Below are 144,179 nucleotides of genomic sequence, written 5' to 3'. Positions count from 1 at the left end.
TTACAGCAGCTCATTTTCCATAGAAAACTGATTTCCTGAGGCAGATTACTTTTCCATTAGAAAGAAGAGGACATACCTTGAGACCAATTGTAAGACCTTGAGAAACAGGAGGCTCAGGAGTTTCCAGACACAGGTAATATTTGTGGTCAAAGAGTTCCATCATACTGAAGATATATATATATATATATATATAATATATATATATATATAATTTGGAAGTGATAGATGAAAGATATTTGAAGAGAAAATGAACATGAAAAATGATTCTGAGAGAAAAATCCATGATTAAGGAAACCCAGTAGAGTTCTATACATATTTGAGAACACACTTGATTTATAGTGAAAGTAATTAAATTAGAATACAGGGGACATGCATATGAGAGTAAACATACAATAGTACAACTCTACTATCACTTACAACTCATATCATTGCATTTTCTATTATTAATTTTAACATGAAGAGCACATACTTTAAACTGGGAGAAAACTAAAGTATTTTCCATCATGCACCCTCAAAATATCTTATATGTCTTTATTTACATCAGACTTTAAGACACTGTTTCTCCTTCTTCTTCTTCTTCTTCTTCTTCTTCTTCTTCTTCTTCTTCTTCTTCTTCTTATTATTATTATTATTATTATTATTATTATTACAAAATTATAATCTCACAAGTCAATCCCTTCTCCCTCTCCCCCGACCAATGCCCCATCAGCCCCCTCCACCCTCTGTTCCCCATAGGGTGTAGGGCCTTCCACAGGGTCATGCCAAATTCCACAGCATTCTGAGCCAGGCCTAGGCTCTCCCTGATGTGTCCAGGGCGAGAGAGCATCCCTTCACTTGGGATGCGATCTCAAAGACCATTCTTATACCAGGGAAAAATACTGATCCCCTACTAGAGGCTCCATAGAGTGGCGAGGACTCCTCTTGACATCCACATTCAGGGGGCTGGATCAGTCCTGTGACGGCCTCCCAGACAGCAGACTGGGGGCCAGTACTCCCTGTTGTCCAGTTCAGCTGTTTCTGTGGGATTCACCATCCTGGTCCCGGCCCCCTTGCTCTTAATTTCTCCCTCTCTACAACTGAGTTCCAGAGTTCATTTCAGTGTATATCTGTGTATGTCTGCCTCTGCATCCATCAGCCACTGGATGAGGTCTCTAGGATGGCATATAAAGTAGTCATCTGTCTCCTTATTGGGGATGGGCATTTAGGGTAGCCTCTCTGCCATTGCCTAGATTGTCAGTTTTTGTTGTCCTTGTAAATCTCTGGAAATTCCCATATTGCCAGATCTCTCCTCGGACCTATAATGGATCCCTCGTTATGGTATCTCTTATCCTGCTCTCTTCTGTTATTCCCCAACTCCACATTTCTGCTCCTCCATTTACTCCATCCTCTCTTCTTCTCCTCACATTCTGCCAGCTCCCTCTCTCCTATCCTCATGTTCCCAATTATCTCAGGAGATCCTGGCCCTTCCGATTCTCTGGGGACCATGCATTTTTCTCTTAGAGTCCTTCTTGTTTACCAGTTCTTTTGGTGAAGAGGATTGTAGGCTGTTAATCATTTGTTCTTTATCTAAAATTCATATATGAGTGAATACATACCATGTTTATCTTTTAGTGACTGGATTGCCTCACTCAGGATGGTTTCTTCTGGTTCCATCCTTTTGCCTGCGAATTTCAAGATTCCATTGCTTTTTTTCTGCTGAATAGTACTCTGTTGTGTAAATGTACCACATTTTCTCTATCCATTCTTCAGTTAAGGGGCATCTAGGTTGCTTCCAGGTTCTGGCTATTACAAACAATGCTTCTATGAACATGGTTGAACATATGTCTTTGTTGTATGAATGTGCATAATTTGGATATATGCAAAAGAAAGTAATTGCTGGATCTTGAGGTAGACTGATTCCCATTTTCTTGAGCAACTGCCATACTGATTTCCAGACTGGTCTTACAGTTAGCACTCCCACCAGCAATGGAGGAATGTTCCTTTTCTCCACATCCTCTCCAGCATAAATTATCCTTGGTATTTTTTTATTTTAGCCTTTCTGACATGTATAAGATTGTATGTCACAGTTGTATTGCGTTGTATTTCTCTGATGACTAAGGATTTTGAGCACTTTCTTAAATGTATTTCAGCTATTTTCATTTCTTCTCTTGAGAATTCTCTGTTTACTTCTGTGCCCCACTTTTTAATTTCATTAATTGCTGTTTTGTTGGCTAGCTTCTTGAGTTCATTGTATAGTTTGGAAATCAGCCCTCTGTCAGATGTGGGGTTGGTGAAGAACCCTTCCTGTTCTGTGGGCTGGCGTTTTGGCTTGCTGACTGTGTCCTTTGATTTACAGAAGCTTATCAGTTGCAGGAGGACCCATTTATTAATTGTAGATCTCAATGTCTGTGCTACTGGTGTTATGTTCAGGAAGCAGTCTCCTGTACCAATATGTTCAAGGCATCTCCACTTTCTCTTCTAGAATGTTCAATGTGGCTGGATTTTTGTTGAGATCTTTGATCCACTTGGACTTATGTTTTGTGCATGGTGACAGATATAAACACATCTGCAGTCCTCTGAATGTCTGAATCCAGTTGTGCCAGAAACATTTGTTGAAGACGCTATCTTTTTTCCATTGTATAAATTTAGAATCTTTGTAAAACATCAGGTGTTCATAGTGTGTAGGTTAATATCAGGATTTTCAATTCAATTCCATTGGGCTACCTGTCTATTTTTGTGCCAATACCAAGCTGTTTTCAGGACTATAGCTCTGTAATAAAGCTTGAAGTCAGGGATGGTGATGCCTCCAGAAGATCCTTTATTGTACAGAGTTGTTTTGGCTATCCTGGGTCTTTTATTTCTCCATATAAAGTTGAGTATTATTCTTTCAAGGTCTGTGAAGAATTTGTTGGGATTTTGATGGGGATTGTGTTGAATCTATAGATTGTTTTTGGCAAGATTGCCATTTTTACTATGTTGATTCTCCCTGTCCAGAGCATGGGAGATCTTTCCATATTTTGGTATTTTCTTTAATTTCTTTCTTTAAAAACTCAAAGTTCTTGGTGTACAGGTCTTTCACTATTTGGTTATTGTTACCCCCAAGATTGTTTATGTTGTTTGTGATGGGTGATGTTTCTCTGATTTCTTTTTCATTCTGTGTATCATGTTTCTGTACTAGGGCTACTGATATTTTGAGTTAATTTTTTATCCTACTACTTTGCTGAATGTGTTTATCAGCTGTAGGAATTCCCTGGTCACTTTTGTAAACAATCATATTATCTGCAAATAGTGAAAATTTGACTTCTTCCTTTCAAATTTGTATCCCCTTGGTCTCTTTTTGTTGTCTTATTGCTCTTGCTAGTACTTCAAGTACAATATTGAAGAGATATGGAGAGAGTGGAAACCTTGTCTTGTACAGGTTTTCAAATTATGACCTAATGATTCTCTGGATTTCCTCTGTGTCTGTTGTTATATCCCCCTTTTTCATTTCTGATGATGTTAATTAACATTCTCTCTCTCTCTCTCTCTCTCTCTCTCTCTCTCTCTCTCTCTGCCTTTTGATTTGTTTGGATAGAGTTTTTTATATTTTGTTGATCTTCTCAAAGAACCAACTCTTTGTTTCATTGATTCATTGTGATGCTTTCCTAGTTCCTACTTTATAGATTTCAGCCCTCAGTTTGATTATTTCCTGACATCTACTCCTCTGTGATGAGTTTGCTTTTTTTTTATTCTAAAACTTTCAGTTGTTCTGTCAATTCTCTAGTGTGACTATTCTCCAGTTTCTTCATGTGGGCACTTGGTTATATGACCTTTCCTCTTAGCACTGCTTTCAAAGTGTCCCATAAATTGGGGTATTTTGTATCTACAATCTCATTAAATTCTAGGAAGTCTTTAATTTCACTTTTTATTTCTTCATTGATGCAGGAATGTTGCAATTGGGTGTTTTTCATTTTCCCTGAGTTTGTAGGTTTTCTACAATTTGTATTGCTGTTGATTTCTAATCTTAAAGCGTGGTGGTCTGATAAGTTACAGGGGTTATTTCAATTTTTGTATCTGTGGATGTTTGCTATGTTGCCATGTATGTGGTCAATTTTAGAGAAGGTGCCATGTGGCACTGAAAAGAAGGTATATTCTTTGGTTTTGAATGGAATGTTCTATAGATGTCTCTTAATCCCAATTGGGTCATAGCTTCTGTTACATCCTTTGTTTCTTTGTTAAGTTTCTGTCTGGTGTGCATCTCTAGCGGTGAAAGAGGGGTGTTGAAATCTCCTACTGTAAGTGTGTGTGGTTTTATGTGTGGTTTCAGTTTAGTAATGTTTTTTTACAAATGTGGGTGCCTTCATATTTGGGGCATAGATGTTTAGCATTGAGATATCATCTTAATGGACTTTTTCTACGATGAGTATGAAATGCCTTTCCTCATCTCTTTTGATTGATTTTAGTTTATAGTCTGATTTGTTAGATATTAGGATTGCTACACCAGCTTGTTTCTTGTGTCCATTTGGTTGGAAAATCTTTTCTGAACACTTTACTCTGAGGTAAAGCCTGTCTCAGAAGTTGAGTTGTGTTTCTTGTATACAGCAGAAGGATTGATTCTCTCTTCATATCCATTCTGTTAACCTGTATCTTTTTATAGGAATGCTAAAACCATTGACATTGAGTGAGATTGTCCATTAATTGTTGGTTCTTGCTTGTTTTGGATTTATTGTTGTTGGTGTCGTTGTGTGTGGATTTCACCCTCCTGTTTTTTTTTCTGTTTTGTGAAGTTGTATTATTTACTACCTATGTTTTTGTGAGTGTAGTTGTCTGTGTTGTGTTGTAGTTTGCCCTCTAGGACTTTCTATAGTGCTGGATTTGAGGATATGCATTGTTTAAATCTGGTTTGTCATGGAATATCTTGTTTTCTCCATCTATAGTGATTGAAAGCTTTTCTGGGTACAATAGTCTGGGTTGGCTTCCATGTTCCTTTTGTGTTTGTAGGACATCTATCCAGGACCTTCTGGCTTCCAATGTTTCCATTGAAAAGTCAGGTGTGATTCTGATAGGTCTGCCTTCATATGTTACTTGACCTTTTTCCTTTGCTGCTCTTAGTATTTTCTCTTTATTCTGTAAGTTTGGTGTTTTGATTATTATGTGGTGAGGGGAGTTATTTTTGTGGTACATTCTATTTGGTGTTCGGTAAGCTTCTTGTACTTTCATAGGCATATCCTTCTGTAGGTTGTGGAAGTTTTCTCTATGATTCTGTTGAATATATTTTCTGTACCTTTTTAGCTGTATTTCTTCATCTTCTTCTATACCTATTATTCTTAGACTGGGAGATTTGTTTGACTTGAGATTTTCTTTGGTGATGACTGTATATCCTCTAGCTGGTCTTCAACAACTGAGAGTCTCTCTTCCATCTCTTGTGCTCTATTGGGTTTAGTCACATCCTTAGATCCTGATCATTTATCCAGCCTTTTTATTTCTAGCATCCCCTCATTCTGTTTTTCTTTATTGTTTCTATTTCAGCTTTCATGACTTGAACTATTTCCAGTGTTTTCTTCAATTGTTTGATTGTTTTTTCTTTAGATTTTTTAACATAATTACTTATTTCTTGTAATTTTAGTTTGTTTTTTTCCCTTCTATTTCTTTAAAAGATTTTCTTGTTTCCTCTTTAAGGGTCTCAAACATCTTCATGACTTTTAGGTCTGTCTCTTCTTCTTCCTCTGTGTATTGCTTTTCAGATTTTGCTGGTGTTGTGTCCCTAGATTCTGGTGGTGTCATATTGGTCTTTCTGTTGAGTGTGTTCTTATTATGCCTTCTTACCATCTCTTCTTCCAGTGGGTGCAGGGTTGTCTCTTTATCTCCTCTTGTCACCCAGTGGTGTGTGTGGGCTAAGACTTCAATGTCTGCTGATATGGATGGTCTTGCCTCTCCTGGTAGGCTCCTCAGTCAGGAAGGTTGGGGCAGCAGAGGGGCAAGGAAGAGTGAGGTATTTCCATACTCAGGGAGTACCTTCCTCTCTGGGCAGATCCAGTCTCTGTAGCTGCAAGCCCAGAGAGATCATTTGGTGATGGGGACCTTGGGCAGGATTAGGGCTCAGGAGAGGTCAGAGAGGCAGAGAGGGAATGAAGACTGAGGTATTTCCAGACTCATGGAGGTCCTTCCTGTCTGGGCAGGTCCACTCTATGATGGTGGGTTCACTCTCTGCAGCCTCTGGCCCAGAGAGATCCTGGGGTGATGGGGACCTTGGGCAGGAGTAGCAAGACACTGTTTCTTTTGTTTGAAAGTGAAGGCAATTCTTATATTTATATAGTGGTTTTGTACTTTAAAAATGCACTGTAGATTACTCTAGAGCAGTTGGGTTTAACTCTCATATTATCACACATACAGAGCATCCCTTTTCATTATATTTTTGGTTCATGTGGTTTTTTTATTTTATGATTACAATCCTCTCCTCTACCTCCTTTTCCCCTGTCTCTAGCCTGCCTCTAGTTGGTTCCTTTCCTACAGAGAGTATTCCTTTATTGATTTAGTAATATGAAGTAGGTAGTTCATCCAATCTTCTGTAATTTTTATCTTATTTCTGTGTCTTATTCAATGATCCAAGATCAGAAACAAAATTTGCATATTGAAGTTGACTGTATCTCATCTGGATTAATATAATCACTTCATGGCTTGTTTCTGATTTCTTAACCTTTATATTATTTTCATATCTAAATTTGGGCATGCTAACATTTTGCACTGGAGGACAGTAGTATGGCTATGGCACTTATTCCCCCATTTATACATCTCAAATTATTATGCAGTACTTGATTTGCATCCATCATACTTTGGCCCATTACATGGAAATAACTAGACATTTTGTAACTTCTGAAATATTTTATTTTATGAATGAATAACACTTGCACATATCAATAGGTACATAGGTCTTAAGCATCTTGATTGTACCATATGAATTATACCTAATACATTTCAAATTTAAATCCATTGCCTCTGACTGAAACTCTCATCTTTGAACACAGGTCAACATTGCATCAACTTGTAGGCCCAGGAAACTTTTCTTCATCTTGATTCCTACAGAGTACACATATCTGATAGTTTCCAACTCCTTCAAAGATTGTCATGTAGTTTGATACAAGTTACCAAACATGACAGCCATAGCTATCTACTAATCATGTCTCTCCAGCCCCCATTTTTTGCTAGCTTCAATCTCCTACCAATATACATTACTATCAGACACTCTGCCAGTGTTCTTATCTCTGCTTGTATTGTCATCATTATGACTTATCTGAAGTTTCATATCAACTAAAGTTTTTCTCTAAATCCCATTATTTATAGTCTTTTTCATAAATTGTTGGAAATTCATTCTCATTTTGACTCTCGGGTATAAGAACTCAAATTATTATTTTGTAATCGATTTAGATATATTTATCTACAAAAGTATCTAGTTGTATTTTGTCTAATATTAAAACTTAACATGGGTTTTTAAGCAACACATTCCCTTACACTTGGATTTTCAAGCTACAGTCAGAATTTAGCACATTAAATGTCTTGATCATCAAACTAATGAAGATGGTTTGCCATACATGAAATTAAAACACAATCAATAAAAGTTTTACACTAAATATCCTTTGATATGCAACATTATCCTCTGAATTTCCATTATGACAGGAGGCTATTTAAGTCTCAAGTAGCTCAAAATGGAAATATTGTTTCTTACAGTGAAGCTCTGTAAGATTAAGGAAGTAAACAACAAGAGGTTTCAGAAAGAGAATAAAACATAATAGCTTCTTCTCCATGTTGTGTAATGCTTGGCCTTCAGGAAGAGATGTGAAACTCTCATTCTTAACTTCCCTGATTCCCTCAGCACTCTAGAGCTGCAGCAAGGATGCTGGTGTGGGCTTCATAATGGTATGGTTTATATCAGGACAAGGTGGTTAACAAGTGTTAGTTAGCAAAAAAGAGGCTATACAAGCTAAAATATCCCTAAATGACAACCACAATCTCTCCTTCTCTAAGCTTGGTTAGCTATCTAGAAAATACATTTGATAGCAGAGATTTAAAAAAATCCATAGCAATGGCATATAAATGAGATTAAGAAAAGTTTTGATAGATTGATAAGTTATAAAATACTCCCACATTAGGCCAAACACATTAAGAAATTGTTTGCATCTAATCAGTATTAATAGAGTGTTTTCCCTGTCTCCATGTACACAGTCCATGTATGCTGGTCTGAGATTTCAACGTCTCTGAGAATAGTATTGTATTAAAACTCCAGAATACTTTCTAGTTTGACAAGCTTGATTCTGATAAATTTCTTTGGCCTGTCCACTCATTATGCAGTATGAGAAGATACTTGTTAATGTGGCCTTAAGACATGTCAAAAATTTCTTACACATTAGTTTCTTTTTTTTCCAACTATTTTTATTTCAATTAGAAACAGGATTGTTTTACATGACAATCCCAGTTCCCTTTTCCCACCCGTCCTCCCCTAACACCCTGCCAACTAAAACCTTATCTGTCACATATCTTTTCTGCTGCCCCTGGATGTTGAGGCCTTCCATAGGGTGTCATCAGTATCTATTGTATCCTTTGGGATAGGGCCTAGGCCCACCCCCATGTCTCTTGGATCAGGGAGTATTCCTCTAAATGTAATGGGCTCCCAAAGTCCACACCTATGCTAGGGATAAATACTGGACTTCTACTGGAGGTCCCATACATTTCTGAGATTTCCTCACAGACACCCATGTTACTGGGTTCTGGAGAGTCCCATGCTATTATTCCAGCTATCAGACTAGGGAGGAAGAGTTCCCAGGTGTTCAGGTCAGCTGTTTCTGTGTGTTTCACCAACCTGGTGTGGACCTCTGCACTCTTCACTGGTCCTTCTCTGCATCTGGATTCCAGTACAGTTCGGTGATTAGTTATGGGTGTCTGCTTCTACTTCCACCAGCTGCTGGTTGAAGGCTATAGAATGGCATGTAAGTCAGTCATCAATCTCATAATCAGGGGATAGCATGTAAGGTAGCCTCTCCTCCATTGCTGAGATAGTTATCTGGTGTCATCTTTTTAGATCTCCAGACATTTTTCCCTACTGCCTGATTTCTCTGTAAACCAAAAATGTCTCCCTCTATTATGATATCGCCATTCTTGTTATCATGTATTCTTTCCCTGACTAAAACTTTCTGCTCCCTCATGTCCTCGGCATCCCTCTTCCACTCCCCTTCTCATTCTCCTAGCTCCCTCCACACTCTTCCCGTGCTCCCAATTTGCTCAGCAGATCTTGAAGCTCTCCCCTTCTCCAGGGGACCATGTATGTCTCTCTTAGGGACCTCTTATTTATTAGCTTCTTTGGCAGTGTGGATTGTAGGCTGGTAATCCTTATTCTATGTCTAAAATCTGCATATGAGTGAGTACATACCATGTTTGTCTTTTTGTGTTTGGGTTACCTTGCTCAGAATGGTTTCTTCTAGTTCCATCCATTTTTTGCAAATTTCAAGATTCCATTGGTTTTTTTTTTTTCCGCTGAAAATGTACCACATTTTCACTATTCATTCTTCAGTTGAGGGGCATCTAGGCTGCTTCTGGATATTACAATTAGTGCTGCTATGAACATCGTTGAACAGATGTCCTTGTTGTATTTTTTTTGGGTATATGCCTAAGAGTGGAATTGCTGGATCTTGTGGTAGATTGATTCCCATTTTTTGAGGAGTCGCCATACTGATTTCCAAAGTGGCTGTACAAGTTGGCACTCCCACCAGCAATGGAGGAGTGTTCCCCTTTCTCCACATCCTCTCCACCATGAACTGTCATTGGTGTTTTTGTTTTTGACCATTCTGACAGAGTAGGGTGGTATCTCAGAGTTGTTTTGATTTGCTTTTCCCTGATGGCTAAGGAATCCCAACACAATTCTTCACAGACCTTGAATGAACAATTCTCAACTTTATATGGAGAAACAAAAGACCCAGGATAGCCAAAACAACCCTGTACAATAAAGGGTCTTCTGGAGTCATCACCATTCCTGACTTCAAGCTCTATTACAGAGCTATAGTCCTTAAAATAGCTTGGTATTGGCACAAAAATAGACAGGTAGACCAATGTAACAGAATTGAAAACCCTGATATTAACCCACACACCTATGAACACCTGATTTTTGACAAACAATCCAAATTTATACGATGGGAAAAGAGAACATCTTCAACAAATGGTGCTGGCATAACTGGTTGCAAACGTGGAAGACTGCAGTTAGACCCAAGCCTATTGCTTTGCACAAAACTTAAGTCAAAATAGATCAAAGATCTCAACATAAACCTAGCTACACAAAGTGGGAAATACCCTTGAATTAATTGGTACAGGAGACTGCTACAGAACATTACACCATTAGCACAGACACTGAGGTTAATAATTGATAAATGGGACCTCCGGAAACTGAGAAGCTTCTGAAAGGCAAAGGAGACAGTCAGCAAGACAAAACAGCAGCTGACAGACTGGGAAAAGATATCTGCCAACCCCACATCTGACAGACGGATGATCTCCAAAATATACAAAGAACTAAAGAAGCTATTCTCCAAAACACCAAACATCCCAATTAAAAATTGGGTACAGAATTACATAGACAATTCTCAATAGAGGAATCTAAAATGGCTGAAAGACACATAAGAAAGTGTTCACATTAGTTTCTTAATATGTGCTATTACCCTACTATGTATCTTCACTGTGTCACCCCAAATTTATGGTGGATTCATTCATTTTAAAAAGAGTAATGAAGTCTTCAGTAGAATACATCAACTACAGCCTCTGCATGTTATTCATTGTTAAGGGAATTTAAAAAAATAAGTGTGACTGACTCCCACTTAGTACAATTCAACAGAAAGTAGACAGCTATTGTAGACTCTACAATCATCAAAGGAAGATTCAAACCAATATCCTTAGCATATCAAACCAAAGAAGATTAAGCAGTTATCAAAGAGAAGCTTGATCCATCTGTCTGTAAAAGCCAGCTCTAGAATGGTGAATTCTTGAAGTACATTACTTAGAAAGAAGCATTTATAAATATAAATAATAAATTATATTTCAAAGCAATGACTAATTAGTGGGAAGCTTCAAAAATTTAATTTTATATCTGACAGGATGAAGCAGTTACATGTGTAACATTTCAAAGCTGCAATAGATAGTGAGTTTCAAAGCATTTATTTTAATGAGTCATGCTTCAGTTGTCCAATCAACTATGGTAGAAACGTGCTTTATGCAAAATGAACATAGGAACCTTATGGAATATCAAGTAACTTAATCTAAATAGAACCTGTTTTAAATATGTAGCATGTTTTCAAAGAAAGCCTAATACTATATACATGTATACCGTGCTTGTATTGTTTTAGGAAACTTCAACATCTAAATCCTCATGTTTATGCCATATAATTTTGTATTTTCATTCTAATTATACCTGCAGAAACAGGTTGCTGGGCTTGGTCATGCCACATCACTTATCAAAAGTCTCAACAAGTCAAATTTAATTATGCCACATTCTTTGGACTGGTGTTTCATATGAATGTAAACATTTCCTTTAGACAGTGGTGTTTAGCATGAGTTTTCCATTAGCTGTGGTTGCATATACCCTGTTTTTTTCTTCAAATAAACCTTACTTCAATGCTAAACTTAGTTTAAATTTAATAAGCTTGTTTAACAGCTTAGCAATTTATGATGACAGTAAATATATCAAGAGGTAATATAACTAAAATTTGTGGACATAAAAATGCTAAGAAAGGAACCAGTAAAACAAAATAAGTCAAAACACAAGAAAGATGAATAGGACAAGATAAAAATCATGAATACTTTAACTAGTTTATATGAAATAAATGACAATAGAGAAAATAATAACTTATTAAATTGGAAAGAGTAATTCAAATTATATTTAAAGTGAATTTTCAATTTTAACAGTAGTTAGCACATTGTGTCTCATTTGCAGTACATAGTTAGAATGACACAATTAAGTCAAACAATAGATTTATTTATGGACATCAATATTAGAAAATTATTTACCTAGTAAGTATTTTTATTGGTGACATATTATTTTGATTTCAGGTTTAAATTAAGAGGTGGTCTTTCTCTGTCTCCTACTGATAATGTACACTCTTATGTGAAGGCAGTGTGACGAATACTCTCTTGTTCCAGTAACAGGGTCACCTATGAATTAAATGGCTTCCATAGAGGTTGAAGAAACAGAAGGTTCTTTGCTTGTTTTTTGCAGACTGCCAGGTCAAGGTCAAGGGAGGACTCAGAAGCTTCTCATTTAGCGTTAATGCACAGGCAGTGGCCAGGGTTTCCCTGCCAAATCTCCAAACAGGAATTGCATATGAAAGAGAGGGGATTCACTTTGAAATGAAAAGCTCAGATAGTTCCTCTCAGGCAAAGAAAAAAAAAAAAAAGAAGAGAGAGAAGCAGCAGCCAAGGCTTTTCCGAAGATCAGAAACCAAACAAGTAATAAGAAAAGGACATGTGTTTTATTACTGAGAAGAGAGAACTGATCTCATTAAAACAACAAGTGCAGGATGGTTTGACAGAACAGGACACAGCACAGTCTGATATCAACCAAATAGATGAGCTGATAAAAAGAAGGATGAAATGCATTTTGAAGTTTTTATATAACAAAGACTGACCAGCCAAAAAGATGATGACTGTCTGTAGTTAGAATAGATGCAGATTACTGTGGAAATGAGGGAAACAAAACAAAAATAAGATTTTACATCAGTCCCCTTCATCTTAATGAGAAAGTCTAAGCAGGGCGATATTAATAAAGGGAAAAAATGTACAGGGCTGTGATTTTGTTTTCTATATTGCAGTGAGGCTTGTGAAGTTATGCAAGTATGACCAAATGAAGGCTGTGATGAATTCTCTGGCATCTATAATTTTGGATTCTATAAAGACCAGTGAAAGATTTGGGGCCAGACAGCTTATATTCCTAGAGTTCATCAGGATTAGAAAATAGAAAACAAAAAACAGAGAACAGATTGTAGATGAGGAGAAGACAAATTAATTAGTCATCTCATGAAATTTTCTTACTGGTAAACTTGTTGTAAAATATATCTTCAAGTTAAGTACACAGTCTTTTCTGATAAAGTCAAATGCTTTTATGTTTAGGATAGTATGCACATTGTAGTTTGAACATTAAAAATTCAATATTCCTTCAAAGAGCTCTGTTCCAATGAAAAGAATAGAAATAATTCCTAACTGAAATTACTACATCCTTGAATGATGGCAGTGTTGTAGTGATAATGCTCCTCAGCTTCTACTTCATTTATTAAAGTGTTCAGCATGCCTTTATGCTCCAGTGGGTTAAGATAACTCTCTTCCAACTTAAAAAGTAAATATGATAATATTTTCATAAAATGAGGACATTGTGGTATGGCTTCAAACTAAATTATGTCTTCCACTATACATTGCTATAATTTTGCTTAATAGACTAGAAGGAAGATGATATGAAATGGCTCATCCTCTCTAGTTATACTTTCTATATATGTTGAAGTATAGGAATTCACAGTCTATTAAGAATATGCATTTGATTTCCAGTTCCTACATATAGTAAAACAGTCTGTATGAGAGAATTTTACTCTGATATCTATTTCACATTATTAAAGAGCCCAAGCTGAATGAGAGCCTTCAGTGAAGTATAGCACATAAATCTTAAAATGTGAAGGCATCAATAGAGCATGACTTGCCATGGAAACTCCTATTTGCTCAAGATAATATGTAGCTGCAAACATACGTGACCATCCAGTATTAAGGAAATTGTGACAGATATTAAGCAATGTCAGTTACTTACTGGCATTGAGAGAAACTGATTGTTTTATTATATATCTGGGAAAACTACATTATGAATTTTCATTCATGTGTAGAGATGATATTACGTAAATCAAGTTCATAATGAAACAAATTATCAGGATTCACACTATGATACAGAAACAACACTTCTAATTGAGATAGTTATTCTTGTAAAAAACTTTAATCACAGCATTTGGGAGGCAGAGGCAGGTGGATCTCTATGAGTTTGAATGCAGCCTGGTCTCCAGAGCGAGTGTCAGGATAGGCTCCAAAGCAACATGGAGAAACCCTGTCTCAAAAAACAAACAAACAAAACAAACAAACAAAAAAAACCTCAGACAATTTTATGGTCCAATGTCCCCATTTTAGACGTGAAGAAATAACCACTATTATACCCAAATTGCTTTATCAGTGCGATTCTAACCTACAACATGTCACCCATAAACTAGACATTGAAAAATACAAAGGAATAGCAAGTTTTAATGTAGTGATGTTGAATTATTGTTATCCCAACACTGAGTATCCCACAACAATGATCTTCCATCTAGTGGAATTTAGAATCATAGACTATACCACTCTAACATAAATATAATTTGCTCTGCCCATCAACAGTTCATTAGTAAGTTATCACTTGATAATTACTGTTGATAAAAATGAGTAACAGAAGACAAGTTAAGAGATACATATCCATGTAAGATAGTACCATATGAAGAAAAGTGCAATAATTTCTTTTTAAATTTATAAATAATAAATTGTATTGTATAATATAAACCTGCATAAATTACATGTATATATGTATATATGTATATATCATATATTCCCAAATAAATGTATACATATATAGGCATTTATAAACTTATACAACATTGTTAACATATAATGTTATATAACATAATATTCATATATGTGCATTGAACCCAATCCTGACTATGTGAAAGCAAGCAGCTACAAGTTCCACACTGAAAACAGTGTACCTCCTTCAGCAAAGAAGAAATCTTCCAGGGGAAATCTCTCCCAACCATCCTTTAGTACCTAGAATGACCTCATCAATATTTCACATGCATTGTTTACATTTGAAGGCACTGAGGAAATAGAGGAATAGCAGAAAAGGAAATGTGAGGAAAAGACATCCTGAAATTATCATGAAAATGCACATTTACAGATAGTAAGTATATAGTTCTCTATGTCTGAACACACTGTGATTGAGCAAAGCATGTACATGGACAGCTTCATACAGATCATATTACAGTGCTCACAACACCTGATTTTTGTTTGGTGGCTTTAAGGCCATATATTTCATTTGAAGAAAAGCAGTAATGAACAACTACATCAAACTATCTCAAAATAACCTAATAACTTTCTCAAAATTCTGAAGATTAAGAGCCTGATGTTGAGAACTGAGAAAGGCCACTTTCTCACCCCCAGCCTATTTTAATTGTTATAAACCTGGCATTTATTGTGTTGTATTATAATAATATTTCATGTTATGACCTCTGTGATTTCATATTTTTGGCAAAATGCCTTCTCTTCTTTTTGATGATGTTGGTTGTGTTATATTAAAAAACAAGTTGACTCTAAAATGTTTAATTAAAGTACTCCATACATATACATTCATATACATATATTCATAGTTTTCAAATGCTGCTAATTAGGAATTCATCATTTGATGGGAAACTTTGCAAAGTACAAGAGTCACCTTATTACAAATATGAAACACAATACTTTAATTCTAGAATCATAAAACTGGAAATAGTTCAATTTGAAAGAAAATAGTGTTCATATTTTCTAACCCTTTTTTGATATTGCTTTCTACAGTAGTTTAGGATATAAAATATTTCCTTGAACAGTAAGACCATTTAAACATTAGATATACAAAACTTGGCAAACTATACTTTAAATTGTTTGACTTAACTATTAAGTGGTATTTAGAAACTTAATCTATTTTGGAAAAAACAAGCCAACAAAAAATATACAAGCAAACAAAAACCAAAGGTCATTATGCCTAAAATTTGTAATTACTTCTTTTGTTATTCTTTATTTTAATTCCTAAAATACTATATTTATTTACTTATTTTCTGAGTAAAAATCAAAGGGAAAGCATCATTGTAATTAGGAAATTTTACAGGAAAAAAGTAACATCCAAAACTTGAGATTGTGTTGATCACCCAGAAAAGAAACCAAACAGTCATATTAATAATTAGCTTTCTTGATGTCTGTGATAAAAGTTACTGGTGTTACTGTGACTTAAGCTGGGATGCTTCATACTTCACTTCACATTAGCACTGAATTAAAGTTTAAACTTAATTAGGTAATACTGGTAGTAACATGATCCTGGGCTTTGCCCTCTATATTTTCTAAGCAGAAATTATTTTAAATCCTCTGTGATCCAAGTATGGTGGTAATTAACCTGTAATTTAAAGACTTAGATAGCTAAAGCATGAACATCTACCATTCAAGCCAAGCCTGGGCTAATATAGCAAAATGTTCTTATTTTATTTATTTTACATCCAAACTGCAGTTTCCCCTCTCTTCTCTCATACTCTTCTCTCCCCACAACTCCACACCGTCTTCCCTCAACACAATCCTCCTCTGTTTCTGTTCAGAAAGGGCCATATCAAGTTGAGATCAGACTAAGCACCTCCCTTTGTATTAAGGCTGGCCAAGGCAACCCAGTATGAGTAATAGATTTCAAAGAGCCAACCAAAGCATTAGGGACAGCCCCTGAGCCCATTGTTAAATGTTCCACAATTAGAACAAGCTTCACAACTGTCACATATATGTACAGGTCAGTCCCATGTAGTCTGCCTCCTATAGACCTTCCCCTCTCTTTTCTGCAAGGTTCTACTTACCTTAAGAGGGGAGAAGCTTCACTGAGTTTATCTAATTGTCTTTTACATTATTCAACCTAATATTTTTATTATTTGGGAATTTAACATTATATACCCTGATACATTCTCACCTTCCAGTTCTCCCAGAAACCTCCATAAGAATAAAGAACAAACAAAATCACATATCTGATTTATGTTGCCCATATACTCACTATAGCCCTTTAAAGAAAACCGAGTCCCTTCCTACCTGCAACCCTTCCAGAAACTATCAATTGTGAAGTTATACTTCAACATTCTTCACAAAACTTTCAGGAGTTTTCTTTGATGGCTTTCTGTCCAAACATTTACTTTATCAGGGTTTGGGTGGGTGTATATGGTGGATAAGGGTTGGGGGTATCCTCACAGAAGCATTCTATGTCACACTTTCTCAACTGTGACTCTGCAGTCATTAAGACCACTACAAAAGTAGTTTCTTCAGATTCAACTAGAGCGAGGATCATGGACTTCCACATAGTTTCTTGAAACAGCATGGAGCACAAATATCCCCATTGTCTAAGGTGTCAGCATGTGCCACAAGTCTTGTGGTAGTTGGTCTCCAGTGATGGTACAGAACAACAATGTCAACAGGGCCCTAGGCTAAAACATAGGCCATGGATACCATCATGTCCATGACATCACAGGCCAAGGACAGCAACATGGCCTCTGTCAGAGCTGCACAAGACACCAACACATGCAGTACCCAGTGGCAGCACAATTCATGAGTTCATGGAGACCAACACTGCTTCAGACAGCAGCAAAGACCCAGGATATCCACATGGCCTTTTGGTAGCAATTGCAATAGCAAATTTATGTTTTGCAATTATTAAATAGTAAGTCTTTTGTTTAAGAAATCATGTATTTTACTGTTTACTTTGAAAATTCCAAAACCAAAATAAAAAGAAAGAACTAAAAATATGGTTATTAACCAGCTCTCATCCCCCATCCCCCTGCCTCTCTCTCTCTCTCTCTCTCTCTCTCTCTCTCTCTCTCTCTCTCTCTCTGAGATTGCAAAGAGGTTTATGAGAAATAAATGACTTGGGATGAAATACAATGTAGGGAACTTACTGTATAAATTAATGCTAAATGAACATGTTAGTTCTCAAATGCCTACTTTAGTAAATAATTTATAGTGATTAGTATTGTCTAGGGAGTCACAACATTTAGTATTCCATTGATCTAAAGATCAAATAACCTTTGAAGTAATAGAACACAGATCAGTGGTTATTATTTACTTCCTTGTGCCCGAAAGCTCTCAGTCTCAAAACAAATATAATTACATTTTTCCCAGTTTGTTTTTTATCATCTTGACCCAAGCGAGGTTTGTCTCTACAAACAGATTTCTCAACTGAGAGAAATAAGCAGTTGCTCCTTATCTTGTTTGAACATCAGTTAGTCACATCTTGTCCATCTCTGTGCTGTTTTATTTTTGTTAATAGGAAACTTCACCATTGTGTAAATACATCCTCTACCCAATGCCATTACATTTTCCCATTGACCATTCTTGATCCCATGTAATATGTTGTAAACTAAATTTAGCATTATGTTCTGGATATTTACAAGAAATTGAAGAGTTTTAATCGCCTAAGATTCCTTCTTCATTTCAACCTCTGGCTTTCCCTCCACATATTTTTATTTCATTTCTTTTTTCTTTTTCTTTTCCTTTTTCTTTTTCTTTTTTTCTGTTTTCTTTTCTTTTTTTTTTTTTTTGAGGCAGGGTTTCTCTATGGCTTTAGAGGTTGTCTTCAAACTCACTGTTGTAGACGAGGCTGGTCTTGAACTCACAGAGTTCCACCTGCCTCTGTCCCTTAGTGCTGGAATTAAAGGTGTGCACCCAACACCCGCCCCCCATCTTAATCTTCCTCCTCCTCTTCTCTTTATATCTCCCTTTTCTGATTCCACTTTCTTGCATTTCTCTGCTTCCTGTGCCTCTTCTTTATTCTCCTCTTCATTCTATTCTTCTTTGTTCTTTACTTCCTACCCCACTTTGTGCATTTGGCAATATAGCCTTGAGTGGTCTAAAACCTCTTCATCCTGCCTCATTTACCTAAAAGCTGAGCTGAAAATATAGGAACGCTGTTATCTTCTTATTTTTTCTGGTTGCTAGGCATTTTACTAAACTTCTATAACAATACACTATGAGGATGTTGCTTCTTTTTGTCGTTCCCTGTTATATATTTTCCAAATACATTTTTCATAATCTGTTATTGGAATAGAATGTTGCTTGAGTCTGAAGAAACTTCTTGCTATGTATATCATAAGGAAATATCATATGTAAAACTGTTAAAACAACCTCAATGAATGAGAATCCCTTTTTACTTTAGACAGTGTTACTATTTAAAATAATTATTACCTATAACTTTTGCATTATCTGTACCCTATTATTGCTTTTGTCTTTGAACTGTAGCTTTCATGCATAACAATACTTGCTTTTGATATTAAACCATTCATGTTTCTGTATATGAAGTAAAAATTTTATAATGGCAATCCAACAGTTTGATACAAAATAGGGTGCATATTAGGCTATTTGAAATTATTAATAATTCTACTTCTTCTGCCTGAAGCCACACCCAAAGGGATGTGGCCACCGTTACAGGTTGACAGGCAAGATGCTCCTACAAAAAGTTTACTTATAAAGATTTAGTTATAAAGATTTACTTTATGACTAAACATTTTTAAGAGAATCTTATCTTTCCTTTTGCTTTTATATTTTCTACAAGTAGAATGAAATACACTTTCTTCTGAAGTAAATGAATAAAATATAGATACTTTTTAAGTTACTTACAAAGTCAGAGACACAACAGTTACTTCATTCTGATGGTTTTCTTGAAAAAGTACTTTGGTTAAAGAATAAGCTGTGAGAAATGGATCTCTGCTGTGACCCAGATAGCAAGTGGGCAAATCTTAAACGTTTTTTTTTTTTTTTTTTTTTAACATGTGGATGGTAATATTTACTCACTTACATAAAAAGTCCATTTTAGAAATAATTTGTATGTTTTTTCTCTTTTCCTAATTATAGTGCCAGTTGTACAAAGCAACATAAAGTTGATCCATGGGTTGACACAGTCAGTTATTTCATATTCCAGCATGTATATAATTGATGGAGTCATGGCTTTCTTTATTAAGTGTTAGAAACCTGTGGAGATAGTTTCTCCACTTATCTGACCACTTAATGACAAAGTGGATTTTCATGGTATAAATTTTTGTTATCTTCTTAATAAACGTGTTATAAGTGAATACTTCTTCATTGCAAAATCACTGCTTCCATCCATTAATAAAAATATAACATCATTTGCTACCTGCCACTTCTAGCTTCCACTGAGGTGCAAAACAAAGGTGTACCCATTTATCATCATTATGTTGCATTTCTTTTTCATTTTCATGAGAGGTTATCCTATTTCTCCCATATTTGATACTAAGTCTCTTTATTATCATTTCTCTTTCTTTATTCACTACATTCTAAAGTTGGTTGAATCAAAATATAACCCATAGTACCACTTATGAAATCCTCCTTCATAGAACCAATATATTATGAGGTTTAAATTCATTGAAACAGCTCTATTTTTTTCAACATTGTCATTAGTCATATGTTTTGATACTTATTGCAGCAAAATGGTTGTCACAGGAACATGTAGACATATATAAGAATGAATATATTTAATCTTGTTTAAAAATCTCAATTAAGTTTATAACTTCCATCACAGTATCAGTTAGTATGACTTACGTAGAAAATGGAGTGTATCTAGGTTTTTAAATTATTTATTACTCAACAATTCTGTTTCATTTGAGTCTTCACATAACTTTATGTGAAAGGAGAAAGAGAAGCAAGCCGGGTCTCTTTCTAAACTGTTTTCTATAAGTCTTGATGGCTTCTTTATACACTTTTAAATAACTGCATTATTTGTCTTATTTGTTTCATGCTGCTGTTTCATGGGACTTTCCAAAATATTTCCTTGAGCCAAGAGTCATCTTCTAATATGATCTCTTCCTTTTGTATTTCTTGTATTCCCATAGAAGAAGAGGATGCTTAACTCTTTCTTTGCTTCACACATAGATATTCAGAATATAAACAAAAAACAAAACATATATAATTACAGGGCTAAACAGCCCTTATTTGTTGATAAATCTTTCCCTTCATTGATATATTATTTGAAATAATTTCAGTACAAACAAACAATAAAATTACAGATTATCAAATACTCACTTAATGAAGTTCTAGCATAAAATAAATTGCCAGCTTCTGCTTTTTGTGTGCCTGTTCAAATTCTGTTCCTCAACCCAGGAAAGCACCCTCTTTATCTCTTAAGGAATATGGAACTTTGGTCTGCTTGGAAATGTTTTAAACTTTCAGCATGAACACTATGTCTCTAAAGCTAAACATTTGTCTTCTCAGATTTTTATAAGATAATCCATAAATACTTTGAGCATTGATTGCATAAGGTAATAGTTATAGAATTGGATTACTGTATTGCAACCCAGTGCATCTTAGTCCATCTTTATCAGTAATGTTTGAAGTGTAAATATTTTCCATTTTTATTTATGAAAATAAATGGAATGAAACATGATTATTCCTAAAAAAAGGGAAAAGAAGAGAAAGAAGAAGAAGAAGAAGAAGAAGAAGAAGAAGAAGAAGAAGAAGAAGAAGAAGAAGAAGAAGAACAAGAACAAGAAGAAGAACAAGAAGAAGAACAAGAAGAAGAACAAGAACAAGAAGAACAAGAAGAACAAGAACAAGAACAAGAACAAGAACAAGAACAAGAAGAACAAGAAGAGGAACTTGTGGATGGAGAGATGATAAGAAAATAGACAATTGAATTTTTGTCCTATTAAGAATCTTAACAAATTTGGTTCAGGATTCTCAAAGTAATACCTACTAAATGCTGTGACCTATTGGGGAATTCCTGATGAAATTTCTTGCCCTGTTTGAATTTGCATTAATTAAATAAAATTAACCATGTGTTAGGAAACTTCATTCATAACTAGTTGACAGAAAGTAATCAGAGAGCCTCAGAGGGCATCCCAAAGAAATAGAGAGACACGGCAAGTATTAGGGTAGGGTTTGAAGTGACACAAGTTTGTCTGGTTTGGTGCAGCAGAATTTCAGGTCTTCCATGGACTCCAGCAAGCAGAAAGGTTTAGGTAGCTAGTGCTCAACTTCTCTGAGCCCATAACTTTTAACACCAGCCTTTGAATCTCAATTCTTATTCATAATTAGAACAATAAAGATTTAGTTATAGATGCCTTTAATGTCAGTCACAGGGTTGGTGCCAGTGGTAGAAGAACTTTTACCATGGTGCTGCCTGAGCAGGTGCTAGAAGCAAGCAGTAACAATGGAGTTGTAATGGCTAGCTGAGGCAACAGTCGACTAAGGCACCCACACTGCAATGAAGATAAAACAACAGTTACTGCCAGAGCAGACCATCACCCAGGTACCCAATGATGAAATCCTTTAGCTAACACAGAACTTTGGTCATCTAGGACTGCTCTTATTGCATTGCCCAGTTTTTCTCAGTCCTATTTTCATGACAGAGATTTTACAGCAGGGGGATTGTATGCATAGCAACTCACTCTAACATTCTAGAACTTTATACAAGGTCAATATGGTCTTTATTGTTTCATATGACTATAACTCCATGCAATAAAACTGCCTACAAGTAAACTTACCATTAACTTAAAAATACTTGACCCAAAAAGTTATCTCTCATATCCACTACTCAAGTTTCTAACTCACTTCCCTGACAGAGACCGTTGCCTAAGCTACTGAACATTTCCTCATGAAGTGTGCTAAATAACTTCTTTCTCCTATTCAGATATAAAGACTGAACTAATCCACTCTCCAGTCCTTTGCATGCTAATGCAATTGCAGATTAATAATTACAAGGATAAAATTAAAATGATATGAATGACATCCACCCTATTTCTTCATGGAAGAGTTTATTACTGTTCCCTTTTCTTCCAGAGTATTAATTGTTGACTACAATTACTGTTGTTTTCACTATGGGATACACAAAATATCATATCAATGATATAAACTTCGTATATTACCAGTTGTCAAGTTTAACTGAACAGTGTATTGGTTTCTCTATTCTACATGACCACCTTAAAATTTATGACAAAATTTTTATTCATGAAATTGGATACATACTTTTTTTTTGTTTTTTCGAGACAGAGTTTCTCTGTATTACTTTGGAAGTTGTCCTGGAATTCACTCTATAGATCTGGATGGCCTTAAACTTGCAGAGATCCACCTGCCTCTGCCTCTTGAGTGCTGGGATTAAAGGCATGCGCCACCAAAGTCTGGCTGGATACAATTTTTTATGTTTATATATTTTGTCTATTTCTCTTGTTAACTTGTACTGTGGCATGGTGAGCATGGGTATGTATTTCTGTGTGTGTGTGTGTGTGTGTGTGTGTGTGTTGTGTATTGATATTTTTGTACACCTGCATTAAAGCTTCATTATTGCAACATTCTTAACTTGCCTAAATGCGTAGAATGTATAGAACATATGCATAGGCTTTTCCCAGCCACAGTAAATATATCTGTAGCATAACACTTATGCCAGGGTCTTAGGCAACATTGCTAATGCAGAGTAAAAATATTATAAGAGCCACAGGAGCCAGATTTGTGCTGAGCAATTATATCATCTATGCATATAAAGAAATTCTTAATTCTCATGAACTCCAAACTATATGGTTACCAAAACATCACCTGGATAATGGCAATGACAGCATGTGAGCATTGAAGGGGAAAATACTATAATACCACACCATACATATAGAGCTCCAGGTACTTTATAACTGCTGGGGGACTCAAACTTCAGCTGTGATGAGCTCCTATTTTATTCTTCATGCATGTTAACTGAAACAGTACATAGACTTAGCTGTTTTTCTTATATGTTTATTCATATATTAATATGTCTAGCAAAATAATTAAAATAGAGGCCAAGAATTAGAGAGCACTCAGGAGAGAGGAAGGAGCTGGGTATTCTGGATATTAAAAATAAAGGGAAAAATGATTCACAGGCACATTAATGATTACAAAATGTCATGAATAAATTCATCTCAATTCTTTGAACTATAAAAAGTTACTTTGATCCTTATCACATTGAATCATAAATTGCAACTTAAACTTAATACCTATACCAGTTTTGGAGAACATTTTGTAAAGAGATACATCACTTGTTCACGTAGCATCCCTTCAGACTTCCTGGTCATTAATCATCCCTGAGCAGAATTCTACTCACTTAACTCCCTAACGTGCAAGTGAAACATTACATCTTACTCTCATCCTGCTGTCACGTTCTCGGGTAAGAAATGTCCTCCTTTGCATTAACAACTCTTTAAACCATCCTGAAATAGAGGAGCATTAAGCACAAGTTAAAAGATTTTATGTGTGCATGTGCATTTTCGCGCTCGAGTACGTGTGTGTGTGTGTGTGTGTGTGTGTGTGTGTGTATTGCTTCATTGAATAAACCAAATATCAGTTTCTTTTTAATATAAATTTTATTTAAATTAGAAACAATCTTATTTTACACATCAGCTCAGTTCTTCCTCTCCCATCCTCCCATGCCCCCACCAACCCCTCATCCCACACCCATCCATTCCCCAGGGATGCTGAAACATTCCATGAGGGATCATCAATGTCTGTCAAGTCACTTGGGGCAGGGTCTAACTTCTCCCTTGTATATCCAGGCTAAGAGAGTATCCATTCATCGGAATGTGCCCATAAACACTAGGTCCATTTCTAGAGTCTGAACTAAGCCAAACACTGAGCTGACATCCTGGAATCAAGTTGTTTAGAGAGAGAAATGATGAACAAAGGGGTTCAGAGCATGCTGGGGAAATGTGTAATTTCTATTTTTCATGTGGTGAGTTTCTTTGTGGACTTCCAATGAAAATTTGCAGAACCCTAACTTGTAAAAATTTAAGTATTTTAAAGGACATGCACGATGGGACCTGAAGAAGTCAAGAATAACTTAAGAATCAGAAAGGCTGGTGCAGACATGTAACCACACAGCTGGAAGGCACTGGCAGGAAGATCCTGGCAAATTCAGGCCAGGTTTAGCCACATAGTGTGTTTTAGTACAGTAAGCATTTTACAATGACACCCTATACAATAATGATGGTGATGGTGGTGGTAGTGATGATGATAAACAAATAAAAATTAAAAAATAGCAAAATTAAAATAAAAATATCTAAATACAATAGGCACACCACACACATGGATGGATGGATTAACAATAAACACACAGGCACACACACCCAGGTAATAACAATTTATGTAAAAGCAACCATGGAATTGAAATAAATCAAGGGATGCAGATGGAGAAAAGAAAAGGAGAAAGTGGAGGAATTATATAGTAACTTTGAAACATAAAACAACATTTCCATACATGTTGCTCAGATCTTGGATTCTTCTATTGAATAATAAAATTCTATGTTTGTATCTATGCCCCATTTTTTGAATTGGATTATTTAGTATATTGATGCCTAGTTTCTTGAGTTCTTAATATATTTTGGTTATTAGTCCTCTGTCAGTTGTGAAGCAATGAAAATATTCCCCTGTTGCATAGGTTGGCTGCTATTTTATCTTATTGACAGTGTCCTTTGACTTAGAGAAGATTTTCAGTTTCCTGAAGTCCAATTTCTTGTCTATCTTAATGCCTATGCTATCAGTGTTCTCTCAAGGAAGTTGTCTCCTGTGCCAATCAGTTCCTGGCTGTTCCCCAGTTTCTTTCATCTGGTTCAGTGTATCTGGTTTTATATTAAGGTCTTTGATCTATCTATCTTTTTTCCATTGTATATTTCTTGTTTCTTCATCAAAAGTTAGGTATCCATATATTGATTTAGGCCTCAGTCTTTGATTAGCTTCTATTAATCCACTTGTCCATTTTTCTGCAAATATCATACTATTTTTATTAATATGCCTCGGTGGTACAGTTTGAAACCAAAGATGGTGATACCTCTGGAAGCTCTTTTATTGTATATAATTATTATATCTATCCTGGGTTTTTTGTTTTTCCATAGGAAGTTGAGTTTTGTCTTTTAAGGTTTTTAAATAATTGTGTTGGGATTTTGATGGAGATTGCAGTAAATCTGTAGATTGCTTTTGGTTAGATGGCCATTTTTACTTTGTTAGTACTACCAATCAAAGAACATAAGAGAACTTTCCATCTTCTGATATCCTCTCCAGTTTCTTTGGTCATCTTCTTGGATAGAGTTATCTCAAGATATTTTACATGTGGGTCTGTTGTGAAAGGTATTATCTCCCTGATTTCTTTCTCAACCTGCTTGTCATTCATATAGTGGAGGACAACTGATTATTGTTTTAGTTAATTTTCAATTCAGCCACTATATAGAAGTTCTCTGGTAGAAGTTTTGGGGATGATAATGTATACTATTATATAATTTGCAAATAATGATAGTTATATAATGTTCAACATCCTTAACCATCTTGGGAAGTATAAATCAGAAGTGATTTGAAATTGCATCTTACACTGTCTGAATGGGTAAGGTCAATCACATGTTACAGTTAATGTTAGCGAGGATGTGGAGCAAAGGGAATGCTCTTCCTTTGCTGGTGGGAGTGCAAACTTATACAGGCACTATGGGAATCAATATAGCATTTCCTCAGAAAATTAGGAATGGGTCTATTTCAAAAACACACTATACCACCCTTGGGCATATATCCGAAGAAAGCTAAGTCCTAAAAAAAGGGGCACTTGCTGAAGTTTTCATAGCAGGTTTATTCATATTAACCAGAAACTGGAAACAATCTTTATGTGTCTCAACCGAAGAATGGATAAAGACACTGTGGTATATTTACACAATGGAGTGTTACTCATCTGTTGTTTAAAAATGACATTATTAAATTTGCATGAAAAATTATTGAACTAGAAAAAATTCTCCTGAAGGAAGTAACTAAGATCTGAAAGACAAAATTTGTAAGTGGATATTAGCTGTTAAAAATTATTATTATGCTACAATTCACAGACTCAGCTACTTAAGAAGGAGCCTCTAAGAGGTATGCACAGATCTCTCTGGGAAGAGGAAGTAGAAGAGACCTATGTATATGTGGGTGCACAAGGGTAGTTGGGAATTGGAGCAGGACAGATCAGGCATATGGTGGGGTGGTGATTGATGGAGAGAAATAGTACAGAGAGAGAGATGAATGTAATTGGGGGACATTTAATGGTTGATGTGGAAAAGGTGCAGTGGAAACTCCCTCAAATCTATGAGGTTGACTATGGAAGGTGTGAGTAATATTGAGACTGAACCATTCATCTTCTGGATCTAAGCAAGTCATCCATTGATGGGACTGGGACAGCAACTCAACCACAAAACCTCTAACAGCAATGTGTACTTCCAGCAAGAGGTGCTGGGATAATGGTGGTGCAGAACTAATGGAAGTGGACAACAAATGATTGGTCTACTAGAGGCCCATACCACAGGAGGGAGCCCATGGCCTAAACTGCCTGAATGGCTTGACTGCATGGAGACCTAGGATAGAATCAAATATGACAGGCCAAAAAGTAAAAATAAATGACAAAATAAAAAGTGTTAATGAAATGATGTCTAATTATATTCTGCTACATTCAGAGATTGGTTTCTACTAGCCCAGTCTCCATTAGAGCAGCCTCAGGCAGCAACTGTTGGGAGCAAATTCAGAAATCCACAGCCAAACATTAGAGGAAGTCTTAAAATCTTGTAGAGGTGAAGGGAGGGCTAAGGAGACAGGTCAAGGACACCAAGAAAACAATGCCAACTAAATCAACTAATGTTGGCTTATAACATCTCCCAGAGACTGAAGAGATCATCACAGAGCCACCATAGGTCTTCAAATATGTTATGGTTGTGTTACTTTGAGTTCTTGTTAGCTCATAGAAATGTAGTGGGCAATGGGTTGTCTCTCACACTTTTATTGCTTCTTAGGACATCTTCTTCCTACTGGGTTCCTGCATCCAGCCTTGATGTGAAGGTTTGTGTCTAGTCCAATTGTAAATTCTTCTTCTGTGTTTTGTTGGTACCTCTGGCAGGCCTGCACTTTTCTGAAGTAGATCTAGGGGAGACAGAAATTAGAGTAGAGTGGGAGGGATTGAGGAGGTATGGGACTGCAGTGCGATGAGAGAAAAAAAAAAAGAATGAGAGAAAAAAAAGAATGAATCTGAACTGAAGGAAAGAAATAATTTGAAAATATTTTTCCATTTAGTTTTTTATTTGAAAATATGTTTAGTATTCCTTTGTGTTTGTGCATGTTTGTTTTATATTCTTAAGCTGTCTGAATGCGGGGTATGTACCTTGCACATAAATGCAGAGACCACAGTAGAATTCAGTCATTTTCTTCTATCTGTCACTCTCTGCTTTTTTTGTTTTTAAACACAGTGTCTGAGCTTGAGCTCTGTCTTCCAGCATTCTGCTGGCCAGTCCATCCCAAGTATGCCATGATCTCCTTGCCTCCACACTCCTCCCCAGCACTGGGAGTGCAGGAGTTCAGAGCCAATCCAGCTTTTCACTTGGGTACTAGTGACTTACACTCAGGTCTTCCTGATGTCTCAGCAAGGATCCTTCTCTACTCCTCAGTCACTCCAGCTGCCTTCACTAAATCCATTGTTGCAGATCACACCCCCCCCACTTTGTATCTTGTTTCATCAAGGCCAGCCTCCACCAATCTCTTCTGTTTAACAAATCTGGGTTTTTGTTTTTTCTAACTAATTTGGCGAGCCTTTAGAATACTTGCCAAGGTAAATTTTTTAAAAAGGGGGTAAAGTAAACTCTTTATTGATGAAAAACAATAGATTTTTTTTATTGGAGCTTTATTCATTTCTAGATTAAACGATATTTTGGAGTTTTGTTCCTATACTATCTGCTCAGTAATACATCTCTCATAAAGAATAATTAATTAATTGATGTAGATGGAACTGCATCAAATATTTCATTGCTATAACCAATTACCTAAGGCTGGGTAATTTTAACAGGGAATTTGATTATTGGCTTATATGACAAAGGATAGATATTCCAACAACTGCTGCTTGTGTGTCCATCCATCACTGCTACTGCTGCTTTCATGCTTCCCTGACATCTCAACCAGTTTCTAAACAATTTCTGGTTTTTTAAAAAAAGCCAGTTAATAATAACTGAAAGTATCCTTAAAATGACATTGATTTTATGAAATAGGATTTTCATATTCATAGTAGTGAATAACTTACATTGCACTGCGTTTTCCTTTGGATTCATGCTTGTGTGATCTGGTCTTTGTGGAGAAGAAAAACTTTCATTTTACACCTATTTTTATGACCTCCAAGAACAATGTGTAATCTCCACACTAATTTGTGTGCTTCTATGCATAAACATATGTAAGTATCACTAAACCAAAGTGACTTAGGAGCAATACGATGACAGCACACTTTGCACTATTGTCAGGGTGTCCCACACTTAGCTAAAGCAAGAATGCAGCTGCTCTCTTACAGGAGACTACTTGTTGTGGCACAGACTGTCTGTCATGAAATCCATTAGCAGGGACATCTCAAGAGCAGAAGGTGTCACTTTCAGAGCTTAGGAGTCTTTGCTATCCAATAGTCTGGTACATCTCAAGTGCCAAACATAGAGAAGGGGAAGAAATAGAGAATTTGGCAAAGTTACAGCAAGTAGGTACTTCAAAGAGATTGCAGTTGAAATACAAAATGCCTTAGGGTGGGGGAGAGAAATTGCTCTTAGTAAAAATCCCCAGAAGCTTTTGTGTATTCCTTTCTGTCTTAGAATAAGGATGGAGACATTCCATATTTACATCTCTCAGATAACATTGATAAAAGCATTTAAGATACTGGTACTAGTAATAATGTCCTGGGACTAAGAAGTAAGCCCTCACAGTCTTTCCTTCATTATATTCCTTACTATCTAAACAATTAACACCTGTGAAGCTTAATCTGGACTTCCAAAATGTAATAAATGTTATAGAAAATACTCTTTGGTATCTAGCAAAATACCTGACAAACTTTGAGAACACGATGTGTTGGCTTTCACATTATATTAAAAGCAACAATATGATGAACTACTGATGTATATATCATATTTTGAGGCTTAAAATGAACAAGTATAAAATATATATGAAGCCAGACTTCCAACTCTGAAGGAAAAGTTACAGTTAAATAAAATGCAGATTTATGCATTACTCAATAACCTTCATGGGGTAAATAAAACCTGAAATTCAAGAATCCAGAAAATAAGAGATGAAATTTCAAGCTGATAATGACCAGTTGGTGCAGGTCATGTTCTCCCGTGTTTGTGAAAATCTTTTTTTAATGTCTTTGACTTTTGGGAAATTAGCTACAAATAACAAAACTTTATGTATTAGGTTGCAAATATGGTGTGAATCTTATTTTATTTCAGTAAAATTTATACCTATTATCTATGCATATATTTCTCCACTAAGGATTCGAAGTAATTATGTTTTAAAATGTAGTGATAAATTGTCCTTGCTGCAGTAAATTACCTCCCACCCATTCTCTGGCAAGAAATTAATTAAACTCACTGGGCCACACATAAAAAATAGTATTTAAGGCAAGGCAGACTGTTTCTCGTGGGTATTGGAGGTGTATTAGAAAGATTAATGAAGGGGGAAAATGGCTATTATTCACTATATAAATGTATGAACCTCTCAAATAATAAAACATAATCATTAACACAACTTCACAGATTTCCCTAAGAATGTTAATACAGAAATCTAATATAACTACTCCAAAAAAGTGGGCAGACTAGCTAATGTTAGAATCCACACAAGTAATCTCTTGCAACACAGCCAAGTTGAATTTTCCTGAAAATACCAGGTGCCATCATGAAAAGCCTTTGAGTCATGGTATGTCTGAGAATAGACATGGGGGTAACTTTGACCTGTAAAAACATGTAAGACAGACACAGGGTATACATTGGCCAGAAAGAGTAGACTCTACAGAAACAGAAAAGGTTTGTGAATTGAATAATGACCCACTCTATATTTGCAGTCCTAAAATTTGCAGTCATTTCAATAGTAACTATGAGGAAAACAAAAGAAGTCAATTATGACCTACAAGTTACCAGGAAATAAGATAGACTTAAGACACTTTTAAGACAGTTAAGTATTTTTAATAAACATAATCTTCCCTATGTTAATAAACATAGCCCTCCCTGATTCTTTCCACAGTGTTTAGCAGCATCCACTAGCTCTCTGATTCACATCTTGCTTGGACTTACAGAATGTCACTGACATTTGGTGGGAAGGAAACCATGACATAGTGTTTGGGACTGAGAAATGTGGCGATCAACCTAACAGACATCTCTCATATGCATACATCACCTTCTTCCTAGACTTTCATCTCTCATTCCTCAGGCTTTCGTGTCAATATTACTGTGGTACCCATATTGGTCTTACCTACAATTCTGGTCCAAATTCTGTGAATAACAAAAGAGGAAACATCAAACCTGTTCTCCAACAGCAAATCTCTCCTTTGACAAACATTGTGTCAAGCCAGGAATGGTTGTGCACAGCTTTAACTCCAATGCTAGTAAATCAGGAGCAGCTGTATCACTGTTCAAGGGCAACATAGTGAGATCAAAGAGAGCCATGGCAGCATGGAGAGAACCTGCCTCAAACAAAAAAACGGAAGAACCAAAAAGCCAATAAATAACAAACACATCTCCAATATGCTTTCTCTTCCCCATAGAAAGCAGAGCTTGCCTGTTTCCTTCTGTGTGTTTTATTTGACTGCTTCATTTGTAACTATGGAAACACATATTATTTGCATATCAAAAGCCTTGTTAAGGTAGTTTTGCCTGTTTCACATTGTTTTCCTTTCATCCTTGGATTGCCAAATACTCCTTCCAATGAACACTTAGTGTTTATCTCTCAGTACTCAGGGAATGAGGCAGGGCTTTGACATTTTAAATGTATCTGTACATTCACATACTATTATTTCAGATATCAGAGTGAAATTTTATTCAGAACACTCCACTAAAATCAGCAGTGCCCGATAATTATAATCCCTTTTAGCTATCAACCTATGTCTTTTTTCCTATTAGATTGAAGATGGTGAATATTTCGTAGGACAGTGCCTGTGTGTCTGGAGTTCTCAGGAGAGCATCAAATAAGCCTGAATACAGAACAGAAAACAGGAAGGGTTGATTATTATTTCAACCAACTGATCATAGAAGTCATTTAAATTAGAATTAAAGTCTACAAATGAGAAAAGAGATACCACAAATTCAAGTGTATATACAAAATTTCACATCTGATATATAAATCATGTGAAAATTTGACATAGCTTTTAGCAGCTGTTGTAGTTGTTTGTCATAGGAGATGAAATCTGCAAGGTTAAAGGAGATTAGAATTTGTTGAGTTGGCTATTTTATGTTGTTTTTCCCTCTGAGAGGAGAGTTTGTGCTGTGTTCTGTGGTTGATAATAAAAATTTGCATTTCTTGAAATAGTTTTGCTAAAGAGTCTAATCTTGTTTTCATTTTGTAACATATGTTTATGGCTGATATTGTAGAAGGGAGATAATGTCTCTAGAAATATATCCATTTTTATTTGTGGGATACAATGGACAATTTGCAAGGAAGTGCATTCATATGAAAAAGACATCCTAAATGTTAGAATCACATTTTACAGGTAAGATAGATGTTAGCATGAGAAATAAAGGACCTTCTTAAATGATTTTCTTGTTAGAGATAAGAAGAAAGTATGTAGAAAGACCCATGAATGTAAAAGTTGTCAACATATATCTAACATGCATTAATAATATAAAAATGCTTCAGATGGTGTAGGGTATGGATTCATCCTTCCCAAAAATCGGAGGTCTTTTTACAGTTTATGAAATTCCAAATCAGATGCTGGAGTAATTACCATAGTGGTGCACACATGACACTGCTGAATATTTTTCCATGAGTGTAAGTTTTGACCCATTTTATGGTGAGTAGGACTCCTCCATAGGGAGGTTTTCTGGATGGTATAAAAATAAGTAAAAGAACAGAATCACAATATGCATTGGTTCTCTTTTTATTACTACATAGTAGAAGAGAGCAGATGTCTCAAATTGCACCTGCTTTGACTTCCATTCATGATGGAATCATCTTGAAGTGTGATACAAAATAAAGCACTCTCCCTTAAACAACTTCTGAAAGGGTATTCTTCACAGACACAAGAAGGTGAGACATAGCGAATATAGAAAATGTCATATCTTGTAGAGATATTTCTATTTTTAATGATAAAATATAATGAGATAAAAGAAAATCTAGCATACCAGGAGTGGACAACACAAACAAAAAGAAGGAAAAGAGCCCAAGGCAAGCACAAGAATAGAGAATGATTGTTTCATACTTTTGGTAATGTCATACAAACTCTAAACTAGAAACCAGAATCTATATTTGGTACAGATCCATGCAGGCCCTGTGCATCAGCATCTATCTATATGAATTCTTCTTAGCTTTGATTATTTTCATTCAAAGGATCTTGTTTTCTGGTTGTCATTTATCCCCTATGGCTCTCATACACTTCCTACCACTTTTTCCACTGAGTTCTCTGATCTCTGGAGACAGGGATTGGAGGGAGATATATGTTTTCTTATATATTTTTATTTGAATTAGAAAGATTATTTTACATGTCAATCCCAGTTTCCTTTCCCTCCCCTCCCCTCCCCCAACTAACACCCTTTCTGCTCCCCAGGAAGGGTGAGGCCTTCCATAGTGGTATTCAGAGTCTGTCATATCTTTTGGGATAGTGCCTAGGCCCACCCCCTTGTGTCCAGGCTCAGGGAGTATCCCTCCATATGGAATGGGCTCCCAAAGTCCATTCCTATGCTAGGCATAAGTAATGATGCAATACAAGCGGTTCCATAGAGTTCTGAGGTCTCCTCACTGACACCCAAATTCAGGAGGTATGGATCAGTGGCATTCTGGTTTCCCAGCCAACATTCTGGGGACCAAGAGCTCTCCGTTGTTCAGGTCAGCTGTTTCTGTGGGTTACACCAGCCTGGTCTTGACCCCTTTGTTCATAACTCCTCCTTCTCTGCAACTGGATTCCAGTTCAGTTCAAGGTTTAGCTGTGGGTGTCTGCTTCTACTTCCAACAGCTACTGGATGAAGGCTATAGGATGGCATTTAAGTTAGTCATCAATGTCATTATCAGTGGAGGGCATTTAAGGCAGCCTCTCCTCTGTTGCTTAGGTTGTTAGATGCTGTCATCTTTGTAGCTCTTCAGACATTTCCCTAGTGTCTGATTTCTCTTTAAACCTATAATGCCTCCCTCTATTATATTATCTCTTATCTTGCTCTCTTCTGTTCTTCCCCCAACTCAACTTCCCTGCCCTATCATGTCCTCCTCACCCCTCCTCTTCTCCCCTCTCATTCTCTTAGTTCCTTCTCCCCTCCACCTATGCTCCATATTTGCTCAGGAGACCTTGTCCCTTTCTCCTTCTCCAGGGGTCCATGTATATCTCTCTCATTGTCCTCCTTGTTTATTAGCTTCTCTGCCAGTGTGGATTGTAGGCTGCTAATCCTTTACTCTATGTCTAAAATCCACATATGATTAAGTACATACCAGGTTTGCCTTTTTTGTGACTGGGTTACCTGGCTCAGAATAGGATAGCTGTCAGGCAGGTCTTCATTGGCTGTGTGGGACTCAAACATAAGTGTTATCAGAGAAATTTTTGCTTGTACTTATATGCATGCTGGAAAAGGCAACCATGGAAAAATATTGATTATGAGATGGTGTACACATTGAAGGAAAGATGCAAGAAAAACCAAGACAGTCACCAAATTCTTCTCTTGTTCTGTATTACATCAATTGGTTTCTTGATACAATGCAGAAACTCTAAAGTTTAGTTAAACAACATGCTTGGATTTGAGAGGAGGAAAGCCAAATCCAACTCTAATTCCAGCATTGATTTACTTGAATAGGGACTAGGAAAATAAAGCAAAATAGAGTTCTTTGAGAGACAGCTATAAATTTTACCTTATGGCATGTTACTTTTGTTTGATGTTTATAGCTACTTTCTCTTCTTAAGCATCTACCCATGTAGTGTCCTTGGACTTCTGGAGATGACTTTTCCTGTGAAGATAGAAGCAAAACACTTCCCTTTCCTTTGGGAGGGTTCTATTTAGTTTATGAGATATACCTCAGTAAAATACCTATCATTTGTCCTTGTCAAGAGGTTTGTCTTTTTCAACTTGAATCTTGATCAACTTTGATGGTATCCAAAGTTTCTCTTCTTCTGTAGAAACAAATGCAAAGCCCCTTACCCCAGGAAAAACATGTCTGGGCTTCCATACCAAGGTTAGTACATATTTGAAATATAAATATACAGGTTTATTCAGTTCAGCAGTTTTTTCCATAGTCCAGTGTCTTTCTCCAGCTGTTTGTCCTTTTTCACTGGGGGCCAGATGATAAGACGTGATTTATCACCTGTAGGATTAAGATACCTTCATTTAGATAAACACCAGCAAAACACAAGCCAGAGTGTTCTAGGGACAACAAGGCTGGCAGGACAGAGAGAAGGGGCCCCCATCTGCCTTGAAGCTACTTAAAACTGTATCACGAGTCATCCTGACCTCACATTGACCATGCCTTGAGAAGTGTGGTCTGGCACACCTGTACCTAGCTTCTAGCAGGCATGGCTTACTGTCCCCTACACCCAATAGCTATGAAAATTTCATGTTATTGCTTCTTATAGCTGAGTAATACTCCATTGTATAAATGTACCACATTTTCTTTATCCATTCTTCAATTGAGAGGCCTCTAGGTTGTTTCCAGGTCCTGGCTGTTATGAATAAGGCTGCTCTGAACATAGATGAACAAGTTTCTTTTGTGGTATGGTTGCACATACTTTGGGGTTATGCCCAAGAGAGGTAATGCTGGGTCTTGAGGGGTGTGGATTCCCAATTTTCTGAGAAACCATCATACTGATTCCCAAACTGACTGCATATCTTTCTAATCTCACCAGCAGTGAAGGAGTGTTACTGTTACTCCACATAGTCTCCACCATAAGTTGTCATCAGTGGTTTGAAACTTAGCCATTCTGACAGGGGTAAGATGGTATCTCATAGTAATTTTGATTTGCATTTCCCTATTGTTGAGCAATTCCTAGATGTCTTTTGACCATTTGAGGTTACTCTATTGAGAGAATTTGATGGTAGAGTTGGCAGAAGATGGGGGGAGAAAGCAAGGAAAGAGATATCTCAATAGAGGGAGCCATTAGTGGGACAGGGAGAAACTTGATGCTAGGGATATTACCAAGACAAAGGTGATCAAAGCTAAGACCCCTAGTGATAGTGGAGAGGGTACCTGAAGTGACTTTCCACCAGAATCAGGTTAATGACTACCCTAACTGTCATCATAGAACCTTCATCCTGTAACTGATGTAAGCATATGACAGAGATCTACATCCAACTACCAGACTGAGCTATATGAGTCCAGTAGTACAGAGAGAGGAGGGATTATATGAGCAAGGCAAGAGGCAGGGGTTCAAGATCATGATGGAGAAACTGACAGAGACATATCCTAGACCAACATTTGGTGTACCTGCATGGGGCCAAACCATTCCCTCTTCACGTGGGCAACAGTTTTGTAGCATTGTACTTGGCTTAGCTGACTCCATTTGGGAGTCCTTACCTTTTCTGAGGAGTGTATAGCAGTGGTTTGGGCATAGGTAAGAGGAGGGGGAATTCTGGTTGGTATGTAAAATGAATAAAAATAAAAATATAAAAATGTATCTTATAAAAAATAAACAAAGGTGTGAAAAACCAAAATTTATCATATGATTGACTTTTAAGATAAATAATAAAATGATTGGTATTTTCATTTTAGGGTTTGTTAGGGTTTCTATTACTGGACAAAACACCATGAACAAAAGGAAAATCAGGGAGGAAAGATTTCATTTGGCTTACACTTCAATGTTGCTGTTCATCATTGAAGAAAGCCAGGAAAAGAAATCAAACAGGGCAGATTCCTGGAGGAAGGATCTGATGTACCGGCCATAGAGGGGAGCTTCTTATTACTTATTTCACTTAATTTCCCTGGTTTGCTCTGCTTAGCTTCTTATAGAAGCCAGAACCAGCAACCTAGGGAGGCCACCACCTACTATGGGCTGGGACTTCTCCCATTGATCACTAATTGAGAAAATGCCTTACAGCTGAAACTCATCAAGGCATTTTCCCAAATGAGTCTCCTTCCTCTCTGATGACTCTAACATATATCAAGTACTCACAAAACCAGTCAGTACAACCAACCCCTTACCAACTTGACACACAACCTCATCACTAGAAAGCCACAACCCTTCCTTTCTTATTCATCAGCAAGATATGGAATATTAAAAGTCCCACAGTCTTTGCATATTCAAACACATTAAAATTATACTTACTTTTAAATACCAATCTTTTAAAACCTAGTCTTTTAGAATCCAAAGTCTTTCAACTGTGGGCTTCAATCAAATATGTTTTTAATCACAGAGGGAAGAATCAGGGCATAGTTACAATCAAATCAAAGCAAAACAGAATTCCAACCATCCAATCTGGGATTAAATCATGTTCTTCTAGACTTCTCTAAAGGGCTTGAATCACTTCTCCAGTTCTGCCCTCTGCAGTACACACAGCTTATCTTATAGGTTCTGGATACACTCCACTGCTACTTTTCTTCTTGCTGGTCATTCCATGGCACTGGCATCTCCAATACATTGGAGTCCTCTGCTGAAAATAGGCAGCAGTTTCAATAGCCTCTCATAGGCTCTTGTCATTATGTCTACCCTATACCTCTTTGCCTGACCCTGCGGTCCTGGGCCTTCAATTGCCAATGATGCTGCACCTTCACCAATGGCTTCTCACAGTGCCAAGACTCAGCTGACCTGCATGACCTCTTCATACCTTCAAAACCAGTAACACCTGGGTGACTCTTAGCCTTTATCAAGTCTGGGTGTCAACATGAGGTAAAACTTTGGCCACCTTTGAAGCACAGCTTCGTCTTCTGCTTTCAGAAAATACTTCCCAGAAGATTTTACCTCAGTGACACCGGTCTCTTCTTAGTCACTGACAATTTCTTAGCTCCAGATAGCCAGCATCAATTGTCCCAGCAATGTAAAGGTTTCACTTCAGTAGTGTGGAAATTTGTTAATCACTGCTGTTTCTTCAGCCCCAGCTACTCAGAACCACAGAATCTTAATTCAAAATAATAAATGGCCCTGATAATCTTTAAAATTCTCTTTGAAAGTTTGTAAGCCATGCCTCCATCTTCTCATCTGCTCTTAACGTACATTTCTTCTTAGTTCCCATGGAACATCCCACCGAGGTCTCAATGCTCAATGGCTTTTCTAGCACCATTTTCCAAAACTCCAAGGTAATTCCACTTTACTCCCCAAAACATGGTCAGATCAGGAATAAACCACTTCTGATACCAAAATCAGTATTAGTCAGTGACATCTATAGTCACAGACCTCATTGAATGAATCTCTCTCTCTATGTGTGTGTGTGTGTGTGTGTGTGTGTGTGTCTGTGAAGAGTGAACAGCCCGAAGGCAATAGTGCTAAGGTTTTCTTTATTGAGATACACCAATCAAGCGAAAGGGAGGGAGCTGGAACCAGCGCCAGTAGCTGGGGGGAACAGAAGAGAGCAGCCCTTAAGAACCTTCCCTTACATCACCCCCAACTTCCCTTCACCCCGCGCTCATGGGCGTGTCCCAGTATACCTCGCACCTACATTGTGTCATTGTGTGTGTGTGTGTATGTATATATATATATATATATATATATATATATATATATATAATATATATGTGTGTGTAGATAGATAGAGATATATAGATACATAAAAGATTTTATTGGAATGACTTAAAGGCTGCAGTCCAACAACAGCAGTTAATAAATGGAAAATCCAGGAATGTAGAAGCTAGTCCCAAAATAATGGGTGTCTCAGCTCTGGTCTGCTGTAATCTTGAAGTAAGGGAAGGCCTGATGAAAGTGAGGCTAAGCAGATGAAGACCAACCCTCCATCTTCCATTGTCCTAAGATTATATCTCCACATAAATGTGGCCCAGAATAAAGATTTGTCATCCAGGCTCAAGATCCAGATCAAGGGCATGCCATCTTCCTTCCTCAAGATCTGAATCACATTTTTGGATTATAGTTCATTTCAGATACAGTAAAGTTGAGAGTGAGGAATAGGAATTACTCTGTTTTTTTGCAGAGAGACAGGGTTTCTCCACATTGTTTTGGAGCCTGTCCTGGCACTGACTCTGTAGATCAGGCTGGCCTTGAACTCAAAGAGATCCTACCTTTACCTCCCGAGTGCTGGAATTAAAGAATGGGCCACCTATGCCCAGCTTTAGCCATCATTCTTCGTAACAGCAAAATGCAGATTTCCAGCAAAAGAAGTGACTGATAAAAATACCTTGCTTGTTCTTATTCTGTTAATCTGCATAACACGTTGTTTTGACATGAATGTATGTGGGGTTTTGGGAAAACTTGTTTTTCACATATAATATTCAAAACGTTTAATCATGTAAGGGATATGGAAAACATATTTTATTTGTATTCATTGTAATCATTCACTTGAAAAAATAGAATGCAATCACACTTAAATTCTTATTTTGACAAAGAAGCTAAAATTATTATACAATGGAAAAAAGGAAGCATCTTCAACAAATGGTGCTGGCACAACTGGATGCTGGCATCCAGATGACCAAAGATAGATCCATATCTATCACCATAGACAAAACATAAATGCAAATAGATCAAAGACCTCAACATAAATCCAGCCACACTGAACCTCTTAGAAGAGAAAGTAGGTGGTACCATCGAACTAATTGGTACAGGAGACCACTTCCTGAATATCACACTAGTAGCACAGATGCTGAGATCAACAAATAATTAATGGGACCTCCTGAAACTGAGAATTTTTGTAAGGCAAAGGACACAGTCAACAGAACAAAAAGGCAGCCCACAGAATGGCAAAATATATTCACCAACTTAACACCTGACAGAGGGCTGCTTTCCAAATTATACAAAGAACTCAAGAAGCTAGTCTCCAAAACACCAAATAAACCAATTAAAAAGTAGGGTACAGAATTAAATAGAGAATTCTCAATGGAGGAATCTAAAATGACTGAAAAACACATAAGAAAGTGTTCAACATCCTTACCCACCAGGGAAATTCAAATCAAAACAACTCTGAGATACCATCTTACTCCTGTCAGAATGGCCAAAATCAAAAACACCAATGACAGTTCATGCTGGAGAGGATGTGGAGAAAGGGGAACACTCCTCCACTGCTGGTGGGAGTGTCAACTTGAACAGCCACTTTGGAAATCAGTATGGCATTTCCTCAGGAAGATGACAATCAGTCTACCTCAAGATCCAGCATTTCCACTCTTAGGCATACACCCAAAGATGCACATTCATACAATAAGGACTTCTTCTCAACCATGTTCCTAGAAGCATTATTTGTAATAGCCAGAATCTGGAAGCAACATAGATGCCCCTCAAATGATGAATGGAAGGATAAAATGTGGTACATTTACACAATGGAGTACTACTCAGCAGAAAAAAAAATGGAATTTTGAAACTCAATAGCAAATGTATGGAACCAGAAGAAGCCTTTCTGAGTGTGGTAACCCAGTCACAAAAAGAAAAACATGGTATGTACTCACTCATACATGGATTTTAAACATAGAGCAAAGGAGTACCAGCCTACAATCCACACCACCAGAGAAGGTAGGAAATAAGTAGGACCCTAAGAGAGACATGCATTGTCCACCAGAGAAGGGAAAAGGGACAATCCATTGTTCCTCTGGAAGAGGATCAGTATTTATCCCTCTAACAAATATACTTGTACCTATTCAACTCTTCAATAGCATGATGGACACGTGAGTGAGAATGAAGAGTCTGTATCTCATGCATGTAGATTTAAAGTGGGTTAGGTAGGAGGATATTTCTAATAACAGATTAGGCGATAGTAAATTTTAAGTATAACATTTGAAATCATAGCCCACATAGAAGTTTTTCAAAGAAGACTCTTTTCAACCTAAAAACATTACTAAATCCATGTAAAAGCAAAATATTGCTATATGTTGGTTTTCACTGCTAAGGACTGACACATAGGCATGAGAAAGAAAATATATATGCTTTCAGAAAAAGACACATGTAAATTACTTTTACTATTTTCTTTTCTCTCACCTAAAATCCATAACATTGAAATATTTATTTTATTTATATTTTATGTATTTTATATTTATGAAACATTACCATCTAGCTTAATTTAAAATTACTTTGTATGACTTAGATAATATATGAGAGAAAGAACTGTTTACTCAGATTTACATGGTTTTGCTGCTAATTATAATGGTTCATTATGCACACTGAACCCTTTCTAACTTAACTGGTTCTGCTAAAGTGCAATTGATTTGAATGACAAGGTATACATTGAATCAATTTTGGAGTAATGCAGCTCTGGCCCTGGAAGACTGAATACAAATCATCCCCATCATACTATTTCATCAAAATACAAAAAGATTTAAATAAAACATAATTGTATGAGAATACAAGTCAATTATAGTTTCTTACAAAAACACCTAAGAAATTTATAATACATTATACAGAAAAAATTTAAATATGTGTGGGAGCAGACTTTTATATGTAAAGGAGAGCTTAATGTTCATGTTGAGATTCATGCTAGAAATACACAACACCAGCAGCATACAAGCAATATTGCTAACTAACTTATGGGAAATACCTAATCTGTTTATCTGAGAACATTGCATAAGATTGTCATATTATAACCATCTGCATTATTTTATTGACTTGTACTTAATTGTGACCACTAAGTGGACATATTCATATTGACTTGGGCTCAAATGTAGCTACTGTACATTTTCCCGAGTACTTGGTCCAGAAAAAAAAAAGGCTGTTGCTTGTAAATATTGAAGCTTAGTGCACCCACATGCTTGCAAATGAATATGATACCGAAAGGGTGAACACAACTTTGAGCCTTTGGGCATAAATTTAGTGTCTTTCTTTTGCATTTACTGAAAAATACCAAATGACTCTTTAAGGCTAGATAGAAACCCATTTTAAACAAGGTTTTCATTTGTTAGTGAAAATAAAATAAAGTGTATCGGCTGTTCATTGTTCATGCTGTTCCCATGTATGGTGCAGCTTTAGACCGAGACTCTCCATGCTTATCCTTCCTGGAAGTTAGTAAATTAGGGAAATTCACTTAGTAAGATGTGGAGTAAAGTCAGTTCCTTGAAATGCTGTATCTGTGGAAAAATATATATTGAATTATTTGAATTGAATATGGAGAGGGCTAACTAATGCTATAGACTTTTTGAAAAGTCATATGGATGCCACCTAGTCAAGAAGTTCCATATATATGGGTTCACCATAAAATGAATGCTGCAATGACCCAAATGCCCCAAGCAGATGTTCTAACTACCAAGTAAAACATCCATTCCCAGGAATGTGTCATATCTTATTTAATTGTTGGCCAAAAGAGTTCCATATAACACCACTGAACACAAAATTATTATTTTGCCAAAGATATTGTTACTCTCCACAACTTGATGGTAAAGTCCTATTGTTTAAGACACAATTTACTCATGTCATCAAAGATAGATAACTTTAGCTGATATTTAATGAGAAGCTACACTCCTAAAAACTGAAGTAAATTTTATGATTATAATATGTAGTTTATTACTAAGTAAATTGAAAGTGTTTTTCTTATTTCGCATTTTCTTTCTATTGATATTTGATTCACAGTTGTGAAATAAACTCTTCAACTACTTCAAGAAAGATTTGCTTACAATGTTATTCAGGGAAATGTTTTATTTTTTACTGAATGCGGATTTGGCTTTTATAGCATAATTATTGCAGACATTTTTCCTTATTATACATTCTTAATACTGTTGTCCATTATTAGGTTAATTTGCATGTGTGTCGTGCCTCTGCTTCCTCGTATATTCTGCTTGTCTAATTGTCTGTTTCCTATACTCTGTTTTGTTTTGAATATTAGAGTTTTGAAATAATATTTGTACTAGAGATTGAGATATTCTAAATTCATTTTTGTCTCAAAATATCAGTTATCATTATCTGGAGGAAGAGAAATAATGAATTAAATATATATGAAGAGATTTCCTCATTTACTTTTCTGCTGTGGTATAATACTTAACCAAAATCAGTTTCAAAGATAAAAAAGTTTATTTATTTTGGCTTAGAGTTCCAGATTATTATGTTAGGCATGGCATGGTAGCAGGAGAAGACTGAAATTAGCCTGGATTACTCAAGAAGCTGGTTGGTCTCTTTCTTTAACACAGAGTAAGAAGATACAGAGATACAGAGAGAGGCAGAGAGAGAGAGAGAGGTTAAGAGAGAGAGAGAGAATATTGCAAGACTAATTGAGCTCAATATCTGCCAATAGTGACACACTTCCTCTAGATAGCAAATACATAATAAAAATAAAGGTTTTCTATAAGTGAATGGTAGCTTTTTTCTGTTCTTGAATTTTAGAAAGCAATATTTTACCATTTGGAGCCTGTGGGAAAGAAGAAAGGCAGAGATCCTATACAACAGACTTGTTACAGATATTGTTTTGTTTTGCATTCTCTAGAAATTATTAAACATTTAAATCTTTCTCTAAGATAATTTGTGTTTGTGCACACTTCCACATGCAAATGTGTGCAGAATCCAGATGAAAACTTTTAGGGTTATTTTTCAGATGCTGCATACCTATTTATTAATCTCTAGTCATGTATATGTGTTCTTGTTTAATATTCTGCAAGAGTGCGCAGCTATTAGAAAGCCATATAATATCAGGGCATATTCCTTACATGCTCCCCATCTTTCTTTATTTCAGACTCTTAAATTCATAGGACTAGTAAACATCAATTAGTCAGGATTCAAAGGATCCACCTATTTCTGTCTTCCCACAGCTGGATGAAAAGCAAGCTATGGCGTTTAGCCTTTTTAACTGTTACATCAGTTCTGGTGTGAAATTAGGTGCTGCAGATTGCTAAGACCACACTTTGCTTACTGATCTTTCCACCTAGCCCTGTAAGGGGAATATGTGAACCCCATAAGAGTTCTACCTTGATTGTACATAAGACAATTCCTAACATTTATGTTTATACCCTCTCAAGGGTGGTGTTTTATTTCATGGTACTCAATATACTTAAAATATAATATATGGCTTCCCACAGCTCATATAGTAAAAAGTTTTTTCTTTAATAGAGAACAGCAATAAAGAAGCTTTTCAAAGGCCTCTCTTTCCTTTCATCATAACCTCTAAGATTTACATAGATAAACTGGAGTAAAAATTCAGGATGAAAAGGTACCTAGTTGAATGCAATGAAGCTTGCTTGCATACAAATAGAAAAAAAAATGAGTTCTAGCTTTTATATGTATTCAAATATGAAACATTTTGTACTGGCTTGCTCTAAAACAAAAATCAATGCAAGCCTGCCTTCACTCCTGAGATACAATTATATTGAAGTGCTCTGTGTAGGGTGCTGTATGATAATAGTGTTTACAGGACACTTTGGGCTAGCATGTAGAAGAAAAATTGCGAATCCAGCTGTGAGTAGCTATTTAATGGAATATGTCTTTATGATGAGAAATAACTACATTCCAACTCAATCACCATTTTTATGAAAATTGGCAACAATAACAGCTAAGCATTTTTCAAATTTTGAGTGTATAAAAATCATTTATATGTAAAACCTTGTGAAAATAGGTTACCCAGTCTTGGAGAGCCTATTGGCAAATTAATAACTGCTACTTTGCAAGGAGGTTGAATGAGAAAAATTAACGGGAAATTAACTTGTTGATTCAAGAATACCTCAAAACCTGTAAAAACAGACATGATGATTTCCGTCTCAAAGCACCTGATCCTACTCAGATGATGTTTTCTGAGGCACTGCTAGTCATTGTCTCATTAAGAAGTTGAATATTAGGAAGTTTCCTAGTGAAAGTAATGTATAGTTTATTTTTCTCTGTATATCTTTTTATGAACACACATGTCACAAGCATGTATGTGACAATATTCTAAATGGATAGTTGTTCATAAGAGTCTATTCCTCAATTTCTCTAAACATTTTTTAAGACAAAGTCACTTGCTGAGCTTGAAGTATACCTATGCTGCTAGACCAAGGCCCTCTGTCTCTATCCCCCATTAATAGGATTATAGCTATATACTGCCACAGTCACATTTTACATATGTACTAGATATCCACATTCAAGGCCTCCATTTAAGCAGAAACACAGTGACCATAGAAGTTATATTCTTGACTTTCTGTAATATAAATCATGGGTTTTACTAATGAGTAAATTTTATCACATGAGTTCTTCCTCCATCCTTATATTTAATACACTGACAAATACTGATTAGATAAAAATTCACTCTTTTTACCCAAAAATGTGGGCACAAGCTAGGCAGTGATGGAGCACACCTTTAATCCTAGCACTCAGAAGGTAGAGCCAGGTCTAAAGAGTGAATTCTATGATAGCACGGCTACACAAAGAATTCCTGTCTCAACACCCCCATTGCCCCCCAAAAAAGGCACATTACCGAGGACCTGGGACTGTTCATATTTCTGAGAAAAATAAAAGTTTGATACATAATTTTCCAATTATTTGTGCTATTCCACTCATGACATAAATGTACTAAAATGAAAACTTTTCAAATGATTTCATGCTCCTGCCACAATGTTTTAAATTGTTGGGAATGAGGTTGTTAATAGTTAGAGCCATGTTTAGCTGCAATCTAATGTTGTCCATGACAGCAAGTTGCATTAGTACTTACATCATCATCCCACAAATTCCCACAATGGGTAAATTCAGCAGACACTCAGGGCAGAAAAAGGAAGATAAGAGAGGAGCTGGTTACCAGGAACACCCCTGCATGGAGAAATGTATGCCTTCAACAGACATATTACTTATATTGTTCCTTGAGTAACTGGAAATCTGTAATTTTAGGAAATATTATGATTCTAAAATGGGATCTATCCCAAGCAAAGCGTGCATAAGTTGAGATGCAGCATATTCAGTCTCTTTTTCATAAAATCAAAAGCAAGGTAATCTATCCACTAGATCTGTATGTGATGCAATGGAAAATGACTACATTAGGAGTAAAATGTTTTATAATATTGTTTCTGTTACTTAAAATGATTCCTCACATCAACAGTGAAAGGACTAGAGTTGGTTCCCTGCATTTGCATCAGTTTCTTTCTGAAATTCCCGAACTGGGCACTTGGTCTCCATTTTGGTCAATATGATCCATAAAGTTCATCCACTGTGTTGTTGTTTCACATTGGGAAGTCAGGGAAGGTTAGGAGTTTTCAGTCCTCTGCTGATGTCTTCATGAGGACTGATGTTATTTTTTCTGCTTTGGATAAGTGTCTCTCAAATAGACAAGAGTTAAATTTAGCCTTGTAGTGGATGAAGCCCGGACTCTAGGCCCTTATGGAATGGGATTTTCTGGGAGTCTTTGGGTCATTGGGCAAAGAGACCAAAGGCCATCTCTTTGCTTGTCTTCATTTCACATCTCATCTCTCGTCATCAAATGCCGTCCACTCCCCCAGCCTCCTCCTCTCCTTGCTCATGCATCTCCTCTTGTATTTCCTCCTTGCCCATCCCTTTCTTCCTTCCTGTCTAGGAGGTTCCCAGGACATTCTTGCCATGGTCGCATATGACAACGAGTATTTGTACCTGAAGCAAATAAGCATTTAGTTCACCTAGTCACTGACTGAAACCTAGAAAACCAAGAACCAAGATAAACTCCTAATTTTATTCTTCTCCTGCACATAGTATACATGTCTAATGTATGTAGTATACATGCATGTATAATATATAGATTGATCATTTCCACATCCCTCCCAATTTTCCCAGGACCCTTATAGCGTCTCCTTTCCAAAATCATTTTCTCTTTTTTATAGTATTTTTTAACATGTTGAGTTCAATTATTTAACCCATTGAGTGGGCTCATATACAAATGGACATATAGTCATCCACTGAAGCATGAGAACTCTATCAGAAACCATACCCCCCAAAAATGTGATTCTCCTTATTCTACTAGACATCAACTTCCAATAGGTCCTTGCTTGGATATAAGGTCTTAGGAACCTCTGTCTTGTACATGACTAAAATTTTAAACTGGCTGATCTTGAACAGATCATGTGATGACAACCACAGATGCTAGGGTTTCATGTGTGCAACAACATTGTCATAAGAAAAAGGTAGCTCTTCATACAGTTTCTCCCTGTCTTCTTGCTTTTACATTCTCATCTCCTTGGCTGTAATGTTCACTGTCCTTTCTGGGGGAAGGCCCTAGAACATTTCTATCCACAGCTGGGCATTCAAAGTCACTTATTCTTTCTACTTTCAACCGTATTCAGTCTCTTCAATAACCAGTATTCAATACAGTGTGAAGCCTATTAGCAAAAGGCTGGGAGCAGCACAAATATATGAATATGAACACATATATTTAAGGGAAAGATTGAAAATATGATCATTAAGATAAACACTCTCAATGGGTTCTCCCATATGAACTATGGTTTTATGCATGTATATTGTATCAAGCATAAATTCTTCCTGTGGAGTAGGGGTCAGATTCAGTCGAAAAGCACTTTTTTTATCCCCACAGACATTCTTGCCACTATTGCACCAAAGGGCACACTTTGCCTAGAAGGTTAATATTATAAAATATATGGTCCAGTATCTGAGGGACGTGTCATAATAATAGAAATCTGACAAACATTTCTGCATTCTGCTAAAAGACCATAAATTGTGAAAAATAATTAGTTTATCACTTTGACCATATCACCTGCTTTCAGGATGAAAAAAAGTTTTTGTCATCACAGAAAAAAGTACATATATTACAATAAAAACCATCACTAAAATGTTGTTTCTTATATGTTATTTAAGTGCAGAAGAAGACTGAAAACAGTAATCTCTGATTGACTTGCTTAACTTTTTGTGACAACTATTAACTAGTTTTATGATTCCATTCAAAAAGGTTCATCTATAAAGTTGGTTTAATACAGGATTTATTAGTATGTCTAGTATTATAATGATTGAATAAACTCTTTGAATAGTTCTTCCTAATACTAAGGTGTATTATGCCATGTTCTGAAGGATGACAATCATGGAAGCTGCAGGGAAAAATCTTCTATGTGACTCTATATGAGAATAGCTTGATTTTGAGGATTGTCTGACTCTATGAGGATGGCTGTTTCTCAGTAATTATGAACTGTTGATGTGTTATGAAGCACCAGGCCTGGTGGTGGCCTCATAATGGGAATGAAACATAGTGTTATTATATAGACAGATACAGAGAGAGAGCAAGACAGACAAAGACACACAGACAGAGACATAGACACAGAAAGACATAGACAAATAGATGTAGAGAGAGAGGCAGAGACAGAGAGAAATAGAGAGAGAGAATGACAGACAGAGAGCAGGAGAAAGACAGGGACAGAGAAAATGGAATAAGATGATATAAAGATGTATTAAAATTGTGAATTTTTATTTGAAATAAAAAAATGAAAATGAGGACAGTGAGACAGAACCAAATATAACATCTTTCTGTGGACATAAGCCTCACATGATCCTTTCCAGTAAATTCAGGTTCCATTTCTAGATAGGTGCTCATCATAGGTATACAACTAGCATGTTTTCACTAAATGTGAAAGAACAGAAAGAATCCAACACTGCATGATTTGCAAGAGCTGCCCAAGGAACTATTTATTAAAGGCCGATCTATAATGTGTAACTGTAAGAAAACAAAGGTCTTATCCATTTGCCTTTCATCCTCAACCAACCTTTCCTTTTGTGGTTGCTTGTGCTTAATATATTTCTTACTTTAGTGATGTTGAGAATTTAACTCAATACCTCACACATACTAAGTAAACACTCTACCACTGAGATGTGTAGCCCGCAAGACCCACCTGGTGGAGAGAGAGAACCAACTCCTGAAAACTGTCCTTTGAACTACACACACACACACACACACACACACACACACACACACACACACACACACACGAATAATACAGTTTTAAAGAAAAAGCTTTAAAAAGAAATCATATGTAAAACTTATTATCAAGCTTATAATGTTTGGTAGCACTAATCTACTAGTTTTCCAAGATAATATTTATAAGAAAAATGATACTTCTGTAGCAAATGGAAATACAACTCACAGAATATAATCTGGGAGTGATCATCATGGCTTATGATGACTTTCAAATGTAACTGCTTTGAAAACTTGATTTTCAAACAATCAGCATATTTAAGGATCTCAAAAAAAAAAACCAACTTCATTCATAACATTTAGAAAGTTGCTGCTGCTGTATTTTTTCTATTGTAGCAAGCTCTAAATCAGCATGAATGCATAACTAATGATGCAGACAGGATTGAAACCAATTTATCTTTTTATCTCCATGGGCATTCTAAAGAGGAGACTCCATACGTCAAAACAGAACATTCCTTCCTTTGCTTTGCTCATGCCAAGAAGCTCATAATAAATCTCCCTCCCAGCTATTTTCCAAGGTCTGTACCCACTGAGGATGATTATATCCAATGGCATGCTGGTGCCTGTACTTAACGCTCCTATGGCTCATTCTTAAAATTAGTCATTATGGAACGGATCCCATCTTAAGTCTTTGCATGTTTAGACCTTGCTGAACAAAGGCAGTGGGCAAATTCCTGAATGTTATATGATAAGGAAAGCATGTTTCAAAGCAACAGACTTGCAATTACAAATAATCAACAGAGGAGGAAAAATGTAAAGATATATGATCATGGTATAATGTTTCTCATCACAAAATGTCAAAATCTTTGCTTCTTTTTCCCTAAAAAAATCATACAATTTAAAGAGATTACATGCATTCCTAATATAGGGAAATAATGCAGTAAGGTTTGTGGTATGTATTGACATTGCATGGTTATACTGCATGACTCTTTACATTCACACATAATTCTGGATGTTTTATGAGAAGTTTAATTCATAAAACACTTAAAATTGCAATCAATTGACTCATGTAAAGAAGAATGATTTGTGTAAACTGTGAAGGTCTATGTAATTAGTCGGTGGCTTTAAAAAAAGTTTAGAAGATCTTAGTAAGAAGAAACTCTCTCTCTCTCTCTCTCTCTCTCTCTCTCTCTCTCTTTCCTCCCTTACTTATATCATTTTCACATTCCCTCTTCTCTCCTCAGTATATGGTCTTAGACTCACAAATAAACATACACATAGAAGCAACAAAATCAAATTTCTTTCCTGATTGATACTGGGGAAATAAAAAGACTTGGGATAAGATATCAGCATAATACCATATTTGCAGTCACATTTTATCCAGTCTATAAGCTAAATATTGTTAACTAAACAAGTCTCAACTTTCTCATCATATTAGCGTCATTTTCAGTGTAGTACTGTGATTAGGAATGCATGCTCAGACCTGTTATTTGATAACAAATTCACTAGTATATTTTTCAAATCAAAATGAGGATCCAACCACCATTTAAAACTCCAGGCTCTCTGCATCTCATGATTCTGATATGTAAAATAAGGGCTAAATATGCAAAGAAGTTGGGTTGTGGGATGGGCTCAACTAATTCATATATAAATATATGAAGAACTCAGTAAAATATATTTCTAGATAAATTAGCATAAGTTGTTAAAACTATTTTACCATAGTCAAACTATCTTTTAAATTTTATATTTTATTTTATAGAATTGTGTTGCTCCCAGCCTTGATCATACATTTTCTTACTACAATGGGTATTGATTAATGCAGATATTTCTGATTGTTCTAAGTAATAAGAATGAGTGACTGTATTGTGCGGATATGGATGGGACATATACATTTTCCTGTATCTCCCATACAACAAGAAGCATAAGCTTCAGAAAGTAATAGGGGTGCAATGACTGGAAGAGAGTTGGAGGATGGGAACAGAACTGTGAGATACCATCTTCTGGACATGTCATGGCTGTTGCAGTTATGAACTCACAGAAGCTGTGGCTACCTGTACAAGACTTTCACACTACTGCGCAAGTTTTAAAATTACAGCCTTCAGAAAAGGGGCTCCAGAGTCCCCACCCCTAGCATATGAAATCTGCTGAGGGCGGTAAAGCCACTTTTCTTTGAGGAAGTGGTCACTGGTACGTTGTTTACGCCTTGGTGGACAACACCTTCCATGTGCAGATGGGCAGCACTAATTGACTCCAGTGGGTCAGGAAATGAGAAAGAATATCACAAAATGATATTTTACCAAATATAGATGTTATGGTGGTGGGGACACTGGAGAGATAGCTCAGGGATTAAGAGCACAAGCTGCTCTTTCAAAGGTCCTGAGTTCAATTTCCAGCAGGCACATGGAGGCTCACAACTGTCTCTAATGAGACCTGGTGCCCTCTTCTGGCATGCAGGTAAACATGTAGAGCCCTCATATATAAAATATAAATGAATAAAATTTAAAACTACTCCAGAAATATAGTTATATATGAATGTATTTTATATATATGCATATATATATATATAACCTATTGTACTGAAGAATATGTTTACTTCATATACATTTAATGAATATATGGTCTGATTTTGGCTTTCAAGAATCCAGGTTTATAGCACACTATGAATACATTCCTATAGCTTGTTAGGAAATTATAACATCCTGATGTCAGAATATAAAAAACTAAAAGGCATGTTGGCACTTTCTTGACTAAAGGGGTTTTTATAATTTTGCTTTCCATTGTGCAGAAAGAAGCTGGATCCAGAGGAAGTTATAGAGTGATTTTTAGCTGTAGAGAGATTTAATCAATTAAGCTTTTGAGATAATTATTTTTGCTTTCAATAACAACACCTAATTTCCATAGAGGAAGCAGGATTTGATTTAATTAGGCAGACAATTCTGCCTATCACAACCAAGATATGCAGGTCAAATGTATGGAATTTGTGAATGGTACTCTACCGAGTCAGTGTGTGACTATGATAATGACTAATTTTAAGTGGTTGTCCTGCATTTTGGTGGTGTGTTTTAAGTAGCCTCACTGGATAGTCCACATGAAATTTCAAGCAGAGAAGTTAGAGGCGGGAATTTATAAGGCTGTAAACTAGAACAATTCTTGGCAGTCAGCAGAGCAGGAAGAAACAAAGAGCTCATTCCTATTGAGCCCCAAATGGACATGGGGATTGTGGACTACAGACCACTGTTTTTCAGAACTGTGAGAAAATTGATTCCAGCTGAGACTAGCTTGTTTTACCCTGCTTAAGCAGCTCACACTCTGCCTGAAAATTTTATAGTTTGAGAATGTTTGGTAAGAAAGAAAAGAAAACCCATCTCTTAGGTCCTTCTTCTAAGGCAAATGGCCTGGAGAGGTTAGGATAACAAGAAATTTTTGAAATTATAGTATTATGTCTACACACCACAGCATGGGAGAAATGTGTCCTTCTTGACATCATAGGCTTTTCAGTAATCTATGCTAATCATGATTGATGATTCATAGGTTATCACTCTTTCTATCTGAAGAATGCACATGCAAGTCTGGGGTAAAAATGAGTTTTTGTTTTGCTTATCACATCACATCATTCTCCCCAATTAACAGTGGTCACAAACAACAATGCTTTTACAATTCTGGTTAAGCTCAATTGCCCATTAGTATAATTGAGGACTGCTTTGACTAGTAGGAACCCTAAGCCTTCTGCTAATGATAGGTTATTAACATTGTCATGTTATCAGATTTAGAATTACTAGGTGAGATTTCTTTCATTTCCATACTCTATACAAGTCCCCTCATCAAGCCCCATGTTACTATATCCACCTTGATCTCTGTATTCCTCAATCTCATCCCCCCCATTGGACAGATCACCTTGAGTCCTGAAATTCCACACCACTATTCTGGATGTTCTCCTTTTTATAGTGCTTCTGAGTTAGTTTTTATTTTTTGCGTTGGAATATTAATTCGACAACATTGACTTTGTTTTAGATGTATGCTGCAAATCTCTACAAAATAACTTAAACTAAGGTTTTTTGAATAAATACTTGCCAAGTAAATAAACCATTGAATACACTATGAACTCCTTTTGACCACCTATTTATATAATGAACTCTATGTGAAGAAAGACTATCTATTAATTACTTGAAACATAAAAAATCTTCTGTTTTGTAAATATACACAGTAACAGTGCATCAATAATTTTAAGGAGAATTACCATTTGTTAAAACACGATTAAAGGACATATATAGTTGTGTGGGTGTTGTCCTTAGCCATTGAGGCCTCACTACCAGTTTTTTTTTGTTTGTTTTTTTTTTTTTTTTTTTTTTGAGAGAAACCATTTGATTTAGCAACAGACTAAATTGTTTGGAGATTTCCATGGAACCCCCTTGGCCAACAACTCAACTGAATGTAATCAAGGTCTGTCGCTAGAAGCCTTACCTGCCTCTGAGGGGCATATGGCCAAGAGTGGTAAGCTAGGTCTTAAGGTAGATAGATTCTCAACTATCTGAGGAACCCCTATATTGATGTGAACTTCTACCAGCAATGGAAAAGTGTTCTTGTTGCTCTGCATCCTCACCAGAATGAGTTGTTACTTGTGTTATTGATCTTAACCATTCTGACAGGTGTAAAATAGAGTCTCAGAGTGGTTTTGACATGCATTTCCCTGCCAGATAATGATGTTGACCCTTTCTCTCAGTGTTTCTCAGCCACTGGGATTCCTAACTTGAGCATTCTGCTTATACCTTTATCCCACTTTTTATTAGATTTTTTGGGTTTTTTGATATCGAATTCCTTGAGTTCTTATCCAAGGACAACACCAACACAACTTATTGAACATAGAGAAGTTTAACTGGTGCTACATAGAGCCTTCACCTGTACATTCTAGTCTCTTTGGTGTCAGAAAGTGCTCTTCAGACTAATAAAAGAGGAATATGAGCATCAAACCCTTTACCTACAACATTTCCTGCCCATAAAATAACTATGCTAGGACAATGATTGCCCATAATTTGTGGGAGTAGCTAACAAATGTCTGATATGACTTAAGGCTTACTCTATGAGAAGGAACCCATACACAATACTGCTTGGCCAAACAAGATACAGAGGAAAGATATGCCAAAGACCTAAGATAAAACCAAACACTAATGGTCTAAGAAACAACACAACATGTTGCTATACAAATTAGGATACAGGGGATTAGGATGAAGCAGGCTAATTTTATTTGGGAGAAATCACATACATGAGAAACCAATAACCCTGGAACCATACACTAATCTGCACTCCAAGCATCCAAGCTCAGCTGCCTTCCCAGACCCCACTAGAAGCATGAGAGACAGACCCTGCCTTCTCCTCAGACCTAAATACCACATGCTCAGTGAGCTCCCCCGGTACCTAGAAGATCTCTCACTACAACAACATGAAAGTAACCAACAACAACAACAAAAATCGGTAAAATGACTCCTAATGATAATCTACTCTACTCAGATCATTGCCTTAATGGGTTATGTCAGAAAGACTTCCTCTGGCAGCAGATGGGAACAGATACAGGCTCCCACAGCCTGACATTATGCAGATAGAATCTAAATGTTAAGTCTCCATCAATTCTTCCCCTCAGAACTCAAGAATCCCACAAAGCGAAGACAGAAAGTTGGTAAGCATCAACGAGGGCCTGGCGGTGGTGGCATACACCTTTAATCCCAATACTTGTCAGGCAGAGACAGAGGTATCTCTCTGAGTTCTAGACCAGCCTGTTCTACAAGAGCTAGTACCAGGACAGCCTCCAAAGCCTCAGAGAAACCCTGTCTAGAAAAACCAAACAAAAACAAAAACAAAAACAAAAACAAAAACAAAATAAAAAAACAACAAAAACGAGTATGGAGAACAAAAAGGAAACAAGGCCATCTGAAGCAGCAAATGCATATAAGCTCCAGGGACTTAAACACCTAACACCAGGTCCTCTGTGTATATATTACAGATATTAGCTTAGTATTTTTATGGGAATCCTGACTGTGAGAAGCAGTTGGTCTCTGACTCTTGTAAATGTTCTTGGGACAATTGACAATTTTCTCCTTTGGGTTGCCATGTCCAATGTTGACATGATGGATTTTTGCTTCACCTTATATTTCATTTTGTCAACATTTTTCATTATCTCTTAGAAGTCTGTTCTTTTCTACTGAAAGCCAAAAAAAGAGTGGATCAGAAGTAAGAATAAGTGGAGAGGAATTGAAAGGAATAAAGGGAGATGAAACTATATCAGGATATAATAGACAAAAACTTCTATTTTAATAAAAATAATTATATAAACACCCTTCTGTGCATTCAGGGATAGTCCCACATGGTGGTGATCAGTTGTTGGCTATATGCACTGGAAAGGCACATGACTGGGGAGAGGAAGACGCTAAGTTAGACACATCTTTTCTGCTTTTCTATTTATAAGGATATTATAGGGAGCTATGTATCCATTCAGAGGGCAGAGGATGTTAATAACTATTTTGGAATGCTTCAGTAACTGAAGGCTACCAGGCATTGTTGGCACAGGCCTTTAATCCCAGCACTCAGGAGGCAGAGGTAGGAGGATCTCTGTGAGTTTGAGGCCAGCCTGGTCTACAGAGCATGTTCAAGGACAGGTTCCAAAACAATACAGAGAAACCCTGTCTGGAAAAAAAATAAATAAAATAACAGAAAGTTTGTAAGCCATTGTTATCTATTCAAATTGTTACACATTTGTCCATGAGAATGTCTAATTGAGTTCCTCTTTCTGATAATATGATACTACCCATTTATTTTGTCTTTGCTTGTCTTTGTCAGGACATGATGTTCATTGGTAGATTTCCTGTACTGCTACTGGGAACAAGCTTTTTTTTTTTTTTTTTGGTGGGTTAAGGGTTCATTTTATTTAATAGTGGTGGGAGAAATTTATAGCTGAAAAATACTTTTCTTATTCTATGTCCTTTCATGTGACAAAGCAACAAATTAATTTATGTGTTATAGTCCCTGCACAAATGAGAAGTACAATTTCCTGCATTGACCTGTGTCTATATAAGTCCAAACTGAGCTCACAGTGCTGTCTTCCTCTCTAATCCTAATGAATCAGTTCATCTAAACCCCTGCTAGGCAGCTCAGCTGTTTTCCTTGTGCATTTTATAGACAGCTGATCTATGATTACACTTCTTTGTGACTGGACTTATCTGAGTGTTCTTGGTAGCTAGTCAAGCTAGAGGAATTCCCAGTTGTCCTTGATTACTCTGAAAGTGAGGGGACTAGGAATTCCGGTCTGTTTCAGGGACTTCCTGAACCTATTTTGAGTTGTATAACTTCCTGTTTGAGAAGCTTCCATGTTGTATAGAATGTTGCAAACCTGGAGGAAATTGTTCTATAACAATATGTTATATAGGAATTCCCATACCCATATATATATATATATATATATATATATATATATATATGTTAACTTAGTTCTTTTTGAGTATACATAGATATTTTAATGTTTACAATACCCCCAAAACAAGTTTCTTCATTGCTTTTAAGAATTTGTTTCCTGTTATATTTGCCAAATATACCAAAAATCTAGTTATTATGTACTAAAAGTAATAACCATAACTATCTTCAATTGAATATACTTGGGGCTTGTAAAATGAATTTATGGAGATTCCCACACACTTGTATCCAACATTGCTTGCTTATGGGCCATTACAGGCATGAGAATTCTGCTGCAAGCTCTAATGACATTTCTGTTTTGATTGCAAAATATGGAGCAAGTATAAACTTACCTGCATGATCCAAGTTTAAAGATTATGTTAAGAGTTTAAATGAAAGGATATTTTCCTATAAGTTTTAAAAGAAATTCATGTCTTAAATTTGGTGTTTGTAGTGTGTATAACAATTTATCTAGAGAAACATAGGAATAAATTCATTTTTTTTAAATTTTGGTGATAATTAAAAACTCATCTATTATTGAGAACAATTGTGAAATTAGAGTTAACTTTATTCCTGGTGATATTTGCTTTCACTTGCTGTCATTAAACAAAGCACTGGAACTTGGTTGAGTTTTCTTACAAAGCTGTCCCTATCCCTACAGTTAGAGAACACTCATATGGTGTGTGTTTGCATGGTGTGTGTGTGTGTGTGTGTGTGTGTGTGTGTGTGTGTGTGTGTGTGTGTGTGTGTGTTTGTGTGTGTTTGTGTGTGTTGTGTGTTTGTGAATTGTGTATATTTGTTATGTGCATATGTTTTAAGGGGAATATTGGAATGAAATAAACAACACATTTCTATTTATGTATTGTTTCCTGTTTCTCTGCAAAACTTTTACTTTAAGAGCTGGTAAAGGGAATGTACCAATTTACATATTTCTCAACATTTTGAGACCATCGTGATAACCTTTTAAATATCTCTGCTGGAAAAATGTGTCCTTGTTGTAACAATGTACACTGGGAAACAATTGACATCCTGTGTGACTATGATTGAATGAGATGGAGGAAAGAAAGTTTTGTTTTTAAGTTGGATTGTTTCCCACTGATTTATTTAGTGCTTTTAAAACATGAAGTTTGCCATGCCAAACAAATTCTGCATAATAAAAATTCAATATGTTGAAAAGTTGTTATTGTAGTTACTGAATGGAAAATGAAATATTCTGTTATTGTAGCATTTTTTGTGTATGTCAAACTTCCACTTGTGCCTAGCTCAATTCTCTTTACTCACAGACACAATTTACATCTTTGAATATTTGGAGTGCATGAAATGTGCTGTATTAAATATATTGGTTAATAGCATTGCTGTGTTTACAAAAATGTACACTATTTCTTGTTTTAAAATGTTTTGTAATATATTACATAAATTAATATCAAAATTAAGTATCACAAAAGAATAGCTCCCTCTTCTTCCTATTTTAGATAGAATATTTATTATACTTTCTTAATCAAAATTTACACATAGTAGCATTTTTGGCTATGGATAGAACCCATCCATTTTCTTCAATAACATCATTTTCAGGATTTCAAATTTTCTTTGTAATATATTTATTTACACCCTGACTTGCAAATCTTGCTGATGTTAACAATGCACAGTGAACTTATGATGACCCAGATTTTTAGAACATTCAGTATCATACAGTTTTGATGAAGAAACAATGAATATTAATCTAAAAGTGGGTATGGTGTGTTGTTTATTATTATTTGAATGGTATACTTAGAGAGTAAAATATGAATATTAACTGTGCTTTGGCTGTGCAGTGGAAGAAGATGAATTATTTCTATAATGTTATTATTCTTTCCTATGACTTTTAAGAATACCACCCCCTAGAATCTACATGGTAAGATGGCACATTTAAGAAAGAGTCTTTTAGATGATGTAGTAATCAAAACACTTATTAGACATGAATCTTTATGTAGTGGATGTTTTCTTATACATGCACTGAAGTAGAACTTTTCACTGGCTGCATAAAACTAATCCTTGTATGTATCTTTATATAAGCATGATTGCACAGAGAGACACTCAGACAGAGAGACAGGGAGGAGAGGAAGATACACACACACACACACACACAGAGAGACAGAGAGAGAGAGAGAGAGAGAGAGAGAGAGAGAGAGAGAGAGAGAGAGGGAACTGTAGTCCACAACACACACATATTCAGAAAGAGTATTGTATACACACATTTCATTCGATTTAATATTTTAGCTCTCAGAATTACGTCAACTGGCACTAAAATAATTTCTGAAATATTTCTTTTCCTTCTTAATAAGAAAACTTTTTCAACCAAAAGTTTATTTTGTAACAAATTCTATTATTCATCCATAGGCTTTTAATTTTCTGATACCTATATTTTATATATAGATGAATGTGTACTTATATATGATGTATATGGAAATAAATTCCAATTTTTAGAAAAGTTACATGTGACTAAGACTTGTATTGAACTAGCTAGCTGGATAAAGATGCTCTGTAGCTTCTGATCCTCCTGCCTCCACAACCAAAGTGCTCAGATGACAAACATGCAATATCATGCCTTCCTTTATACAGTGATGGCAATATAATTCAGACACTATAAATGCTGGTAAAGCATCCTACCACCTGAACAACATCCCCCTTAAATTGCCATATTTGAAAGACCAAATATTGACATGGATAATAGTAACTTTTAAATATAAAACTAGAAAAGCACATTTTTACAAAAGGATGTGTTCAAAATTTCTGGTTGATACAATTGAATAATTAACTATGATATCTTCATTTTGGGAGAGGTAACTTATAAAATATAACTTAATATATTAGTATTGTATGACATATATGTATGTTGTGCAATTCAAACGTGAATTTAAGTAGTATACACATGCAAAGTGGGTGGAGCTCAGGGGTAAACATTTAAGAATCTATTCTTTCTTTGTTACTCTTCGTTCCAAGGAGAAAACCCAAGTTTTCCAGCTTACTCAGAGAGCATTATTATACATTTAGCCATCTGGCCTGCAGGTGGAATTACTTCCTCAGAAACAGATGCAACAATAGATTACTAATATTTTAGCATCCCAGTCTATAACTTTCCAGCTTTCAGCATTTTCCATCTCAAATGCATACATCATCTGTGTGTATAGCTATGTTACCTATCACTTTTCTATCTATGCTTCTATCTATCTATCTATCTATCTATCTATCTATCTATCTATCTATCATTTATCAAGGATATATCTACCTATTTTATCATCCATCAACTATCAATCATCTGCTTTCTTATTATCTATGTATTTTCCTCTCTATCTCTCTCTCCTCTCTGTCTCTGTGTCTCTGTGCCTACCCTTCCCACTCCAGAATCATAAATTGTATGTAGTCCAGTCTGCCTGAATGAACTATTTAGACCATGTAGGTCTTCAACTTGAAAATATTCACCTGTCTCTGCTTCAGCGATGCTGCAACTAAAGGAATGTACGGCCATTGCATGATTTAAACCATTGATTTGATTTGTTTCTTCTTTAATACTTTGTTATTGAAATCCTCTGGAGACAGTGACTACTCTGCCAGGAAACAATGATTATTGGAACAAGCATTCTGATACTGATGTATAGTAGATTTTTGTGATTGAAGGCTGGCTAATATATTGATATATATTTTCCCCTGACTCAAAGGCTACCAGGAAATGATTAGGTTCTGCAGAAAAAAATGATGGTATATTTTATGTTTATAGATAGTAGAGTTATTTTTGAGGCACATTTTAGTACAAAAATGAGGAATTAAATAACATATACACTCAATGGTTTTCCTAGAAGTCATTCTTCTTTTGTCTTTTTCTTTGTTTCATTACCAACTTTAAATACCATAATGGGTTCTGCTGTATATGTTTAAGTAATAAAGAATGCTATTTTCCATCTTAGTAACTCAGACACTCCAGAGCTCTAATTCTTCCCAGGTTTCGGTTTGTATATTAAGTTGACTCTTCAAGTAAAACAAACCACATGTACTCAGTTCTGACGTCTACAGCCCCATGTGTTTCTTCAAAGACAGCACCTCACATGTCGATCCCTATGCCACTCTAAAGCTGTCCCCAGATCCTTTCTGCTGGCCCCTTTGAAAAGTCTTTGAAATGCCACATGTTAGCACAGAAAACTCTGGGAGGCATCACTGTAATACAAATTCCAGATGCAAGCAAGCTTCCTGCTGAAGCTGGGGACTGGGAAAGAATCACAACATGCCATCCATCTTGTTAAAGTGAGGCCCAGGAAAATATTTAAGGGGATTTAAGGGAGGTAGGTCTCAAAGAGCCTTTACCAGCTAATACTCGGGACGACGCTCAGTCAGTCCTGTATTAGTTCTGATGAAATTCTCACGGTCAAAGACAGCAGCAGAAAACAAAAATTCTGGACTATGGATTTTAATGCTTGTCAGAGCCTTTGTTCCTCTTTCTTAGAAAAACGTGTGCAATCATTTACTTTTCTTCACTTTTGGATACAGTTTGAATACTTTTTAAAATTATTACCAAAAATAGCAAACGTAGACCAGTATAGACTGAGTAGTTAAAAGGAAAAAAGCGAACATGAACTCAAACAGACAGAGGTAGGTATGGATGGATAACAACTACTGTGGTCTTGATAAGAGGTACAAACTACAACATGGTGGGAAGAGTTATAGAGGTATTGATAGGGGTTTCTCTATTTGCTTGGACTGGAAATATATGTAGAATATTTTGTATTATTTGATGCAGGTTTCCTACTCTCTTATATTTTTATTCTAGGCACATAGACTTGTTTCAAATATTTTTTTTACTGTAGCTTTTATTTTAGAAATGGGATGTGTGTTCATGTTCTTTCCATGACTCCTCAAACCATTTTAGTGATGAGATGGTGGAGATACGAATTCAGATGCTTACTTTACAGACTACCATATTTATCCAGATCATTTTTTTCAAAATATGTCTACTCCTGTTTTATTCATTTTATTTCCATGTTTTTCTCAGCACTCAAATGATTTAGCATCACTTTAATTTCCCATCATAGAAACAGTGAAGTTAACCTACTAAAGGAGAAACTAGAGCCCATATAAAATCTATACATTGATTGTTTTATGAATAACTAGAATATTGATGCTGGGACACAGATTTTACACTTGCAGTAGCATTATATATCAGACTGTGGTGGTATAATTTGTTTTCTATTTTTCTTTTACTGTAAATAGATCTTTTTCATTGAGTATATTCTGATCACCATTTCCCTGTTCTCGATGGCTCCGTCATCCAAACCTCCAACTCATCAGAAAACATATACTTTGTGCTTTTCTTTATAAAGCAAATTAGGCATCTAATGAATAAAAATATAATATATAAAAAAACAAATTGTAACAGAACAAACAAAGAAAATAACTAAGGAAAAAGCAGAAGAACCATATGTAAACATGGAGAGACTCACAATCACAGACACACAGAAACCCTGGAAAAACACAAAACTAGAAGCCATAACATATACCGAAAGGACAAGCAAGTAAGGTTTAAAAATTCCTTGATATAACTTTGTGAGAAAGTACCGTCAAGGATACTATTAAGTTTGTTTTGGGTTGATATTGTAAGTTGGGCATGGACACTTCCCTTAAAAGTATCTTATATCCCCAGTGATACTCCATTTCAGAAAACTAACTTTTCATTTACAAGTAATTATCAAATGGAGTTAGCTTCTTGGCCAGGAATTGAGGCATGTGTCTACTTCTCCTTTCGTCTGGTACCCATCTGACACAGACCCACTCAGGTTCTGTGCATTCTGCGTTAGTATCTGTCATTTCATACATGCATCAGTCATGCTGTGGTCAGAAGGCCTTACTTAATGTTATTATTTTCATCATTTGTTATTATTATTAACTTCATGCTTTCCATTACTTCTAGCTCTTACAATCTTTCTCTGCACACTTCTGCAGGGTTTCCTGAGCCTGGAGGGGAGTCCCATGTAGTACTATATGTTGCAAGATATCTCACCGTCTATATTCTGTGTGGCTGTGGTTCTTCACATTTCTTCCCATCTACTAAAGGAGGAAGCTTCTCTAATGGAGGTTGAGCAAGGTCCTGATCTATGAGAAGAGCAGGATATTGTTAGGAGTCATTTTATAGTTATCTTCCTTCAGCAGGACACTAATAGTTTCTTTCCGCTCAGATCCCTAGACTCCCTGGCTTCAGGTTCTTGGCCCGGTGAGCAGTGTGGGGGATGGGTTCCACCTCATGCAGTGAGCCTCAGATGAAATCCCATATTGATTGTTTATTCTCACAAGCTTTATGCCACCATTGTACTTGTGCATCTAACAGGGGGTTTATTGTGGTAGGTCATAGGGTTTGGAGTTTAGCTCTTCTTGGTAGCATGACGAGTAGCTTTCTGTACCATGAATGCAAGCACAGAGTGGTGAAGGCTCTAGGTAGACAACAGCTCCACTTCTCTATGCTCAATAAGTTGTGAAGGTGTAGCCTTCAGCCAAAACGGTTGTTGTTACTTTATGGAGAGCAACCTATAGTCTTGGAAATAGTCTAGGTTGTTTAGAGTTTTCCATGGGGCTCCAATAAAACTCTAATAAATTTATTAGATACAGACCAATCTCATTAAAGGGTGCTTCAGTTTGTAACGAGAGAAGCCTACTTGGGGCATGTCTTCCCAATCATTTGGTGATTTCATTTGAATCACCACCATACATTTATTTATTTTGTAAAGCTTCTATTCATTATGTCTCCATAGGATTCTTTAAATGATCCTTTGTTTTCACTCTCCCTCTCTATATTCCCTCCCTCAAAACAGCCTTTCCTCTCCCTCCTTTTTCTTATTGGCAATATGTTCTATGGCTTCTATATTTGTAGTTTCATAGGTTACTTCCCTTCCTTTTTTAAAGTATGTATTTCATTAATTTGCTTTGCAAGGGTATTTTCCTCTCAAAGGCACAGTGTTAAACAGAACGTTCTAAAGGTGACTCCTGGCAAATCATCATGGAAGGGGAAAGAGCAGACTTCCCAAGTGCCCATTGTGTGACTAGACTAAACATGTCTGCTGCATTCTGAGGCAAGAGAAGCATTATCTAAGGTTCCTGTTCTTTGCTCCAGCTCTTGCTTTCTGCGGTGAAGTTATTGTACCTTCCAAGCTGCAGAACACATTATCTGCCTCTGCTCTTTATTTCTAATTATGTTTCCCTTGTTGCCTTCTCAACATTGCATACCCTGATCAGGAGATTTTTTTGCCCATTAGCTTATATCAGTCTTAGAGAGAAGATAAAAAAAATCCACGAATCATAGTCTATTCTGATTTATTAGCACTTTTGCTCAAGGTTTATACACTCAAATTGTTTTTCTTCTGTTTGACTATGATTGCCAGTTTTTGTTTGTCTTTATGTTGTTTTTCTTTATTAGGCCTCACAAAACTTATTTCAGATATACAGAAGGTGTGAAGTTTGAATCATAAATTTCTATAATAAACATACATTGTTTTTGAATAAGCCTTTTCCAATTTTACAAAATATTTCTTGTCCCTTATAACAGAATTTTGGTTATAATGATTCATATAAGAACAGTTAGTCCTGATATGTCATAAATATCTTACATTGTTTCTTAATTTTTAAGACTGTATTTTAATCACATTTCCCATTTCTCTTTACTCACTCGAACCTTTCATATACACTCCAAGATCTTCTTCAAAGTCCTGGACTCTTTTTCACCATTTGTTACTGCATTTATATATATTTATACAGACATATTGTCCTGAATATAGCCTGTTGAGTCCACATATTTTATTTATATGTGTTCACAGAACTGAGCATTTGACATGGGACAGCCAGTTGTTGTGCTCTTCACTAGGGAAGTCCACATTTCCTATTTCCGTACTTGCTTAAATTGCCATAATTTTGTGTATGGCTTCATCTTTGGGTGTTATTTTTCTGGGCAATTGTTTGGTTTTTGGTATTCTCCTTGTTCAAGTCATATTTGGGAGGCCATGTTGGTCATACTTTATGTTTAAAGCTACTGATGCTAATTTTTTACTTGTCAGTCTAAGACTGCTCTATAATCTAAGCAAATATTTTACAAGTACTGTGTTATAATCCTTACATTACAGTATAATTCTTATAGTTTTTTTAGTTATGCAATGGTAAATTAAATACCAATAATTATGCAATAGAAATTAACTTAAAATACTAAATTATGATTATTTCTTTATGTTTTTGTTGCCCCACAATATGCATTTGTGCTACTTTGCAGTACCAGTATGCAAAGACCCTAGAAAGCCATGTAGACAAGAGAATATAAATTGAATTTCTCATAATATATTATGATGTCTATATTTACTGAGTAATAGTTTTCAGTTCCTACACATTGTAAATAATTACATCATCTAATCATGTCATACTCTATTGCAAGATTTTGATTTCTCCAATTTTTTAAATGTACTACCACTTACTATATGTTTTGATTCAGCAAACCACTCACATATTAAATAATAATTATTAAGGAACTATATAAATTTTGCCAATTTTCAACTTTGTAAACATTTCGTTTCGCCTGTTTCCTTTTGGTAGATTCACCGATTTTGTTTGTAGTTTTGTTAATGTTTTGTACTATATGTTAGTCTCTCAATTTCTCTTATTTATACTTTAAAGATATCTTCTTTTTGGCTATAGTATAAATTATATAATACTTTAGAACTGTAACATTTTGTTATTTTTACATCTTAATTATAATCCTTTGCAAATTTTTTCATTGTATCTGTTGTATTAGTTGTAGTTCTCTAGAGAATAAAAGAGATATTAAATGAAGCTCTTTATATATGTACACACACACACACACACACACACACACACACACATATATAATTTGGTTTTGTATTTTGAAACAGGATTTCTCTGTGAAACAGTCAGGGCTCTCGGGGGACTCACTTTGTAAACCAGGCAGGCCTCAGATTCACATAGATCCATCTGTTACTGCATCCCAAGTGCTGGCACTAAAGGTGTGAGTCTCCACTGTTCAGCACACACACACTCACACACACACACACACACACACACACACACACACACACACACACACACACAAACAACACACACATTTATATGAATATATGGAAATGGAATTTATTAGATTAGCTGCAGCCTGTGGTTCAGATTATCCAATAATGGTTGCCTAAGAACAGGAGGTAGAGTAATTCAGTAGTTGGTCAGTCTGTGTCTCAACTGGTCTTCATTATACCTGGGAACCCTAAAGAACTAGGCATCAATGGCACTGCAGCCATGGACTTGCTATTTGGAGTGAAAGCAAAGCAAACAGAGAAACCATGTGATTTCAGCAGAAGGTGTGGTCCAGATTAAAGGTATATCTTCCCACCTCAAAGATCTGGACTAACAGTGGGTCTTTCCCCTTCAAATCATTTAATTAAGACAAAAAACTCTACCAGCTGTGCCCAGTCGTTTGGATTTTAGTTAATTCCAGATAATTTCAAATTGACAACATTAATAGTCATCACAGCTGTCCTCTTTATGTTTGATTAGTCTCATAATATTACATCACAATATAGACTCATTAATATAATTTCTTAGTCATGACTTTGTTTTTAAATTCTTTTTGTCCATATGCTACATCACAGAAAATTGCACTCTCCATGCATTTACTTTTCCCAAATTATCTTACAATCTTTATCTTATTGTGTTACTGTTAACCTTCCTACCATTTCAACCAAAAGCAATTTGTGCAGCAAGTATTACTTAAAAAAATCATATATTATATTGGACTTCTGTGTTTTTCTGGGAAAACTTAAGTCCTTTGGTGCTAAAAATGATTTTTTCCAGATGCTTTACTCTTGTTTGACAACTGTATTTTTACTAACATAAATTTGGATCTATCATTCTACTCTCTTCTAGCCTGTGAAATTTCTACAGAGAAATCCACTGACACTTTTACAGTAACACCTCTGTATTTGAGGAACCAGTTCCCAGATAGCAAATTTTAAAAATTCTCATGACCGGGGAAGGCCTAGACCCTGCCTGGGATGATATGACAGACATTGGAAATCCCCCATGAAGGGCCTCACTCGACCTCGGGAGAAGAAGGGGATGGGGTGGGGGCTTGGAGGAACTGGTGGCGGACAGAGGAGGAGGGGAGGGAGAGGGCACTAGGATTGACATGTGAAGCAAGCTTGTTACTAATTTAAAAGAAAAAAACCGCTCATGATACAGGAGACAAACATACTGTGTTATTTGCAATTTTCTTTTTTTCTGTTTTTAAACTTATTTATTTTGTTCCTGTGCTCAGTTTGTTATTATTATTACTTTAGTTAGTTTAAACTATCTTTTTTTTTCTAAAGAGAGAGAGAATGAAAGCACCAATATTTTGGTGAGTGTGGAGGTGGAGAGGATCTGGGTGGAGTCAATGAAGTGCAAACAAACAATGACCAGAATACATTTTTAAAAATTTTTATATTACATAGGCTGAAGAGACTGTAGGTAAAAGTTGATGTGGCTGTGGTTTGTTTCCTACTTCCTCTACTTGGAGTCTTACCTGCGCATAGGAAATTTACAGTTCAGGCTACATATCCACTATTGCTAGGAGTCCTTTGTTCCAGCTGTTTCCTATCCACAATAATAATGTAATATTATCCAGAGATATTGAAGGTAGACTTCCATGAGGTGTTTTCTATAAGTTATCTTGGCCTATCATACAGGAGAGTGGCCTGAGAGACATTAGCTCAGTTTCATTGTTCATTTTATATATAGATCTAACTCCTCAAAAAGCATGAGTTTTCTCAGATGTTTAAAGCTGTCAATATTAATTGCAAATGAAGGACTCTAGAATATAAAAATAACTAGGTTGATTTATGGAAGTACTTCACAGAAAGCAGAATTATACCGATGTGCAAATATATGCTGGTCTGACTCTAAGCCTACCTATAAATTTTCAAAAACATAATAAAAATAAAAAGGAAGTATTCTCTATAGATTGAAAAGAAAACTAATTTTAAAGAGCAATAAAAGTGTAGAGATTGAACCTATTTCATTTTCCTATTGGCATGAAATATATTTGCTAATTTTGGTAAAGCATTTTACTTCAGTTAAATTGATTTGATAGAGCAGTTATCAGTTCCATAATATGATGAAGCTAGGACTATATAAGAAGTCAATGATCATCAAGGAATTATACCAATACTATAATAGTGATATGAATGAAAAATCTAGGCAAGAATTCTGAGGACTTTCAGGACTTGAACCATTACTAAAGGGTATGGAAATAAGTTGAGAACTTATTTTCTTTGCATTTTGGTATCAACAATGTTGTCCTAAAGTGAACCATGGAGACATAAAATACTTTGTTATTGTTGTTACCATTTTATATTTATACATATGTACACATTTATAAATGTATACTATATATACATATATATGTCAGATCCATAGGCAAAAACTAAAAATGACACACATCTATGTATTAACATTTAAATTAATAAAATATTAAGATTGTTGCACACACATTTAATAGTTAGTCATCATGTAAACAACATATTAGAGCAAGTGTACCATACTTGCATTTAAGGAAAGAGTCCTCATTTTATTCCTGAATTAACCACTATCACAACTTCAGACATATCCTCTTAATGGGTCTTCTTATGTAGTCTAGTCATAACAGAGTTGCCAAAAACAAAACAAAAACCTCTGTTCAGAGATGGAAAGATGGCTTTGGAGGGGAAAATATCTACTGCTGTTCCAGCGGACCCAAGTACTGAAAACCGCAACAAGCAATTTCAGCTGCAGGAGGATTGACACCACTGGGCTCCATAGGCACCCCCACAAGACTCTCAAATGTTCACAAACAAACACACACTAAAACACATAATTAAAGTACATCTTTGAAATTGATTTTCAATATTTAAGAACGCAATAATGTGCTTATGGATAAACTCTAAGTGTTGAGTTTTTGTGTATTCATATTAAACAGTCTCAAGTTTCTAGTTTTTGTCTATTGTAGTAGCCTGTGAAAATACCAGAGCATGTGGTTTTGTTTTGATGATGATCATCATTTGCATTTCCTGTTTTTCATTGTTCATAATTTTTGCAGACACTATTTTCACCTACCTACATGGGAGAATTTTCCTCGAGCAACTTTAGAAAACAAAGTTCCTAAGGTTTCTACTGATGTGTAATATTTATTCCATCTTTCCAATTTTCTCTAACTCTGCCAAATAGATAGCTTACATAGACTTTAATGTGCTTTACAAACTTCTCAACTAGTCTCCTGTCTGAAATAATAGTGCTATCATGAACCATGGGCTGCTCTGCTAGTTGCCTGCTTGAATCAGATGTCCATTATGTTATCATGACAACGGATGAAAGATATGATAATGCTTTGATCCAAGGGGAAAAATGACACTAAATAATTATGTAGAGGTAGAAGATTATTTTCATCTAAATTAATAAAGATGGCACAGAGAAACCAGACTGTGTCAAAATTGCTGTAACAAACAAACAAACAAAAAATTCTACTCTGGCACAAAGACAGTAATTGATTGAGGACAAAGGACTCCACCCCATCCATCAGGATCATTTCAGATTTTTCAGAAACAATACCAGCAAATCAAATGGAGGAATCATAGGTGTATCACTCTTGTTTTTTTAAATTTTTTTTTTTTTTTGGTTTTCCGAAGACAGGGTTTCTCTGTGGCTTTGGAGGCTGTCATGTAACTAGCTCTTGAAGACCAGGCTGATCTCGAACTCACAGAGATCCACCGGCCTCTGCCTCCCCGAGTGCTGGGATTAAAGGCGTGCACCACCACTGCCCGGCAGTGTATCACTCTTGTATGTTTATGTGTATGTATATGTATGGAAGGGTACATTATATCAAAGTATTTCTGCTATTCCTTTGGAGCAATACTATTTAAACTTAGTGTTTCAGAGGATTTAATTTGCTGTCATCACTACAGTAGTCCTTAGTATGGAGGATAACAATGCATAACTAAGAGTCAATTCATTAAAGAACTGGTCTTCCTCTGGTATAAAATGTAAGCATTTGTGAAATGACTATTCTATGGTTTTGTAGATTTTGTGTATTCACTGAGATCTAACCCACATCTAAAATTAAAATTATTATTTACTTACATTATAACATAATAATACTGTGTCTTAGATCAGGGAAACAATTTTCTGGAGATCTACAAAGATGACACCAGCTAACTATCTCAGCAAGGAAGATATATCTCACCTTAAATGCCCTCTCCTGATTATGAGATTGATGACTGACTTATATGCCATCGTATAGCCTTCATCCAGCAGCTGGTGAAAGCAGCAGACACCCATGACTCATCACCCAACTGAACTGGAACCCAGATGCAGAGAAGGACCAGTGAAGAGCACAGAGGTCCAGTCCAGGCTGGTGAAACCAAACAAAACAGCTGACCTGAACATGTGGGAACTCTTGCTCCCCAGTCTGATAGCTGGAATACCAGCATGGAACTGATCCAGACCCCAGGAACATGGGTTTCTGTGAGGAAACCTCTGAAATCTATGGGACCTCCTGTAGAAGTTCAGTACTTATCCCTAATATAGGTGTGAACTTTGGAGCCCATTCCATATAGAGGAATACTCCCTGAGCCAAGACACACATGGGTGGGCCTAGGCCCTATCCCAAAGCATACAAAATACTCTGATGACACCTTATGGAAGTCCTCTCCAGGGGGGAGCAGAAAAGATATATGAAAGATAAGGTTTTAGTTGGGGGGTAGGGGTAGATAGGTGGGAGAAGGGAACTGGGATTTTCATGTAAAACAATCCTGTTTCTAACTCAAATAAAAAAAGTTGTAAAAAAAAAGTTTTTCAGACCTTGGAAGTATTAGTTAAGGATCTACGTATATGACAAAATTTTCTTATCATTGCATGTGTTGTGTGTGTTTGAAGTGTGTGCATGTCTTGTATGTGTGTATGTATGGTATGTGGTGTGTGTGTGTCTGTGTGTGTGTGTGTGTGTGTGTGTGTGTGTGTGTGTGTGTGTGTGTGTGTGTTCACAAATGATGTTTCTTGGTTCTTTGAGTAATGCTCTCCAAAAGCCAAACAGTCTCTAATCTTCTCCTTACAGAAATTCCCTTTATATCAACACAGAAATAATATCAGTAAAGGAATTTGACATGTCTGAAAATCTGATTTCAGCCTCACCTAATGATTCATTCATTATAAATGCTAGTAAACAGCATTTCAAAGCCCATTCTTGTACTTCTCATTTACTTGTGGTAGAAAAAGATGTAATACAAAAGAACATATTTTTAATATAACAACTATGAAACCATAAAAAGGTCTTTGGATAAATACATGTTCTTTTTTACATTTTAACTTATAGGAGAAGAATGAAGCTTTAAAAGACACCATCAAACAATTACATATTTTCCGGCATCAATTTTCCCTCTCAGGGATTTTTTTCGATCACTGTAAGTCAACAGTGACTTATTTTCATACAAGAAGAAGTATTCACTCTTGCCTCAAAAATCAAACAATAGAATTTTAGAATTAATTTTGAGGAGACTGTGACTGTGGTGTGATTTAGGATTCAACTTTAAATTGGTAAACTTCCCAGCAAAAAAACAGATGGTAAACTCAAACTGAATAGCAATTGGAAGAAAGTTTAATAAAAGGGATATTTACAGAGATTTGGATAGGATTTAGAAGATGCATATGGGGATTTTTGCATTAAGTATGAGGCTGAAAATGGAGGTGGCAGTATTCTTGTAGAGAGATGGAGGGTCAGAAAGGAAAAATGAAGAAACTCTAGGGAAAGTTCATCTGAAAACACATGTTTGTAAAGCTTTCCTGAGATCACTTGTTATTCTAGAATATCTAAGGAAATGTGATCAAATAGCTTGGAATTTCAGATTATTCATTCATATGTTTTTATTTTATAGAAATTTCTATTTAAATATTCCTGGGATAAAAATCCCAATTATTTTCAGTGATTTATCCAAGAAAATAATTAAATTAATCATTTGTTTCCCTGGTTAGTTCTTTTTTTTTCATTCTATTGTTTATGTTCTCTTAGGAATTATTTTCCAGTGCAGAACATAATTTTTAAGTGCTCTTTCCTCAACATCATTGGGTTTATATCTTCTTCCTATTTATGTTTATTTCTTGTTGGTGTCATTTTTCTTGACTTTATTAAACAGATTAGGATTCAGATTCAGAATGAAATATCACAATTATAGTTAGGGTTCACTCTGTCCTAAGGAATTATAAAATGTAGATTCACTTCTGTAGAATGTGTTGGATTTTATAATGGCATGTTCTGCTCAAGTATGTGGCAGACTATTCCTAGAAATCTTGGTATGGCATAGTGCCTTTTTAGATCCTAATTAGGTCAATGGTTGAAACAGTGAGTACCTCCCCACTGCTATTTCTTTCATGAGAACAAAAAATAAGATGAATTGTCTCAGTTTGGGGCTCTGCTTTTATTTTATGTTACACTGAAAACAGTGTATTCCACTATTTTATGGAAATTATTGATGCTAAATAATTTATTAATGTATTTTATTATATTCTTGAGTTGTTTTTAAAAACATAATTTAAGTATTTATTTGCAAAGGTAATATTTCTAAGACAATAGAATCTTATGTGTTCTTGTGATTCTTAATGTACATATTATATTTTATCTGAGCAGATTGCATGTTATTGTACTATTGACTAGAGTAAGTTAAATGATATTCATTCCATGCTGACTATTGTAATTTTGCTATCCATTCATTTCCCTGTAGGCTTCATCTAATATTTCTTTAGCACGGAAATTATTCCTTATTTAGCAAATTTTAATTATTCACCCATTTATTGAAAAAGCCTAATACTGGTATAAAACCAGATATCCAAATGGAATAAATTAGAGGACACAGAAATACTTGTACAAAGCTATCCTTGATCTTCCAATAGACTCCAATCTGTTTCCCAGCTCCCACACCTGTAGCTGGAATTCTGCAAAGACTCTGCTGCTTCCTTTATGTCACACTGACACAGTTACAGTCATTTGTGGGTCTAGTTCCCTCTGGTGACACCCCTGTGCAGAGAGTCCTGAATAATCTTAAAAAAGCAGGCTGGGCAAGCCATGGGAAGCCAGCCAGTAAGTGGAACTATTCCATGGTCTCAGTATTACTCCCTGCCTCCAGGTTCCTGTCTGGATGTCCTGTCCTGAATTCCTTGGAATGATGAGCTATAAATTAAAATTGAAATAAACCATTTCCCCCCAATTTGTTTTTGGCTATGATGTATTCTCCCAGCAACAGTCACTTAAATTAAGACAAAAACCATGCAGTCTTCTGGCCTCTTGAGGTGCTCACACACATCTGGCTTAAACAAACATAAAAATCTAAAATCTGAATTGCTGAAACTTCCACAAGAAAGCATAAAGGATTCTCTTTAAAATGGTGGTGTAGATTAACAGAGGTCTTACAACATAGGTGCTCTCCTCAAAATAAACACATGGAACACATCTTTTCTATATATACCATAGTCAACTGCTTGAAGATGGTTAAATACCACAAAACTTTGTATTAGGTATGACAATTCAGATGTAAAAAGAGACTAACAAAAATACACATATTTTTTTTCTAATGAAATAAATTTTATTTTAGTTTATTTTTTTGTTTTTTAGTTTTTAAGTTTACCAGTATAGGGTTTTTCTGAGTGCAGTATCCAGGCTGTCTGGAATTCTCTTTGTAGACTGCACTGGCCTTGAACTCATAGAGATCTACCTAACACTGCCTGCCAAGTGCTGAGAATAAAGGCATGTATCACCTCGGCCTAGCTAAAATTTTCATTTTTAAGACAGAAAGGAATTGCAGTTTTGTAGCACTAAGTGGAAATAGTCAAACCAATTTTTCTGACATTTGCTATAACTAGTATCTTTCCAGAATGAGACTTTTAAAAATTCACAAACAGTGCCCTTAATGATAGAGCACTGAGTATAATTTAAGAACTGAAGGAAAAATTAGCATCTTTCTAGATGATGCACTGTCAGAAGAATGCTGAAAATGTGATCTGGTTATAACTGAATAAAATAAAAAGCAAGCTAACTGTGACTTATGAAAATGTATTTTATGGAATGATTAGTTTTGTGATGTTAGTCATGTAATATAGTTGCTGAAATAAATTTTCTTTATAAGTACAAAGAAAATTGAAAGCAATTATTACCTATTCAGCACCTAGAAGCTGTTGGCTGTTTTTTTCATTAAAATAAAATCTACAAATTGTTAATTACTAGATTTCAGTGTTTTAATCAAGCTAGAAATTAAGCAGTTTTCCTTAGAAATGATCAAATCAACATTTCAAAAGTAGAAATATTTACTTGGTGAATATTAATAAAGACAACAATTTCAATCACTAGTAGCTAAAATGTTCATCTCATACAAAGCTGATCAGGTAAGAAATTATAAAGACAATATCTGGCCACACATCACTTCTCTTAATACAAAATTTACTACATGTAATTTCATTATCACATGAATATTTAGCTTGCTATTATTACACAGAAATATTGTAATTAAAGTAGAGAAAATAGCTTTTACTTATTTACACTAAAGATGAGAAATGATTTTATCAGTGTCAATTTTGTGAACAAAAACAATTGAAAGTAATAGTTAATATACAACTAAATCCAAACATTACTAAAATATACAGTGCTAGATTAAAAAAAATCTTGGAATTTAAAATACTTTGATATTAACTAAAAGATGCTAAGGCCATTAAACAGTTCTACAATATTGTTTAGTATGTTTTAAATACATATTATGAGATTTTCTGTGATTTTATACTTTAACTGATATAGTTATTTTTATAATAAACTAGTTTATTATAAATGCATGTGAAGCAATCCAGACTGTTTGGGAGAAGATTGAAAGATGGCTTGGCTATTATATAGGAAGGCATTCTGGGATATGGAAGAAATTAAGACAATTTCATTTTACTGCATCCATGTTATTGTAAAACTTTAGGAACATCTTGACCACTCAGGCAGCAGTGAAAAAGATAATACCTTGCTCACTTACGGATTTCTAATAGATTTCTTACTTTCAATCTTCAAAGTAACATTATAACTCTGAAAATGAGGAGAAGGAATTTTTCTCTGATTCATAATATACAAAGCTTTGCAGACCTTGGTAACCTGATAAAGAGATAGCTCTCTTCAATGCATTCCAAAAATCAAAGTTGTAGATATTATATTTCTTCACAAGCCAAAAAAGAAAGGTCATATCTTTTTCTCCTCAACATTAATGTGAAGTCTATTCTTTGCAATATAATTTCAAGATTCTACTAAGAAGTTTTCTTGCTTGGTTTATGAGTGAAGGGATTATATGATCAGAGAGTCCTACCCTCTAGCACCCTTCACTTGTGGAAGAATTTCAAGTGCAATCAAATTAGACACTTGGCGGGAACTTATCTTAAGATACATCATATACAGCTATAAGCACATAGATACACCTTACATGCATACATAGTTACATAAACAGTATTTAAACAAACATACTCTACAAATGCAATGTAGTTTTTAACATACTACGAGCTAATCTTTGTCATCCATGCTAGATTTAGAATAATCATGGTAACATATGATTTGTGATTCATTAAAATATTCTGAGGATTCAGAAATCAAAGGCAGCCTCAAACTAAAGAGATCAGGCAATGGTAGTACACACCTTTAATCCCAGCAGTCAGAAAATAGGAGTTGTTGGTACACACCTTTAATCCTAGGACTCAGGATTAAGAGGTAGATGGATCTCTGTGAGTCAAAAACCACCCAGATCTATTCATGATTGATCCAGTCCTAAAGAGAAAACAGTTTATACAAAGATGATCACATGCCTTTAATCCCAGCAGTAGAGGGGTATAAAAGATAGGAGCAGAGTCTTCAGTAGTCAGTATCAGGCATTCATTCTCCAGCCACATTGAGGCTAGGAAGACATTGAAGTCTCAGGATTCTCCACTCACATTGAGGAGAGGCTTCAACCTCAGCTTTGGTGGGGCCATGATTGCCTTTCTGTCTGAAGATGAGTGATAACTAGTGACCGACTGCTTTGTTTTTCTTATCTTCACCTTGAAGTTTGAACCCCAATATCTGTCTCAGCATCTTTTATTTATCAAGCAACAGATAACATCCTGGAAGATGTATTCTATTTAATATGTAGAACATATCATTAAAAAAACAAACATTATCACTGAACTAACAATATTAAGAAAGTAATAAGTGAAAACTTTTTTAAATAATTTATTTTTTAAGTTTCATTTTGCTTCCAATCTCAGTTCTCCCTCTCATCCCTTTTCTTGCCCCTCTTTGCCTGCTCACAGACTCCCTACTGTTCACTCCTCCTCATGAGTAAGGGCTCCCATGAGAAGTCAAAAAAGTCTGGTACATTAAGTTTGAGCAGTACCAAGCCTCTCTCCCACACATTATGGCTGAGCATGGCATCCCACCATAGGGAATGAATTTCCACAAGTTAGATCATGCACCAGGAATAGATCCTGGTCCTACTGCCAGGAGCCCCTCAGCTACTCCAAGTTTCACAACTGTCTCCCAAATACAGAGGGCCTAATCTGGTCCTATGGAGACCCCACAGCTGTTGGTCTAGAGTTATGAGTTTTCACGAGCGTGGTTCAGCTGTCTCTGTAGGATTTTTCCATCATGATCTTGACCTCCCTTGCTCATATATTTCCTCCTCCCTCTCTTCGACTGGATTCTGGAGCTCAGTTTTGTGCTTGGTTATGTATCTCTCCATCAGATTCCATCAATTACTGCATGAAGTCTCTATGATGATACTTGGGGTATTCTCCAATGTGAATACAGGGCCAGTTAAGGCATCCTTTCCACTATTTCTAGGAATTTTACCTGGGGTCATCCTTGGGAATTCTTAGGAATTACCCTAGCAGCAGGTTTCTCTCTAACCTTATAGTGGGTCTGTCTATTAAGGTATCTCCTTCATTACTCTTTGACTCCATCCATCCCATCTCAACCATCACATTCCCTCATGGTCTCATCCCTCCTCCTATCCCTGATACATCACCCTTTACCCCCTGTTTACCCAGGATATTTCATTGGTACAGGAGACCACTTCCTTAATATAACATCAGTAGCATAGACACAAGCAACAATCAATAAATGGGACCTCCTGAAACTAAAAAGCTTCTGTGAGGCAAAGGGCACTGTCAATAAGACAAAATGACAGCCAACAAAATGGTAAAAGATATTCATAAACCCCACATCTGATGAGAGCTAATGTTCAAAATATATAAAAAATTGAAGAAACTATACATCAAAATACAAAAGAACCCAATTGAAAAATGGGGTGCAGAGCTAAACATAAAATTCTCACAAGAAGGTTCTCAAATGGTCTGAAGACATTTAAGGAATTGCTTAACCTCTTTAATCATCAGGGAAATACAAATTAAAACAACTCTGAGATATCATCTTACATTTGCCAGAATGGCTAAGATCAAAAACACAGAGGACACCTAATGTTGGAAAAGATGTGGATTCAGGGGAACATTCTTCCACTACTGGTGGGAGTACAAACTTGTACAGTAACTTTGGAAATCAGTATGGCAGTTTCTCAGAAAATTACGAATCAATGTACTTCAAGACCCAGCAATACCACTTTTGGGCATATACCCAAAGTATTCTCAGTCATAAGGACACTTGTTAAACAATGATCAGAGCAACATTATTCATAATACCAAGAACCTGGAAACAAACTAGATGCCCGTCACACAAATAATAGGTAAAGAAAATATGGAATGTTTACATAATAAAGTATTATTCAACTATAAGAAATAGTGGCATAATGAAATTGCACTGAAAATGGATTTGACTAGATTAAACCAACCTGAGTGAGGTAACCCAGACCCAGAAAGACATACATGGTATGTATTCACTCATAAGTTAATATTAGATATAAAACAAAGCATATTGAGATTACATTCCACAGCTCCAGAGAGAGAAGCTAGGAAACAAGGAGAACCCTAAGAGAGACACCTGAATCACCCGTGGAAGGGAAATTATATGTATTTTTGTTTAGTTTGATAAAATTAACCTGAAATTGCTGCCATTTGTCATGCCTGGCAAAGGTTTATTGGCTGCCTATGAAAATAGAACAAAAAAAAACCCATGTTGTTCATGCTTAAACTAGTAATTATTATAATAAAATCACTACTGAATTTGCAATCTTGCATGAAACTTTTACTCTGGTTTTCAATTTAATTTTTTTTATTTTTATTTTTGCTTTTATGGACAATTTTATTGGGTAGTTAAAGATAAAAATATCCACAATCCTGTGAATATACTATAACCACTGTCAAAGGGCAACTTTGCAAAAAATTGAAGATTTTAATTTGCTTTATTTTCTATTCTGGAATCAGGCAGCTCTTTAACACACAAAACAGTATAGATATTTGCAATTCAGGAATCAAAACTAAAGCCAATGCTGTCCTTTAAGTGTTTTATCCTTTGACATTACCACCAACATTCAGATTCATTTCCTTCCACCCTTCACATTCTTTAAAGCTGCTAATGTATTTATAGTGTACATTAATTAATAGCCTTTTTTCTATTTAAGAGTCTTCTTGCCCTGCAGTTCCCTGTTCCCTCTATACTGTCTAGTTGCATATACGTGTGTGTGTGTGTGTGTGTGTGTGTGTGTGTGTGTGTGTGTGTGTGTGTGTGTGTGTGTGTGTGGTTAGTTCTCTTTATATAGACTCTGGTTCTAGATAGAACAACACAGAACCTGGGGCATACTTTTAAGGTTTGTAAACAAATTAATTATAATTAAAGATTAAGTCCTCGAAAGGGAACATTGATTTTGATTTTTCAATGTTATTAATCACTATAGAAAAATATTTTTTTGTTCCTACAATGATCCATTTTCCTAGACTGATAGGGCAAATAGAACCACTTGGTCAGGCTTGTAAGTAAGTATAAGCCTTGTGGTTGATTTTACTAGTTCAATTACATACTTAGGAGATGTTTTTATTTACCTATAATTAAAAATAACCCAAGGTATCATAATCTTGGCTGACCTTCAGTGTGGCCTAGCAAAACTAACCCAAGAAATTATTGACCCTAGTGTGTTGTTATTAATCTTATAAAGTAGTTTGACAGAATAAGTAAAAGGCTATAAACGCTTTTATGCCATTATTGCAATACATTTAAAGGACATTGCTGAATCAGATTATGACCAGTAAAGAGCTAGCCTTACTAAAACCTTCAGAGCCAGTTGGCAGGAAGGTACAGTGGGTAGAGGAGTTTGCCATGTAAGTCTGATAACCCAGCTTCAATCCTTGGGACCCACATAAAGGTGGAAGGAGACAGCCAAGTCCATAAAGATGCCTTCCTAACACTACACTCACGCTGGGGCACACACAAACCCACAAAAAGTAATCATAAACAAATGAAAAGTCTGAGAAAAATAAAAACAAGGTTCTTTTCATTAGGCAAGATTATGAATAAAATTAGCAATTAGATTTTTAAAAATATTTTATGTGTATGAGATGGTCGGTTTCTTACATCATCTGTATAGGTGTCACTACCTGGTGACTTTTTCAGACTAGTCTGCAGGTGACTGTGATGGTATTTGCAGATGCAGTTACTATGGACATCAGGCTGTCTTTAAGGTCAATCTCCTTGGTAACATGGTAATGTGAATGAGCTTCATAACATGTGGCCAAAGGCCATAAGCGCAAAATTGGAGGCAAAGAAAGAAGTGTTCCTGAAATGCCTCCTCTTGCAATTTCTTGTCCCTATCTCTGTAGACACCATGATGCAGTTCTTTAGTTCTTCCTTTCTTCCCCACCCTCTCAGGCCCTCTTGTATCCCAAAGCTGGCCCCAAACTCACTATGCAGCTAATGACTTTGGCAAGCGTATGCCATTATTCTTAGTTCAGCATTTTAAATTTTTTTTATTTAAATTAGAAACAAGATTGTTTTACATTACAATTCACTTTACAATTCCCTCTCCCTCCCCTGGTCCCCTGTCCTCCACCAACACACTACCTATCCAATACCATTTCTACTCCCCAGGGAGAGTGAGGTTTTCCATGGGGGGTTCTTCAGAGTCTGCCATATCCTTTGGGATATAGGTCCTAGGCCCTGCCCTGTGTTTCTAGGCTGGGGGAGTATCCCTCTATGTGAAATGGGCTCCCAAAATCCATTGCTATGCTAGGGATAAGTACTCATCTACCACAAGAGGCCTCATAAATTTCTGAGGCCTACTCACTGACATCCACATTTATGGGATCTGGATCAGTCCATGCTGGTTTCCCAGTTATCAGTCTGGGGGCCAAGAGCTCCATCTTATTCAGGTCACCTGTTTCTGTGTGTTTCACCAGTGTGGTGTTGACCCCTTTTCTCATTATTCCTCCTTCTCTGCAATTGGATTCCTGTTCAGTTCAGTTTTTAGCTGTGGGTATCTGCTTAAATTTCCATCAGCTGCTGGATGAAGGCTCTAGGATGGTATATCAGTTAGTCACCAATTTTGTTATCAGGGGAGGGCATTTAAGGTAGCCGCTCCACTGTTTCTTAGATGGTTAGTTAGTGTCATCCTTATAAATCTCTGGACACCAATTTAATTTTTGTAACAAATGGTAATCACAAATGGGCCAACTGTGGATATGTGGTGGGGGAATGTTACTTCTTGAGGGCAGACAGCAAGTCAAAGTCTGGTTTGGAGAAAAACAAGGATTTTGCCAACAATTTTACTGATGGACCAAAGATCTATAACTACGTGTGTACTTACTTTTCAGAAAAGCTCCATGCAAGCAAAGTTACTATTTGCAGACAAGAACTAAGTTCCAGAAATAGTCTGAGATCATCAGGTGAGTAGGAGTCTTGAGCCATCATTACCTCTTACCAGGATTGCAGAGTAAGCTTCTCAAATAATAGGTTATCATTCTTTAGTTCGAAAAGTATACATGTATCAACATTTTCACAGAACATCGATAATGGTAGTTAAAACTTTAAGAACACCAATTCAATTTTACCCTAAAAAACCTTATGAAATAAGTATCATGACATTCTCATTTTATTGAAAAACAAACTGTTCATGGGAAGTCATGAAGGTCACAAAATGTGTAAGTAGCAAGACTGGAATCCTAGAGTCCATTATGTTTACTCTTATCTTGCTTGCTAAGAAATTTATATTTCGGTTAATTTCCTTTTTTTGAGACAGGGTTTCTCTGTGTTGTTTTGGAACCTGTCCTGGAATTAGCTCTTGTAGATCAGACAGGTCTCAAACTCACAGATATCTGTTTGCCTCCCAAGTGCAGGGATAAAACGCACCACCACCCAGCTTTATATGTCTGTTATTTCAAACTGAAAGAAACCTAACAAGAACTTCATGGCACAGGGTGATTTTTGTCTCCTCCAACACCTTCATGTTGCTATACTGGCTGAGACTTTTGGTTTAGCGAATATCTCATTGTTTCCTTTTACTTTAAAGGTATAAAACATTCTATGCTCTTCCTTTTTAATATAGTATCATTTAGTCTTACTGTGAAAAAATAACTGTTTATCAATACAAGTGAGATGGCTTGAGGAGGAAAGGCATTGCTACCATGTCTAATGACCTGAGTTCAGTCTTTCCAACACACATGGTGGAAAGAGAGGACCAGTTTTGCCTCTGTCCTCTGACTTCCACCTCAACACCATGGCATCCAAAACTGCTTTTGGGGTTGAGACCAGAGAAAACTGGAGACCTTGTAATTATACAATATATTACAATTATTTACTCAATGACAAAATCATAACAGTAGGTTGATTTCAAATTTGTGTCAAATATTTCATGTTAAAATCATTTATTTTTAAAGTCATTATAATATCTGTACAACCTTTCAACATTAATAATCTGATCAAAGGATTTTTTTCATTTTTCAGCATTACATTTGAGATCTCATTCTATATATTTTAAGATGAGGCTTAGTAAATCACAAAAGAATATCAAAATATCATTAACTCAAGTTTATAATTGTTAAAGAAAATCAACTTTTCATGTAAGCATAAGTTTTAGCTTGACTTACCTCATTATTTCCAAATTACAAAATCTGCTAGTTGTGTTTGATAATGCCTTCTTACGGTGATTGCTTGTATCTTATAATGCACATTCATAATCAGAATACAGATGTTATTTTAAGGAATCATATGTTTCTACCTCTTCTCTGACAAAAAGTCATAGGTAGAAAGTAATGTGTCCAATTTCCTGTTCCATTAAAAGGTGGCCTATGGATTTCATTCCCATTCTCACCTTCCCAATGATTACCATCTGGCACAGATGGTAAGTTCTTAGACTGGCAAGGGAGAAACACACTACAGAGCTTATAAAGTACACAGCCAAGTAGCTGGACTCCAGATGACAGCTTGAAGCAAATGCAGCACAAGTTGCAAATGACAGAGGCTCTCTTTATTTTTTAAGTCACTTATTTTAGAATTTTAAATACTCACTTGTTATATCTGAGGTTACCAATTAGTTACTAAGTAAAGATTCTAATAAAATTAAGCAATATGTGTAAATGTTCAATATGAAGAACTCACTGTGAAATATTTCAAGTGAGGTAAGATTTACAGTACTGAAATGTTCCATGAACACTGCTAAAAGAAAAAGTAATCAAGCTGTATATGTGACTATTGCTTTAAACTAAAAATAAGCTTATGTTTATATTCTCTCTCCCATCCTCTATCTCTCCCTTCCTCTCTTGCCCCTCCTCCTTTTTGTCTTGTTCTTCCACACTCATTTTGTCCCCATCCAGAAGACAAATGCAGAAAAACCATATACTTTGATTTTAGACACAGTAACACATACAGACTCTCTCTGCCAATTCTTTGTTCATCAGTCTGGTACATTCTTGGAGGCCAGGACAAATGAATGGGAACCCAAAGGGTAGATGTTGTTGCGAGTCCACTGAGAGATTCCAAATGACTTTGATTTAAGTTTTTAGAAATATCCTCATTTCTGCTTTGTCCCAGTTCCTGCCTTAGAACTTGTAACCCTTGCCTATTTTTTCCTCAATCTCTTTCCAAGCATTAGTCAATGACTTCCTCTTCTTCATACAACTGGGAGTTATACTAACAAAACACTGATGCATTTTTCTGATCTTCTATATCAGAAGTTCTCGAACTTTCAGCTCAGAAGAAGATTGAAAAACACAGGTACTTAGATCAGGGTTCCCAACTTAAACATTTACAGTTATGAAGGAGGAAGGGACTGTAGCAAAGTGTCCCAGCGTTAAGAAGTTTGAGAACTGCAATTCGAGATGGACACAGGACCGCTACACAGATTGCTTCCAATCAGGTCAAATAAGCTGAATTGGTGATTTTCCAATAGGAAAGTTCTGTCTTCAGAGGGCAAAGAGTGGCAGCAGAAGATTCAAAGCTGAGGCAACCTAGGGCACAGATCACCCTAGTGCTAGTTCCAGACATGGTCAGTATCTCTGAATAAGAATGCCAGAAAGAAGTCCTGGTTTCTTATCCCTTTAAAATATGCATCCATAACTGAGGGCCATATAGGAAGGTGGGAAATTACATCTCATATATTAATACCATCGAGTGAACAACTTTGAAGTTGAATATCAGATTTTAATTTAAAACAGGTTATGTCTATCCTCAGTGTTTTTAGGGTTATCTCAGCACAAATGGAGATTTTTTTATTGAGACAGGGTTTCTCTGTATTGCTTTGTAGGTCGTCCTGGAACTCACTCTGTAGACCAGGCTCGCCTTGAATTCACAAAAATCTGCCTGCCTCTGCCTCCCGAGGGCTGAGATTAAAGGGGTGCACCACCATTGCCTAGCACAGGTGGAGATCTTAGATTAACAATAAAAGACTATTAAGGGAAAGTACTAGTGAAGAGAACAGAAGCTCTGTCCTTCATCAAGGAGAGCCAGCATTTCTTGTAGGACAATTATTCACCTGGTGAAAGGAGTACTAGTCAGGAAGGTTGGTTAGCCCCTAGGATGGTGGGTTCCTCTTAAACTATGCTAAGCAGAATTATCTGTTTAATGAGACAAAGAACCTTTTTCTTCCCAGAATTCCTGCTAGATAACCCAGTCTCTTATTAGCCATGCTAGTTTGGGAGAATTTTCTGAATTTCAAAGAAAAAATCTACCTTTATTTTTTCTATACTTCTTGCATTAACTGTTCCTCTAGCTTTCTGACTTCAGTACGTTTTCCTAGATGCCCCTGCCACACACACACACCTTGTCATGTTTTGCCTGCACCATGTGGCTGCCCTTTTTCTGGCTCCACTGGAAGACTGCTTTCCTCCATTTCTCCACTAGGAACTTACTGAGATTTAAAGGTGGCCTGTCCTACCATTTTTATTTTAAACTCAAACTCATCTTTACATGTGCAAAAATACTTAACCAAAGTTATAGCTATTTTAACAATTAACACATCACATAAAATTTAATAAATAGGTATATAAGTATCAATATTTTGAGGATAGCAGAGACTAAAAATAAACATTTAAGGTGGATTGCAAATATTTTTAGCCAAGGGGTTTTGTGTGACTTCTATGATCTCACTATTCTTACATGGTGAAAAATCTTACGTTTTCATGGATAGATTTGCCTGGGAAACTGCAATGTGTTACATTTCCAGAATCTCTGTTTTATTATTCAGGTTACACTTAAGGAATATGGCAGAAGAATTCCCATCTTTCACTTTGAGTTTTCCAAACACACTTTCACAGCAACCCCACTTTACATGAGAAACAAACAAAACATGTACTGTCAAACTTAACATGCTCTTCTGGAAAACCATAGTACAAACAAAGATACGATGTGCTTCTAAATGAGGTAATGTTCATGGCTAAAAAATGTATTGAATGACAAAGTATTCCATTTCATAGAAATGGAAAAAGCCACAGCCATATATTCATGCTTTAGATGGTAGCTGTCTGTATTAGAAGCAGAAATAATTAGTACTGCTTCTGTCATTTCAGCATGTATTATGATTTCTCAAATTGAAAATGAAGGAAGACATAATAGAAATTATGTACAATTTTGCTAATTGGTCTACTATGGAGACTGGTCTTGCAAACAATTTTATACATCAGCAGTTTACCATATATTGAATAATTTAAGTCTGCTGCTCAAAAGTTTGCATAACATACCACTTAATATTTTAATTCAAACACCCATTTGCCAGAAATAATAAACTTTATGCTTAATAAGTTTAAGAATTCCAAAAGTCTCAATGATCAGGCTAAATAAATGTGGATATTTTAGAGTTAAATTTGAAAACAATTATGTATGAAACATCGATGTGTATTGCCCTGTGCGAGCATTTTGATATTGATAATAAGTTCAAAGAAATGCTTGTTAGACATACATGGTGGTTTTATACAAATATGGTACCTGACTGGAAATGAACAGAGCTAAAGAAAGGTAGAATTTTCAGCTTGGTTTGTTTTGATAAAGACAATCAAAGCAGGAGATCAAGATGATTAGTCCTCACACATAAATTAGACAAGGAAGAGGAAAAAGATAAAATTTGGGATTAGTTGAATAGATTTACCATTCTGTATGTAATTTTGTGGTGAAAGGAAAGGGATTGAGAGCTAATTTCCACTGAAAGGAGACTTCCAACATTGGAAATTCTAGGGATGACAGGATTTATTTGTGCACAGATGACTCAGGGTGGGATGGTGATTTAATTCATTCAATCAAAGAATCCCATTGCTTATGTGATTCATTAAGCTGTTGGAATTCTTCTTAACTAATTCTTAGTTACTGTTCTCAGAAAATTTTAAATGGTTTATATGCTTTCAGGGCATGATTATGTAATCCACATTATTATGATAAGTTAGTTTTCCTTTAAAAATCAATAAAGTTTTTACGATGTAAAACACTGAGGAAGCAGATATAAATTTCTTTGAGATCTCACACATTCCTCAATGTTTAGAACACAAAAGAAATAATCAAACTGATGAATAAGCACAGACTTGTACAGGAACATAAGTGCTTGAATTTTTATTTGAAAGCTTGTAAATGCCATAAATAAAATACTAAAGGCATAGACTATATAGAAAAGACAAAGTAAAGAATTTATTATAATATAAATGGTCATTACAAAAGACTGACGTGAAATTCTAAGATAAAGTTCTGGGTTGACATTAACACTCTGGGTTGATATTAGACCTAGAAAAATGAGGGATTCTAAAAGTGTTTCTGTGGATGGAAATTTTTGACCCACCTGGTCCCACAGCCATTTAGTCCCATATAAACACACAGGGGTTTATATTAATTATAAACTCTGTGGCTGATGGCTCAGGCTACTTATTGGCTAGCTCTCTTGACTATTAACCAATTTCTACTAATCTGTTTACCTCAATGTGGTCTTGGCTTACTTGTGCTGTCCAGACCCCTTTCTTCCTCAGTAGCTCCATGGTGTCTCTCTGGCAACTAACTCTCTGTGTTCCTCTTCCCAGAATTCTCCTAGTCTGCTTTCCCTGCATATACTTCCTGCCTAACTAAATCCTGCCTGTCCATTGGCCAAAACAGTTCTATTCATTAACCAATAAGAGAAACATATATGCACCAGCATACAGAAAGATATCACCCATTATCACTCTAGAGTGATTCTTGTGATAACTACAAGAATTACATACATTTAAAAAGATGAAAACATAATATAAAATGAAAGAAAAGATTGTAAGAGATATTTTTCAAATACATATTGTTAACATAGCAAACATACAATTAAAAAGTTATGCACTTCTTTGAGTCATCAATGAATGGAATGTCACCATGATGAAATGGCACTTCTGACTCAGTAGAGCAGTCTGAAAAAAGAAGGAAAATATTAAGCCTTACTGATTGTATGGAATTACCATGAATAAAAGTCTTTCAGAGTTGTAGACAACTATTATCTAGTTTTGTCAAAATAGGAAAAAAATTGGAGTGAATATATAATACAAAAAATCTACTTGTAAATATGTAATTAAGGTCAATGGAAACTGTGGTTCCAGAAAAGTGTGTGAACAAAACACAGCATAGATTGCATCCAGAGCCATTTAGTGGAAATAACACAAATACCCATCGCTAAATGAAGAATCATATGCAATATCAGTGTAAAATCGTATGTAATATCAGCAAAAGTAAAAAGGGGCAGATGAGAGCTAGATATGAAGCAGAATGTTAAAAATATTTTTCTATGTGAAAGAATATAATGACAAAAGACCATTTGTTATAAAAGTCCCATTTATACTTAATATCCAGATCAGGCAAATATGTTGAATATTAAAGTACCTGACAGGTTTCCTAGGCGTTGGGAAATTAGTGTCTATAATGATAAGCATGGAATCAAGTTAAATAGTTTCAGCAAGCATAAAAGCGGTTCCTGTCTGAGCAAATGAAATGCTGTAGGCTTAATACGTGTTGTTGAATGCACAATACTGTGGCTTCACTATAAATAAAAACCGTCCATATTATCCTTAAAATCTAATGCCCCACAAAGCTAAGTGAAGCTTCAGTAAAACATGCCATCCAAGGAATGTCTTTAAAGGAATTACATTTGAACTTTTAGTTTGATAATAATTCTTGGAATGTTTCTCATGTCACAATTTTTCTACATTTTACTTCACTTCTCTTTTTTGTTCGAAGGTATGAAAATTAGCTATATTCACATTATCAGTAGGTTTAGCTGAGCTGGTACCATGAGAAACATGGCAAAAGATGACACAACGAGATGCCAGATGAACAAACCACTCTAGGAGAAGCTGCAAGTAGGTATAATGTGCCATAGGTCAGACTGACACCTCAGCAGGATATCAAGAGCTGTCTGAAGGATAGCAGACAGGAAATCACAGGAAACTACTTCTGTAAAAAGGAGGGCATAGATGTCCAATGGTTAACATTCTATTAAAACTACAGAAGTGAGGATTATATGCTACTGACCCTAAAAGATATAGAAAGCACATAGAAAAATCACTTAAATTATTAATTTATTTTTGAGTAAAGTACTTCCATCAGATCTAATATAGAAACATCTAAAACACATTTTCTACTTCATTAAATGCACTGTGACTGGCCAAGATTAACATTCTGAAAGTTAAATAGATTCCCTGGCTTCTTAATATGATTTTAGCTGCATACCCTAAGTATCCACCTTTGTGCCTGAGTGAACAATAGCTCAGAGTTAAAATATTCAATAATCTAAATATTAAACACATGGTTCCTACAAGTACATATATTACAGAACAAAGTAGAGAAAGATAAAGTGAAACGCGGCCTGCTGGTTATTCAACTTTGCTACTTTGGATGCACCATACATACTTGTTAACTTAAATAGTTTAGCTCATAGGTAAATTTATAAGAACTATATGGCAAAAGATTGGTCTCTTGTCATTTGTGAGTAATAAAAAAATACACTGTAGGTAACACATTTTTGGATGCCTTCAAATATACATTGGTAGTACGTATGTATCAGTTTTGACTTTTTCATTATACTAGACATTAGACTAGCATAAAGAAGAATGAATTCAAATAGGTAGTAAAGTAACTTGCTGTCTCAAAGTAACTAGTTGTGTGTATTTGTTAGACATAAAAATAAACATTTTCTCTTTTTCCATTTTTTAATTGTGTGTATTTGTTAGACATAAAAATAAACATTTTCTCTTTTTCCATGTATTTGAATTACAAATTGTATATATTTGTTATGGGATTGAAGGCCACTGTTAATCATTCTCATTATTGCTGGTACATGAGTCAAAGAATAAGGTAGTAACTTTAAGGTAAACATCAATAGAGGATAAAAATGGAGATAATCATATCAAACAAATTAATTCAGTCTCAAAAGATATAAATGGATGTTGTTGCCCATTAGCAGTTCTATTAATGTACATAGATACATATAAAATTGTGTACTGAATACATGACATGAACCTAAAAGTAAATGTTCCTATGAGGGTAAAAGAAACTAATAGGAAAATGAGATGCATGAAAACAGTTGGAAGGGGATATGCATAGTACATCAGATGAAACTGAATGAGGAAACTCATTATTTAAAAGTTACTTGGGGAAATTCTAATAAAAATATGTAGACATAATATTTGAAAAGGTACAAGATAAAAGCTTGTATCTAGAAAGACTGTCTTTTTTTTTCTTGGTAAGTACTGAATGCATTTTCCATGCCAGAGTCCACATTGTATGATTCCTTAATGTGCATACCCATGTGATTCACACACTTCTACAGTACATGTCATGTTTTTCTAGTGAGGTAAAGAAAAAATTATTTTAAGTGAACTTACAGGAACCTCATACCTTAGTTAGGATGGTCAACAAAAATTAGTGTTTACATTGTCTTTTTGAGCTACTCTAAATCTCATGAATGTGAGAAGAAAGGAGTTCACCACATTCCCACATTCGCATCAGTTGGACACAATTATGTGTTGGGTTTGGTCAGTATGAAAATTACCTAACAGAATCAAATTTAGTCTGAAAAACTTACTTTGCCTAATGGATTCAGTGGGCTCTGTGTAAATAAATAGCCAAATAATTAATATATGTTTTGAAAATACTTTCTCTGTCTTTTGATTACAACTGTTTTACAGTCTAAACGACGTATGAATGATGGAAAAACAATCACTGAAGCCACAATGCAAGAGACAACTGAAAGCTATGAATTGAGGCACAGACCCACAGAAAATGGCTAAGTACCAATGTTTGCAACTTTTAAATTGGAGGTCTCCATTGGGACCCTCCCGTTGGCGATCGAGGAACCCCACAGAAGAGGGCTAGGAAAGACGGCAGGACACAGGGAGATGGAGGACACCCGGAGAACATGGTTCACTGAATCAATGGAGCAAGGTTCATACAGGCTCACAAAGTCTAAAGTAGCAAGCATGGAAACTGCATGCATCTGCACCAGGTCCTCTGCTGATATTTTAAGGATGTCAGCTTAGTGTTTTTGTGGACTCCTTACAGTGGGAACGTATGTGTTTCTGACTCTTTTACCTCTCTTGGGACTCGTTTCCTCCTATCGATTTGCCTGGACCAGCATGGGTAGGAAGCCTTTTTGCGAATCTTATTGTATCTAGTTGGTTGTTATTGGTTCTTTCTAATAGGCCAGCTTCTTTCATGAGTGAAAAGGACAGGAACTGGATCAGGGAAGAGGGAAGGTGGATGATCCCCCATGGAAGGCCTCGCCATCCCTGGGGAGTGGACGGGGATGGAGTGAGGGGTCCAGGAGGGGCATGGAAGCATGGGAAGGAGAGGGAACTGGGATTGATATATAAAATAAGATTGATTCTAAATTAAATAGATAAAAAGAAAAAAGACTGTGTATAAATAAAAAAGAGGGAAGGTGGGAGAGAACTGAGAGGGAAGGAGGGATGGGAAATTGTTTTCTGCATGTGTTGTAAGAGATAAGACTCTAGTTTCAACATAAATGGAAAATATTAAAAAAGATAGAATTGTTAACTTTGTGTTATATTTTATATTAGGATTTATAAACTATATTCTGTTTTAGCATTTTATTGTTGTTAAAAGAAAGTATGACTATAGCAACTCTTAGAAGGGAAAGCATTTAATTGGGTTTACTTATAATTTCAGAGATTTAGTCCACTATTATCATGGCAGAGAGCATGTTGCCACACAGTCAAGGATGGTACTAAAGAAGTAGCTAAGAATTCTCCATCTGCATCCACAGACAGCAGGGAGAGAGAAAGCCACCGGACCTAGATTAGGCATAGGAAACTTCAAAGATACTCCAGTGACACACCTCTCCAACCAGACCACACATACTCCAACAAATAATGTCACTCCTTAAGCATTCAAATATGTGAGCCTATGGTAGTTATTCTTTTACTGTTTTTTTCTTTTTGTATGTTTTATTTAAATAAAAAAATCTTTTTTTAACCTATCGATTCCAGTTCCCTCTCCCTCCCATTCCCCCATGCCTTCCATTTACCCCCCCATCACACAAACCAGGGAGGGTGAGGCCTTCTAGGGGAGATCATCTAAGTCTGTCACATCATTTGGTGCAGGGCCTAGGCACTCCCCCATGTATTTAGGCTGAGAGAGTATACCTCCATGGGCGAAAGGGCTCCCAAAGTCCATTTGTTCACTAGGAAAAAAAATACTGGTTCCACCGCAAGAGGCCCCATAGACTGCCCAAGCTTGCTAACTGTCATCCACATTCAGGGGGCCTACCTCAGTCTTATGCAGGGTCTTCAATTGTCAGATTGTGGTCCATTAGCTCCCACTTGCTCAGGTGATATGTTTCTGTGGGTTTCACCAGCATAGTTTGAACCCTTTGCTCAGCACTCCTTCCTCTCTACAACTGGATTCCAGGAGTTTGGTTCAGAGTAGCTATTCTTTTTCAAATCACCACACATGGTTTGGGTAATGAACATCTTTCAAGTACTAGTGAAATAGCCTAGACCTCTAGATAATTCTATCATCATCTCTAATTTAATGATTCTATGAGGGTCATTTAATAGTCATCACTCAAAAACAAATTAAGTTCCATAAACCATCTGAAAATAATTAAAATATTTTAAACATTCAAAAATTATGTGTATAAATTATATATGGAGATATAATAAGATTATTAAGAAAGGAGAATAAACATATGTCCAGTCTACAAAAATCCACTCATGGATGCAAGTTTTGGTGATATAATTCAATCTTTCGATCGTTATAAAAATGTATATTGGCTGAACATTTTTATTTCTATTGCATAATATAAACATTAATCATCTATGCTGAAAGAACATTTGTCTTTTTAGTAAAACATTTAATAAAAACAATGTTTTGCATTAATTACTTAATATTGTCAACATTATTTCATGTTATTCCTCTATTAATTTTAAGCACTTTTCAATGTACTAAGCTGACAGTGTGGATCAATGGAAATTAAAAACATAGGAAGAAAACAACCATGGCAGAGCACTATTCACAGAGACTTGATAGCCCAAAATAGGAGAGTAACTTCTGTGTACAAGTTCCAGACAAATATGCATCACAGAAAGAACTCACCTCACAAAAAATGCAACATATGAGAACATGTTATTCAGCATCAACAAGCAGCCTAAATTTCCAATTGTGCAGTAAATTGAAGAACAGAATTATTACACATTACTATAAATTAGGCTATGTTGAAGATTATCTGCTTCCAATTGTTTAGTGCAGTTTCTGTGCTTTCTCTTAGCAACAACAATTTCTTCTCAAACACTGAGCTGTATTTGCACAGCAACTTCTTTCTATGCATTACACTTTTTAACATTAAACAATTACTGACATACCCCTCTCCATTTCCTCTTTTACTCCTAAGTTAAAACTAAACAGTCTGTCTAGCCGACAGCTATTAACAAAAAATATTTGTTTTTTTTCAGACATTCAAGCATGCCACTAAATAGATGCCAGAAGGGTGCAGTCTAGAAAAGCAAGCAGCTTCAAGATGAATCTCCAACAATATAATGAGCCCAAACAAATTCAATATACTCCTTAGCCTATGACCACCCACTGAAATAATTGTAAATGGTTTTAGAACTTTCAAAAATTCTGTTATTTTTCACATAGACAAATAAAAGCCCATTAAAATTTACTTTTAACACTAAGGGTTAATTTCTACTATGTACAAACATATGAAAACTATTATTCTAGCATACAAAAATATATAAAAGAATAAGTCTAGCTTGTGACTCTATCTCTACTTTATATATTTATTAATTTTCTTTGCAAGAATCACAGCTTTCCTAAAAGAATTATCCTAGACCACATCCTCAAAATCAGTGAAATTGAACATGTGGAATATTTAAAGGCTTATGATTTGCTAATTTAATTTAGTAGACTATATGTGTTGTTGTGGTTAGTTATTTTTTATCACACTGACACAGCAAAGAAAAGGGAACCACACCTGAAGAATTATCTTGTTCAGTCTGGGTTATAGGAATAACTGTTGGACCTTTTCTTGATTAGCCATTGATGTAGGATGAACCAGACCACCATTGACAGTGTCTTGAAAATGGAGAGAGTCCCAGGCTATATAAGAAAGTAACTTATAAACCAACAGCAACATGCCAGAAGTAGCTTTCTCCCATGGTTTCTGCTTGAAGCTCCTGTGTCAAATTCCTGATATGGCTTCCTGTGATTATAGACAGTAACATCTAAAGAAAGTTAACACTTCCTTTTCATGCTGCTTTTGGTTATGATATGTTATCATAAAAACAGAAAAACAAACTAGGATGCATGTGATATTTATATATTCACTTGAGATTACTGAGGTATCCTTCATTTGAACACAAATATATGACTCACAGAGTAGTTTTGAACAGATTATGGAAACATCACATGAAATATTGTTATATTTATGAATATCCCTATTTTTGATACCTGAAAACATAACAAGGTAGTAATATATTAAAAAATAAATTAGGGGTAGGTTCTAAATTAATCATTTGATTTTTTATTGGTTATAATCATATCCATATTTTTATCTCAAATACCAAATATTCAAAGAAAATTATAACATATGTATCAGTTGATGATGCCTAAAATGTTGGATCTGTAATCTTTCCTGATGCATTAATACTTACATAAACAATATCTTTGAGTATTTTCTCTAAAATCACCAGTAATTGAAAGTTAACTTTTAGATTTCCATCCAAATATTTCTTCCTTATAACTTTCAAGAATAAAGGGAATATTTTTGTCATTATCCTTTTGGCAATCAGATGCAAGATTAGAGATAATTGCAATCATATAACAGAAAAATTAATTCTATCAGTATTTGAAGTTGAATTTATGAAAGAATACTTAATAGCAGAGTGGCCTAGTTTCTAAAATTTATACATACATACACATACATAATTGTATATATACACACATACAATCCATACAAATACACACACAAATACATGCACATAGATACACTCATACATACATACAAACATTCACACACACACACACACACACACACACACACACACTTCTGAAAAGACAAAGTAGAAAATATAACAGACTATTTTCAAAACATTCTCAAATGGTTGCAAAATATTAATTGCTTATTTAAAATTTGTATGTTTTTTTCTCCCATTACTGTATAACAATGTTTTCATTCCCTGTGATACTCTGGATTATAAGCAGAGTTTTGATTCTTTAAGACATAAAGCGGATGAGGTCTGGCCACAAAATGAACCAAATTATGTTTAGAAATTTATAACCGTCAAATATTCCTCACCCATATTCCACAAATGAGAATAATAGCAGGACATTATTTTGTGTCCATTATTTGCTGGGGGACATGCCAGAAGACAAACAGGCACTATTGGAAGTAACAGAACATGATTTGGTTGTAAGAAAAGCTTCTCAGATGCACCCTGGAGAGGCAGAGCCCCGGGGATTACAGGTTCTGAGGATCTCATTCTATTATTGAGGAAAGTTCTACTCATTGCCCTATGGTCACCACATCCCCAATATGAGTTATATGAAAACTCTAAGGGAGATTCTAGCTCCTCACTGGGCAGTGTTACTATACTTTCCAATAATAATTATGGACTTTTTCCATGCATTGCTGCTGGAGCAGATTAATGATTCAACCACCACCCTTAGAAAGAATTTAGACATGTAGATTGTTAGTAAAGTTAGGTTCATTTGTTTTTCTTAATGACTTTTGATGTAGAAAATCCTGGTGGGGTTTGTTTAGAAAGGTATGCTTTTAATAGTTGAGCTAGGGACTTATAGAGGTCGGTGATAACAAATAGTGGTTGACTTGCTATTCTTACTAGGATGGGTTGGTGATCAAAGGTAGTTGTGAATTCCTTGTACCTATGTCTGCCTTCAGCTTTCAGATATGATTTAATGAAAGAAAAACTGTTGAGTGGGTATTCACCATGAGGATTTAAAATGGAGGTGACTGATTTTTTTTCACATGTAAAATGCCAGATTTGTGATCATTTTAAGATTTTTTTATGCCATTACCTTCTAGAAATTACCTTTTGAGATAAGTAATAAAATTATCGATCTTTTCATTTTAACTACAAAATGCATCATGTCAGTAAAACAGTTGGCTGAGAAAAATACCTTGCTTGCTTACACTTTGTTATCATAACAAGTTATTTAAAATGAAGACATGCATATCTTTGAGAAAGATTTGCTTTTGAGCTGTAATAAATAAAATGATTAATCAAGTAAGGGAAATTAATACATTGAAGGTTATGCTTAATCAGGTAAGGGAAATTGATACATTGAAGATTTAATCATGTCAGGAAAATGAGAAACCTGTTTTTTCACCCGTATTCATTATGATCATTCTTTTGAAAAATAGTCTGTAACCACATTGTAATTTTTATATTGCTTGATAGGTTTCATTGGGGTATATAAGTGGTAAGGGGAAAAGAAAATGAACAAAATACTGTGATAGAAGAACAAAACAGAAAAAGAATAGAGTAGAACTAGCAACAGAAGGAATAATGAAATGGAGAACTAAGCTCTCAGAACAGTTTTCATGTGTCTCTCTATGTCTATCCATTAGTTCAGCTAATCTGTATCTCCTCTTTAGTTTCTCTGATCTTCTAAAGGCTAAAGGCTTACCATTCATCAGAACCCTAGGTGAGACCATGACAGATTCTCTCTCTCTCTCTCTCTCTCTCTCTCTCTCTCTCTCTCTCTCTCTCTCTCTCTGTGTGTGTGTGTGTGTGTGTGTGTGTGTGTGTGTGTGTGTGTGTGTGTGTGTGTCCTTCTTTTGGTGGCCCCCAAAGAATTGTTTTATTCTCTCAGATAGAAAATACAGCTGAGTGATTTGTCTGCTGACTCTGTGTCTCCCCTTCAACTCATGAGCTGATAAAGGATGGTACCTCTCTCAACAATTATTAATCAGACTCTCTGAACTGTGGGTCTCAGAATACACTGAGTTGCTGAAGTGATATGGTACTACAAAGTTTGCACAGTGTGGAGAGCAACCTCCCTCCATATCTTTCTCAAAATGCTTTGCTTTGCATCACTTGCAAATAGACCTTTATTTATAGATATTACAATGTTTTTCATGATAACCTAGGAAAACTATATATAATACATTACTGAGTACTATGAGAATATACAAAATAATTTACCTAAACAAAGCAGTCATTAAAATGGAGAATCCTAATTTTGAAAATATTGTAACAAATAGGACACATTCTTAAAACATATCTAAGATAGTCTCATGCCATACTCAGGTAGAAAGTGTTAAAGTAAAATTCAATTAAAATATAGACATCTAATGATATAAAACATTGAATACTGGTGAAAAAGTTACATGTATTTAGAAAGAGAAATATATTTTTGTTAGTTGTGAGATTATGACAAAACTGTTTGGGATTATTTTATTTTTTTCTACATTCATGTGTTAAGCATAGACTGACCATATGGCATATTGAGTATTTATATCTTTCTGCCACTTCCTGTATGTATGTTTTGATGGTGTGAAAGTGTGTGTGTGTGTGTGTGTGTGTGTGTGTGTGTGCATGTGTGTCTGTGTGTTTTGTAAGAAGTAATGCATACTTGATTAAGGTAGATTCTTTACATAAGTTTAATTTTTAATATTTTTAAATAGGTATGATTTAGGTGAGTAAAAAATAATTTCATAAAATTTTGATAATGTTCAAAAAATACCAAATAACTTCACTTTTCCTTCCATTTAATGACACCCACTATATTTATTATTATTACTACATGAAATGAAAAACTACAAGCACAGCTCAAGGTATATATCTGTATCTAACTATTATTTACGACGGTTAATCCTGATTGTCAAATCTACTGGTTTTAGAGTCATCTGATATCCTTTAATACATGTGTGAAATATTTCAGAATGATTTAACTAAGTAGTGAAAAATTACCCTAAATATAGGTCATAGTAACACATGGGCTGCAATGTCTGATTAACAAAAAGAAAAAAGAAATCTTCAGAGTATATGAATTCAACTGTATTTCCTACAAAATATGCAATTTTATGATCAACCACATATGAATGAGTCTGATCTAAATATTTATATATTTCTTCATTTCTTCACAAAGCTAAGTAGGTGGCCAGGACTAGGAACCAAAGTCATTATTGTCAGACCACATTTTTCATGCTGTAAGTCCTCTGGGCCAAATCATTTAGCTGAAATATTACTTTCAATTTTTCCTATGATGCATTGGAGCATTCAGAAAACAATTAAAAATAGAGCAGAGCAATGAAGATTGCTGGACACACACACAGATGCATGCACACATACACATGCACAAAATATGTGAATTTTGTTCATAGAAATAGAATTACAGGCTTAAGATATGAATGACCTACTCAAAGGTACTAAACTAAAATTTCTCAAATCTAGGAAAAGATATATTCACAATGTTACAGAGATATCTGCAGTAGCAAACAGATGAAACTAGAAAAGAAACTTCTCATGTCCAATTACAGTCAAAACACTGAGTATCTGGGGAAAAATATATAGAAAGCAGTGAAAGAAAAGTACCCTCCTGTATGTACATGAAAACCCAGAGCAACAATTATACATTTTATAATAACAACAGAAGCTATGAAGGTGATGAACAATTGATATAAATTTCTGAAAGATAATATTTGTCAAATCCCATTATTATGTGCCTCTCAGATGCACTATATTAGTGAAAGAGAAACAAGAACCTTCCCTGAGAAATGCAAAGATGTCATCACTGAAATAGAATACTATTAAGCCTACAAGCCTATGTGACCAGAAAGAAAGACTATATAAGCAATTCAAGTTTGGAAAATTAACTTAAAATAAAACAAACCTGATGTGGGAATGTCCTTCTATGTATATGCTTCTTTTATTGGATGATGAATAAAACACTGATTGGCCAGTAGCCGGGCAGGAGGTTCAGGCAAGGCTTGGAGATGAGGAAGCAGAGAGGGGTCGTGAGAGTATCATGCTGGAGCCACAGGTAAGCCACAGCCTTGTGGCAGTGGATAGTTTGTTTAATAGAAATGGGTTAATATTTAAGAAAGAGCTAACCAACAAGAAGCCTGAGCCATCGGCCAAACAGTTTCTAATTAATACAAGTCTCTGTGTGTTTATTTGAGGCTAAACAGTTGTGGGAACAGGTGGAACAGGAACCTCCATATGCACAAACAACCAGCTGTTCATGGTGTGTACAAAAGAAAACAACAGGAAGACAGACAGCCATGGAAAGTTCATGTCCTGTCTCTCACAAGTTGCTCTTATGTGAAGTCAAGGATCACAGGAGTGTCACCTTACTCCCCAGTGAAAAAAAAACAACATGACCAAAGCAATTCATAAAAAAAGTGTTTAATTTGGCTTCTGGGTTCAGAGAGTTAGAGTCCATGATGGCAGAAGAAAGTCACAGTGGCTGGAACAGCTAAGAATGCACATCTGCGAAAAACAGACAAAGAGAATATATTGGGACCACAACCAATTTTTTAAAATCTCAAAGACTTCCATCAGTGACAGACCTCCTTCAATAAGACCACATATCCTTATCTTTCCCAAACAGATATGACAACTTGGGAACAAGTATGCAAACATATGTGCCTATGGGGAGCATATCATTCAAATCACAGTACCCCAAACTCAAAAGCTCAGTTAAGTTCCAAATTAATACCCTCATCACCAAACTCCAAAATGGTGAAACACTGAGGAAGTTTACTACCATGCCCAAAGCACAGGACACTGAAATCATATTATACATTTTGGTGTAGAAGATATTGCAGTTAAATTGGATAGTTTGCTATAATAAAAATCAGAAGAGAAAGGTTCTGGATGCACCACTCTTGCATTGACTGTAAAAACATTTAAGGATGAGGAAACTGCACAGAAGGATAACTGACATTTTGACTACTTGACAGATAATGTTTGGGAGTATTAAGGAAATAGTAAAACTTAAGTACAGGTACAGAAAATTAATTGTCAAATATACTGGGGTAAATCAGATCATAATTTTAAAAAGGGAGACAATGCATGACTTTCCTTTTTTACTTACCATTTTTATGACATTTTATGTGACACACAATTTTAAGAGTCCTATGAGAAGAATCCTATAAAGAATAACACACAAACACACACACACACACACACACACACACACACACACACACACACACACACACTTCCATCAAATAGTTCTTTCCATCAGCAGATTTGACATTGACTCATGCATTTTTAAACTATTCCATTATTATTAATCATTAATGATACTATTACTTAGAAATGGCATATTTTGTCTTCAACTTGCAATTTCTCATTCAGATAAATGAAAAAGTAGTGATTTCCAAACCTTACTGGTTCAAGAAAAAACTTATTTAACATTGAGGCTAAAAAATTAATAGTAAATATGCATTCTATAATTGGATGATATAAAATGTGTTTGATAATTTGCTTTATTTACATATGCATAATCACAAAGAAGTAAAAGTATGTTTTGCACTATAATTTTGAATGATTCAGATATTATCATATATTCATCAGATATATTTTTAAAAATATAGACTATGAAAAATGCAGTAGATGATACTTAACACAGATATTTGTAGCTGTACATTATGCAGACTGTGAGAAATTTGGAGAGTTTAGCCTTGGATAGGATATTCTTATTATACCCCATCACTCAGAGACCATGATTGTGGGGGGGAGGAACAATTAGAAAGGCTATTAAATTCAGAGGTCTCAGACAACACCAAGGAAACAGCAATACTCAGAAACATTAGGGAGTATGAATACAAACTCACAGGGACTATGACATCACACACAGGACCTGGAGAAACTCAAGTCGGACATGACCCCAATATGGAAGAGGAGAAGTGGACACAAATCCCATGCCTGACAAAGTCTCATCCAATCATGCCTAACCTTGACCAAAAGCAGGACAGCACCAATAAACATGATAATGTGAACGAGAGAATAAGGACTACTGAGAGAGGGAAATAATTTTGCACGGGAAAGGGTCCACCGATTGGTTATCCACTGCCAAAATGCCATGCCTGAAAAGATTCACGATTAGCCAAGTAAATAATAGGAACCACAATACAATGGCTAAACATGGTCAACTAGTCAGAGCTGGGCATGTTCACTCTCTGGTGATATGGGCCTCAAGTTTAATCAAAGATTGACTGGCCAGTCTCACAAGTTCTTTGCTATAATTGGCTCAGCACATACTGCAGGTAGGAAAGATTGTAGGTACAGGGTTTTTTGCTGGGGTTGGTGTTCAGGTTTCTCTTTCTATAGTCTGAACAGTTCCTTCTCACACTGAAGAGACTAGAACACAGAAGTGAAGCCTCCATGAAAGTTCCAGCTTAAGTTCTATATTCATTGAGCTGTGTGGATATTGTCTACAGCAATGTGCCCCTACTAATTCAAACACAAAGGGCAAAAACAAAAAAACAAACAAACAAACAAAAACATTGGTTCCTTGTCCAGTCATCATCACAAAGGTTTCACCCAGCAACCATGAGAGCAGATGCAGAGATCCACAGCCAGACACTGAACTGAGACAGGGTTAAGATAATACCAAAGATACCAGAAGCTGATAGCTCAGGTAAACAAATAGACAGGGAACAGAGACAGAAGAGGCAAGCTCAGGATGTGTGGTGGTCTGTACCGGGATATATATATATATATATATATATATATATATATATATATATATATATATATATGTTATAATTAGCTTGATTTTTGTGGCAGCAGGTGTGTCTCTCACTGCTCTTGAAACTCTTTTAGGCCTATTTGGTTGTTGTATCTTGCCTTATTGTGCCTTATTCTGTTGTGTTAGGTTGTTATCTCTTGGAGGTCTGCTCTTTTCTGAAGGGAAAAGGAGGGGGATGGTCTTGGGGGAGAGGTGTGGTAATGTAGCTGAAGGAGTGGAGGCAGGCGAAAATGTAGTCTGGATGTATTATGTGAGAGAAGAGTCTATTTTCAAATGAAAATTAGCTAAACTTTATGGCATCATATAATAGAAAGTGTGAAAATAGTGAGTGATGAAAAGCATAACAATGATTAATATTGCTCAAGATAATTTGTTTTATTTGCATACTAAACATTCCATGATGTAATAAGTAAGGAAAACAAAGCTAAAGTCTGTCTTGTAGAAGGAAAAGTTTAAAATATGGAGACAGTGCCAGACCATCTGAAAGCTGCTTGCAACGAACAATCTGTGGGGATTCCATCACCATTCTGCTTCCATCTTTTCAGTTACTAATTCTTCCACTCACTGTACTAGGTTGTATGGTGACTGGGCTGCACTTAATGGAATCTATATGAAGTCAAATGGAGCCAGCTAAGAAAACAAAAGAAAGGCTTAGAGATTTTTGTCCAGAGTAAAACGAGGTTGCTTCATACTTATAGGACATTATTTGGTTAGCACAAATCCCAGTGAGCTTTCATTGCTTAAGGTATTAGCTCAGACAAGGATTAACACTTACAAAATCTGAATATATTTGTTTTACTTAGGATAGTATTTAGTGGCTTTAAAAACAAGTGGATGGAAACTTCCTGGGTTAAAACCATTTCTCCCTCATCATCAATATCATTATCTTCAAAATACATGATTATGCATATTCAATTCAAATAAATAGCTGATTTTTGTTTCCAAGGTAATTTTCTTATTTTTAGTCTGAATATCTGAAATTTTCTGTTACAATTAATGTTAAATGTAGCTAAACAGACTTTTTAATATCATTCAACATTTAAGTCTGAATATCTGAAATTTTCTGTTACAATTAATGTTAAATGTAGCTAAACAGACTTTTGACATCCAAAATGCAGATGAATTGTAATTATACATGTACATTCATTTTCAAAGAAGGGCCAAGATTTCAGTCTGTAATCTCCTGATGCTTACAGCTGCTTATCCCTGTCAGTCTGGCTTTGGCTTTGCATACTGTCCTGATTGTTCTGGCTGACCACTTTTTCATCCAGTGTCAGGGTGGGCCAGACAACAAACTTCACTGGCTTTGGTTTGTAATGGAACTATATTATTAAATAGTAGCATAAAATTATTTTTAATACTACCATCATCCCCTGAGTTTTCATCGTGATTTATATCTCACTGTCACAAATATTTTTAAATGAAAGTTCATCTTTGTTAACAGAAAAATGTAGAGATGGAATTTCAAAGCAGATTTGCTGTGTAATTTTTAATCCAGTGTTAAGTTGATGAACAGACAATGTATTTTACTTTTTTCATAGAAAAGTGAAAATATTCTGAGTTTCTTTACCACCTAATTTCTGAAATTATTCACCATAACTATCAGCACTGATAATTTTAGTACTCATAACCACATATATTAATACATTAATAATAACCCTGGGTTTCTTTAAATACACAATAAAATTATTAAGAACTTGGACTATGATTATCTACTTAGAGAATTCAGCCCTTGGCTTTGCCATCTTTTATTTACAAAGTATTGGGTAATTCCCTTAGCCACTCATAGACTTACTCTCTTTTACAAAAGAGGCATACATCCTAACTGATTTCATGACACCCCAGAATCAATTGTTTCCAGTGTGTGTGCCTTGTCTCAAGTCATCAGTAATTTCACAATAAATCTATTAATAGCAAATACTTCACTAAATTCACCAGGTATTTATGAGCATCTAAAACAAGTCCAGTTGCATGGATGGTAAGCAAAATTTAACCATTCTTTAAAACATACAAAACTATTGGACAAAAATAAGTTATTTTCTGTTTCTTCTTTCTGGGCACATATCCAAAGCACATATGCTTAAAGATCACCTTGAGAGAAGACATCACTTTTATTCTATGACTAACTGAATTTATTTCCGTATAATAATTCTTTCCATTTAAGTCATACTAGGTCTTCCATGAACCACTCGTTTCAAGAAATCTTCCAATCTCTGTTTCTATTAATGGAAAAATATTAAGTTTAAAATATTTTCTGACCCATGAATATAAAGGATTGACAACTGAGATATAAACAGTGTTAGAAAATGATGGATGAGAATTAGATCTATTGTCTAAATTAATTCAATATTACTATTTCAATCATACATTTCAAATATGGGAAGCACAATCACCATTATTTCATTGTATACTGATATTGCCTTAATATAAGTTTTTTTGATAATTTATGGGAGAGAAATAGAAACATATCTTATTTAAGGGGTTATAATTTATCTCACAGGAAGATGAGTATACAATGTAGTGGCCAAACAAATTATTTTGCTTATGTATCTGTGATTTAATAATTTTGTTTTGTAATATATATTTTTACATCATATAATATTATTATTTTGTAGTAGCCTATTGGTTTTCTGTTTTCTAAATAGAGAGAGATGGTGGATCTGGATGAGAGGAGAGGAGTGGAAGGAAAGAAATCTTAGATAAGAAATATTATCTGAGAAAAATGTATTTGTAATCAAAGAAAAAATAATTCTTTTTAATCTTGATTCAATTTTAGAAAATTCACTGAAAGTGAAATTATTACTAATTATAATTATTAGCTATAGTAATTCAAGGATATTTTAAACTATCTCTTGTGTTTTTTCAAAGAATTCTACTTGTAGACAAAAGATTTCAAAACATGTTTTTTATAGTAAAATATCTAGATAAAATATACACAACTGAATTTAAGGATTATACAATGCTATGTAATATATGGTATTTGCTATATAAACATCATTTATTTTAATATTTACAAATGAAATTTTATAAATTAAACAGTGGGTCAAATTTTTTTACTCTGTGACTTACTTTGACCTTATTGCAATGACTAAATCTGTTCTTCATTTTAAAACAATGACTGATGTACTTTTTGGAATTTTGTAGGAGAAAACCACTTTTCCTAGATTATAAATTGAGTATGTGGTGTGAGTAGCAATATATGAGAATAGTAGGGAACAAGTGATATGATCAGAAAAAAAAATAGAGAGTTTCTTTAGGGTGGGAGAGGGAAATTCAGAAGGAGGGACGTGGGTAACATAACAATAAGGATGAAGAGATGTCAGGAAAAGTCACAAGAAATCCTACTATTAACTTTGTATCACAGAAAAAAAACTTTAGTACATATAATTCTTTATGTACACATATGGAATTCAGTAAATCTACTAAATATAATTCCACATATGTATAGTATATATTATACACATACACACAGTGTGTGTGCGTTGTGTGTGTGTGTGTGTGTGTGTGTGTGTGTGTGTGTGTGTGTGTGTGTGTGTGTGTGTGTCTAAGGCTGATGCCTTAGAAATGAAGGCTAAGCATAAGCACCAACTCAGACTCTCCATGTTTATGAGTTATTCAGGTATTGTCTTCAGCAATCATAGTTTTCCATCTGTTTATGGGAAGCAATTTATAACCAGGTTAACAACTAGGTTGTTTGTGGATTCCTATGGAACCCCTTGGGCCAAAGACTCAATTAGATATAACCTATTGCCAGTATTAGGAACTTCATTTGGTGATAAAAGGTGGTCAGTTGAGATACAATTTCTACCATTATTTGGTAATTTTATTTAGATTGCCCTCTAATATGTCTCTATATTAGGGAGTACATCCTGTATTAAATTGTCATATTACTTTTCAAATGGCCTTTAATTTTAACGGTCTCTTCTGGTATTCCTTTACTAGTCAACTCTTTCCTCTATCTCCCCACTTTTTCCTTCCCTTCTAGTGCCCTGATCTATTCATAAATATCTATTGTAATTCACTTGCCTGAAGAAGGAAATCTGGCCCACAATCCCTTACTCTATAGATACCCTACATCTTCCTATTGATTGTAGCCTGGGTACCATTGACTTAATAACTAATATCCACATGTAAGCAAAAGCATTCCATATTTGTCTTTCTTGTTCTTGGCTACCTCAATCTGAATGATATTTTTTTCCTAATTGCATCTATTTGCCTAAAGATTTCATATTTTTAAAGGACTAAATAATACTTTGTTGTTTAAATGTATCACATATTTTTTATTCTTTCTTGTGTTGAGCAACATCTAGATTAGTATCCAATTTATGGATATTATGAATAGAGTAGCAATGAATGTGGTTTTACTAGCATCTCTGTAGATGAATAAATCATCTTTTCAATATGGCCAGGAGTAGTATAGTTGGAAATTGAGGTAGATCAATGCCCGAATTACTGAGGAGCTGCTATGTTGATTTTTGTAATGAATACACAAGTTTGCACTCCCACTAGCAGTGCATCAGTGTTCCATTTATTTTACATCTTCAGCAATATGAATTGCCACTTGTTTTATTTTTCTTAGCCTTTCTGATGGGTGTAACTGGAAATCTCAAAGTAGTGCTGACTGGCATTTTCCTATTGTCTTAGGATGTCGAACATTTCTTTAAGTGTTTGTCAGTCATTTTAGTTTCCTCTATTTAGAATTCTCTGGTAAGATCTGTACCTCATTTTTCCATGTGATTATATGTTTTGCTGATATCTAGATTTTTGTGTTCTTTATTTAATTTGGTTATTAGCTCGCAATCAGATATGTAGTTGGTAAAATATTTTCCTCTTCCATAGGTTCCTGGATTTTCCCAGTAATGGTATCTTTTAGTTAATAGAAGCTTTCCCATTTCATGATGTCCCTTGCCTTAATTATTGATCTTAGTGCCTGTGCTATTGGTGCTCTGCACAGGAAATTGCCTCCAGTGCCAATGTATTCAAGGCTTTTCCCCACTTCCTCCTCTACCAAGTTCAGTGTCTCTGATCTTAATGTTGAGGTCTATTATCCATTTACACTTGAGTTTTGTGGGGTGATTAATGTGGATATACTTGCATTTTTCTACATGAAGCCATCAAATTTGACCAGTATCATTTGTTGAATATTATGTCTGTTTATGGAGTGTATTTTTGACTTCTTTATAAGAAAACAAATATGCATATGTGTGTGGACTTACATATTGGTCTTCAATTAATTTCACTGATCTAAAAGATTTTTAGCCAATATCATGCTAATTTATTACTATCTCTAAAATAAAACTTGAAGTTAGGGATGGTGATTCCTCTAGCAATTCTTTCATTATTCAGTATTATGTTAGCTATCCTTGTTTGTGTGTGTGTGTGTGTGTGTGTGTGTGTGTGTGTGTGTGTGTGTGTATGTGTGTCTATTGAAACTAGAAATTGTCCTTTAATGAACTGTGAAGAATTTACTTGAATTTTGATAGGGACTGAATTGAATGTGTTATAAAGATGCAGATTTTTCTAAATGGAAAAGAAACATTCCAGTTTTTGGAAAAGTTTGTTATATACAAGATCTAAACAACTCAAAACCTTCAGTTTATCCAAGAACCTGATTACATATACAGAGTCCCTCTATTTCTAAGAATATATAATCTACCACACTATCAATATATATTCTCAGATTATCTGATTTTTAGAGAAGAGGCTGAGACCCTCTGAGTTGCATTGAAGAATGAGAGGCCAGTGAGCTATGTGTAAGAAGCTCAGATCATTTAATCTGACTGAGAAAGTCTCTAACCTGTTGTAGCACTCGCAAATTTCCCAGTAAAATCTACCTCTGTGATTCCAACTTTCATTAACTGTCACAATTCCTTTTATTATAGAGCTTTCTTAGAGTTATTTCTGCTGCTGTAACTCCTCACCAATGTAAGAAAAACCAGTCAAACTCCCCTGGTCAATATATATAGCTGGACTTTGGTGACATTAGTCTTCTTTTCCAACATTGGTTCCCTATCCTTATGAGGAGACATTTGTTCACATCTGTGCAGGAATTGGATCACAAAACATAGCATCAGTGAGTGGTTGTTTACTTCAGCATGGCTTGTGGGTGTTCACTGGTATGCTTGCCTTCGCTGATGTGTGAAGACTCATGGACAGAATCTTCTGGCTGCATTAAACATTACAGGACATTGAAGTCAGAAAGCTTTTTGCTCTTCTACTCTGTTTGCCTTCACTCTTCCTGCATAGTTTGTTTGCCATGATTCCACAAGTACTAATTCCTTTGCTGATATTAGAGATAGCTCCTTTGGCCTTCTACTTTGAAATGAAAACCAGCAACTCTCCAAGTATAATTTAGGCCTTTAACACCAGATAAATCCTGCTGAGATACATCATCATTCTTAGTAACCAGTGAGTTCTGGGTCTCTTTGTGTAAGATAGTCACATGTAAGTCAACCTACTAAATTCTTTTTTAATTTATATAAATCTCTTGGTTTGTTACTCTGGGAAACTGGACTGATACACAGATTTAAAAAAATAGCTACAACAAAAACACATCCTTGAAATCATAGTGATGGGAAAGTAAAAGATTGCTGTTTTACATTTATTATTTTTATTCTGTGATTATTTTTATAATTAATAAATTTATCTTGGAATATATTTTGGGTTTCAACTTGTCATAACTCCAGAGTTACTTAGGAAATGTGCATCTAGGCAAGTCTATGGAGTCTACCTCAAAAGTTTAGAGTCTGCACATGACTGATAAGTTCAGATTGGAAGACTCATTTTAACTATGGATATAACAATTCATAGGGTTGGGTCCTGAACTGGAATAAGAAAGCGAAATTATACAGATGACTAGAATTACACCCTGATTTTGGTCATTCAAACTCATGTCTCTATGAATCTCTTGCAATAGTTGATGAAACTCTTGAGCTACTTAGCCAAATAAATCCTCTTTTCTTAGTAGATTTTTGTATGAACTTTTTTCAGTATCAAAAAGACAAGATAATACATATGCAGAGCAATATTTAGGAATTTCAATACCTAATAACCATAATAAAGTGAACTAATAATATATTTGTCAGATTCAATGCTTTCTTCAGTTATACTTTAGATTTCTCATTTCATCAATTGTGAGTATTTGAATATTTATCTTTAAAAGCTAAAGAAATAAATTTGACACAGCTTCATTTATATATGTAGTTATAATTGATAAGTATTTATTTGAATATTCTTCACTTCAAAATGTGAGTTAGATATTCAGCTTATTATTATATTGTCTTTACATAGTGGTCATTTGTGAAATTTTATCTTGCTATGCATGTATATTTATAACTTTATACCTGTTTATAGTTAAGTGGTTAAGGAACACAATGGTATTGAAAAATGTATGAAGTGGGCATATTCAACAGAGTAAAGCTCTCAGTAACTGTGTCCTCTATGAATATTATATGAATCTGCTAAAAACTCCCTGAAGAACTATTGATTGTGGTGTCTATTTCTTCAATGATATAGCCCTTAGTAAATTGTTCTTGCTGCAGTAAACGTTCATCCCCCCACACTCAGTCAAGAAATTCCATTTAAAACACAGTTTTATCCTGTGAAATGACACAGCTGGGCAGTCTTATTCAAATGTTTTACTTGATGTTCTGACTCACAAAAGTACTTTCCATGTCCTCTTATAAATCTCTCTTTTCATTTCTAACTATTCCTTCAAGAACAGCTATTGTTTGATACAGTAGTCCTTAACTTGTTTTCTTTTTACTCTTGTTCTGTTAAAATATATTGTTTCATGAAAATTACACAAATTTACTCTACATAAGGCAAGGAATGCAAAATCCACAACTGATAATGAAAAATATTGAATTCTAGTGTTCAGAATAGGTAACAATAAATATCAAGTGAATATGTGATTAGAAGGACAAATATTTACAAAAAAAACTAATTTTCACTCAAGAAAAATTATACCTAATTAATGCAATATATTCAGAACATGAGAAAACAAATTTTATACATTGTGTTTTAATGTTACTAGGTCCCAAATAAAAATGCATTTTGAAAAAAAAAATTTCTTAGATGACACTTCAGATAAGCTAATTAAATTCAAGGAAAATATTATTAAAGATATATTGATAAGTTTGAAAGGGTCATGGTAAATGATAGAAATGTTATTTTATTTTATTGTATCACTTATAGATTAAAACATGATAACTAAATTAGGATTTGTTTATTATATCTTATATTGGTTCAGTATAAATCCATATGTGATATGAAAGTGATATTAATTACTCTAAGTTTCTAATTCTCTAGTGTTCATTTTAATTTTGTTTTTTAATGTAATTAATATTATTAAATTATCACATATTGTGACTTTTTCAGAACCATGAAATGTCTATAATAATCCTATAGTACTAAGTAGATTTATAGAAATAGATCAAAAGAATGGAGACTTACAACTAAGAAAATAAATGAGAAGTTTCTATGACTGAGTACTATTACTTTCTATTGTGGATGGGTGTTTTGTTATTGTTGATTTTTGCTTTCTAAACATAGTATTTTTATTGATTATTTTAGGATTTTACCCAATTTACCCCAATAACACTATGTTTTTAATCTTCCCATGTCCACTTCCAGCCCTTGCACCCTTTAAAAAAAAAAGGGAGGAAATAAAAGTTAAATACACCAAGTCCTTTTTGTCTTGCTGATATACTCATTGGCACATGGTCAAATTCCCAGTGGAAAGCTCCTTAAGGAAATTGATTTGAGTCCTTCCATGCAACTCTCCCAAATGCTATTAAATGTGAAGAGCTACAATTCTGCTCCCAAATCATAACTTTAAAAAGTTCTCACAACTGGATTCATGTCAAGGCTGTTTCTTTTTGGGGGTGGGATCAGGGGATGAGATTGTCACAGAAGCCTACAATATCTCTCATTCTAAACTGTGGATCTTCAGTCATCAACACCACCGCCTATTCCTTGGCCATAACAGCCTGTGGACAGTACAGATCATGAACTTCTGGCTTCTGGAAACAGTAGTGACCACAGACATCAACATGGCCCTGTGCTGCATCACAGTTCACAGACCCTAAGGTGGCCATGCACATCATCAATATGGCCTCTGGCAACAATATGCCAAAGAACTTCACTATAACTTCAGGTGGTAGCACAGACATCTACATGGGCTGCTGTGTTAACAGGGAGAAAGAACCCTAGGCTGCAGCATGGACACCAACATGGCCCTCAGCAGCAGCATAGGTCACATAAATCAACATGGCCTCAAGGGGCAATAGAGGCCATCACATCAATATCAGAACACCGACATGACCTTCAGCAGTAGTTTGTCCAATGGATGCCAACATAGATTCAGGCAGCAGAACAAAGAAAGGATATTTTTGGGTGGATTTTGTTGACAATATATTTCCTGATGAAAAGTATATAAATACTACATCCCTAAGATGGATTATTGAATGGTTTTCACTTACCTGTATTGCTTGGCACTTTGGTTAGTCTGAATTATATTTTGTATCATCTTTCAAGAATTATGTGAGTTCATCTCTGGTTCATTGTAGTCAGTGGGTAAAGTGTTTGCAGAACAGACATGAAGGTATAAGTTCATATGCCCAGCATCTATAGTATCCATTCTATAGGACATGAACAAGAGGACCTGGAGGGTTGCAAGACAGCCCCTCTAGCCAATAGGTGAGCTAAAGGATCATTTAGATATCCTGTTTCTAAAATTTTGGAGTAATAGTGTTGCAAGGCACATTAGGAGGACCTGTCTTATCTATATACAGACACACACAAGCAAATTTCATGTTTCTTCATTATTCTTAAATATATTTTTATAAAAGATGAAATTCATGTTATCATATTATGGTTTGATTATAGAAATTAACCCTTCTTTAAAATTCATATAGGTTACCTGGAAAGATGACTCAGTAGTTAACAGCACTTGCTATTTTTCTGGAGGACTCAATTTTATTCTGAATATACACATGAGCTCATCAGTTTTCTATAAGGTCACCATGGGTGTTTATTAATCAACAGAGTAACTGCCTGCCTCTCTCAAATCAATAATTCTGTGAAAATGAAACTTGATTCAATTCATACCTCTCCTGAATTCAGTCCTTTAGCTCCTTTTTGAAATCAGAAGCCCTCCTGGAATGGACTTTCTGATATCCCATTATATTCTTTGCTTGTATTTATCTTCTTTTTCCCTAAGTTCGCTAAATTTGTTGTGGAATTCTTGCTGACCATTGTGGATGCCAACTCAGGATCCACAATCTCACATATATTAGCATTTTTATCTCAACATGACTCTCTATGTCTGTCTGTCTTGTGGGGTCATTGGATTTTCTCTTTATTATCCCTGGGAATTTTCTCAGAAACCTAGTGCCAAGATATCAATTAGAGTACTTTGGGTACAAAATACATTAAGATTCTTTGAAATACTTTACCATTTTTTAATAATTCAAACAAAAATGAGTTTTTGAAAAAAATTCATGTTTCTTACATTGACAAAATTATAAAAAATATACATTACATGATTATAAGGTATCCATATACTATAAAGAACATATAATTATAAGTAATATTTATTCATTTCTAATTACTCATATATACATATCCATCCCCCCATTCCCTCACCCTCCCATCCTCCCATGTACCCTACCCAACCCACCCCATCTACCCCACCCTCCATCAAGGACCTTCAAAGTCTGTCATATTGTTTGGGGGAGGACCTAGGTACTACTTGCTGTGTCTGTGCTGTAATAGTATCCCTCCATAGGGAGTGGACTCCCAAAGTCCATTTGTGTTCTAGGGATAAAGACTGACTATTAGATGACCCATAGACTGTCTTGGACTCCTAGTTGGTACCACATTTTCTCTATCCATTGTTCAGTTGAGGGACATCTAGGTTGTTTCCAGGTTCTGGCTATTACAATTCATGCTGCTATGAACATAGTAGAACATATGTTCTAATTATATGAATGTGCATTTTTATGGGTATATGCCCTAGAGAGGAATTGCAGGATCTTGAAGTAGACTTGTTCCCATTTTCCTAAGAAACTGCCATACTGGTTTCCAAAGTGGTTGTACAAGCTTGCATTCCCATCAGCAATGGAGGAGTGTTCCCCATTCTCCACATCCTCTCCAGCTTAGACTGTAATTGGTGTTATTGATTTTAGCCATTCTGACAGGAGAAAGATGGTATCTCAGTGTGGTTTTGAGTTGCATTGCCCTGATGGCTAAGGATGTTGAACACATTCTCAAGTGTCTTTCATGCATTTTGAATTTATTTGCTGAGAATTCTATATTTAGTTCTGTATTCCATTTTTAATTGCATTGCTTGGTGTTTTGGTGGTTAGCTTCTTGAGTTCATTTTATATTTTCTTGATCAGCATTATAAAGGTCTTGGAGAGATCAGGAAAACAGGAACATACCTATATATAATAAAATCCCTATACAGTAAACCAACAGCCAACGTCAAACTAAATGGAGAGAAACTCAAGGTGATTCCACTAAAATCAGGAACAAGACAAGGCTGACCACTCTCTCCATATCTCTTCAATATGGCACTTGAAGTCCTACCTAGAGCAATAAGACAACAAAAGGAGATCAAGGGGATACAAATTGGAAAGGAAGAATGAAACTTTCACTATTTGCAGATGATATGATAGTATACCAAGTGACACTAAAAACTCTACCAGGAAACTACTACAACTGATAAACACCTTCAGCAAAATGGCAGGAAAGAAGATTAACTCAAAAACATCAGTAGCCCTAGTATATACAGAAGATAAACGCACCGAGAAATAGATCAGAGAAACATCACCCTTCACAATAGCAGCCAACAACATAAAATACCTTGGGGTAACACTAACCAAAAAAGTGAAAGACCTGTATAGTAAGAACTTTGAATCTTTAAAGAAAGAAATTAAAGAATATACCAGAAAATGGAAAGATCTCCCATGCTCTTGGATAGGTAGAATCAACATAGTAAAAATGGCAATCTTGCCAAAAGCAATCTACAGATTCAATGCAATTCCCATCAAAATCCCAACACAATTCTTCACAGACCTTGAAAGAACAGTACTCAACTTCATATGGAAAAACAAAAAACCTAGGATAGCTAAAACAACCCTGTACAATAAGGAAACTTTCAGAGGCATCACTATCCCTGACTTCAAGCTCTATTATAGAGCCATAGTCCTGAAAAAGCTTGGTATTGACACAAAAATAGACAGGTTGACCAATGGACTCAAATTGAAAACCCTGATATTAACCCACACACCTATGAACACCTGATATTTGACAAAGAAGCTAAATTTATACAATGGAAGAAAGATAGCATTTTCAAAATATGGTGCTGACGTAACTGGATTTGGACATGTAAAAGATTGCAGATTCATCCATATCTATCTCTTGCACTAAACTAAATCCAAATGGATAAAAGACCTCAACATACATTCAGCCACACTGAACTTCCTATAAGAGAAGGTAGTTGGCACCCTCGAACAAATTGCTACAGGAGACTGATTTCTGAACATAACACTAGTAGCTCAAACATTGAGATCAACAATTAATAAATGGGACCTCCTGAAACTGAGATGCTTTTGTAAAGCAAAGGACACAGTCAGCAAGACACTACACCAGCCTACAGAATGGGAATTATAAGTGATATTATACATTATAATATTATATTATAATATTATACATTATAAGTAATATTATAAATATATATCTAATTGTAAGAAACACACACACACACACACACACACACACACACACACACATCTTGATGCTCAGGTCCAAATGTCCCAAACCTCTGAGACATTTACAGTTATTTATCTGTTAATATATGCCTGCATATACCAAATCAGTTGAAAAGAGAGAGAAAGATAAGCTCCAAGCAATTATAAAGGTAAAAGTTAGTGCTGTGTCTTGGAACACTATCTTTCTCTTGATCCTTTAAAAATTTAATGCAGTCTTACCAAATCTTCAGCATCAACTTTCTGTTCCATGTTCACAAAACTTTTTTAGTAAAACTAATAATATTCTTGGTAGGTGGCAAACTTTACATAGCATCAAAATATGTTTTAAATTTTTTGTTCAACCCTTTTTGCCTAGTGTCTAGACAATATCTGGACTATAGTAACAAACAAGAATTTAATGAATAACAAATACTTTAAGTTGCTTTAAATATTTATTACACACATAGTATTCTTTTAGTTTCTTGTGTAATATAGCTACACATTTGTGAAATAATTATTCATTTTCAAAATGTCATGCCTCCATTTGCAACTTAAATTCAATTTGAAGATTCTAAGAAGTAATTTCTTCATGGAATTCCTCACCTTGTAAATTAGAAACATTTATGACAGAAAGTATCATTATTTACAAGTTTCTACTTTGTATTTAATTGTTTTTTCCTAATGAGAAGAAACAGTCATTACAGACAGGTGTATTCTGATAAGTTTCTAGTAGAAGGTACCTGTTTCACCACAGAATGTAGTTTTTCAACATTAAGCAATTCTATTTGCTTAAAGCCCAAACGGTGAGGTCACTGTAAAGGTTCTCTCAAGCGATCACACACTACTGTTGTTTACCATTATGCTGGGTTCTTCCTGTATGAGAAATAGCATCCAAGCTGAGTTTCCACTGTCAGCCGAACACAGAATGTGGTGTTCAAAATGAACAAATGTGGTTCACTTCGGAGTTGAGCATGAATTTTCCAGACTCGTTTATTGTATTGTTTTATTTTTCCACTTGTTATTTGTTTCTGCAATTCTGCTTGAATTACATTTTAAAATGAGAACAGACTTTTATGCAGTATTCTCTGCTCCTCATTCACCTCCATATATTGCCAGCATCAAAAAAGTTTTCCTCTCATGCCACACACAGTTACCAAGACCTCACCTCAGAATACCGTCCTACCAAAGACGCCCTCCCAGGCAAGAGTTTTGCTGATGTTACTTTATTAGCCCCAATATTAGCAAATTCCACATTTCTTTCACAAGGAATCCTTTTAAGTTACTAATTCAACATGACTGAACGATGCATGTGGTTTTGTAAGCATTTAATGCTCTGTAACATCTCTATGTTAAATTACACTTTTATGATTACAGTATTCAATGTGAAATATCAAGCACTTCTACAAAGGAAAAAACAAAAAATGTTTGAACATAATTGCATAAGTGAAATCCACTAAGTAAGTTGACCCCAAGTGTGCTTATCATATACACATACACACACACAAAACATAACTGGGTGAACTAAAACATGTCAGTGGGCTAGATACTGGAGATAATTTCACAATGTATAAAATAAATTGGGCCATACAAATAATAAATGCTTACAATTTTTATTTATCAGTATGCCTGTACTAAAATGAAAGAGAACTCTCTTTAGAAAGAGGAAGCAATTTCTATTCATATTACATAATTTCATTACACAATTATGAATTCATTTCCTTGTGTATGTCAGTAGAATAGAAAACTGTTGAAATATTATATAAATATAGAAATAAATATAGAAATTATTTATTTCTATAATTTTAATCAATCATTAACAGATGAGTATTTGTAGAGTTTAGGCACAAAAGTCCAGGAGTTGGCAACCTCAACATGCTGGGCTTCTGTAATGTGCATGTCTGAATATGTACATATACAAAACTCCAATGACTAGAAATTCTTGTTTGGGTATAGACAGGAGATTCGGATTTAAATAGAAGAGGGACTAGTGCAGGCACAAGAGAAATGCATAGTTAAGAACTTTGAAAGTGTGATCTACTTGGTCATTACTCAGCTCTGCTTCTGCAAATTGGTCCACAGAAATCCATTATCACTCCAGCAATCTTATAATCATAAGCTAATTATGAGAAGATACTCATTGTCTGAAATAATTGCCTAAAGCAGGGAGGTGGCCTTCCTCAGGAGGCTTTGTTGTTTCTGAAATCCAAGGTGACACTACAGGCTTAGGACATTGACTGGGAGCTATTAGGTAAAATGCTGACAGGGAGATGCCTCAATTACTTTTATCTTTGTGCTTTCAGCCATGAAAGAGAATGAGGTTGGTTAGGTCTTCTTACTTTGGGGAAGGACATCCCTAGTGTGATTAACTTCCAAATAAGCAAGTGACCTGAGCTGAAGGAGACAGATAACCAAGGCATTCAGTGATGCAAGAATTTCTGCCTCTTTTTAGTTACCTTATGAGCCATGTATGAATTAAATGCAGTTGTTAAGTTCTTATTTTTTATGGATACAAATGTACAAACACATCATATTTTGAACATTTGATTTTAAATTGGTTTCAACAGATTCAGTCATGTGTTTCAATTGAAATGACTACAATTATTAGCAGAAACACTACTTTCAAGGAAATGTATCACTGTCTTTTGAGGGACTCTAAAGAAGTAACATCAATCACTAGGCAGAAAAAGAACTCACAGTTAGAGTCTTCCTTGAAAATACTATATTTGTGAAGAATTTAATAGATATTGGCAGCATGAATATCATTTTGATATACTGCCTTAATACTGTGTCAATAAGCTATTGTAAGCTGACAGATGGAACAGATCCCGATTAGTGAATTTAATGTGTTTCATCTAAAAATGCCAGATTGGTGACTGTCGAAGCCCTGGAAACTAACAACACAAAACGTTATGGACTCAGCTGTGGTACCCATGACCCCTAAGATAAAACTTCATGTACTCCTTCATTTACATGGCTCTGAAGTGCATGGTAGAAACTGCCTAAATGAAAATGTGTGTACAGCACTTTAGATTAACCTCCTGAAATAATAAAGACATATTTGTGTTAGCTTTTCTGAAAATCTTCATGCAAAATAAATCATCTTAACAAATAAGAATCCATCAAAAAATGGAAATAGACTTTTGCCACAGTGCATCATCTAATTCTTGGCTTCTGCTGCTGAGTTACTGCTTGCCTGTTGATTTCTTGTAGCATATTCAATACATAGTATTTTATTTTCTCCTATATGTGGTAATTAATAAATGTTCATTAATAATATCCAATTATTATTATCCACCACATATACTACAGTTTATTGATTATTTTCTCATTCCCAGTTAAGTCCATCTATGTTCCTCATTTGAAATATTGTAATTGATTTTTTTTAGAGACAGAGTTTCTCTGTGTCTTTGGAGGCTGTCCTGGAACTGGCTTTTATAGACAAGGCTGGTCTCGAACACATAGAGAGATCCACCTACTTCTACTCTGCCTCTGAGTGCTGAGATTAAATGCGTGTGACACCAATGCTCTGTAGGGGAATTGTAGGGGAAGCTGCAGCCACCCCTACTTAGGGGCTGGCTACAGGTGTGCCTGACCACGTTTGTGAGGGCATGGTTAGAGTGATGTAGTGTGACTACATTTGTGCTTTCGATTTCTCTTTTCGGCTTGCATACAGGCTGCTGCCACGCCGGCTGGCTAGGTTGCTCTGTAAGTAAGTATTTTCCCTATTAAATACCCTTATATTTCTACCTGACTCCTTATTGGTAATTTCCCACTTTGATCATTGTTAAAAATTGTTCAGGCTTGGACACCTCTTTCAGATGACTTTAGGGTTTAGTTAAATAGATAGTTAGGATGTGACATAAGCAGATTGTTGTATCTTCTTATATTTTACCTTTATACTGTTAAGTTTTAATCCTCTTTTAGACTAAAAGAGGAATTGTAGGGGAAGCTGTAGCCACGCCTTCTTAGAGGCTGGCTACAGGAGTACCTGACCAGGCTTGTGAGGGCGTGGTCAGAGTGAGTAGGGGGACTGCGTCTTGGTTTCGGTTTCTCTCTCTTTGCTTCTTGCTGTACAGACTACCACCGGCTGGCTGGTTCGCTCTGTAAGTAAGGCTTTTCCCTATTAAATACCCTTATATTTCTACCTGACTCCGTATTGGTAATTTCCCACTATAATGCTCTGCTTATAAAAGAATTAATTTTACACACACACACACACACACACACACACACACACACACACACACACACACACATATATATATATATATATAATCTTTCAAGACAATGCTTTGCTGAGTAGCCATACTGGGCCTTGATGTCTGTATGATCCAGGATAGGCTGAAAGTCATGGTGTCCTCCTGTTAACACATGTAATTAAAAAAGTTATGTGAATCATTCCAAAATTAGAATGTTAACTATAATCATTATAGAGAGAGACAGGAGAAAGAGAGAAGGGGTTTGGGAGAGTGGGGAGAGAGGGGGGGGGACAATTTATGATTTGCACGTTTGGTTCAGGGAACTGTTACAAACTTCTCTTAAATTTGAAGTAGATGGGTCAGATGAAGTCAAATCCTTGTAGACTTGTAGAGGGGGGGTCTGAATTAGAAAAGGTGTCTTCTTTCTGTTCACACTGGAAAACACATGTATTTTCAGTCATTTCATACTGAGACCCATACTGCAGAACCATAGGAATGTAAAAACTTTACAGAGGTGTGTGTGGCGTGGGGTGGGGATGATTCCCATGTTTATCCAAAGCCCTTGTTCAATTCTATTTAATAATTTTAAAAGAGGAGATATATCTACATATTAATTAAATCAAGGTATTAACAAACTAAAACAACAAAGGATTTTCATTAAAGTAAGAAACATTTATTAGGTTTTTGGAAATATCAAGTAATCTGACTCAGCAAATGAAAAAAGTAAGAATAGTAGCACTTGAACAATCTAAAAATGACCAATATAATTGATATGATATAAAAGCAGACATTTCAACACAGTAAATCTTTGGAAATATATAAACAATATTAAATTCTGACTTCCTCTATTTTACTTTCTCCATTTAAAAGTGAAGGAAAAAGTGAAAGAGTAGTGAATGAGAGATGGCTCAGCAGATAGGGCTTTAATCTCGCACTCCGCCTCATGACTTGTGTTCATTCCTCAGAATGCACCTGGTTAAAGTGATCTGTCTTCTATAATTTTATTTTGATTTCAGAGTGCTCCAAAAAACATGCATGCATGCATATATACATAAAAAAACACAAAGTAAAACTTAAAGAATGTAACTCGATTTTGAAGGGAAAGAATAAAGTTATAGTGGGAATTCAGTGGAGAAGATAAACACGTGTTAGAAAAATGTCATCACGTGTCTCATCACAATGTGCAATGCCTATCTGCCAATGAAAGTATTCAAAAAGGAGTGTACCTCCATGAGATCTTAAACTCTATATTAACATTTAGACTCTTAAACTTTAAAAAGGCTGCCATAATATCAAGTAAACTATCCACATATCTCAGATACTAATATGCATAAAATTATTTGCTAGTAAATATTACTATTTATATTTAATCAACCCTCTATTAATTGATGCATCTACCAAACAAAACAAATCTTTACCACTTGTTTGTAATCAAACTCATTATCTATAAATGCTTGGATATTTATTTGATAAATTACATTTTACCTTAAGGACTGGAGTGTATGAGCAGTGGTGCACATGTGTATGAGAAACTGTATTGTTCTGCGAAAAAATTTTATTGAAAGTTTGGAGTTAGCTGGGGTTACTGGTTATACAGGAAAAATCTAGTTAATTCAATTGATAACTAGGTAAAGGTGTTTAAAGTTTCATGATACATTTCAATAATCTAATATGGAAAGCTAGACTATTGCCTGCTGAAGCATTCATTTTGTTCACATAATATTTTTCCGATAGAAGTTTGTGTTCCTCCTGCTATAACTATAGCCATGTGGTCTGGATAATTCAGAACTTAATGCAATAAGACTTTGTGTGCCACCTGAATTTTCATACACTAAAGATTCCTGTCTCCCAGTTTCAATGTTATGTCCACAACCCTTCTCTTTCCTGACTAAAAGAAAATAGCTAAAGTTCATAAGAACAGCTTACTTCTCGAATCGCAGCAAGACATATTCTGTATGAAGCCAGCAGATGTGATGAAACGCATTCCATTCATAGTCACGGTTTCTGTGCTTGGAATTCATCATTTTGTTTACTTATTTCAATCTGATTTTAAGTATTTTATCTTTATTTCAACTCACTCTTAACTAAATACATGTGAGGTAACAGAAATTAATTGCATTTAAGGTGTACAATGGGAGATGAAAGTGCTTATTGCAGGGTCTTGAGGTGTAGTTCAGTTGATACAGTGCTTGTCTAATATGCACATCACAACAAGCTAGTCCTGCAAACAACAGGAGGCATCAGTGATGTTGACTTCCTAGTACTTAGAAGTTCAAAGTAGGAATATAAGCAGTTCACGGTTATCCTTCCCTACATAAAATACTGACTATCCCTTGCTTATTTTTTTTTACCAATTTTGAGTAAAAATGACCTGAAAATATGTGTCATTTAGCCTAATTTACTTGATTATGCTAGTATATTATCCATTTATTAAACATTGACTTCAGAATCAGAACCATGAAAACTCTAAAACAAATTTGTTTTCTACAGAATATTGTATTTGAAATAAACTAAATTAGCTCACATTTGGTTAAAAATTTTGAGGAAAAATTTTGACAAAACCGCATTTTCTTGTTTTAAAATTATTTGATCTAAGATAAATAAATAATGTTGCTACATTTTTCCCTGTCTATACATCTTTTGGTTCTATTCTTTTCCCTCAGGATTGTTGGCTGTGTTGTCTCAAGCAGGTGGACAGAGCAGAAATGGCAAAGACGGTTCAGTCAGCTCTGGGTTCAAAGAGAGAGCTCATGGAAAGACAAGACTTCAGGGAGTCACCTTAACTTTATTACATAGAGTCTAAGGCATACAAAGGATTGAAGTACGTGGGGTCAAATCCATTTCCCATTATGTGTCAAGGTCCTATCAAAAGACTGTGTGTGACAGTAGGGTCCTACAGCAGAGCTCCTAGAACATGTCTTCTAGCAGGAATGTGTGCCAAGAGTCAAGTTCAGATATACTCAGCATATGCCTTAGAGACAGATTTTAGTCCTCCAGGCCCAGGACAATTCTCCACATATGGGCAGATAGAGGCGGAAGTTTCACTGTGGAGCGAGGAAATCTCCCTGTTACCGAGCTTTTGGAAAAAGCTGAGGATACCTGAATTTCATGAAAGTAAAATATGAATAAATTTACTAACATAGACCAAAAATCAAGGGAGCTAATTATAGTTTAACTCTGCAAATTTTGCTATTCTCAGTATTAGATGCTCTTAAAACCATTCAAAGGTTTTAGAAGGTCTATTCTATTGAGAAGCAGTATACAAGTTTTTTTGGGGGGATGTACGTAATACATTCATCAGATTAAGTTAATTGTAACACTACTTCTTGGATTCATGAGAATACCACAATGGGATGCCAAAACATACTGTAACAGAGGAGGTGAGGAGAAGAAGTAATGTTTTGCATTATTTTTAGAAATGCAAACTAAAGCAGTCATGAGAACAGTGTGATGGTTCCTGAAAAGTAAACTCTTTTCCCACATTATTTTTTTTAATTTATTTATTAGTTCTAGTTAGGGAACAAGCTTGTTTCACATGTAAGTCCCTTCTCCCTCTCCCTCTCCCTCCCCTCACCCCATCCCTCCTCCCCCAACCCCAGCCTACCCCCACCCCATCCACCCACCACTCCCCAGGCAGGGTAGGGCCCTCAAAGGGTGCTCTGCAAAGTCCACCAAATCTTCCTGTGCTGGGCCTAGGCTCTTCCCCATGTGTACAGGGCCAGAGTGTCTCCCTTCACGTGGGATGGGCTCTCAAAGTCCCTTCTTGCACCAGGGAAAAATACTAATCCACCACCAGAGGCTCCCTGGAGTGCAGAGGCCTCCTTATTGACATCCATGTTCAGGGGTCTGGATCAGACTTGTACTGGCCTCCTCAACAGCATCTGGGGTCGATGTGCTCTCCCTTGTTCAGGCCAACTGTTTCTGTGGGTTTCTCCAACCTGGTACAGACCCCTTCGATCTTCATTCCTCCCTCTCTTCAACTAAATTACCGATTTCAGCTCAGTGTATATCTGTGGATGTCTTTCTCTACTTCCATCAGCCACTGGATGAGGGCTCTAGGATGGCATAAAGAGAAGTCATCAATCTCATTTTAGGGGAAGGGCTTTTAGGTTATCCTCTGCAGCATAGATTGTCATTGGTATTTTTGATTTTAGCCATTCTGACAGGTATGAGGTGGTTACTCAGAGTTGTTTTGAGTTGCATTTCTCTTATGGCCAATGATTTTGAGCACTTTCTTAAGTGTCTTTCAGCCATTTCAGATTCCTCTGTTGAGAATTCTCTATTTAGTTCTACACCCCACTTTTTAATTTCATTGTTTGGTGTTTGGGTGGATAGCTTCTTGAGCTCCTTATATATTTTGGAAATCAGTCCTCTGTCAGATGTGGGATTGGTGAAGATCTTTTCCCATTCTGTGGGTGGCCGTTTTGTCCTACTGACTGTTTCATTTGCCTTGTAGAAGCTTCTCAGTTTCAGGAGGTCCTATTTATTAATTGCAGACCTCAATGTCTGTACTACTGGCACAGGAAGCAGTCTCCTGTGACAATTTGTTCAAGGGTAATTCCCACATTCTCTTCTTGAATACTCAGTGTGGCTGGTTTATGCTGAGATCTTTGATCCATTTGCACTTAAGTTTTGTGCATGGTGACAGGTTGGATCCATATGCAATTTTCTACATGTCAGAATCCAATTTTACCAGCACCATTTGTTGAAGATGCTAATTTTTTCCATTGTATAGATTTAGCACCTTTGTCAAAAATAAGGTATTTGTAGGTGCATGGGTCAATATCAGGGTTTTCAATTACATTCCATTGGTCTATCTGTCTATTTTTGTGCCAATACCATGATGATTTCAGAACTATGGCTCTATAGTAAAGCTTGAAGTCGGGGATGGTGATGCCTCCAGAAGATCCTTTATTGTAAAGAGTTCTTTTGGCTAACCTGGGTTTTTTTATTTTTCCATATAAAGTTGAGTATTATTCTTTCAATCTCTGTGAAAAACTGTGTTGGGATTTTGACAGGGATTGAATTGAATCTGTAGATTGCTTTTGGCAGGATTGCCATTTTTACTATGTTAATTCTACCTATCCAAGAGCATGGGAAATCTTTCCATTTTCTGGTATCTTCTTTAATTTCTTTCTTTAAAGTCTCAAAGTTCTTATTGTACAAATCTTTCACTTTTTTGGTTAGTGTTACCCCAAGATATTTTATGTTGCTTGTGGATATTGTGAAAGGTGATGTTTCCCTGATTTCTTTCTCATTGGATTTATCATCTGTATATAGTAGGGCTACTGATTTTTTTGAGTTAATTTTGTATCCTGCTACCTTGCTGAAGGTGATTATCAGCTGTAGGAGTTCCCTGGTAGAGGTTTTCGGGTCACTAATGTAGACTATCATATCATCTGCAAATAGTGAAAATTTGACTTCATCCTTTCCAATTTGTATCCATTTGATCCCCTTTTCTTGTCTTATTGCTATAGCCAGAAATTCAAGTACAATATTGAAGAGATATGGAGAGAGTAGACAGCCCTGTCTTGTTCCTGATTTTAGAGGAAACGCTTTGAGTTTCTCTCCATTTAGTTTGATGTTGGCTATTGGTTTGGTGTGTATTGCGTTTATCATTTTTAAATATGTTCCTGTTATTCCTATTTTCTCCAAGATCTTTATCATGAAGGGATGTTGGAATTTGTCAAAGGCTTTTCCAGTGTCTAGTGAGATGATCATGTGGTTTTTCTTTTTCAGTTTGTTTATATGATGGATTACATTGATGGATTTTCGTATGTTGAACCATCCTTGCATCCCTGGGATGAAGCCTACTTGATCATGGTGGATGAGTTTTCTGATATGTTCTTGGATTCTGTTCACCAACATTTTATTGAGTATTTTAGCATCGATGTTCATGCAGGATATCGGTCTGTAGTTCTCTTTCATAGTCATATCTTTGTGTGGCTTGGGTATCAAAGTGAATGTAGCCTTGTAGAAAGAGTTTGGCAATATCCCATCTGCTTCTATTGTGTGGAACAGTATGAGGAGTACTGGAATTAGCTCTTGTTTGAATTTCTGGTATAATTCTTCAGTAAAGCCATCCGGCCCTGAGCTTTTTTGGTTGGGAGGCTTTTGATGACTGCTTCTATTTCATAAGGGGTTATAGGTCGATTTAAACTGTTTATCTTATCTTGATTTAATTTTGATAAGTGATATTTATCCAGAAAACTGTCCATTTCCTTTAGGTTTTCCAATTTTGTGGAGTACAGCTTTTCAAAGTATGACCTGAAGATTCTCTGCATTTCCTCAGTGTCCATTGTTATATCCCCTTTTCATTTCTGATTTTGTTTATTAGCATGCTCTCTTACTGCCTTTTGGTTAGTTCGGCCAGAGGTTTGTCTATCTTATTGATCTTCTCAAAGAACCAACTCTTTGTTTCATTGATACTTTGCACTGTCTTCCTAGCTTCTACTTTGTTGATTTCGGCTCTCAGGTTCATTATTTCCTGCCATCTACTCCTCCTTGGTGTGTTTGCTTCTTTTTCCTCTAAAGCTTTCAGTTGTTCTGTAAATTCTCTAATGTGACTTTCCTCCAGTTTCTTCATGTGGGCACTTAGTGCTATGAACTTCCCTCTTAACACTGCTTTCAGAGTGTCCCATAAGTTTGGGTATGTTGTGTCTACATTCTCATTAAATTCTAGGAAGTCTTTAATTTCTTTTTTTATTTCTTCCTCAACCCAGGAATGGTGCAATTGGGTGTTATTCATTTTCCATGCGAATGTAGGTTTTCTGCAATTCGTATTGCTGTTGAATTCTAGCTTTAATGCATGGTGGTCTGATAAGATACAGGGGGTTATTTCAATTCTTTTGTAACTGTGGAGGTTTGCTTTGCTGCCAACTATGTGGTCAATTTTTGAGAAGGTTCCATGTGGCGCTGAGAAGAAGGTATATTCTTTTGTGTTTGGATGGAATGTTCTATAGATATCTGTTAAACCCAGTTGGGTCATAACTTCTGTCAGATCCTTTGTTTCTAAGTTTCTGCCTGGTGGTCCTGTCTAGTGGTGTAAAGGGGATGTTGAAGTCTCCTACTATAAGTGTATGTGTTTTTATGTGTGGTTTGAGCTTTAGTAATGTTTCTTTTACAAATGTGGTTGCTTTCGTATTTGGGGCATAGATGTTCAGGATTGAGACTTCATCTTGATGGACTTTTCCTGTGATGAGTATGAAATGCCCTTCTTCATCTCTTTTGATTGCTTTTTGTTTAAAGTCTAATTTGTTAGATATTAGGTTTGTTACACCACCTTTTTTCTTGAGTCCATTTGATTGGAAAATTTTTTCTCATCCTTTTACTCTGAGGGATTGCCTGTCTTTGAAATTGAGGTGTGTTTCTTTTAAACAGCAGAAGGATGGATTCTGTCTTCATATCCATTCTGTTAGCCTATATCTTTTTATGGGTAAGTTAAGACCATTGGCATTTAGCGATATTAATGTCGATTGTTTATTGGTTCTTCTTTGTTTTGGACTTATTGGTGGTGGTGTCATTGCATGTGGATTTCGCCCTCCTGTTTCTTTTTGTGTTTGGTAAAATTAGATTATCTATTGCCAGTGTTTTTGTGAGTGTAGTTATGTTCATTGGGTTGGAGTTTTCCTTCCAGAACCTTCTGTGTTGCTGGATTTGTGGATATGTATTGTTTAAATCTGTTTTTGTCATGGAATATCTTGTTTTCTCCATCTATAGTGATTGAAAATTTTGTTGGGTACAGTAGTCTAGGTTGACATACATGCTCCATTATTGCTTGTAGGGTATCTATCCAAGACCTTCTGGCTTTTAATGTTTCCATTGAGAAGTCGGGTGTGAATCTGATTGGTTTGCCTTTATATGTTAATTGGCCTTTTTCCTTTGCTGCTCTTAATATTTTCTCTTTAATATTTTCTCTTTATTCTGTAGATTTGTTGTTTTGATTATTATGTGTTGGGGGGACTTCATTTTGTGGTCCAGTCTGTTTGGTGTCCTGTAAGCTTCTTGTACTTTCATAGGCATTTCCTTCTGTAGGTTGGGGAAGTTTTCTTCTATGATTTTGTTGAATATGTTTTCTGTACCTTTGAGCAGTGTTTCTTCACCTTCTTCTACACCTATTATTCTTAGGTTTGGTCTTTTTAAAGTGTCCCATATTTCCTGGATATTTTGTGTTAGGGATTTGTTGGACTTGAAGTTTTCTTTGGTTGATGAATGTGTATCCTCTAGCGAGTCTTCAATAGCTGAGATTCTCTCTTCCATCTCTTGAATTCTATTGGTTATACTCACATCTTTAGTTCCTGATCGTTTATGCAGCCTTTCCATTTCCAGCATCAACTCATTCTGTGTTTTCTTTATTGTATCTATTTCAGCTTTCATGCTTTGAACTGTTTCAAGAGCTTCCTTCACTTGTTTGGATGTTTTTTCTTGGCTTTCTTTAGATTCTTTAAGAGATTTATTTATTTCTTCAATTTTTTGGTTTGTCTTTTCCTCCATTTTGTGTAATTTTTTGTTTGCTTTTTCTTCTATTTCTTTAAGGGATTTTCTTGTTTCCTCTTTAAAGATCTCTATCATCTTGCTGAGATAATTTTTGAGGTCCATCTCATCTTCATGCTCTGTGTTGGGCTTTTCCGATCTTGCTGGAGTGGAGTCCCTAGATTCTGGTGGTGTCATATTGGTCTTTCTGTTGTTGAGTGAAATCTTACTCTGTCTTCTTCCCATATCTTCTTTTAGTGGTTGGAGGTGGAGTCTCTCTATCACCTCTTGTGACCTAGTGGTGTGTGGGGGCCAGGAATTCAATGTCCACAACTCTGGATGGTCTTGCCTCTCCTGGTAGTCTCCTCACTCATTGTGAATCAGTTGGTGGAAAGAGATGGAAGAGTGGGTTGTTTCCAGATTCAGGGAGCTCATCCTTGTCTGTGCGTGTCTACCCTAAGCAGGTGGGCGCAGTCCCTTGGTGGTTGGGGTGAGTGATGGTTTGGGTGGGAGTTGGGTAAAGGCAGAGGCTCACTCACCTCATTCCTGGGTTGGTCAGCAGAAAGGGATGGAAAAATGGGGTGCTACCAGATTCAGGGAGCAGGGAGGTCCTCCCTGCCTGGGTGTGTCTACTCCAAGCCGGCAGGTGCAGGTGGGGGAGGGGTGTGTGTGATCAGAGTGAGTGATGTTTTGGGCGGGAGTTGGGTAAGGGCAGATACTCACCTAGTTCCTGGGTTGGTCGGCAGAAAGGGATAGAAGAGTGGGGTGCTACCAGATTCAGGGAGCAGGGATCTCCTCCCTGTCTGGGTGTGTCTACACAAAGCCCTCAGATGCAGGCGGGGGGGGGGAGTCATAGGGGTGAGTGATGTTTTGGGCAGGAGTTGGATAAGGGCAGAGGCTCACTCACCTAATCCCTAGGTCAGTCGGCGGAAAGGGGCCACATTATTTACTGGAATGAAACACACACATTGATCCAAAATGTCAAAGACATTATGTTCTTTCAAATCTTTTGCAGCATTATTATCAATAACCAAGAAATGGAAACACCATTACTGTCCTTCAAATGACTATTGGATAAATGAAAGGTTTTACATTAACTATGAAATAGTATTGGCCACAAAATAAAGAAATTCTGCCTCATGGAACAGCATACCAGAGACCACTCTATTAAACTGAACAAGCCAGAATAAGAAACATAAATGGCACCTGATTTTGCTTATAAGTGAAATCAAGAAAACTGATCTATTATAAGGATGAGAGAAGAATGGTCACCGTATGCCAGAGAGGGTAGAAAAAGAATGAGGCAAGCAAGTTGGGGGACAGGAAGGTGTAAACAAGAATGAGATGTTATAAGGCATAAAACTTTGAGGTGGGGTGGCCAGAGAAGAGGATAATGTGCTACTGAATTCAAAATTCAGCAGGAAAATATTTTACCTTAAAAATGATGAAAGTTTTATAAAATAAATATTTTTACTGCTTTTAGTTTCACATTATAAGATTTATAAATTATCCATTATACCTATCACACTGTAGCATACAAGAGCTAAAATAATTTTTTATTTGTTTGGGTATTTTTTGTTTTGTTTTGTTCTTTTGTTTTTGAGACAGGTTTTCTTTTTTGTGTAGCTTTGGAGGCTCTCCTGGAACTAGCTCTTATCAACCAGACTGGTTTTGAACCCATAGAGATTCACCTGCCTCTGCCTCCCCAGTGCTGGGATTAAAGTCATGTGCCACCAACACCTGGCCTAGCTAAAATTCTTTATTCAAATAAAAAAAGCTTTATTTTCTTTCCTTTATAAAGGAAGGAAAGGTCATACCAGCTTGATTTAAAATAATCTTATGTTAGTATTTTTAAGTTCTGAAGTGCTAAGACAAATTCAGAAAATATTATTGAATGAAATGGAGCAACACTACAAGAAAAGATAACTCAGACTTTACAGGTTCTATTGGAGTCTCTGTGTTTTCTGCTCAGATATGCTACATGGCATTTAGAAATTCTACAAATAATCTTCAGCTGATATACTTCAGCTAAGGAAACAGCACTGGAATCACACATCATTAGGGGCTCATACCAAAGCTCTGATGACTGAATTTCAAACCTAAAAATGCGCATGAATTTATTTAGACTCAAACCAAACCACAGTAACAAGATAAACTTTATTTCATGAAATACCTTTTTAAAGTATGCTAACAACATCCATTTGGTTTTGTAAACTGTCATTGCCATGGAGGGACATTTTTAGTATTAAGTGTGATTCATAACACACTAAGAAAGGTGAAGATTTTGAGTTGTTCTACCATTAAGTCATGTTTGCATATTTACTTCTCAGCCCTAAATCACTTCTAAAAAAGCTGTGTAGAAGAATGGCATGAATATGCTAAGTGTAAATAAAACATGATTATTTTACCAAAATACTTCATTTTTAAATTGAGATTTTTGGATGCATTGCAAGTCAACCAGAGGTTCTTGTGATAAATTCTAAAGAAATTCTTTGCTATAGCTTCAAATGAATAATTTAGTATTCACTATTATTATTGCAATATATGTGAAAAGGAAGGCTGTGTGCATTCTGTATATTTTAGGCTATCACAAATAAACCTATACATAGACTATTTTAATTTAGGCACTATAAACATTTGAATAGATAAATATATTTTCATTGATTTAAACACTATATATGAAATAACCCCCCCACACACACACACAAGGAAATATAACACAGCACCACTCATAGTTTGGTGTGCATTTATCTGCAAAATTCTATGTATATGTTTGTGCATGCTCATGTGATTAGGAGTACATTGTACAATATTAGGTGTTGTTCCCAAAAGTCATTCAAGTTGTTTGGGTATAACAGAATGTCCCACTAGCCCACTGTTTGTCAAGTCAACTAAGACAACTGGACTGTGAACACTAGGGATCTGCTGGTCTCCATAGACCCAGCTGTGGGATTACAAGGGACAGATGCCTGAGTTTATTTTACTGTCCTTTTTTTCTTTTTAATGTGAGTTATGTGAATACATCTTTGTGTCACAATGCAAGCCATTTATCAAGCATACTATCTCCCCAGCTTCAATATACACAAGTTTTATGTTGTTATGTGGCAGCTAAATTAATTTAAATTTAAAAATACACATAAATCAAACATTGAATGAAAATCACAAATTTATACATGAGGACAACAAAATTATGATGAAAATTATTATTCAATGTGCACTTGTCATACATATCTAAAAACAGTTCTTAATAGTTATATTTTACATCTTAAAGTTTTCTCTCAAGAGGGACATTTGTTGAGACTTCAACTAACATTTTGAAATAAATGTGGTCCTCCCCACAAATCGTATGTTATTGAGGACAGTGGTAATATTCCTTATCTTTAAGAGTCATTGTTGTTTATATTTTAGTAGATAATTTGCTACACACTAAGAAAAATCAATCTTTTTTAACCCTGCTATCAATAAAAACATTCACCATGATGCTCCCAATATAATCAGATTAGTTCAATCTATAATGGCATTCTTAGGAAAATCTTCCACAATTAATTTGTTTTTATATATATTGGCTTTTCCATTTGTGGTTGCTTATTGTAAGTGAAATACCAGAAAGGAGAGAGGGGCAAAATGAGATGGAACAAAATGTGTTCTGGAGACTCAATTTCCATCCTGTCTTGTTACAAACAAAGATGGAAACGCTTCATTCCTCTCCTCATTCTGTTTAGAATATTTGTCAACATAGTCTTCTCAGCAAGTTCAGGAAAAAAGCACAAGGAGTTCTCCCAAATTTACTTAATTATCAACAAGTCATCATTTTTAAATTCCTTATTTTGCAACATTTTGGATAGTTTACTTAAATGATACTATGTAACCATTTCAGCATGTTTAAACAATTTAAGATATCTTAATTGAATTATATAGGCAAGGTAGAACACAATACATTTTATAATTGTGCATTCAGATATCTTGAAATACTTAGAAAGTTTAAAATCCTGTTCTGAGGATGTGCTTTAAGCTCTGCTTCCTTCCTTGTGCATTTATACTGAGTTGTATATGATGTGAAAACAAGACCTAGAGTTTCATGCCAAGTGCCATAACAAGACACAAAGAGTTGCTTATTAGAAAGTGACTCCAGAAAATTTTTATTTGACATTATGTAGTGGCTTAGGTCTATCTGGAGATTATCTGAACAAAAGAGCAATAAAAGCAAAGCATGTGTGTGTGTGTGTGTGTGTGTGTGTGTGTGTGTGTGTGTGTGTGTGTGTTTACACTTTCTTCTTAATTAATAATTCACATTTTAGTTATTCTACAGTGGACTTGACTAAGAATTAAAAACTAATGCAATATACCCCATGTGACACGATAAACTTCATGTATGGCAAAGGTTGGAGTATTCAGAAAGATTATTTTATGTTATAAATATTGGATTATTTGTGTCAAGTGGCTAAGTATCAAAATTTAAACATAAAATACTGCTGATTCACAATTCCGTGCCTGAAAATATAAATCTCATTTATTAATGAAATGCCGTGATAAATCTACTGCCTAAGTGAAAGTCACTATTTTATTGTTAAAACTTGATTGAAATAAGATATTATTTATCAAGTAGTTCTCTAATTTAATTAACACACAAAAATTAAATTTCATGTTCAGCATTTTTGGAGATTAAATATATTTTTGTTTTTTGTTTGTTTGTTTTGTTTTTCGAGACAGGGTTTCTCTGTGTAGCTTTGGAGCCTATCCTGGTACTGTGGAGACCAGGCTGGCCTCAAACTCACAGAGATCTGCCTGCTTTTGCCTCCCTGGTGCTGGGAAGAAAGACATGTGCCACCAATGCCCAGCAATTAAATATGATTTTAATTGTTCTTCATATGCCTTACTTTTGTTATAGGTTACTGGAAATATCTCTACACTTTTAGATTTATTATATGACTATCCAGCTATTGATGCTATTCCATTAATACTTACTTGGATAAAGACTAGTTTGCAAAACATAGGTTTTAAACATTTTATACTTTAAATAGTCAACTCCTCAATGGTGGTATTGAACTTGTGGGAGATGTGAACCAAGGCTTGGTATAACTTGAGGCTTACCCCAAGAGAGGTAGTCCATATCCTACATTGCCAGCATGGCCAGGAACCAGAGACTGGTTATCTCAGGGATCCAGTATAGAATGAAACTGAATTAGAAAAAAGTAACATTGAAATAATTCCTAATGATATTCTGCACTAACATATCAGTGCCTTGTCTAAGAGCAGATGGGAGAAGATGCAGAGTCACAGCCAGGGATTATAAAAGAGTCTAAATTGGTGGTCTCCATCGTAGATCAGAGAACCCCACAGAAGAATATGGGAGAAGACTGTAGGAGTCAGAGTTGAGGAGTACAACAGGAAAACATGGTCTACCAAACCAACTACACAGGGTTCACATGGCCTCACAGAGATTGAAGCAGCAAGCACCAGGCTTGCATGGGTATACACCTGGCCCACTGCATATTTCTTATGGCTGTTAGCTTGGTGTTATTGTGAGACTTGGAAGAGTGGGAGCACGTGAATCTTTGACTCTTTTGCATGTTCTTAGGACTCTTTTCCTCCTATTTGGTTGACTTGTCTAGTATTACTATGAGGGGTTTTTGCCTCATCTTACTGTTTCATGTTTTTACCTATTTGCCTGTCTTCTAGTGGAGGCCTGAAGAGAAAACAGGGTTGGGGTGGATTTAGGAATGAAGTTAGGTGGGGAACTGCTAGAAAGAGTGGAGAGAGGGAAACTGTGATTAGGATGTATTGTATGATATGGCCACTTCTATGTCTACAATTCCCCATTGGTAGACCATACACACAAGAATATATATAGATAACACAGGCTGTAATTAGTGGGATTTAAAAGATACAGAGTTCAGTGAGTAGTAACACGGTGTGTGAGTCAGAGATGTTTTAGGAAAGAATGACTATCATCAAATTACATTGTGTGATCCAGGCATTGGGGGCACATGCCTTTAATCCAAGCACTCAGGAGGCAGAGGCAGGCAGATCTCTGTGCGTTTGAGGCCAGCCTGGTCTCCAGAGTGAGTGCCAGGATAGGCTCCAAAGCTACACAGAGAAACCCTGTCTCAAAAACTCCCCCGAAAAATACATTTTATGAAATTCTCAAAGAACTGATAAAATGCAAACAGAAATATAAAGCACTGAAGACCTAGTTGGTATTATTATTATTATCATGTACCAGCCTAGCCTGATCAGTTTAGCTCAGTCATTATCAAAGAAGTTCCTTTTTACAACCTATGGAACCTATTGCAGATATCCACAGCTAGTGTAACTCAGAGAATAAATGAATGTGTAGTGAAAAAAAACAAATTGGCAAATATATAATGTCACCATTTTATCTATCAAAGACTGTGGATTATACTAGATAGTACTTACTATACATAACAGGGAAAATGAGCTCATGAGAAAAATATGGATGCTTAAGAAGACATTTCAATGAAAAAAATTGATCAACAACATGATAGCAAACATGGGGATATCTAATAAAATCCAAGTATTTTATGGATGAAGTATTACAGATAATCAATGGCTGCTGAGAGATCAAGAATACACTATCAGTTTTCTGTGGAAACACGTCCCCTATAATCAAATCCATATTGGTCAGCCTAAGCACTTAGTCATAAGAGAAACACTAAATATAGTCAATAAATTGTGTGCATTTTTCTGTGTGTATAAAACAATAATAATTAAAGAACATTTATGAATTTAAGAGGAAGTATGAGACATGGGTGGAGTAAGATTCAAAAAGAGAAGGATGAAGTGACATACATACAGTACTCATAACAATTTCAAAATTCTAAAATATTTAATCTAAAATTTAGAAAGGACAATGAAATTTCGCACTAAGAAATGGATGAACATAACTTAAACATAAAGGAAGATGTGTAAACTAGCTTCTTACCTACTTAAATGTTTTCTACTGATATGAAATAATAGATAGTAAGACAAGTATTAGTTGGTTTTATTACTAGAGATATCCCATATATTTGCAGTAATGCACAGGGAACTACCGTACTTATCTATAGCATAGGTGTGGACTTTGGGAACCCATTCCACATAGAGGAATACTCCCTGATCCAAGACACATGAGGGAGGGCTTAGTCCCTATCCCAAAAGATATGATAGACACTGATGACACCATATGGAAGTCCTCACCTTCCAGAGGGAGCAGAAAGGATATATGATAGGTAGGGTTTTAGTTGGGGGGTGGTAGGTGAGGACAGGAGGTAGAAGGGAACTGGGATCGTCATGTAAAACAATCTTGTTTCTAATTCAAATTTAAAAAGTCCGAGGGGAAAAAAAGAATGCTAAATAAATAAATAAATAAAAAAGGACAGGGAACTAAAACCTAAAAGCTTAATTTTGAATAACATAGAGCTGTAAAAAGCCTTTGCTACACAAGGCTCTCAGAGTACTTAGCTGGCACTGAGACTGATTTGTTGAGTCTTAACCTTTCTTTAACTGTCTAGCACCTTAGCAGACTTGGCAAGAAAACTGCACCCTGGAAGCTTGATTAAAGAATGTCTAGAGTGTTTAAAGATTTTGAACTTGACTGCTCTCAAATCCCAGAGATAATCTTTCAATAATTATTATTTTTCTCTCTACAGGGTTTTAGAAAGTCATGTCAATTATTTTTTTGACACTTCAAAGTTAATCATTCAGTGGCAACTGTATAATGCCCTGGGATTTGTTCCTTACTATGATATCTCCTATGGGAATGCTCACAGTGTGTCTCCATATGAGATTGGTTTAGGCTTTATCAGTCCAGCAACTTTCTTACTTCTTCCACTGAGCACATGTAATTCTATTTCCATCTATTCTTTGTAAGATGATTAAATTGAAAAAATATCTTATATTGAATAACTTTCTTTCCCAAATCTCAACATGCAAAACCTATCAATTTCCAAATAGTATGTCATCTCAGAAAGTAGTTACAAATAAGGAAGGATAATATCCAATTTTGAAATAGAAATCTGTTACATTAATTTCTATAAACATATTTTGCTGGCAGCATAGCATGAAGGTCCTAGTGCCTACAGATCTCCAGAGAAACCAGGACTGTCAAGCACACAGGATTGTCTTCCAATGGGAAAGATGAAAAACCTGTTCTTCAATCCAGAAAACTTATAATTAGAAGTGATTAACAGCCTGGTGATCTGTGTTATCTGTTTGGCCAGGCCATGTCAAGTTCCTACTATGAGGACAGGAGGTGGCTAAAAAATCCAAAATACCCCTTTGCCCAGATACTGCCTTAAGCTCCCATAACCAGGACCAGAGGTGGCTAACAGACCTACACTATCTGTATGACAAAGACCAGACCAGATATTTAGGCCCTTAAGCTAGTTTAGGCAATGTATCTCTAGAACCCATCTTCCTGGAAGAATTTGTGTGTCCCTGAGTTGAGAAATGGGTATTATATAACACCAGAGAACGTTTTTCCCAACTGTACTGGACTTAAATACATAGGAAATAAACCATCTGTAATTTGACACTGTTATTATAAATCTTTCTGCCAAAAGCCGCCTGAGCCCCACTGCCATGTGTGAGCTTTAGAACAGCCACCTGCCTGAGTTAGGCCTAAATGAATACACAGAGAGACTTGTATTAGTTACAATGCTGCTTGGCCAATGACTAGGATTTTCATCTGTTAGCTCAGTCTCAATTACCATACATCTATATATTCTATAAGACTTATCTTATCGGACGCCTTGTTGGCGTCCCTCCTAGCTGGTGGATCACATCGTGCTGCTGGAGCAGGAGCCGAGGGGAAAAAAGAGGGCACTTCCTGTTTCTCTTTCGCTTAAATATGAGTCTCCTTGCTATGTCACTTCCTGCCTGGATCAGCACTTCTCCACTACATTTCCCAGAATCCTCTTTGACTACTAGTTCCATCTAACTTGCTGTCTCATTGGCCAAACAGTATTTTATTCAATAATCAATAAGATAAACATACACAGTAGTACATTACCCATCAAGACTCCCCAAAGTTATGTGGTATTGAAAATCTGCACTGTGTTTTCATTCTTATCTTTCATTCTTCATTGGGTTTGCTTCCTATATGACACCAACAGGGACCCCCTCAGTATTCACTAGTAGACTCCTGTTCTGTATGTGTGAATAAATTTCATAAGATGGTCAAGAAATATCAATAACAGTTGTTCTCAACCTGCATTTGTGACCCCTTTTGGGGAATAATATGCCAGATGGTATTTATATGCATATAAATGATGGTATAATATGCATATCAGGTATTTATATTCTGATTAATAACACTCAGAAAGTTACAATAAAGAGCTAGCATTGAAATAATTTTAGGATTAGGGTTTACCATGTCACAAGGAACTGTATTTGAGGATTGGAGAATAAGGAAGTTTAAGAAACATTAATCTGGAATATTAAATTGATAGTGAGTGTATTCTAAAGTAACAATTTCATACCTAGCTATAAGGAAATGTAAAACAACAGAAATTGTGGAAATGGTCTTATTATATATGATAGAAATTGTTTGAAGATTATTATTATGTAAACAGAATGTGGTTTCCCTAAGAATGTCAGTTTAAAAGTATATTGGAGCATTACTTTCCAGTTTTAATATGTTCACAAAGAAAAGGGGCCACAGACAGTGTATATAGTACATGAAAACAATTAGAGAAAGGAACGCTTTTATTTCTTTTATTGATATAAATTGTGATAAAATTGATGAATATATGCATATTTCAATTTGATAGTTTAAATATATCTTGTTAAATTAGGTAATCAAAATTTATATAAATTGTTTATCTGAAACACAAATCAAACAGTACATGGTTTTGAATTTCATTCATGTATGAGGAATTATATTAAAATATATAAAATTCCCATTACAGAAATTTCATGACACTATGATTGATAATAACAATTATGTTCAGGCTGATAACTTTTCAGTGGAAAGAGGTGGTACAATGAAAACTTATTAAGATGCAGAAAGAGTTCATCCACCAACCATGCCAGAGTGCTGAATAATATCAAAGCATTCTTCACAGAGCTGTAATGTAATGTGACTTAAATAATAAAAAAGGACCCTTAAGTTTGTTTATCTGATTTGATTATTTAGAATTCTATTCCCAAAGACTGTTTCTGTGAAAGGATCAATAAATTTATTGGACCAAACCTCTGATTAAGGGCCAGACATTTTCAATCTATGCTTCTTTCTGAGTCTTTGCTGCTGCTTTCTCAACATTAGAATGAGTTTTAATACCTATCCCTTTTCAGTATGTTAGCTATAAGATAAAGACTCATGCGTGAAATTGAATCATGTTTTCCTCAGGGATTCTTACTTCTCATGTCTAACCATGATCCTGTCAACAAAATTGGTTACAAAACAGAAAAGTGGGTTTGGGAAGCTTACAGCTTTAAGAAAATAAGAATAACTAATGACTCAATTAGTAAATACTTAGCAAACTTAATCAGACATTTATTTTTATTCAATAAGTGTTTACATGTACTTTCAATTTTCATGACTATAGGAAAGACTTATAGTACTAAATTATATTAGGGTATAATAGAAGACTACTCATAATAAATATATATTTAAATGCTTTAAATTACTCACATATAAACATGATTTATAATATAAAGTAAAATATTGATCAATTTGTTTATATTTTCATATTTGAATATTACAAAACATTTAATGAAGTGAGACTTCTTTCCTAACATATAAAAGAAAAGTGATAAAGCAGTAATATCATTTTATAAAACTTAAATTAATGCATACTAATTAGAATAGTGGTTAGCAAGTAGTATGCCTTTAATAATGCTGAAAATTATAGTTACAAGAACACATTAAAGGAATTCCTCAGGTAGTCTGCCCAAAGATCTTATCTGCTTTCTCTGTTCCCCTGGACACAATCTGTCAGGTTTGTCCCTAGCACTACAGGAAAAGCCCACAACCCATGGGGAGAAGGAGTCAGCTGAAAACAGACATGGATGGACATGGAAGGCAGGGCATGGGGACACCTGAATGAGAGAGCTAGCTGGGAGCACCTAACCCAGTGGTTCCAAAGCCAGTGATGAGTGCGTACCTCATGATCTAATGCTCTGAGGTAAATTCCAGATGAAGGAATTACCCTGAACAAAAATCAAATCAAAGTGCACAACATAAAACCAGATGCACTGAACCTGATAGAACACTGGAAAACAGCCTTGAACACAGTGGCAAAGGAGATAACTTTCAGAACAGACACTGATAGCACAGGCTCTGAGATCAACAGTGAATAAATGTCACTGCATAAACCTGAAAAGTCTCTGTAAGGCAAAGGGCACAATCAACTGGGCAAAGCAGAAGCTACAGAATGTGAAAAGATTTTCAGCAAGTCTACATCCAATAGAGGGTTAGTATCCATAACACACACAAAAAACAAACACACAAAATTATCAAAAACACAAGCAATGCATTTAAATTTGGGGTACAGGTATATATAAAATTCTCAATAAAGGATTATCAAATGGCTGAGAAAGTGTAAAAAACTTCCAACATCCTTAGCTATAATGGAAATGCAAATCAAACTACTTTGAGGTTCCAACTTACACCTGTCAGAACAGCTAAGATCAATAACATACTTGACAGCTAATGGTGTTGAGCCACTATGAAAATAATCATGGCAGTTCCTCAGGAAATTGGGAATCTATCTGTCTCAAGATGCAGCAATAGCACTCTTGGACACATACCCAATGCACACTCCATCCTACCACAAATACTTACTAAACTGTGATTAGTGCTGCTTTACACATAACAGCCAGAAAGTATAAACAAGCTAGATTTCTCTCAACTTAAGAATGGATGAAGAAAATGTCATATATTTGCACAATGGGATATTCCTTTCCTGTTTAAACTATTAACAGAACGAATCGTGGAATTTACTGACAAATAGATGGAATCATAAAAAAAAATCCCAAGTGAGGTCATCCAGACCTGGAAATATACATGTGACATGAACTGAATCATAACAGAATACAATCTTTTCAATAGATAATAATGAAGCTACAGTGTGTAGACCCAGTGAATTTAGGTAAAATTGATCAGGCTCATGGTCACATGGATCGTTTGGGTTGTAGACATAGAGTAGATTTTGTAGTGGAATGGCATCAGGTGGGGATGGGAGCAGTAGGTATAAAGTGTGTGGGGAGATGAGATAGAGGGAGAGCATGTCGGAGAGGACTGCTGGAATGGGGAATCATTTGAGGTTCTGTGTGGAAAACTAGTGCAGTAGAAACTTCCAGGAATCTATGAAGTTTATCTCAGTCAGAGCTCCTAGTAATGGCAGTTATGGACTATCAAGTGTCCAAATCTCTTGTAGACACAGAAGACTCCAGTGGCTAGACAGGGAGGCAATAGGTCAAGATTTTGGCTGAGGGGTTCCTGTGGAGATCACTGAACAACTCATACTGAAGCTAGAATAGAGGTTTGCTTTCTGCAAACTGACAGGATGCCCCCGATGCCCAGGACAACATCCACACACCTCACTGAATATGAAGATGTAGAGTTGGTACCTGCCTAGAACTTTGCACCCACATACTAGTTTCATTGTTTTAGGAAAGGACTCTACAGTCTATGGGAAGACACACATGGAAAGCAGTCATAAAGTCCCAGTGACTGCGGGACTTCTGACTGTGGGAGCCAGTTTGCCTTTGATTCCTTTGCCTTCTTTTGAGACTCTTCATCCTGTTGGATCACCTTGGCCAGCTTGAGTGTGTGGGCTTTTGCCTTACGCTGCTGTGTTTTGTTTTGTCATGTTTGGTTGCTTTCTCTATTAGGCCTGTTTCTTTCACATGGAAGAAGGATGTAGAGCAGATCCAGAGAAGAGAGAAAGTGTGGGAGAGTTGGAAAAGGTGAAAGTAGGGAAACCATGGTCAGGATGTATTGTATTGGCAAAATAAAAATTTTCTGCTACAGCATCAAATTTATCAACAGTCAAGTTACCGATGAAAAGTCTTTTCTTTTCCTAAATATGGTTCTGGTTTCAGGGATGAAAAATCTTAATTCTTTCTACGAGTTAATATGAAGAATTTTTTATTACTGTGTTCATTTAAACAATTAGATAAAATTCTTTCTGTGCATTCTGCTGTTTTGTTTGTTATAGTTTGTTACCATCTCTCTTTTTTACTAATGCAATAAAATTTATTGTCCAAGTTTATCTAATATAATAATCTCATCTAGTTTTATCATTTTCATGGCCATTAAATAAACCATTTGACAATATGCTAGCTTTTACAAGTTGTATAATAGATTTAAAGACAAAAGTGTCAGATTCAAATGTCAAAAAAGTTAAATCTTTCCTTTTTATACTGCTGTGTCATTAAAGAATCCTTCTAATACAATTTTGTAACATTGAATAAGAAAAAAATATTCAGGTAAGCTTGTAAAACAAAACACAAACATTATAAAAACATCATAATTTTATGACATTGTTGAGAGGTTATGAAAACAAACCTACTCCATAATAGCTCAATATAATAGTCACCTAAAGAACATGAACTTGCACACCCCTATTTCATTGCAATGATGGGGACTTTCAAAAGGACTTTTCAGCCTAGTTTTGTCTGTTTGTTTCTGTTTCAAAAGAGAAGCCTTAGAGATTATGCAGTAAGTCTGTGTTCACATATAATGAAGTCAAGTTCATTGCTCCAGGATTTTGAAGGCTAAATCCTCTGCTTAAGGAAAGCTATTTCACTTTAATCCATTTCAAATTTAGAATATAATGCATAATTAAAATTTCTCAATGTGAGGAAAGAATAATATATATTTTCCTGACACTTCTGGACATCATGAGTGCAATGCTTCACTTTATGCCATGACACTCTCTGATGATGTCTGTGGCCTCTCACACATTGAACATTTAGGGAGCCTTATGGACTTAAATGCTGGCATGAACAAACAACCTTAGTCAGAATTAAAATTTAATAATATATTGATATCTTAAATTATGCCCAAAGGGAGTGGTAATTATTAGAAGTTCACTGGCAAGTAAAGATGCCCTACAATATACATCATAGGTTTCTTGATACTCTAGCGTAATATATTTCAACTGACATATGAAAACCATTAAACACAGGTAAGAAAAACAACAAAGTAACAAAAGATTACTGTGTTTTTATTTGTTTATTCACGTGGACAAGCAAACTATACCCCAATAATTTTATTTCAAAAAATTTGCTCTCTTATAAATAGTTTAAACAATTTGTCTAAGCTTCAAAATAGTCTATAGGATTATATGTTAATTTTCCTTTCATGTTTATAAGCAAGGCACTCTTGGTTTTAGAAAGTTATTTCTAGCTGCCTTCTGGTGCCCTGCTCAAAGCCTCCTGAGGCCTTCCTGCCAGGGAAAGGGGGAACCCATCCAAGCAGACCAGCCCAGCCAGAGTCTGCCAAAGTAGCAGTATTAATCCCATGTCCACCCACAGGAGGAGGTGAGCATGGACCGGTTTCTAGCATGTCTTCTGAATCCCTGCTGGGATCCTGCTGAGTCTTGACTCCTACAAAGGACAGGAACCCTTGCTGGTGGAATAGCCCATGCAGAGTCTGTCAGCCTCCTTGTACTGCCTCCACCCATGAGAGGAGGTAAGCATAGGCCTTTATCCCTCCCTTCTTCTAGTCCAATGCTCAGATCTTCTTGAGGTCTGGGGATGGCACACTGGGGAACCCTTCCAGACAGATCAAGCATCCAGAGTCTTCCAGAACTGAGATATTACTCATGCTTCCACACATGTTAAGAGGAGAGCCATAGGATTATTGGACCTGCTTTTACCCACCAGAAGAGAGACTTGATCCCTTACACAACAGAAGAGAGAGAGATCCCACCAGTGCCAACTGAAGAAGGGATGAGAAGACTGCAATATAAAAACACAGTCAACAATAGAAAGATCATTATGAAACCACCAGAGCATAGGGAGAGTTGGTTCTTTGAGAAAATCAACAAGAGAGATGAAACTTTATACAAACTAAAAAAAAAAAAGGCAGAGAGAGAACATTCAAATTAACAAAATCAGACATGAAAAAGAGGACATAAAAATGGATATTGAGGAAATCCAGAGAATCATCAGGTCATACTTTGAAAAGTTGTACTTCACAAAATTTGAAAATGGAAAGAAATTGGACAATTTTCCAGATTGATATCACTTAACATAACAAATCAAAGAATAGGGAAGATGAGGACAAGAGAGAGCAGAAATATCAAGTCAGGGGAAGAATAGAGGAAAGCAAGAGGGAGCCTTATATGTGTAAAGAGAAATCTGGCCCCAACTAACAATATAAGCAGTAGTTGAGAGGCTACCTCTAAATGCCCTTCTCTAATAATGCCATCCTAGTGCCTTCATTCAGCAGCTGATGGAAGCAGAAGCAGACACCCACAGCTAAACACAGAACTGAACTCTGGAATCCAGTTGCAGAGAGGGAAGAGTGATGAGCAAAGGGTCAAGAACAGGCCAGAGAAACCCAGAGAAACAGGTGACCTGAGCAAGTGGAAGCTCATGGACCCCAGATTGATACCCGGAAAGACCAGCATAGGACTTTTCCAGACAACCTGAATAAGGATGTCATTTTGGGGATCTGGTTAATCTATGGGGCCTCTGGTAGTTGATCACTATTTATCCTAGTACATGAATTGAATTTGGGAACCCATTCCACATAGAGGGATACTCTCTCAGCCTAGACACATGGGGAAGGATCTAGGCCCTGCTCCAAATGATATGACAGACATTGAATATCCTCAATGGAAGGCCTGACACTTCCTAGGGAGCAGAAAGCAGATGGGATGAGGAAGGGGAGGAGGGAACGGTGAGTGAACTGTGATTGATATGTAAATGAAGCTTTTTTCTAATTTAAATAAAAAGGAAAAAGAAAAAAACCAAAATTATATCAAGAACAGATGGGCAATTTAAATAGACCTATAACCCCTAATGAAATAGAAGCAGTCATCAAAAGTCTTTCAACCAAAAAAAGGCCATGGCCAGATAGTTTCAGTGCAGAATTCTACCAGAAATTCAAAGCACAGCTATACCAATTCTCAATTCTCGTCAAAGTGTTCCACATATTGGAAGCATAGGGTCACCACCAAACTCTTTTATGAGGCTACAATTACCTTGTTAACCAAGCCAAACAAAGACACAACTAAGAAAGACAAGTATAGATCAATATCCCTCATGAACATTGATGAAAAATACTCAATAAAATACTAGCAAGTGGAATCCAAGCACATATTAGAAAAATCATCGACAATGATCAAGTGGGCTTCATCCTGGGGATTTGAGGATGGTTCAAGATAAGAAAATTCATCAATGTAATCCACCATATAAACAAACTGAAAAGGAAAAAAAAAAAAAACACCATTACCACCAAATATAAAACAAACAAGAATTCACAATCAATAGTCCTTAATTTTCCCCAATATGTATCCTCTTAACTTGCCTATGAGAAGACACAGACTAACAGAATTGGTATGAAGACAGAATCCATTCTTCTGCTGCATACAAGAAACACACCTTAACTTCAAAGACAGATGTTACCCAGAGTTACGGTTTGGGAAATGATTTTCCCATCAAATGGACCCAAGAAACAAGCAGGGGTAGCAATCCTAATATCAAAGAAATTAGACTTTAAACTAAAATCAATCAAAAGAGATGAAAGAGGTCATTTCATATTCATCAAAGGAGAAATTCATCAAGACAAAGTCTGAATTCTGAACATCTATGCCCCAAATAGATAGGCATCTACATTTGTAAAAGAAACATTACTAAACTCAAATTACATTCAAAACCTCACACAATTATAGTAGGAGACTTCAACACCCCACGGGTACCACTAGACAGAACCACCAGACAGAAACTTAACAAAGAAACAAAGGAACTAACAGAAGTTATGGCCCAATTGGTTTTAACAGACATCTATAGAACATTCCATCCAAACAGGAGCTTGACATTTGTACAATTATGTTATTACATATATATTAATTTGTTGTGTGTGAGTCCATGTATATATGTGTGTTTGTGTATACCTTCATCTTGGGTGCTTGCAGAGGCCAAAAAGAGTTAAATTCCCCAAATACCTTAGTAATAAATGGTTGTGAGCTATCAAGTGGGTATTGGGAACTCAAACTAGGTTCGCTACAAAAGCAACATTTGCTTTTAAGTGACAAAAAATTTCTCCAGTTCCATTTTTTTATACTTTTAAATATGATGACAACAAATACAACAATAAAACAGTAAGACATCAATCTCAATAAGAGACTTTACTAAGCAAAACTTAGAATAGCATTCAGAGAATTTTGAGACTATGTATGAGTCCTAGCATTTCAAACCTAAAAGTCTCTATTTTTGAAAAGAAAAAAATCATCTACTCCTTTCATAATAATAGCTGCTGCAGAGTATGTGGAGAAAGGGGAACACTCCTCCACTGCTGGTGGGAGTGTAAACTCATACAGCCACTTTGGAAAGCAGTATGGAAATTACACATAAAAACGGGAATCAGTCTACCACAATATCCAACAATTCCACTCTTAAGCATATACACAAAAGGTGCACATTCATACAACAAAGACATCTGTTCAAAGATGTTCATTGCAGCATTATTTTTAATAGCCAGAACCTGGAAGCCAACTAGATGTCCCTCAACTGAAGAATGGATGGAGAAAATGTGGTACATTTACAGAATGGAGTACTACTCAGCAGAACAAACAAACAAACAAACAAACAAACAGAAAACAAAAAATAACTCTACTGGCAAAAACCAGAAAAGACAATTTGAAAATTATTTATGAAATACTGGATCAAGATAGCCAATACACAAGATTTGATTGGTATAAATTTTTGATGTGGGGGAATTTACTAAGATACACTATATTGAAAAGAGGAATATTAATACTTTCTAGGATAATAGATATAATTCCCTAATGATTTTGAGACAATTACATTGAAATATTGAATCTTCCAAGTAGACTATGTGGCAAGGGACCTGAAATCTTTAGGAGATAAAATATGAGAATGGAGGTAATTCATTATATGTAGCTCATTTAACAAGTCCTATATTGTAACTCTCAAGAAGACATGATAGTCATTCTTACAAGTTCGTTTAAAACGGCAAAGTACCAAATAAATTTTAAAAGTTTGCCATTTATGCTTCTCGTTTTTCTTTAAAGGCTGAGAAGGCTCTTGCAATGGCTGTTCATTCCCTGATATAGAACATGAATATTAGACTCTCACCTATACACAGGCAAGTATGTGATTTAATGTTAGAAACCAGTAGCTATTTTTGCTAAAATAAGAAGTACTGGTGGGACTTCTACCAAATTATGTCACTGTGTACAACTGCAGGATAATGACTGCTTAATGTAAGGATTCTGAAGAGATTAGTATCCTTCTAATATAGATTATACATATATAACAGGAATTTCTTAGGTTCCCAAGTAGCATACCTTACTCCAATAACAAGCAACAAAATAGCTACAAAGGCAGTTATTCTTACTTTGCTACCTAAAGGAAGAATTAACTAAGACTTTAGATTCAATATATACACTTTCCTATCATGTTTGACTTACATAAGGGAAGGAAAGCAATAAATACACAAACAGTTCTGTGTGTCCAGTGTATCTGTATCAGTTAACACATCAGAAAATGAGGGAAATAATCCACCATAGTGTCAATGAAATGCCTCTATGTTACATATAAGCATCTTCATTAATATTTGACTAATTAAGATATGTATAAAATGCAATCAGGCATGAGCAAGTACACAGCAAGTATAGCTCTCCAAAAGCTGGAGATATCCAATTGTTTGGAGGCAGAGTTGCTTATAACCCTAACACCCTTAGAAGCTGAGATGGGGTTGCTGCAAATTTTAGGACAGGCTGGGCAAATAGTGAGAAATTCATAAAATCAAGATAAAAATCAATAAAACAGAAACACAAAAGAGGACTTCATAACCCTTAGGCCTCAAAATCTAGTATTTTCCTTTTTATAGAAAAGGGACTTTCTG

Source organism: Cricetulus griseus (assembly GCF_003668045.3).
Source record: "Cricetulus griseus strain 17A/GY chromosome 1 unlocalized genomic scaffold, alternate assembly CriGri-PICRH-1.0 chr1_1, whole genome shotgun sequence".
NCBI lineage: Eukaryota > Metazoa > Chordata > Mammalia > Rodentia > Cricetidae > Cricetulus > Cricetulus griseus.
This window is presented reverse-complemented; position numbering follows the sequence as displayed.